The sequence below is a fragment of the Onychostoma macrolepis genome, chromosome 15 (genome assembly GCF_012432095.1).
Source record: "Onychostoma macrolepis isolate SWU-2019 chromosome 15, ASM1243209v1, whole genome shotgun sequence".
Classification (NCBI taxonomy): domain Eukaryota; kingdom Metazoa; phylum Chordata; class Actinopteri; order Cypriniformes; family Cyprinidae; genus Onychostoma; species Onychostoma macrolepis.
The window spans coordinates 2817905-2962083 of NC_081169.1; the positions used below are offsets into that span (position 1 = coordinate 2817905).

A 144179-nucleotide genomic window follows, 5' to 3' on the forward strand; every position below is an offset into this window, starting at 1 on the left:
ATACAGTGCTTTCTCAGTGGATGCCTTGATATCAATTTGAAATCGAATATTAGTCAAGACTTGATCAAGATGCTGTTATATAATTTTAAATTTAGTTTGGATGGCAATTTCTTCCAGTGATAATTGGGTGAAAATAGGAAGTTAATCCCACACTGAAATATGTTTGATGTTCAATTTACATCAAATCAACGTCATGTCAAGTTTTTGACGTCAGTTTGATTTGCATATTTGACCTGTTTTTATTATGTATATTTTGAGGTTTATGAGGTATATTTTGATGTCAAATTGATGTCTTTTCTACATCAGTTGCCCACTGGTTGGGTCTGGAATAACATAAATCTGCAAATTAGGGTTTACTAATTTCATTACACTCATTTACTTTTGCACAGTGCCTGTTTACAATGTACTGTATAACATATTAATAATTTGGCTCATGCTACACTAAGAGAATGTGTTCAGAAAACAGTACTAGCATTACTTCTGCTATTTCTGCAGGTGTGCAGGAGATATACTTTAAACAGTATGAACACAGCCTGCTTGCTTGAACAGAACATTAATTTCTCAATGTGTTGTGATTAAACTGTCATCCTCCAAACATTGCATCATCAGACAATCCCAATGTCACTAAAAGACTATTCACAAAACGCTCATTTGTATTTGCTAATACATTTTCAAGCACTTTTGGCTCTTTTCTATGATAAGCACTAAATATACTTCCCGACTGAACTGCACAATTAATTATCTGAGCCTGACTCATTCACTTGCACTCAATCAAAAGACAATCATTGTTATACACTACTAATCTAATCAAATCTAATACTGTAATAAATTGTATTTTGACAGAAATGTTGTAGCTCACTAGTCTTTTAGTCGTGTTTTATTACAAATACACAGTTTGTTTTATAAAAACTATTATACTTTATGGAATGAGGTCCAGAAGTTCAGATTCAAACTCTAGGATTTAAAATCTAAAAAAAAACAAAAAACATTTTAGTAAATAGTGAAAAATTGTAAAAAAAAAAAAATAATAAATTACATTTAAATGTAAAAATTAAAAGCATGTAATGACACAATTAAATAAAATATATTTAAGATGGTGGGTAATTTATAGGTCACTAGTCCAATACTAGCTGAATTTGACACATCAGGTGCAGGCTGGGATAGTTCACTCAAAAAGCCATCCAAGATGTAGATGAGTTTGTTTCTTTATCTGATTTGGGGAAATGTAGCATTATATCACATGGATCCTCTACAGTGAATGGGTGCCGTCAGAATGAGAGTCCAAACAGCTGATAAAAACATCACAGTAATCCACACCACTCCAGTCCATCAGTTAATATCTTGAGAAGACCAAAGCTTAAACAAATCCATCTTTAAGATGTTTTTAACTAAATAGGAGTCCTCCAGTGAAAAAGTGCATCTCCTGTTGTATCTCACATCAAAATCCAGCCACATATTGCTTAGAGCTGTTTTGGACTGTTTTGACTTGTAAACGGTGCTTGATCTGTGCAGATTTATCTCCTGATTCAGACCAGAACACTTTTTAACTAGGAAGCATTATTATGGATTATGGACTCGTATTTTAGCAACAGTTTAAATGTCTTGATGGATTTGTTTCAGCTTTTGTCTTCTCAGATGTTAACTGATGGACTGGAGTGGTGTGAATTATTGTGATGTTTTTATCAGCTGTTTGGACTCTCATTCTGACGGCACCCATTCACTGCAGAGCATCCATTGCTGAGACACTGATGCAGAGACACATTTCTCTAAATCTGATGAAGAAACAAACTCACCTACATCTCGGATGGCCTGAGAGTGAGTAAATTTAAAGCAAATTTTCATTTTTGGATGACCTAATCCTTTAAAGCTGTGGAGGACCAAACGTAATTCTGAAAATTGCGACACAATCCTTAATTCACTGAAATTGTTATATTGATCATAGAATTTATACTTAAAAAACTGTATTAAAATGCAAAATAGAGGCTCTTTAATTTTCTATGATATGCAAAAGATAAAATACAATTAGGGAATTATATTAATTTATTAAGATTACGTAATTAATGATGTGAGTGGACTATCATGTACGAAAGCAACAGTATTGCTGTTTGATTCCCAGGGAATGCTTGAATTGATTCAATGTGAATGCACTGTAAGCGGCTTTGCCAAGTGCATTCATGTAAATGTGTGCTGCCTGCTTTTCCAATTGAATAAGTGTGGACAGTCAGATGAAGAACTCTTCTACTTGTGTCTCTGCTTGGACACTCTTCACGCTCTCATCAGCCTCATCCAGGCCGTGTTTCAGGTCTCTAGACAGAGTCAGCAGAGCAGACGCTCCTAAAGCGGCCTGCGGCTTCACAGCACAACCCGTGTCCACATTGGTCTCTGGCTCCTCCTCTTCCAGCCGGAGGTGGGACAGGGAGGTTTCGGAGGTTATCGCCGGCTCATACCAGTTGACTGACAGGCCTGCGGGGCTGCTGCGCTGGGACGAATAACAGGAGCTTCCCGGAGGAGAGCTGCAGGTGCCATCTGACCCAGTGCTCTCCCTGCCTGACCTCACGCCGCGGGGACAGCGGTCCTCGACCTGCTGCTTCAGATGGGACGTCCTCCTGCAGGGAGCGGTGGAAGGGGGCCTGGCAGCCCCACAGCTCCTCAGCAGCATCCTGGGACAGCTCAGAGGAAACGCAGACCTTAGGAAGCCTTGGGCTTGTGCTGGAGCTTTTACCTGCGGAGAAAACCACGCTTTATCAGTTCAACAGTCATTTAGAAAACTGTAGTTTAACCCTCATAATGCATTCAAAATCTGTATAGTATTTGAGCATTCTGGGTCCATTTGGACCCGATGAATCATTATTTTATAAAATAGTCATAAGTTAATATTTTCAACTAAAACTAAATTTTATCTGATATGCAACTTATCATTAATACATGGTGAATGTTACCATGTTATTACTGCATTATTGCAACCTGAATTTGTAATGTTAAAGCAAAAAGTCTCCATCAAGACCACCAGTCTCCCCTTGTATACATTTTTTCAGTTTCAGTTTTCTTTGATTTATTTGGAAGCTTGTATTGCATAAATAAATAAATAAAAATAGGACTTTTTATCTCACAATTCTGACTTTTTAAAATTGCAATTTTGGGAAAGAAAAATCTAAATTGTAAGATGCAAACTCGCAATTGCAGGAAAAAAGTCATAATTTTAATGATGTGGAAACGGGCTTCCATAAATTCATGCTTTTCTTTACTTTAAAAATATACTGTATAAAAGAGATAAACACGCAATACGGCCTCTGGCTTGTTTTAATGCCTAGCCAGTGCTGATATTCACATTAACTCTCATGTTTTAGCTAACTCTGAACAACGATCTGCTCAAAACTCTTGATGAATATTAAAGAGATGCCGCGTAAGTCTGCTGAATGCAGTTGAACTGATGTTAGATGCAGGATCTGGGGAAACACTCTGTGGATCATTCTCAGATTCCAGCAGTGTATAGTCATGTGGTGGAAAAGATGCTGTCATCTCCTCCAAAAACATGTTCATTCCCATATGGAGGTCTAACACAGACACATCAAGGCTGTGGTAATCAGATCATTAGATCATAAAGCCTCCATCTCATCATTACAGTCATCACGGACTTGTGTGGCGTAACACTGATCATACATCTGAACAACACAAATCTGTGTCGGCATCAGGAACATAAAGTAATAAGGGGAATTAAAATGTATACATGTAAATATACAGGCTAAATGTATTTTGTGTTTCACAGAAGAAAGAATATCCCAACACTAACACTGTCACTGAACTGAATGAACTAAACTGAGCTGAATATAATGCCACTACTGCCTTCTTATCCGTAGAGCTGCTTTACAGCTGAAATTGAAGTCATTTCAAAACTGCTGAATTTTTGCAGCTGTTATTTTCTTGTATATTTCTGTATAAAGCGCTGTAGAAATAAAGGTGTCTCAACTTCTAATATGTAAAAGTTCAAACCTCAAGGAAAACAGGATTTGCTTTAAAATGGACAATCTGAGACCAATTTATACTAAATTCATGGAAAATGGCTTAAAACATATGAAACGCAGCCTTACATTTCATAGAAAAACCATATGGTTCAAATGTGTAATAACAGTAATTTTCTGAGGATATTTTTCCAGCATATTCAGGGTTTCTGCTGGTTTTGTGATGTTAAAGTAAGACTTTTAAAGACCTTTTAAAGACCAATTAAAGACATTTTAAGTAATTAATGGAAGGGCACACAAAGATATTGATCAAAATGTGTTTATGATTTAAACAAGAACAAATATCTGTCAATGGGGTCAAAAAATAAAGTTGTCTTGTTAGAAAATTTTTCTGATCCTATTGGCAGATATGCTCTTTTTTTAATCATAAACTCAAACTTTTGATCAATTTCTCAGACTCATCTCTTCATTTTGCATCTCAAGCATGTTGATAAAAGGATGTTTAGATATTTATATTGGAAAACAAGACAAAAATACTGAGTTTTTTTATATCCTGCAACTTTTATGAATTTGAGATGTTCTGCTCCAATTTAACACAATTTTAAATAAATTCATCAAAATGAAGTGAGCTTATGAATAAAACAAGAAAAATGTGACCCTGGACCACAAAACCAGTCATAAGGGTCAATATTTTTTAAATTGAGATTTATACATCAAATAATATACAGTATAAGCTTTCCATTGATGTATGGTTTGTTAGGATAGGACAATATTTGGCAGAGATACAACTAATTGAAAATCTGGAATCTGAGGGTGCAAAAGAAAATTGCCTTTAAAGTCGACCAAATGAAGTTCTTAGCAATGCATATTACTAATCAAAAATTAAGTTTTGATATATTTACGGTAGGAAATTTAAAAAATATCTTCATGGAACATGATCTTTACTTAATATCCTAATGATTTTTGGCATAAAAGAAAAATCGCAAATTTTGAACAATTCAATGGGTTGGCTATTGCTACAAATATACCTGTGCTACTTATGACTGCTTTTGTGGTCACAAATATCTGTGAGTAGGGTCATAAAAATTACAAAAGCACGGAGGAAGATTCAATTTTTGCAGCGCATGCAACATTTAATGTCATGACTTTGAAAAGACTAGAAAGTCTCTGATTTGAGACCTTTTTAAGGCCTTCATTTGTGAAAATGTGAATTAAGATTTTTAAGACCTGCAGAAACTCTACTATGACTGTACACTAAAAGTGCACACATAAACCAGAGCACGTTTCCGGTGACCTACTTGGAAGAGGATCTTGTTGCCGTCCAGGTCTTCAGTGTGCCATCGGCTGGCGCTGATGGGCGAGCAGGTGTTGGGCAGTAAGGGCACGAGCTGTCCGATCTCCTCCACCCTGAACTGCAGCACGGCGGAGTAACACGGCTCCACACGCACCCCGGGCGCGAGCTGCTTGATGGCCAGCTGCAGACTGAACCCGGCTTCTGAGAGCAGCGTGAACCAGCAGAAGCCCGTCTTCTGCTCCTCAACCCTCCTCTGCAGCACCGTCTCATATAAACGCACGGTGTCCTCGAAGTTATCATAGGTGCTGTGCAAAGTCACCCGCACCACCTCCCCTCCGTAGTGCACCGGCCGGACACCCCACACCGGCATCCCCGCACCCAGGCTGTAGAAGTCCCTGCTGGGCAGGAGATAAGGCCTCAGTAGGGTGCTGGATGGGTCATTAATGCCGGACTCACTAGTACCGCAGCTCTCCGTATGGTGATACTGCCACGGCGGACACTGCAGGAAGTCCAGCACTCGGAGAATACGCTCCTCTCCGTAGGACTCGTGTAAGAATATGGTGACAGCATGTGAGGGGTGTCCGGCCGCGGGGCGCTGGGCATGAATGGGACAGGCCCGCTCGGACACGTGGAAGAGGCGCAGGCCGGCACGGACCCGCTTGAGCAGGCGGTCCAGAGTGTGCTGGAGGAGCAGAGATGCGCCGGGGTCGGTCAGCAGGTGCACGGTGAGCAGAAGCTCCTGACCCGGGACGGATGAGAGGTCCGCTGGACAAAGGACAGAGCGGTGAGGAAAAATCAAATCACAAGCCTGGCTGTTGATGTGATAGCAAATGAAATAATGAAAATGGACTTACTGCTACTGCAGGACATTTTACTGCAGTCAGATCTAAACAAACAAACAAACAAAACACGCTTGTTATAATGGGCCTAATACTGTTCAAATGATATCCATCTATCAGCAAATAACAAATAAGTTCTTTATGAATAACAAAGTGAGAGAGGTATTGGATTTCAAATGGAAAACTCTGGAATGGAAAATGAATTTTGTGGTGTTTCTAAAGAATCAGTGATTCATTCTTTCTTTTAGATTATATATTTAAGAATATATTGGATGGACATCTCTAACTTCATTTCCAGAATGTTTTGAATATTAATACAAATTGAATATTAATATTTTACAATATAGGCCTACTATTCATTCATTTTCATGGGGAAAAAAATCACATTTAAAGCTAAGCCTAATTGTGAACAATTCATAAATGAAGTTAAAAATATGGAACTACTTTTGACAATATCAAAACAAAAAAAGGCAAAAAGACTTAGGAGGCACTATTACTTTAATTTGGTATTATATGTGTGTGTTTGTGTGTGTGTGTGTGTGCGCGTTTTTGTCACACAAATTTGTATAATGACATGGGTATGACAAGTATTACAAGGAGAAGGTGACTTATGAGGACATTGCCCCATGTCCCCATTTTTCAAAACACTTACAAATCATACAGAATGAGTTTTTTTGTTTTTTTTGAGAAAGTAAAAATGCAGTTTCCTGTAATGGCTAAGTTTAGGTGTAGGGTAATAGCACATACAGTTTGTACAGTATAAAAACCATTACGTCCCCACTTTTCACAAAAACAAATGTGTGTGTGTGTGTGTGTGTGTGTGTGTCAAAGACATATCCACATCAAAGTGACTATATATACACAAAAATCATAATAAATGTAAGTAAAGTGTCTACTTTAATGTTTCAAACAACTGTGAAAAAATGTCAAAATGTTTCATCGTCATTCAGAATAACATATTTATGTAAAAATGAAACAACACTTATTCTGACATGTTAAAATAAATACAAGAATAAGTGATCATACTAAATTTTATTGTATTTGAAATGATTGAAAACAAAATACTTCTTGTCGATTAATGGGTAAACCTAGCGATTTGAAGGATGTCGGCAAAGATGATAAATATTTCAAATAAGAATTTGTTTTTGGAGGCTGCAAGGTGATCCTTAAATAAAGTCATCTAATGATCCTTGTCTGCCTGACAAGATTTGTTTGGTATACAAACATCTATATATTTATAATCATAAGGAAGACATATTCTATAAACAAAAGTGCTATTGTAACCAAACATCCTGAAACTAGTTGCATTTTCATTAACAGCCAAACCGAGTTGAACACTTTAAAGTTTAATTCATGGTCGTTCAACACTTGGTAGGTTGCATGCATACAAACCAATAATAAATAGTTGCCTGCTTTAGATCATGTAGCTACCTTCATCCACGTTCATTGGCGCGTATTCGAAGATCAAAAGTTGTTTGTAAAGTTACAGTGTATCGTTTGTTGCTTACGTCATAAAGCGGTCGGCTCTGTCGTTACTGTGTTGCTCCGCTTAGAAACGCAAACAAAAGTGAGCCGATGTTTAGCTTTCTCCGCTAACTCACCCCGCGGTCTCCGCGCCCGAGTCCGCCGTCTCATCCTCAGTCCTGCCGCTCGTGAAGCGACGCGGTTCTCGGAGCATATCTGCCTTTACTTGCGCGCAAAAAGCGCTTCAAACATGCCTCGGGTCTCTGCTTCGGCTCGCCTTCGCAGGAGTCGAGTTCACGCTGACGTCACGTCAGCCTTTATAATTCATGATGATGGACTCTGTAACTAAAATCTGAAATATCAATGGAAAAGCTCTGTCAGATGGAGTCGTGTGTGTTTCGAGAAGAGCTCAGAAATGAGGAGTCGGGGGAAGGGCTTTTCTTCTCTCTCTGAAGAGCACAATGAGAAGCGAGGGGCCTGGACCCCAGCAGATGGCTGTCATCAGACCTGTGTGCGACACACACTTTAAACAAGCATCTTCTCAAGCAGTGTGCAGTCCTGAACAATGGAGATTTTAATTGTATGAAAACTGAGGAATGTGTATTGCATCCTACTATAGGCCTATACGTTTAATTAATAAATCTGTCATAAAAAGAATTCTGTATCAAAACAAAGCACAGTCCTTTCTAACAGGCTTGTGTTTTACTGTCATTTTTGAAAGGACAAATCTTCATACTACACTACACGATGGCATCTAAAAATGTAACCCTTGTGCATTTTTGTCTTTCAGGCATTTTTTTATTTTTTATTTAATACTTCAACCCTGATTTCCTTCCATACATTTACAGGTGCTGGTCATATAATTAGAATATCATCAAAAAGTTGATTTATTTCACTAGTTCCATTCAAAAAGTGAAACTTGTATATTATATTCATTCACAGACTGATATATTTCAAATGTTTATTTCTTTTAATTTTGATGATTATAACTGACAACTAAGGAAAATCCCAAAATCAGTATCTCAAAATATTAGAATATTACTTAAGACCAACACAAAGAAAGGATTTTTAGAAATCTTGGCCAACTGAAAAGTATGAACATGTACAGCACTCAATACTTAGTTGGGGCTCCTTTTGCCTGAATTGCTGCAGCAATGCGGCGTGGCATGGAGTCGATCAGTCTGTGGCACTGCTCAGGTGTTATGAGAGCCCAGGTTGCTCTGATAGTGGCCTTCAGCTCTTCTGCATTGTTGGGTCTGGTGTCTCTCATCTTCCTCTTCACAATACCCCATAGATTTTCTATGGGGTTAAGGTCAGGCGAGTTTGCTGGCCAATCAAGAACAGGGATACCATGGTCCTTAAACCAGATACTGGTTGCTTTGGCACTGTGTGCAGGTGCCAAGTCCTGTTGGAAAATGAAATCTGCATCTCCATAAAGTTGGTCAGCAGCAGGAAGCATGAAGTGCTCTAAAACTTCCTTGTATACGGCTGCGTTGACCTTTGACCTCAGAAAACACAGTGGACCAACACCAGCAGATGACATGGCGCCCCAAACCATCACTGACTGTGGAAACTTCACACTGGACCTCAAGCAACGTGGATTGTGTGCCTCTCCTCTCTTCCTCCAGACTCTGGGACCCTGATTTCCAAAGGAAATGCAAAATTTACTTTCATCAGAGAACATAACTTTGGACCACTCAGCAGCAGTCCAGTCCTTTTTGTCTTTAGCCCAGGTGAGACGCTTCTGACGCTGTCTGTTGTTCAAGAGTGGCTTGACACAAGGAATGCGACAACTGAAACCCATGTCTTGCATACGTCTGTGCGTAGTGGTTCTTGACACTGACTCCAGCTGCAGTCCACTCTTTGTGAATCTCCCCCACATTTTTGAATGGGTTTTGTTTCACAATCCTCTCCAGGGTGCGGTTATCCCTATTGCTTGTACACTGTGTTTTTCTACCTCATCTTTTCCTTCCCTTCGCCTCTCTATTAATGTGCTTGGACACAGAGCTCTGTGAACAGCCAGCCTCTTTTGCAATGACCTTTTGTGTCTTGCCCTCCTTGTGCAACGTGTCAATGGTCGTCTTTTGGACAACTGTCAAGTCAGCAGTCTTCCTCATGATTGTGTAGCCTACAGAACTAGACTGAGAGACCATTTAAAGGCCTTTGCAGGTGTTTTGAGTTAATTAGCTGATTAGAGTGTGGCACCAGGTGTCTTCAATATTGAACCTTTTCACAATATTCTAATTTTCTGAGATACTGAATTTGGGATTTTCCTTAGTTGTCAGTTATAATCATCAAAATTAAAAGAAATAAACATTTGAAATATATCAGTCTGTGTGTAATGAATGAACATAATATACAAGTTTCACTTTTTGAATGGAATTAGTGAAATAAATCAACTTTTTGATGATATTCTAATTATATGACCAGCACCTGTATTTTACTCTAGGTGCAAAAAATAGTTACACTCAGGACTTTACAGACAAAAATGTTGCATTGAAACTCTTTACATATTATTTTAACTTTACTGAAACTTTAGTCTCAGTGCCATTTAATAATAAAATCGTGCAATCTTTGTTAACAGGCTTTCATTCTGTCAGCAAGGCTGTAACATTTTTACTATTTATAAAATGTTTAAAATTGTTACTGTTTTCCACCTTATAGCACCATTTTCTCAGCTTTGGCCTTTGGAGCAAATACTTATCCAAGACTGTAATAATAATAATTTGTAATAAATCTGCTTAAAATTTAGTAGCCTATATGGAAAATTGTCCTGACAAAAATAACTGAACAGGCAAACCTCTTAATTAGAAGAAGGTAGTTTTGGTATTTTTGCCAGTTTTGGAATAATCTATTCTTGTGCTTCATGAGCTAATAAAAGTACATGGTAGTTTTTCAAATTCAAGAGTTTTAGATATTTTGTGACTTAATAAAAAATAAAATAAAAAAACTGTCATAATTTACTCATTCCCTCTTATCATTTCCCCCCAAAAAGTTCATAAAGACATTGTAAAAGTAATCCATAGGAAGTAGTTTAATCCAACTCATCTGAATAGACACGATTAATTTATATGGTGAACAAACTTAATTTAAAGTGCCCCTATTATGGATTTTTTTTAAATGACCTTTCATGCAGTGTGTAACACGGATGTAAGTGAATGAAAACATCCTGCAAAGTTTTAAATCTGAAAGTCCTTCGACTTGAAGCGGCGCTGCGCAGAATGATCAGTGTATGACATCAAGTACCGCGAGAGCGACAAGAGAGCAGACGGATCCTATGCATTCGAATCGATCTCGCGGTATTTTGATGTCAAACACTGATCATCCAGCGCAGAGCTGCTTCAAGTCGAACGCCTGGCTGCCAACGAGTCAGTGCCAGAGAATTACAGCGAAAGTGATGAAAACAAGCACGTAAATGAAAGCGGTACAGACAGAAGGTTGTTTAAATGTTACGTGATCTTTCCCAATCATTCTAATATGCCAGTGTTTTCATAACAACATGAGCCGCTTAAAATGATTAGAGTTATCAACGTTACTGATATTCAAAATGGTAAGCAAGCGCTGATTTGTTTACGTTTCGTATATATCTGCGTTTATCTCATATATCTTAGTTTCGGTTTCTCCTTTTGAATTACGAATATATACTATTGATAGCTGCTGATATAGACCGTTAATTCCTCTCACGCATGCGCAGAACGCACGTGTTAGTTTGCCGTCGGCTGTAGTCTGTGCGGTGTGTTCGCGCGCAGCTTTTTGGTCCGATGATGCCGACGGAGGCGACAACACCGTCGGCTTTTGTCGCCGCTAGTTCTTTGAAGTCGGCTTGGTGTGTCCAGGCCTTTAGGCAGCTGACTTGCTGCCTCGCTACCTTATGCTCATTTTTGCACGAAGGCACCTCACAAAACTGATTTCGGACAGGCTTCTGAGACAGTGTAATGGTTTAATGATCTACAACAAAATAGAACGAGTTTTGGTGATAACTAAACAAATATTTAATTACTATAATACTAATGTCTCGCTAGAAATAACATCAAAAGTGCACAAAGTTAATCAGAAACATACATTTACACACAAACTGACCACCAAATGCAACTTTCATACGCAATCTTTATTTTTTAGCTCAACCGTCACAGAATGGAACGCACAGGATTGTGGGATATCAAAGGCAGCGAAGGATACATGCAAGGATACATACAGGACACATGCTGCCTTCAAAAATCGATCAGATGAAGGTATCTCATGAGACAGGAAGTGAAGCTAACTTTGGATTCGGACGTGCCTTGATGCCTTCTTGTCTTGGAATGCTGCCCCGAAGGCAGCATTTTTTAAGTTTTCGGATGCAGCCATGGGGGTTTTTCTCAAACGGAAGGCTGCATACTACGAAGGCTGCCACGTCATCAAACATAGTTAAAGGCCATCTCAATCGGAAGGATCCTTGGAAGACAGCCTTCGTTTCGCGTCCTTCATTTAGCGGAATTTGAAGGATGCATGGGATGTATCCTCCGCGACCTTCAATCACCCACAATCCTTTGTACCCATTCCATTTCATGAAAATAAACTGACGAAAAACGAGTCAGTACTGAGCTTGTCTGAATTTATTATGAACTATAAGACAAAAATAATGTTTTCGGACATGAAAGGATAGATGTTATCTTTTGTTTTGGTGTAAATTACTTACTAAACGCTAAACTGCCAATAATTTAAGCCACAGGGAGATTGTAGACGGCTGTGATTCATTGTATTAATAGATAGCCAAATAATATAAAGTTTTGTAATACAAAGTATTTTTCCAAAACTAAGTTTTATTAGTGTTTTTGTGCTGTGACGGTGAGGGCGGGAACATATGTGACGTAGCCACGCACACTTACTAGAGCATCTCATTCTAGCGTTTAATGCCGAGGAGTTGTCTAGCCTACAAGACTCTGAAGGACTGAACTAGGAAGGACGCGGCCTCGGTAGGATGCAGCCTTCCGTTTGAGAAACACCCATTGTCTCTCAAAAGAAAGAGTCTACTCTGAATCATTGAACAAAGTAGTTTTTAAAACGAATCCCAAGCCGTTTCATGCTGATGTCAACATGAAACATTAGCATATTGCCCGCCCACTTGTTGGTCTTTTGGCATTGGTCTGAATGAAAATGCAAATTCATTCTTTGCCACTAGGTGCCGCTTTTGGAGTGATAAAAAGATCTGTTTCCCCGGTAACACTGTACACAAAGCAGCACTGAGCTCACAAACACTGCTTTATCAGGAATTACATGAAATGAGACCAATCACTGTAGATTAGCGTCACGCAAAGGAGGGGTTTGGAAAAATGAATCGTTGAGCGAATCCAAAGTCCCTTTCATGGAAAGTCCGTTCACTCGGCCGCCATATTTGCAATGCCTCCGGGCAGCTCAGACAAAACCAAGTCCTATCTAAATGAATGGGGGAATCCTGAAATCTCAAAAACTGCTCGTTGAACTCGCGATTAAATTACATATTTCAAATCAGCAATAAAATCTGAAATGAACTGCCCCACTAATGTTGTTTCTAAAGCTCAAACAGCATTTAAAAAGCTTATTTTTCAGGCTAGACCAGCCAGTGCACATGCGTAGCTCCAATGCGCTTATGACTGTGCATGTGCAGCTGCTGGTCCAGTCTGGGGCTTCTATGAGAACCGGAGCTTCTAATGGCCGCTGCAGTGACGCAATGACTTTACCAATCAACAATTGGCTCTTTCATTTAGAAGGCGGGACTATCACGCCATATTGCGCGTAGCACTTTCTCCCATTCATAAGTATAGGAGTGAACCGTCTTTGTATTTCTATAGTCTTTGGCGAATCGTTAGGGAGTTGTTGAGCAAGTAAGGTAAAAATAAATGCATATTATAAGACAATGAAAGTGTTTTTTGACCTTGCATGCATATCAACCTGTTGTTGGGGACTCCCAAAACCAAAATATGAACATTTAATTACCCATAATAGGGGCACTTTAACCTATTATTCTCATATATAAACACTAATCGGTATGGAAGGCAGTTTCCACCATAGAATAAAAAAATAGAGACTATAGAGACCCAGACTATAAAAAGAATATAAGCAACATATAAACTCAGAATTTCAAGATATAAACTTATATAAAGGCATAATTAAAAAATATAAACTTGCAAGTGAAATATCAAATTGGAATTACAATTTTATAACTTACAATTCTCCTTTTTTGCTTCCACCAAAAAAAAAAAAAAAAAAGACATACAAAATGTGCAGCAGTTGTGGGTCCCCAGGACAGATTTTAGAAGCACTGCTCTAGAGGACACTATGGGAAACAAATAACCACTCCACCATGCTGAAGGGATGAGTGCCTTACCGGCTGACAATAAAGTCAAAGGCTGTATCTGAAATTGCCCCTTATACCCTCATTCACTTTTCCGTACATTAGGCCACTAAAACAGTTCACATGAAGGAGTGAATGAAACAAGTGAGTGAATTCGGACACTGAGTGCACCGGAAGGACTGCCGCTTTTGCATAGTTTGTGCTTGCTGTTTAATAATAATTTGAAACTGGCAGATCCAGTTGTAAGATGAAAGAATTTATCTTGAACTCTGTTGCGCAAATTATGTATAAACCCTAGAAAAAAAATAAAATTAATAATCAATTAACAATGCATTTATACCTGTGTTGTATTCATAGACTGTATAAAAACATGGACGTAGTGTACGTGACGTCACCCATAGGTTTCTGAAGAGCATTTTTGAAGCCTAAAGTGGGCGGAGCCGACCGCCGCCATCTTGGCAAGCGCGTCACCACGCGTCACTCCCGGATAATCGAAAATGGGCAAAAAGGCGGTACATGGGTGGAGCTGTTTGCTGAAACCACGCCCACCTAGCTCGCCAGTGGTGACAGCAGCGGCAATCCGCCTGTCACTCAACTGGCCACGCTCTAATTATGCAGAACTTTAAGGGTCAATATAATTTAAACAGATGAGTTCTAAAAAAATTCACCCCCCTCACAGTTGTCATGAAGGGCAAAATTTGCTATATAGATCAAAATCATTTTTTGCACCAGGCTGTAAACATGTTTTTTTCTGCTGTAAAGTGGGGCATTTTAACATGGGGAGTCTATGGGATTGACTCCCTTTTGCAACCAGCCTCCAGCAGCCAGTCGATGAATTGCAGTTTTAGTCACTTCCGTGTTGGCTTCACGAGAGAGAGCGGGAGGTTGCCGCTTGGTTGTATTACACTGCATTATGCCATGGATGAGCGCTTTATAAAATGAATGGATGGATGATTCAGTTTCGGGCACAATCTTCTGGTAAGACAAAAATTCATTCGGCGCGTGACTCTCACAGTGTATTATGGGTATTCTCTAGCCCTTGAGCGTGCACCGGTTGTACACTCATTTTGGCAGTGCGTTGTGGGATCAAATGAGTGCACTCGAGAGTGTCCACTATGGTTTCGGACACCACTACAAATAGTGCCCGATTTAAGGGTATAGGGGGCAATTTTGTATACAGCCAAAGGCCCTTAATGTCCATGTCCCCCAGGTATGCACCTGCACCTGTATGTAGCCTGAGCTACATACTTATCAGTGCCAAGTCAAAAAGAAGCTCAGCCCACAGGCAAAGCTCAAGTATTTGGTGTTCTAGAGAACACCTTTAAGGGGATATCGTCACTGACTGGAGATGTGAGAATGGAGGCCTCAGATAAACGACTCTAAAGTGAGAGAAGGCCTAGATATTTCCGATGCTCGGGACAACTTCCCAAGATGGCTCACAGAGAGCCTCATGACTCAGAGCTGTTACCCAAGTGGAGCTCCAGGGAGTGGAAGCCTTAGCAGAATGACTCCCTAAAGTGAGAGGTGGGCTAGTAATGTTCTCAATTTAAATGCAATAGTCAAGGAGACTCACAGACAGCCTAGAAACCTAGCCCCTAACTGAGCTCAAAGGACAGTGGCCTCAGCAAGACAACTCTTAAATTGCTTATTAACCAGGTGGAGGATAGGAGAGCAGAGGCCTCAGTGGGATGACTCTCTGTAAGAGAGGAGAACTAACAACACCCTAAACAAGGAAGACCGAGAAGGCTTGCAAAGAGCCTGCAACTGAGGACTATTGTCTAGCTGAGCTATAAGAACGAAGGCCTTAGCATTACGACTCTCTTAAGTGAGAGGAAACCTAAATACGTTCAATACTCAGAACAGCTTCACAGAGGCTCACAGGGAGCCTAATAACCTGGCATACCTAGATCAATATCTAAGGACAGAGGCCTCAACATAACTCTCTAAAGTGAGAGGAGGCCTAACTATGCCTTATGCCAAGAACGGGGCACACAGAGCACCTAACAATCCGATGCTGCTGCCCAGGCAGACCTCTGAGGAGTGGAGGCCTCAATAGGAAGACTACCTATAGTGAAAGGAAACCTAACAACACTCCTCCATAAAGGCAGTAGCCAAGAAAGCTCACAAAGAGCCTAACAACTTAGTACTACCGCCTGGCTGAGCTGAAAGGACAGAGGCCTCTGGGTAACGACTCTCTAGAGCGAGAGGAGACCTAGCCGTGTCCTGCACTTGAGACAGCTTCCCAAGGAGGATCACAAAGATCCTAACAATTTAGAACTGCCATCCCAGTGGGGACTAGGAAGTGGAGCCCTCAGCAGGACAACGCTCTGTAGAAAGACAAGGTCTAACTAAAGACAGTTGGCTAAGGAGTTTCACAGAGAGCCTAACAACTCCACTATACTAAAGAAAAAAATAACAAAAAAATAATTTGATCAGGAGGCTCAAAGAGAGCCGTACAACTTGGATCTAGTCGGAGCTCAGGGGCCTAGAACATAAAGGAGACCTAGCGCCGCACCCCAGTGGCCGAGCTCCAGGAACAGGGGTCCCCCCAAAAAATGACTCTTAACTGAAGGCCTAGCTACATTCGAGGTAAGTTTCAAAACCCCAGAGTCCAACGCTACACTCAAAATCAAACTTCACTGTTGACACAATCAGAAAGGTCAATTAGACCATTAAATACTGCCTAAATCATCATAGATAAGAAGCCTCTAAACACATCCCCCACCCTACCTCAGCTGAGTGTTTACTCAGGATCAAGAAGTCATGTTTCCTCCCTCCTGGCATCGCATCTCTTCTGCTCCCTACTCCTCGAAGAAGGAGGGGCACGAATGGCAACTCTCCTTCTGGGCCGGTCTCTGGTCCTCAGCCCCAAGAGCAGGGGTGTCCAAACTTGTTTAATTGGAGCCAGAACTGAACCCTGCAGCACAGTGGCCCTCCAGAAGTAGGATTGGACACCATTGCCCTAGAGATTCGGGGCGCAGACCAGGTGGGGTATAAAGGTCGGAGGATTATGTCCCAACAGAAAACACTCGTCCAATCTACCGCAAACAATCTCACGTTTCTCATGCCTCCGTGGTAGATCTAATCTGTCTGTGACATGATCCATAACATCAAGCGACTCCTCGTGCGCAGGGCAGGCAGGGTGTATAGACTTGGCAATAACTTTGTCCTCAACAGCCACATCCCACTATTCTTGGCTTTAGGCCAGAAGCCTGCTAGCTGCTGTATCAGACGATGTACATCCTCATCCAACAGTGCATCGTCATCACCCACAGAAGAATGAGAAAGATCCATTTCTCCTCTCTCAAACTCCTTGGCGAGCTCCACCATGACTTCAGTTTCCTACTCGCCTCAGCCGCTGCAGGTCCTGATCCACAAGCTGAGGATGGCTGTCCCAATTCTCTCGACAAAGGGGACCAAAAAGAAGGGAGCTTCTTTTAAGAAAAAAAATAAACAATTGCAATGCATGCATTCAGCCCACTTGAGGACTGAGCATGCATTCTTCTCGCCCATGCACGGATGAACCCTTCCTGAAACACTAGTGCTATCCATAGCTTCTTGCCTAGACACACCACAAACAAGGTTCCTGAAGACAAAGAAGAGGATGATGTGTTCTACAGGTGCCCCTTTATACTCACGGCGGCACTAGTAGGAACGTCATAGGCTGTCGCCCTCCAACATCAAGTTCATTGTCATATTTAGTCACCGGTCATGCAGAAGGCATTTCCCATAGTGTCCTCTAGAGGGCACAGTGCAAAGTCTCATTTGAAAGGGAACAAACCTTATTGGCTCTTTTGCATCAAGCATGCACATTTGAGCTGTCATTTACCATATCTATTGTGCTCTGTTTGTACATTGCTCATTGTTTTGATGTCCTAGCTACCAGGATCCTCCATTGGGGAAATCAGAACAAGACAAAAAGTCTGACCCAAAACGGCCAATCCTTTTATTGTTTTTTTTTTTTCTGTATTTTTCTACATTTAATGATGAAAACAAGGCCCTGTACAGTTCACTTCAGCATTGAGTACAATAACAATTATTTTACAATTTATACACATTGAAATATAATAATGCTGAAAACACAAACTGTGCCCCATCCCTGTTTAAACTGCTTTCAAAGGACCCATCAAAATAAAACACTTTTAAGTCATCTTTTACAATTGGCCATGTTAGACATGAAAAAAACTAAAACAAAAACAAAAAAACGGCAAGGGAAAAAAGACAGCCAAACCACCATTTTATATGCTGTGTAAGTGTTGCTCCATCAGTCTTCAGTAAAAGCATGCTTTGAACCAAAAGCTACATCCCTTTGTCACTCAGATACACATTTGACAATCTTACAGGTAAAGTACTGATGGCAAGAACCTGTACATCCAAATTAGGTGCCACAGACGCAAACGCACTTACACAGATATAAGAAAATAACTCAGAAGGTATTTCATGATATGAATGCTCGTAATGATATCCAATGCTGGGAAAGTGTGTGGCTTACTGTATTAATTCGGTTGTAGGATTGTGAAGACGCACACAAAAATCACTTCTCTCATAGAGACCAAGACCTTCTGTAAAAGTGTTGAATCTAATCCAGTGGAAAGCGTCGTGGGAATCGAAAAGAACTATTTAAAATAAGTTCATTAGAAGATGAGAGGTTTCTTCTCAGTTTATTCCCAGTACGAATGACAACAAAGGCAAAAAGGGCATAAAATAAAATAACATCCCATGTGAGGTGTGTAACAAAGTCCCAAAACAATGCTCGCTCACTCACTCGCACTCTCACTCGCTCTCTCATGCCAGATTTAATTGCGCTCCTTGTTCATGCTACGTATGTGTACACTTTGCGATCTTCTGGTGTTCTTGCCAAGTATTCTCTCTCGATAAGTCCTTCAATACGCTTTTTAATGACCACAGGACTGGGAAGGAATCGTGCCCTCAGCTGCTGGGTTACCTAAAGACAAAAACACACAGGATCAAACTGAAGCTCTATAAACAATTATTCAAAGAAACAGGAAAAAGATGAGATCACACTGTTATTCTCAAATAACATGTTGATGTGTGGCTGAACATTTTTTGGATATTTAAACTATGTCTCCACACCTCTGCTACTAGAACATTGTGCTGCATCTTCTTTCTGGACTTCATGATCCGAACGATAGCCGCCTCAATCTCGTGTTTCCTGTCATCATCCACTTTCTGTCGCGTCTCCTTCCTCTCAGGGTCCGATTCTCCCTGTTTGGCTGCAACTGCAGAGATGTGACACACAGGTTACAGAAAAACACTTTCCAAATGATTAACTAACAGAACTGTTGAAAAGTAGCATGGGTGTACATCTAAACGATGCTGTGTATAACAATACTTATTATCCTGAAATACTGCATTTGTGAGGAGAAACACAATACAGAGTCATAATATGACATTCATAAGGGATGAGCGACATGCAAAAATGTATGCAACAATGATCTTACAATATTGGTCTTTTCACAGTATATACAGTTGTGTTCAAAATAATAGCAGTCCAACATCACTAACCAGATCAATCACTGTTTTTGGTAGAAATTATATTTCTATATGGCAAATATTTTACTAGTAGGTGTGGTAGAGCAGTAGAAAACCAACAGACCCAAGAGTCATGACATGCATACTGGTGATTCTGTGTAATTGAATAATTAATTAAAAAGGGCACGTTCAAAATAATAGCAGTGTGGAGTTTAATTCGAGAGGTAAATCATTCTGTGAAAACACTGGTGTCAAACAAGTGGCCCTTATTTAAGGACGAAGGCAGCAAATGTTGTACTGTGCATTTATCTCTGAAAACATGAGTAAAATGGGTCGTTCCAGACATTGTTCGAAAGAATAACGTACTTTGATTAAAAAGTTGATTAGAGAGGGGAAAACATAAAGGAGTGCAGAAAATGATAGGCTGCTCAGCTAAAATAATATCAAATGCTTTAAAATGGCAACCAATACCAGAAATATGTGGAAGGAAACGGAAAACTACCATTCGAATGGATTGAAGAATAGCCAAAATGGCGAGCAGCATCTTGGTTCCAGACCAAAAAGATTAACGTTATGGAGTGGGCAGCCCAATCTCCAGACCTTAATCCAATAGAAAACTTGTGGGGTGACATCAAAAATGCTGTTTCTGAGGCAAAACCAAGAAATGCAGAGGAATTGTGGTCTGTAGTGCAATCGTCCTGAGCTGCCAGACTCCATGCAACACAGATGTGAAGCAGTTCTCAGCGGTTTCTGAGACACATCTGTGTTGCATACAACTAAATGTTAGTTCAGTCATACACAAGAAAGCTAAATCTTCAAGCAGTTTTCTGTTTATACAGTAAATGTTTGACTTTGTAAAGAAAAATGCAGACACTGCTGTAATGTGTTTTTAAATTTAAAAAGACAACAAAATATCATCGCTGTCAAAAATGCTATTTATTATTACGATATACAGAGAACTTTTCATATCTGAAGACAATATCCCATATAAAATATCCCCTCAAAAGCTCCACATCAGCAATATTTTTGGTGGTGTAAATGAAGCAATATTTTCATCAGTTTTCTATTCAGCATTTACATATTTAAATCTGCATGTTTTTAATATTTACCCCAGGTTGTTATTTACCTCCATAAAGTCCAATATTTTTTAACCTTATTAAATGTATGCGTCATCTTTCATGTCAAATTCTTACAACTGATGAGGAAATGTAATGTAATATACACAACAGGGCTGTTAGCAATCAAATTAAATAATTTGCACTACAAATTTACAACCGCAATAAATAATGTTATGAGATTAATGTTTTAAATGGATTTTTTTGAATATACAAATAAGAAATGTTGGTGGAAAAATGCATACTTTTAAACTAACTAAACCACCCGTAGGTGGCGGTAAGTCACTTATTCATTCAACCGATACATTCAAAACACTGAATCATTCAGGAACAAACATGCGAGTGCTGCTTGGAGAATGTGCAATACTTCTGATCTTTGTTTGGAACTATTTTCGTTGGTGAAATAGAACAAAACAGTCAATATTCTGTCTAAAATGTAAGTAACTACTTAACTACTTGTTTCTTGAGCCAAAATCAATGTAACACATTTAGCAAAATAGTCCCCTTGTCATGGTATGTTATCATCATCATCATGTTATAAATAAACTAAACATTTGGAATTTTTACCTCAGTATGTTTGTTCTGTGAGTTTCTTTATGTTTGTCGTTATGCTCATTTGATTTGATTTCTCAATATAAGTCTCTCACAGAGACAGGCAGCATGAGCCTCAACAGCGCAACATTGATACCAGAAATACACTATCCATTACCAATCGCTGTTTACGCTGAATGTAATAAAATGTCACTTAAGTTTTAATCAAGCTATTTGTCCCGTCGGGCAAGTAAAATCCTCGAGCAATTTTTCAGTAAACTTGTATTAACCCATTTAAAGCAGCTCGGAGGCTTGTCAGCGAGCTGCTGGTATTCGCAGTAACTACAGCGCGGGGAATCTTCCGTCTGTCCAATGATTGTAAACAGTCCCTGGGTCCGTCAGATTGGTGAAACTTTTGCGGTAATGAGACTGAAGATATTTAAGACCCACTGAATCTGAATTTAAGACATTTTAAGGCCTTTAAGCAAAACTTTATTTAATACATTTTAAGACTTTTTAAGGACCCGCGGCCACCCTGTGTAACAAAAAGAGTCAACAAATTGTTCTATAACACCAAGATTTAAGTGAATATGCACCAGACTGGAAAAAAAAGAAAAGAAAACGCAAATTCACACTTGAACGATAGAGGGCGCAACATGACCATGAGAAGCTGCATTCTGGATATCAGAAGAGCAGGACGCCAGAGAAGCAAGTTCAGCACTGCAGAAATCACAGTCTGTCTGCTGTCTGTATTTAAACAGCACATACATAATACACATGCATTTTACTATGAGCATAATCCAAATCAATTGCTTCACAAACTTTTATAATATATTTTCCTATTATAAAAAGAATTATATGTGACCCTGGAGCACAAAGGCAGTCATAAGTAGCACGGGTATATTTGTAGCAATAGCCAACAATACAGTGTATGGGTCAAAATGATCCATTTTACATAGTAGAGTTTCTGCAGGTCTTAAAAAGTCTTAACTCACATTTTCACAAATGAAGGCCTTAAAAGGGTCTCGAATCAGAGACTTTCTAGTCCTTTCAAAGTCATGGCATTAAATGTCACTTGCTCTGCAAAAACTGAATCTTCCTCAGTGTTTTTGTAATTTTTCTGACCCTACTCACAGATATTTGTGACCACAAAAGCAGTCATAAGCAGCACAGGTATATTTGTAGCAATAGCCAACAATACTTTGTATGGGTCAAAATTATACATTTTTCTGGCAACACTTTACAATAAGGTTCATTAGCTAACAATATTAGTAAACATGAACTAAGAATGAACAATACTTCTACAGCATTTATTAATCTTAGTTAAAGTTCATTTCAGCATTTACTAATGCATTATTAAAATCACAAGTTGTGTTTGTTAATGTTAGTTAATGCTCTGTGAACTAACATGAATAAACAATGAACAACTGCATTTTCATTAACATTAACAAAGATGAATAAATAGTGTAATTAATGCATTGTTCATTGTTTGTTCATGTTAGTTAATACATTAACTAATATTAACAAATGACAACCTTATTGTAAAGGGTTACCATTTTTCTTTAATGCCAAAAATCATTAGGATATTAAGTAAAGATCATGTTCCATTACGATATTTTATAAATTTCCTACCGTAAATATACCAAAACTTAATTTTTGATTAGTAATATGCATTGCTAAGAACTTCATTTGGACAACTTTAAAGGTGATTTTCTCAATATTTTGATTTTTTTTTTCACCCACAGATTCCAGATTTTCAATTAGTTGCATCACGGCTAAATATTGTCCTATCCTAACAAACCATACATCAATGGAAAGCTTATTTATTCAGCTTTAAAAAAAAAAAAAAACTATTATATGTTTGAGAAAAAGTAATCCAATGCAAAAAGAGTAAGTTGTAAATATAAAAGTGGTTATTTGAACCTGTAGAAAGATTTTTGTAGGATCACGTGACACTGAAGTGATGGAGCTTTGCCATTAAAATAATAAATACAATTTGAATGTATATCAAAAGAGACAACATCGTTTTTTAAGTATTTCAAAGATGAAAGCTTAATTGTATTTGTATGGGTTTTCATCGTTGCTGAGCATCTCATCTTGGCTCGAGTTCTACAACGTCGGTCAAGCTGAGCGTTACCTGTTTGAATCTTGACTCTGTGCAGTCTGGAGGTGAACTGGTCATTGACAGTGAAGACGTGGCCGCTCTCGATCTCTTTAGACTTGGGTTCTTTCGTGAGGACTCTCTGTGTGGGCTTTCCACAGGCCAGAGACTGCAGCGCCCGCACCAGCTCTCTCTCTGGGATATCCGTCTCCTGCTGGATCTCCTGTCAAGAGCGGAAAACAACAGGGACATGTGGGAAAAGTACAGTAATGCCATTCAATGTACAGGCTGATTAATAAGAACTATGAGTGAAGGTCAGTACAACTGATGCCTATTCTGGAACCAGTGCCTCTATTCAATTGTTTATACGAGTAATTATAGCCATTGAATATTACAGGAAAAAACATTATACAAAAGCTGTCACTGGGGCGGTACTTTTGAAAAGGTACACCTTTATCCCTTATTTACCCCTGCTTATTGATACATTTTAGTTCCTTTTGAAAGGGTACCACCCAGTGTATAATTGAAAGCCAGACCTAAACTGCAAATGATCAACAACTTTCAATTTAAGCAATCTTTTAGCTGTGCCTTGTATATGTAGTGTGTTTGGGGATGTTTCTTTCTCTGTTAATCCTCCATTTGAACAGAGTTTTCAGTTATTATTACTCACTTTAAACTTTATCTTGCACATTAATTTTCATTATAAATTTGCAGGGGTCTGTACAGATGGTTTAAAATGAAATTTTAAAGACTTTCAAAGACTTTTCAAGCACTACTTTCTGGATTTCAAAGACTACAATCAGATCTCATTTATCACATATTTTTTATTATACTTTAAATTTAAAAAAAAAATTGATAAATAAAAATATACTGATAAACAAATTGGTACAAAAAAAAAAATGTGCAGCACATGCAAAGTATGCAACTTTGAATATGGGAACATCAACAAAAAACTTCAGCACTGGAACTAGTTAAAGTAATTATTATATTGCAATCCCACGACTTGTTCTAAAACTATTGCTTATATTTTAAGGATGCGTACATGAAACATGTTTTTCTAAAGCAGAGAAATTGCCCAAGCTTTGCCAAATGTGGCACAAGTGCAGTACCTCAAACGTGGATTTCTCTCGGTTGTTGAAAAGCATGAGGATTGTCATCTGGAATGTGGAAACCTGCAGGATGTGCTTCCTGGCATTAGAGCCTGTGACCTGAGCCCCACCGACTATATCTGAGCCATCCTCCTGAAGAAAGACGCAAATCAAATTATCACAGGTTAGATTATTAAATAAGTAAATTCTTTGGAATTACTCGGAATTCTTCAGTGACTGCTTGTTACCTTTTTGATTGGCCCATAGAAGGTGGCATTGAGGTCTGCTGATCCCATGTGATGTTGTAATGTGAGCTGCCTACCGCTGTGCTTAGCTAAATAAAATCTGCAATGAAAGAGTTAAGTGGCCGTGAACACACACAAAACCTCTCAAAGTCAAAGTTCTTCCCAAATGAGTTAAAAACTGGAACAAAGCGACTGCAAAATACAACAATCAACACCTTCTAAAGACCTCGAAAGCATGTCTTGGTGAAGGGGGGATGTTACATTTGGGAGTCGCTGACTGGGTCGGCCAGTATCCCGTCGTTAGCACCCTCACTGTGAGGTCGACACCACCTAAAGACACCTAAGAAGAAAACACGATTAAACACCATTCAATCTCAATCCACTGCAATCACTTCACAGTCTCGCTGTATTCTGGTTGTATTCGCTGTATTACCCCTGTCGACGTAAGGTGCTGCCGAAACTCATCCATGGTTGTGTTTGAGATGCTCATGTCCCTGAACATGCCTTCCAGTTTAGATGTGAACTGACATCCGCACTCCGTCTGTGGAATGAGAAACGTCACATGAAACACATACAGTGTTAGGGCACGCTGAGCCTCCGCTCTGAACAGCAGCAGATCTTGCCTTTAGCTTCGAGATCATGTTTTTCTCCGAGTCATCAGACACGCTCTTGTTGGTGAGGAGTCTTCTGGCCAGGTGCTGCTTGTAGTAGCGCTCAAACACGTCCTTCTCCTGCATGAACCTGAACAGCACCATGGCTTTATCCAAGATCGACTCCACCTCCTGCTCCGTCAGCTAAAGCACAGACAACAGAAAAACATCTTGGATTAACTACTGACTTGATATACGTAATCTACAAACAATTTTAAAAACTGCTAAGGTTTCATAAATGGTGTATGGAGTATTTTGGAAGGTTTAGTGTTTTAACTACTAATAATGCTTAGCAAAACACATCCTTCCTTTTCACTCATCCACAATGTACACTAAATGATCCGGTTTTAAGATTTAAGAACTGATACTGCGTTGCTCAAATGAAGATTTTTAGGCATGATTTCTATATTAGAAAGCGTCCACTAATCATGTGACTAGAGAAACTGACTCACTCCTTTCACTCCTTTCTTCAGCTTGTCGTCAATGAAGAGCGAGAGATACTCGGGCGAACGAGAGTTCAGGTTCAAGAAATACTCAAAGTCCCCTGCAATGGTCTGCTTGAATAAACGGTCGTTGTTAAAGGACTCTTGCAAGAAGCGATCAAACCGTGACTTCAGGTCCAGAAGACCCTAAGAAAGGAAGAGAGAGAGAGGGAGGTTTGGACATAAAGGTCTTTTCCACACCTCATGTGTTCTGTGAGTTAGATATTATCTCTATTACCTGGATGTAGTCAACAGGGTTCTTGCCTTCTCCTTCCTCAGACACCAGAGCTTTGCCCTGCTCCCTCAGATAGGAGCTCATACACTCGCACATGGTCTTCAGGCCATTCGGCACCCTGCTGAACAACTTGTACATGCAGGCCAGATCTGCACACACAAGCATAAATATTATCTCTATAATATCATAAAAGCTTCCAAACCACTGATGTCCATTTCCTATTAATCTTCTATTTAACTGAATGTTACATTCAAGTTCATTAAATGTTCCAATTTGAATTTAGGAACAAATGAAATCTAAACTTTAATTTATCAAATGCTTTTTTCTTTGCTTGTGATAAACCAAAATTATTTTGACCATTAAGCTGCACAGACACTTCTTTCAGAAATGTGTTTCTGCATAGTCACAACTCTGAATACAGTAACGTGACTGCTCATGTATTTAGTGTTCTGCCTAGTGTAAGAGTACGGTCACATTAGCAGACTAAAGAAGGTCCACTGTGAACAGAGCAGTGATGGATGAAGCAGTGCTCACACAGAAGTCACTTTCAAACTAGGGCTGGACATTTATTAAGTATTATCTTTATCATTATTTTTATTACTGAAAAACAAGACGCAGGCAGTGGAAAGGGGAAAATTACAAGACGCGAGCTGAACTTCTTTTAACTTGAGCGCCACATTTTTAGAAAAAGACACGAGACGTGAGCACAACATCCAAACGCATCCTTCAAGAGCATGTTCACATAGAAAAAAACATGAAAAAGCAGGGTTGTGAAATGCAAAAACAAAAATAAAGTTTGATATTTCATATTCCCATGATGGTCACAGGCTGAAAGCTTCTGGCATTTTCTTTGTTTTTACAAAACATTTACTGTTAATCATAGTCTACTGGTGTTATACTTTTAGTTATTTTGAATTTGAATTGCCTTGAACTTTCGAGTTGACCTGTAAAACTCAATGTCTACTTTTTTTTTTTTCTAAGAAATATTTAGCAGTTTTCTTATTTTGTATTACTTCTGAACATATAGGTTATGTTTTAGGCATTTTTGGACAATACTTGTCGTCATATTTCATGCAAAGATTTGTTTTACATTTACACTATGTTTGCTGCACATTTGGAACAGAACTTTCTTTAACCAGATGGTTAATGAAGTGAATGTTACTTGAATCATGTTGCAAGTTGACAAGTTAAAAATATTTTTTTGTAAAAATCAAACATTATCTTGTATGAGTCAAATGTTCAGAAAAAAAAAAAACTGTTTAAGAGAAATTGTGGAAAATGGTCATAAAACTGACAACTAAAATTATAAGAGGACCTTCTTTAACCACTAAGCTTTAGTACCGATGTAAAACAACAGTAATAATGAATGACTGAGATGAGGACGGTGCACCTTCTGTCTTTCCATTCTTGAGCATGTGCACCAGGCCCGAGTTCTCCATCTCTACAATGGTCTTCATGTGTTTGGAGATCAGCTCTCTCTCCACCACCTTCACAATCGGCTCCTCCGTCGATTTATCCAGGCAGTGTATCACTCGCTCGATCTCCTCGTTTATCCGTGCCTCCACTTTCTTTATGTACACGCTTGCACTGTTCTCGGCTAAAAACTTTTGACTTTCCATCTGAAAAAGATTAATAAAATTAAAACAAGGGTTAAAGCATGAGAAACAAACAGAAACAGAAAACATCACATTAATGTAGAAATTATTACATATTCAGTCATTATTTACTCACACTTATGTCATTCTAAACCCCCTGTTTCCAAAATATTTTTGAGCAATCTTCACATAAAAGTCTGGTCAATTCAACATTCAATTTAAGAAAGATTGATTTTTATTTTTTTTAATTATTTATTTATTTATTTTTTACAGTATGCAGGTTTGGAACAACAGTGTATAAAAGATACCACTGATAAGCAGACAGCATTTTTATTCTTTGAGTCAACTTTTACTTTAAAATGCTAATATACACATTCATCGTGATACCAACTACAACCCATCTGATAGAGAAATAATAATGCAAGTAAGTGTAACAAACCTGAAAGAATTCAGCAGACATTTCTAAGAATGGGGCCTCGAAATCCTCTTCATAGACGGACCGTCCTTCCAAGCCCAAAATCATTAACATCTGACAAGCGTTACGAATGGCACCCCTGAATGAAGACAAGCGCTTATTACAATACACACTAAGAAAACTGCAGCTACTTTCCCCATTACATTTAATAACCAGTCTGAGTGTTATAAAAAGCAGCAAATCCGAATTTTTATTTTTATTATAAATATTTTTAAGTAAATATCTTAAATTGTATAACAAACATCTTCATCATCATTTTAAGAGGTCTTATATTTGGGGATGGAAAACATAATTTGTGATACAGCTTAATGAGTTTGTTAAACTTCAAAAGGCTGATTTCATTAAATAAATATGAGCGATGCACATTTCAAAATTAAAATGCAGCAGTCGTGGGGTCTAGTCTCGCCGCTTCAGAGCAGTTTCATGATCAACTGATCTACTGCTGATGAATTATGACAGGTTTTATTTTATGGTGTTTATATTGTAATGTGTTGTAGACTGTGGTAAGAGCCCATATGTTATCTCCCTCATCTTTTTGAATGAGCCTTAAATTCGAATGCAATATAGAATTAGAGGCTTGTTTTTTTAATATTTGTATATTGTATTAAAATCAACTTCTCGTAATAATCTTATATGTTCAGAAAGGCTTAAAGTCAACCAACATTTAACACATTGATGAGAGGTAATATCAGCTGTTTATTCAGCATTTTTTCTGTTGCTGTTGAAAAAACCCACAATGTATTCTTTAAGAAGAACTTATAATTGGGCCCATTAAATGGTAATAAAACCAGTATTAGTTATTATTCTTTGCTTTATGCATAAAGTGATTTTAAAGGGATAGTGAAAATTCTGTCATCATATACTTACCCTCACATCGTTCCAAAAATCTATTCTTACTTCAGTGGAACATAAATGATCTTTTGAAGAATGTTGGTAACCACTGACTTCCATCGAACAGGCAAAAAATACATTTCTCAAAATATCTTCTTTAATGCTTTACAGAAACAATTCAGTCATACAGGTTCGGACCGAAATGAGAGTGGGCAACTGATGACAGCAAGTTCATGTTTTGGTGAACTATCCCTTAAATGAAACAAACACCGCTGTCTCTTGATTTAATGAGTCCTTTTCAAAAAGTAAAAAAAATAAAATAAAATAAATAAATAAATAAATCATTATGCACAATTAAATGTGGGCCTTTTTACTTTCTTTAAAGTATGTCACTGGCTAGTTTGACTTTTAATACCATAAATTTGACATTAAAATGACATATTACCTATTTTTTCTTTATGTAGAATGTCTTGGTACTTTTTACACCCCAAACTCAGGCCGTCCTAGCCAGAGGGGCTCATGTAGTGTTGTGTTTGCAAAAACAACAGAGCAGAAAAGTGGGTACTTATAAGGCTCATGAATTTAATTCACAGGATTAAAAAAAAAAAAAAAAGTAATTGGCAAAAAAAAAAAAAAATCTGGCATTATTGTGTGCACATTAGTAAAGGTAGGGTTTGATATATTAAAAATAAAGTATTTATATTACGACGACTCGCACACAGTTTTCTGCATATATATGTGATGCTACTCAAACAAAACAACAAAGACGCCCACCTGTCCACCACCTCTCCTTTCCTCTCACGGGCAATCATGTCGAGTAAGGTCTGCTTCAGATGGTCCCGAATGCAGCCGTAACGAACCACCTGGTCTCTGAAGATGATGAGACCTAGATTATAGACGTTCTCTACGTTATTCTGCTGAACATACACCCGGTCCTGTACAAAGACAGAAGGGAAGAGAGGCAGAGAAGAATGAAGCTAAAATAACTTTCTAATCGTTCACGTCCGCATCGCGATGCATCGATTAATTTTGACACCCCTAGGTGCCAGCAGTGTGCAAACACTCATAGAAAACAGTCTGTTCAAAATTTAGGATGCTCCTTAGTAATCTCCATCACCCAAATATTGCAGTACAGCTGTATAGCTGTAATAAAGTTACAATTAAAGTTGTTTAAAAACCAGTGGTCAGTTATATTAAGTTCATTGTGGCTGATGTTGCAGCTATAGCGACTGCTTCTCATCACTTTGTTTTACCAGAAATGATCATGCAATTCTTATTATAAACACTTATGTAAGGGTTACGGTTACAATATTTTTGCTGCAAAGAAATCCCTTGCCTTAATCACTTCAATAAAAATCACTTAATGGTTTTCACATAACTGGGTCTAGAAATCTTTACCGATGCATCAGAATTACACAAGCAGCGCAGCAGAGCACGTGTGCAGGCTACTGCGCAACAGAAATAGCCCCATAATACCGTCTAGCATCCAAGTTTGTTTTCAGAAGTATTTTCCTAGTAACAATATACATATGATTCAGCACATAACTGCATCAATTTAATAACTAAAAAAGAATGCAATTAATATTGCCATCTTTGGCTTGTTAATTAAGGCGTTTGTAAGGCACCATTTAAAACTGTTTACAATATTTGGTAAAAATACACAAATCCATGAAGTGAGCAAACATTTAGGTGAGATAATTACAATGAGAGTCAGCTAATGGGGAAAATTCCCCCACCTTTTCTGAAATTAATTTCAGGCCTTGGAAAAATGAGATTTCTCAAAATGTCTGTTGTGTTGCAAAGAAGCAAACCATTAAATTTTGAAATGACATGAGAGTGAGAAAATGATGACATCATTTGTATTTTTAGGTGAACTATCCCTTAAACGCCCCCCTGCTGACAGATGCAGACACACTCACTGACCTCCAATTCTCCAGAAAATACACCATGGTGGCCAAAATCATTAGAACACTAGTATTTTCTCCAACTAAAAAATGGTTTCAAATCTTTTGCTGTAGTGTGTCAGTAGGAAATATCAGTTTACATTTCCAAACATTCATTTTGCCATTAATAGTAATAATCCAGTGAGATTTTTGTCTGACAGCAGCCAGTGCTCCACACAGAGATCTGATCTGATCAGCATCAGTCTGTCTCGAATTACATGAAACAGAACAAACTGAGAAACTAAATCCAGAAGAAGTGTGTCTCCAAGACGCTTCAAGAAAGCTACCTGCAAAGCTACAATATTGTTAAAAGTTTTAGGCCCTTGTGTAAAAATGCTGTAAAATGAGGATGCTGTCAAAAATAATGTCATAAATAGATTTCCTTCATCAATTAACTTCTATTTACTAAATTAAATCAACATTTGTTGCAAGCATCCTTTGTGTTTAAAGCAGATTTTGTCTTCGGTGCACTTGCACAGAGTTTCTCAGGAGCTTTGCAGGTAGCTTTCTTGAAGCGTCTTGGAGACACAGTTCTTCTGGATGTAGTCTGTCTCAGTTTGTTCTGTTTCTTCATGTAATCACAGACAGACTGATGATGATCAGATCAGATCAGATCTCTGTGTGGCTGTTGTCAGACAAAAATCTCACTGGATTATTACAATTAATGGCAAAATGAATTTTTGGAAATGTAACTGACTTAAAAACATTTTTCATCTGGTGAAAATACTAGTGTAGTGTTCTAATAATTTTGGCCACCACTGTAAATGGGAATTAGAACTTGAAATGCAGCTAACCAGGGCTGCATTTCCCAAAAGCATTGTTTGCAAACTATGGTCATTAGTTCCATTAAACTATTGGTAATGACGGAACTAGCAGCAATAGTTGCTTTTGGGAAACATGCCCCAGAATGATTGAGGTTTATCAACACAGCAATGCCTTGCAAGCTCAGTAATAAGCTACTACTACTCATGAAGAAGTAGCATCAAGACAAATCCAATCACCATACAATGAAAGACTGTCATGAGGACCCACCATGTACATCAAGATGTCTCTGATCATCACCATTGCCGTCTGGTGGTCATTCCAGGCTTGATTGAGTGTTTGCAGAAAGTTGTTATTCAGGGAATTTAACACATCTTCTCGTACCTTTAAACAGACAAAGACTGGAAATAAGTACAGGATAAACACGGCTTCCTGCTAATTCATATCAAGCCAGCAAGCAGAAACAACTCTGTGTAATCAGTTAATGAAGCACTCGCGTCACATGCGGTACAGTGAACATCACACCTCGAACCCACTTAGTTGTTCTCATTTCATTAAACCAACATTGCCTGCTAAGGCCTGTTCACACCAAGACAAATGTAAAGATTTCCATTTGAATGAACGGCTGCAGACACATACATTCACCATCAATGCAAGTGTTTTTTTTTGTTTTTTTTAATCTCTTTTTTTGTTAAGGGACAGTGAATAGCAGAGGACAAATATGGAACCGGCCTCTTGTCTCTGTACTATTGTGTTTGATAAACACCATAGTAAATGCAGAAATCTGAACTGCTACTTAAACATTTAAATAAGCTACGTGAGTGCCAGAAACTAGGGATGCTGTCTGCTGATACTGATAGTTTAGTGGTGATGTTGTGCTGTATGCTTTAAATGTTCTTATGCTGTCACATGCTTAAGATACAGTACAGACAGCATGATAACCGTCTCAGAAAACATGACAATATGTAGTATTACACAACTGGATTCAATATTAATTAATCTGAAAAAAATTCAGGTAGGCCTATTTTTTATTTTTATTTTTTTTTAAGGAAAAAAAAATCTCTCAACTGATGCTATAAATTAATTTGGTCCACTACTATAAAATAAAAGGTTGAAACTAATAACAGAAATAAAACTATTATATTCAACTGATATTTCTTTCCAGATATACTGATAACGCTCTCAAAAATGTATGTAAACATACATAAATAATTGACAGTAAATAAGCTCCTCGCTAGTGTTTTCCTTTCATAGCTAACTAACCAACTGTGAACACTGGATAACTTTCCTGAGGTAAATGTAACATTAAGTTACTTAATGTTTACAAGCTGTTTAGCACCATTATATAATAGATGCCTGCTTACGTGTATCATTTGTTTTCAGCGAGAAAATTACAAAAAAGAAAAAGAAAAAGAAAAACACTACAGCACCTGTCCAAAAATCAGAGACATGTCGCCTTTACCATGAGGGCACAGTAAAAAAAAAACTTGTCTATACTAGCAAAACAGTCTGGAGTGGACAGAAAGTCTTTGAGTGAGAGAGTGAAGGCCAAGATCAGAGTTTTTATATTTCGCTCTCACTGAATAAATATATTGATGTTTTACTTTTTTGAAATCAATAAATGTTAATATTTTTGTGAATCAATCATGATGTGGGCTTATTTGGAACACATGAAAGAGATGATGCCACTTGAAGCAGCTTAAGCCATCTGTGACGCCACATTTAAGAGCTTCAAAACAGCATTTATTGTTTGATTTTCATTATAAAACGGGCCAAATTTGAAAGCTGAGACTTTGTTTCTGATCAGAATGTTAGCAAAAGGGAAAAACCTGCGTAAACAGTGCTGTTTTTAAGAAGTGAGATTGCATTAATGTGTTATTATTGCATTATTATTACCTAAATTCAACAGAGACATTTATATAGTACTGTATGTTTCCTCTGCCTTCTGATTCACAGGAAATAATCGGCTCTGATCATCAGTTGATTAAAATGACTGTCCGATAGCGCTGATAACTGCTTTTATCGGCCAATACATCAGTGCATCAGAAACAAAAAAGCTGTGCACCTACGGTCAAAGAGTGAATTTGCATTTTCATTCAGCCCATCTGCCTTTTTTCACATTGGTCTAAACCAGCGGTCGGGAACCTATGGCTCACACCTGACTCGCCAAATTACATTTACATTTACATTTAGTCATTTAGCAGACGCTTTTATCCAAAGCGACTTACAATTGGGGAATACATCGGCGATTAATCTTGAAGAGGCAATCAGACATACGAAGTGCTTGCAACACCAAGTCTCAGACATTGTTCAAATAAATACAAACTACCAAAGGAAGGAATAAGTAAAGATAATTTTTTTTTTTTTTTTTTTAAGTTTAGGATGAAGTCAAGTGCTGTCGAAAGAGATGAGTTTTCAGTTGTTGCTTGAAGATTGACAGGGATCCAGCATTCCGGATAGAGGTGGGAAGATCGTTCCACCAGCCAGGAATGGTGAATGAGAATGATCTAGAGAGTGATTTTGCGCCTCTCTGTGATGGTATCACGAGGCGTCGCTCACTAGCAGATCTCAGATTTCTGGAGGGGATGTAGTTTGTTAATAGAGAGTGCAAGTAAACGGGTGCTGAGCCAGTGGTTGTTCTATATGCAAGCATCAGTGTCTTGAACTTGATGCGAGCCGTGATTGGTAGCCAGTGCAGGGAGATAAAGAGAGGTGTAACATGGGCTCTTTTGGGCTCGTTGAAGACCAGTCGTGCCGCTGCATTCTGAATCATTTGTAGAGGTTTGACTGTATTAGACGGAAGTCCAGCCAGAAGAGCATTGCAATAGTCCAGCCTAGAAATGACAAGGGCCTGGACAAGAAGTTGTGCAGCATGCTCTGTCAGAAAGGGCCTGATCTTTCTGATGTTATATAGTGCAAACCTGCAAGATCGAGCAGTTTTGTAATGTGGTCTTTGAAGGTCAGCTGATCATCAAAGATTACACCAAGATTTCTGACCGAAGTTGATGGGGTTATTGTTGATGAACCTAACTGGATCGTGAAGTCATGCTGTAGAGTCGGAGTGGCAGGGAGGACAAGAAGCTCAGTCTTTGCCAGGTTGAGCTGCAGGTGATGTTCTTTCATCCATGCCGAGATGTCCGCCAGGCAACCTGAGATCCTTGCAGTTACCGTTGGATCATCTGGTTGAAAAGAGAGGTAGAGCTGTGTGTCATCAGCGTAGCAATGGTATGAGAATCCATGTGCCTGTATGATGGGACCCAGTGATGTAGTGTATGTGGAGAAGAGGAGGGTCCAAGAACTGATCCCTGAGGAACCCCAGTGACCAGTGTATGTGCTTTGGATACCTCACCTCCCAGGCCACCCTGAAAGACCTACCAGTGAGATAGGATTCAAACCAGCGAAGTGGAATGCCAGAGATGCCCAGTGATGAGAGGGTGGACAGGAGTATCTGATGATTGACAGTGTCAAAAGCGGCAGATAGGTCCAGCAGAATGAGGACTGATGATTTGGAATGGGCTTTTGCAATTCGCAGGGCTTCAGTGACCGAGAGAAGCGCAGTCTCAGTTGAATGGCCCTCCTGAAACCTGACTGTTTAGCATCCAGTTTGTCGTTCTGTGAAAGAAACAGTGAGACTTGGTTGAAGACAACTCGTTCAAGTGTTTTCGCTATGAACGGAAGGAGAGAGACAGGTCTGTAGTTTTCTATAAGAGAAGTGTTTAATGTAGGTTTTTTGAGCAGTGGGGTTACCCGAGCCTGCTTGAACGCAATGGGGAAGTTACCTGTGAGTAGGGATGTGTTGATGATGTGTGTGAGTGCAGGTAAGAGTGTGGGTGAGATTGCTTGGAGAAGGTGTGAGGGGATTGGGTCAAGAGGACATGTTGTAGGATGGTTGGAGAGGAGAAGCTTGGATACTTCAGCTTCAGTGAGTGGACAGAAAGAAAAGATGGGAGTTTTAGCAGTGGATGTGGTAGGGTGAGGGTCCTGTGTGCGTGGAGGTGAAAACTGACCACTGATTGATCTAGTTTTGTCTGTAAAGAAAGTGGCAAAGTCATCAGCTGTAATAGAGGTGGAGGGAGGAGGTGGAGGGGGACAGAGGAGGGAATTAAATGTTCTGAAGAGATTACGCATGTCTGGAGCGCTGTCGATCTTGTTGCGGAAATGTGAGGATTTGGCAGTGTGGACTTTAGCAGAGAAGGATGTGAGCATAGACTGGTACCTACTGAGGTCCGACAGATCGTTTGATTTGCGCCATTTTCTCTCTGCCGCTCTGAGTGTAGTCCGATGTTCACGAAGAACCTCGGATAACCAGGGGTTGGAAGGAGCAGCCGTGCGGGCCTAGAGGAGAGAGGACAAATGTCGTCTAGACAAGAGGTTAAGGTAGAGCATAAAGTCTCAGTAGCTGCGTTTACATCCAGAGATGAGAAATGGGTGGGTGAAGGAAGAGAGGAGGATACCACAGAGGAAAGATGGGAAGGAGAAAGGGAGCGCAGGTTTCGTCTAAAAGTAACTGGTAGGGGGGTTGGTGGCACCCTTTACCAGCAAATGATCTATTACAAACATTAGACACCTCTAGAGATCAGCAATTACTTTGTTGTAGAGCCTACATAAGCTGAAAAAAGGTTTAAAATAATAATAAATTTTTTGTACCGGCCAAAGTGTGTGTTCAGTGTGTGTTCATGAGAGTCACGACAGCAAACCACTGAGGTTTCTATGGTAACGCAGAGCTAATAAACTCAGATTCAAGCTGCTATGTAGCTTGCTTGTGGTTAGTGTTGTCAAAAGACCCGGTACTTCGGTACCAAGTCGGTACTAAAAAAAATGAAAACGCCACGGTACCAGGTTTTTAAGTACCGGTGGTACCGAGCACCGTCAACCCGGTTCTTGACGCCAGACGGCCGATGATTTCCGTGATGCAGAAAACGCGGACGGAATCTCGGAATCCAGTTATAAAAACGGAATTTACAGTTTAGCACGAAATGTCACAGAATTTGTCAAAGTTTGGATGAATTAATCAAAAGTAGGTCATTGCACTTAAATCAAATCGCGACACGGACTAGTATCTGTAAATATTAAGCCGCAAAAGTCGATTCAGATATGAATCCCGCATGTTCTGCGAGTCTCTGTGTGAATGAATGTTTTTTTTTTGTTTGTTTTTTTACTACACACACTGAAGCACGTGACGCTTGCGGTGATTTCAGCATCTGCCATCTCAATGAGGACATAAATGCATAAACATCTCCAGAACTGCTCTGAGAGTCACTTCACAAGCATTTTACCGTTTCATTTGAGTAAAACCAGCGTCATATTATATAGCTACACACAGAAATTTAAAAGGTATTCACGGCAAACCGTCAAAATAAAAGTTTATCTTAAAGACATTGTGCTAGAAATTTATTACTATTATTTAGTAGAATGTATGTGATACTATTACTACTGTTGAAAAAAAATTATAAATATTTATTTTTAAAGAAATCACACAATATTTCTTCCATATTTTAATTTTAATGGTAAATAAAGGGGATTTACTAAAAAAATAAAATGTGTTAAAATTTAATTAATTAAAAGACAAATCAAATTTGGGTGAAACTTGTTTACTGTTTTTCATACTTTTATTACTTGTGGAAAAACTTGAAACATAATTTAAATAAGTATAAAGAATGGCATTGATTTTTGTACATTTTATTTTTGTTTGACTTTATTATTAAAAATAGTGTGTTTTTTTAATTAGCATGTGGTACCGAAATTGGTACCGAGAACCGTGGATTTTCACTGGTATCGGTACCGAATACTGAAATTTTGGTACCGTGACAACACTATTTGTGGTAATAGCGAAAAGAAAGAAAAAAAAAAAAAAAAAGTGACAGGACTGAAACATACTTTGTTTTATTTATTTTATATTTTGTAACATTTCATCGGTTACTTTCGCTTTTTTCTGCGCATGCTTTCAGCGGGTGGGACTATTAGTGTTAATAATAAAGGAACGTGAATGAATGAGACAGTAAAGAGCGGGACATTCTTGATATTAATAAGACAGACAGTATTAAAAACTCAAAGCCGTGAAACAGAACTCAATCCACTTCTGACTGGATGTTTTCTGCGTGCAAGGAACACGGACAAGCGTAGTAGACTTTGTCTTCGGTGGCGCGCCTAAAACAGGGTGTAAGTATGCACATAAATACGGTCGACATGAGCACCGTGCATTATTCTTAACTTACTCAGTCTCTCTATCTATCTCTCTCTCTCACACACACACACACACAGAGAGAGAGAGAACTCTGAAGTAGGCTTGGGAATCCGATTCTGCTTATCGATTCCAATAAGATACAAATCTGTTAAAACTTTTTTTTTTTTTTTTTTTTTTTTATAAGTGAAACATTTAGATGTCAAACATACATATTCTGTCTTTTTACAAAGTGTTCTGTTGGAGCTGAATAACACCAGTAAGCAGCTTACAGAACACTTAGGCCTTTTACACTTAGGGACGTTTGCCTATGGTTTTAACAAAAAAAATACCACAGCAAAAACAACTAGACTAATACATTTTAAACATTAAATTGTTAAAAACAAGTAAACAGTCAGTAATAAGATAGGAACAAACAAATCAATTAGTAATAGCATAAATAAATACAACTGAACAAACTTCAGGTACAGAAATTGAAATTAAAACTTTAAAAACACTAGTTTTCTTTTCATAAATATTATATACATTAATTGTCATTAAAGTTACGAACGATATTCAGTCAAGATCGGTGAATGATTTTCTTTTATTCTTTGATTAACATTAATGACAGGCAGCATGAGTTTATTAGGCTGCTATCTCTTTAACACTGAACGCACACGGGCGGATCCAGAAATACTTTTTACACGTGCATTTTCTTTCACATCTGTTTACGTTCACTTAAGACAAAAACGGTTGTGTTTATGATGATATACTGACGTATTTTTGTGCATATTGGTTGGTAAATGTGAAAGAGAAGCACGTTTAGGCTCGGAACAAATCTTCTGCAGTAGAAATGCACAGAACAGTTCGAGAACAGACGCAGGTCAGGAACCCACACCGGGACGGCTTTTCTCTGTGCTCGCGCTTCAGATGTGTGCGCTGCACACAAACAGTGCTCAAGTTCTTTCCCTTCCTGCGCATAAATCGTTTAAAATCACATTAAAATGCGAACGCAGGAATCGTAAAGCAGAATCAAAATGCACGTGTCTTATCGAGTACCTGGTTCTTGGAAATTTGGAACCGGTTCTCGATACCCAACCCTACTCTGAAGAGAATTCATCCATTTTCAGGTTGAATATAGATATGTAGTTTTTATTTATTTATTTATTTTTTACTTTGGCTCTTTTGGAAAAATGCATTAACCAAAAATAAAAGGTTCCAGACCCTGGTCCAAACAGACAAACTGCATGAGAAAATCTTGAGTAGATTTTTGTGCTGAACATTCTTGTTGGTACGAGATGGCGTTCATCTCCTCCACATTACTTTCTACCCTCTGATATCCCTTTTCACTGAACTGGTGTTGGATCCTCCTGTAGCTAAACAGTAGAGCACTGCATTAGCAACGTCAAGTTCACAGAATATGATTCTCTGGGAATGCATGAACTTCAGACAAAAGCATCTACCAAACGCATAAAAGTACATGTACATGCATCGTTTCTCGGTGCTCGGCCAGAGGATCTGCCAACAGAACGGTTCCAGGTTAGACACCGTCACCCTCACCGTAGAGAAGAGGCACGAAAGAGATGTGTGGCTCTTACTTTGTTGATGAGATGTTCTGTGACCACCTCCCTGAGGCCTGTGTAGAGCTTCTCTCCGTGCTTGTGCAGGACCATGGTGTAGGCATTCCTGTAGAGCTCCTCAAAGCTCAGCCCACTGTTGTTTTTCCTCTGAATCTCCTGGATGGCATTTTTCAAGAGGTCCCAGATGTTGTTGACATACTTCTCATCCATGGTCATCTGAGATGAAGCAGAGAGAAGAGGGGAAACCATTAAGGGAGAAAAGGTGATCCATGAAGCTACCAACTGTTTGAGGGTTACCAAATTCAAATGTTATGCACTCTACAAATTTTTTACCCTTCCTTTTAAAGGGATAGTTCACCGAACTCGTCATCATTTACTGACCCTCATGTTGTTCCAAATCTGTATGAATTTCATTCTTCTGTTGAACACAAGAGAAGATATTTGGTAACCAAACAGTTACTGGTAAGCATTGACGTCTATAGTTTTTTTCCCCTCTCCATACTATGAAAGTCAATGGCTACCAGCAGCAGTTTGGTTACCAATATTCCTCAAAATGTCTTTTTATGTTCCGCAAAAGAAAGTGAGTGAAATGATATGAGGGTGAATAAATGATGATAAAACTTTACTTTTTGGGTGAACCATCTCTTTAAGGCCGTTCACACCAAGGACAATATCTATAATGATAACTGTAAATAATGATCATCCCAAGAGAGTAGGGAAGTCCACACAACATAAGTGTAATGACACAAAAAATGTCAGAATCACTTAAACGGGACACAATCAAGCAAAACATTCCACAAAAAGTTCAAAAAAATCAACAGGTCAAAATGCAGACAGAAATTACTGTGCCATTTTGTGCTTTTCAATCGCCCATAGTTAATATGTTATACTGTCAACAGCAGTTGATACATCAAAAAAAGTTAGTTCTAACAAAATACACAGCATTTGTTTGATCGAACAACTTGACGTTTTATGACAGTTATTCAAGCTATCTTACCATACCCATAGTCTACTGAGAAAAAGCAAGGTAAACACACAAAGGTCTTGGCCAACAGAACATAATAAAAGGGAGTTGTCTCAATTTTAATCTCAATCTTAATAAAGCACTTATCCCAATGCGTTCTGGGTAGTCCATATTGGCTTGAAAGAGTTGCCTGATGGCAGGGATGATTCATCATTTTCTCATGATGTCCCGTTTTCCACAAATACCTCATCATCTGACGGTCATGATTTTACAGCTGACAAGCGAACATCAATGCATTTTGGTTTACAGTAACGTTATATTGACTGTTTAGATCAAGGCAACTGTACATATATACATCAAACCTCTCTTGCAGCATTAGTGCTACTGAACTCGTTTCTTCGCTGGCAGTAACTTAAATACGTATCACGTGATACCCACATCTGCACAGGTCATGTGTGACATAAACATGCAAACGGTACATGTTTGACGCTAAACGTCGTCATAGACAAACCGACCTCCCACAAACAACGTTACTAGAACAAATGTTTTGATCAGTGACACATTTACTGTTGATTAAATAAGCTCACTGAGGTAACTTATGCAGTAAAACAAGTGAATTTGGGTCACTGCGCATTTATTTGTCATCATCTGCTGCTGTTAAACAGGTTAGCCAGCTAGCAGGCTCGCTAACTTGTGTCATTAGCTATTAGCTTGACGTAAAAACAACGCAAGAGCCTCTAAACCCAGACCAAACTGACGCTGCTCTCATGATGGTTATTTGATTATTTGTGGGATTTGGGTGAACACAGAGGCGGTGTGAAGGGATTTGTTCACACAGGCCTGTCCGCTCGGATCCCCGGAGCTCGAGTGACGGTGTTGCCGGCTCGGAGCGCTCATACTCACGGGAAAGGCTCGTATCCTCATCTTGGTGTCTTTTTTAGTGCCCCCTTTGCTGAGATTTGACATGTCTGGCTTATTCCCCGCCGTTGTCTCCTTTCACATGAAAGTCTTCTCTGACAAAAGACGGGGAACAGGTATAAAGAGGCAGCGCTGAGCCCCGCTTGACCTTCTTTATGAGTCTCACTCTTCGGACTTGTTGACAGGCGCTTCGCGTTCTGCTACTTTTCTTGCTCCAAGAGATGGCGGATGCGCAAATCTCGAAGACTCTCGTCTCACCGCCGAGGAAACTCTCGCGAGATCTTACACATACTGCAGACTACATTGAATATATTCAGCCTTGAACACGACTTAGAAACGTGTAATTTGATTAATAACCGTATTGCTGATAACGTAAGTGCTATTAGCTGTTGTTGTTCCCGAAGGAGTCGCTCAGAAAGCCTAATCCTCCGTCGAGTTATTCAAATGACAGAGACCGGTACATCTAATCACGGCATTTACAATTTAATTGATATACAAATTAAATTGTCTTCTTATCCATTAACACAAATGGTCCAGACCTGCGCTGAGAAAAGTGATACGTATCACGTGACAATCTGTTTACCTCAACAATAATCATACTGAAAGATTATAATAATAAACGTTAATAGCCATCAAATTGAGAACACAGTGAAATAGGATTATTATTGTTTAAAACCATCAAAGCTGACCAATCAGAGACAGCGTCCGGCTGCTAAGCATCACCCATTTCTTCACCCTGCATGGAAATATCTGATGCAAACAAAATATATTATTCATATCAGTTATCATATCACTTCACATTTAGTTTTTCTGTCAAGGAATTTAGCATTTCTCTGTCAACGTTAGCTACATGTCAATTAGCGATTTAAATTTGGATTTTGAATCCTCGTAGTTCAAATAAATTATACAATAGTATAAAATAATAAAAGATAATTAGCCTACAAAGGCTCAAAGCTGTGACTGGAACAGCTGAAGGTCCAGTGAGCGCTAGGCGGCGCCACAATACACTCAAATAGAAGGTAAATAAAGTATTAGCCTAGCCTATAGGCTACATAAAATAAAAACAGCAAACGCAACATTAAGTAATAGTGAACTGATAGTGTTAATTATTTGTCTAAGTTCATTTATAGGCCTACATAGGCTACCATTCAAAAGTTTGTGGACTGTGTCATTTTTTTTCTGTGAAACAAAAGTTAAATGTGTTCAGAAAAGTTATCATAGTTTTAGTGACAATGACATAAATTATAAACAAAGTATGAAAAATATCCAGAGTTATTAGATTTTTAACAAAATTTAATTTGTACCAAGGGGGCGTTTTACTCCATCTATGGGACAAAACGCCCCCATGGGTGGGGTAAAATGCCACCCAGTCTGACAAAGCAATTTACTTTAAACATTTACAGCAAAATCAGAGTACAGACAGTTTTTGCTTAAAATTAAAAATAATGAATTACAAAATTATAATAGCCTATTTGAAACGTTTTGTTAGCTGATGCTAACTACTAACTAGCTACCTGATGCTAACTTGAGGTAATTTTTAAAAATAAAATCCAAATATTTTTATTCAACCAACTAGTTAGAATATATTTGATGGAAAAACAAAGGATCTGATGTTCAGAACAGAATAACAACAGTAATTGCCCATTGCCCCCCACTCCCCCACTCACTACATGTTTGAGAAAAAAAAAAAAAGTCATTCTGAAAATGTAATTATATTTTTATTAAATAACAAGTTCTCCCTACAGGCCCAGCTGTTCTCATATCATATATAACGGTGATGTTCTACAAAACAACAAGCTTTAAAACACTTTTTTTTTCTTATGCTGAAAATTAGATCATTTGCTGTGAAATCTGTTTTCTCTTCGGTACATCACCAGTGTAAGCTTCATGGTGAAGACTTCTACATCAGTCAACGTAGTTACAATAAAAATTTATCTTGACTTTATCTTGTGGTTATTTTGGGAAAACCATTAGGGGGTCTCCCACTCAACCCTATTTACAGTCGCTTATCATTACTAAGGCAGCATTTATTAAATAGATATATATATAAAACAGTAATATTCTGAAATATTATTACAATTTAACAGAATAGTTTTGTGTGTGAGTATATTTGAAAATGTAATTCATTCCTGTGATGCAAAGCTGAATTTTCAGCATCAATACTCCAGTCTTTAGTCTCTTCAGAAATCATTCTGATATGCTGATTTGGTGCTGAAAAACTTCTTATTAAAGAAATTGGGGGTCAACATGTATTTATTTATTTATTTATTTGGTTTGCCAAAACATTAACATATAAAGATAGAGAGGGGTACACAAACCTCCATCTGCCTTGGATCAGAAAATTCTGCTTAAAATAGATAGTCTCTCTGAAGCGAATAATTATATAGGGTATATGTATATGTATGTGCTGTTTTCAACCATGTTTGGGTCAAATATGGACAAACCCAACCACCATATTTATTTATTTTTTGTATGTGTGTAACTGTCCAAAATTTTGATGTGATAGATTTTGATGTAAAAGGACAACGGGAGATGGATTTTTTTTTCTTTCCCCCACTGGAGGAAGTGTTATTACAGATTATTTTGGCCAGAAGCCAGACCAAACATAAACCAAGCAATGTATTTTTTAATTTTTTTTTTTTTAATTTTTTGGTGAATTATTAATTACTCTGATGTAACTCTTTGTCCTTTAAAAACAAATTTGTATCATTCACTGCAGGGTTGGAACTGAACTTAAAAAAAAAAAAAAAAATCCCACCTGTCTTGCCATTCATTATTTATTGCATATAATTCACCATTTAATACTGATGAAGACATCACCACTTTGCCAGATTTAGTTTGTGCATTGTAGCTGTAGCCCTATTATAGTCGTCTTTTTTTTTTTTTGCAGTATAGGTCAATGCACTCAGGTTCTTGCTTGCATTTAATTTAAATTTAGGAACAAATACTCTTATATACACTTTTTGATTTGTAGGGTCTTTACACCCTGTATATATTTAAATTACTTAAATTTCTTATTCAGGAATGCATTTACCATATTCCCTGCTCACCTTTCATGAAAGAGTGACATCAATTACACAAAACATAGAAAATACAGTTTATGGCTATTAGCCTAATTTAAATTAAAACGCAAGTTTAGACATTTTTAAGCTTGTCTCTTTATATGCATGTATTTATATTCATTTAAATAAGTTAATAAGCTGAATATTAGGCTAATTGATAATTGTTACAATAATTACTTGATTTGATGGTTGATTGGTGGAGTTTGCGATCTCTTACCCAGAATAAAACCTGCAAGGCACATTTTAATGAGCAAAAGCTGATCTGAAATGTAAAAATTTACTACGAACAGACTGTGCTCAGGAGGTCTCTCTCAGGGTCACGCGCTCTCATTCACGAGGCTCGCGCTGCAGCGGACATCTCGGGTCGTGCATGTGAGGCACTCGATGCAGAACAACTGTATTTGATGGAGTTCTCGTTTATTGCTGGATAGAGTGTTGTATTGTGTATTTTTCTTCAGTTAAGCATAATGGTCATGGAGGTGAATGGTTTATCAATGGACTATAAAAAGAGACACTAATATACCTTTCATATGCCCAAGGAAAACAACCTGACATAGAAATGGTAAGGAAATGGCATTTGCATTTATCTAAATGTTCTGTATGCTATTTATTTTACTTTATTGCATTTTTATTGGTGTGTGTATAAATACAGTTGTGTGCATAAATAGCTCGCTACACCAATCACACTCACTGAACAATGTGTAGCTAATTAAAAACACGGAAAAAACACTTATTGAGAAAAAATCAGTAGGTCTACGAAAAATCCCTTCAACGTACACAGTACATTGGACTTATTTTAACTGACTTTTTTTTTTTTAAAAACAGTGGTGTTTACAAAAGTTCACTTCACTTGCATTGTCACAAAATGCCATGAGACTGGGTTAAAACTAGTTGGAAGCTATCCCAATATCAGTCCACTGTTGAAAACAGCTTTATGCTGGAAAAAAAAAAAAAAAGATTTGTGTCATTCAGTTATTATTTAATCAGGACTGTAAATAACACGCCAAATGCAGTTGTTATGGTCCATGGTATTTTTTAAATGATTCTGCAATATGTATGCAAACATATGCACCCAAAATAAAATACTTTCCTCAACCTGACATTATAAAAAAATGTGGGAAAAAATCTACCTTTATTAATTTAATTTAGTTTTGGAGTTAAATGTTTGAAACCACTTGCAGAAAAAATCACACATTGTGTAACAGAACGTTGACTGCAAAACTGAAATATAGTTCTTGTAACAGCTAGCATGGGTCTTATGCATTATTATTGCAAATGTTAATTCAATCTTCAGTAGCTGCAAGTAGCTCTAGCTACAAAACATCAATGTCTAAATGCATTTACCTCTAATGTCCAGTATGGATTCATCAACACATGTTTGAAGTCTCTAGTGATTGACAGATTTGGAGAAGAGACGTGGGACAAACTCAGGTGAGCATCCATAACTCTGATTATTTTGCACAGATTTTTCAAGAGATTGTTTTAATGTCTGTGAAATTGCCTTATAAAATCATACGGAGAAAAATACTGATTTGATGGGATTTTCACAGGGATGCAGCAAGAGTTCAAGACACTTTCATGACTTATGAAGTGTACACAGATAACATCACCATGCAGTTAGTGACAGAGGCCTGCAAGATGCTCGGTAAAGCACTTTCACTTCTTAAGACTTGGTCTGATTTTCTGAGTGTCCAGTATTTATTAGAAGTGCATTGTAGTTGATGTACAATTTTGTTTGTTTATCCAAAGACCTTGAGCAAAGTGTGGTGCTGGGGCAGTTTGGAGAATATTTTTTTGAATTCTGCAAAAGGTCCGGATATGATCATATGCTGCGCACCCTTGGAGGAAATCTGTTTGAGTTTATGGAGAATCTGGACGCGCTGCACGGCTATCTCTCTCTTTCCTACAAGGTCGAGTGAGCAGGACATTAGTATTCTCATAAACATCTTGAGGAGAATTTCGATCAAAGACCCTGTTTCATAATTTATTTGTTAATCCAGAATGAATAGCGCACTTTTGATGTGCCAAATAAGACCTTTTTTCTCACTCAATAATACTTTTCCTGAATCTGTGATTCATTCAATCATTCATTCATTCATGCATTCAGAATTAGTTATAAATATTTATTCTTGTGATTATCTTGTGTGAAGAACTACAAAACATAGTGTGATCTTTCGTATGTGCAACATTTATATAGTAAATCTCTGTTGTCTTTATTTTATTTTAGGAAATGAATGCACCATCATTCCGTGTAGAAAAAAACAATGATGGCACTTTGCTGTTACACTACTACTCAGACCGACAAGGTCTTTGTCATATCGTCCCTGGTAAACAATTACTAATATCTATCTATCTATAACCATTTATAATCAACCATATGTACAGTGGTGGCCAAAATGATTAGAACACTAGTATTTTCAGCAGCTAAAAAATGTTTTTAAGTCAGTTATTTCTATCTTTTGCTGTAGTGTGTCAGGAGGAAATATCAGTTTACATTTCCAAACATTCATTTTGCCATTAATTGTAATAATCCAGTGAGATTTCTGTTTGCTCCACACAGAGATCTGATCTGATCATCATCAGTCTGTCTGTGATTACATGAAGAAACAGAACAAACTGAGACAGACTACATCCAGAAGAACTGTGTCTCCAAGACGCTTCAAGAAAGCTACCTGCAAAGCTACAGTGCTGTTAAAAGTTTTAGGCCCTTGTGTATAAATGCTGTAAAATGAGGATGCTGTCAAAAATAATGTCATAAATAGATTTCCTTCATCAATTAACTTCTATTAACTAAATTAAATCAACATTTGTTGTGAGCATCCTTTGTGTTTAAAGCAGCGTTTGTCCTCGGTGCACTTGAGCAGAGTTTCTCAGGAGCTTTGCAGGTAGCTTTCTTGAAGCGTCTTGGAGACACAGTTCTTCTGGATGTAGTCTGTCTCTGTTTGTTCTGTTTCTTCATGCCATTCCAGACAGACTGTATGGTGATCAGATCAGATAGAAAATATAGACATAACTGACTTACAACCATTTTTTAGCTGGTGAAAATACTAGTGTTCTAATAATTTTAGCCACCACTGTATATAATAAATAATCAGATTTTCTGGTTAACTGATTTCTAATGCTGTATAGGTATCATCGGAGCTGTAGCCAAAGACTTCTTCAACAGCAAGATAAAGATGGAAATTGTGAACCAGATCGAGGAAGTCGAGAGGATGGGAAAAAAAGAGCATGTTGTTTTCCTCATCACCCAGAGCCCAGCGTTCTTAGACAAAGTATGCACTTAAAATGCTTTATGCTTTAAGTATTTGCATCCTCATGCTTTAATGATTTCACAGTTATATACAACCTTATATATACAGTACTGTTGAGAATTAGTGTTTTGTTTGGGTTTATGCAGTTTACTGAAAAATACAACTCTGTTGTGTTTGCAGGACTTTCCTGAAAGGTCCCTGCAGAAGAAATCTCTAAATCATGTAGAAAAAAACGACTGGGACACAGCCAGAAACTTGGTGCATCCAGAAAAGGGTAAAGATGGTGTAAAATTATTTGTTTTATGAGATCCAACACATTTATTATTTGAATTCTACTGTTAAATATAACTCTTAACTGAGCAGTCAGTGAAGCTAAATTAATTTTTAATCAAGGTACTGATTTTCTGATGTGGTCTGCCTTGTTATCAGCAACACTCATACATTTTCTATATAATGAATATACAGTCATGGCCAAAAATATCGGCACCCTTGGTAAATATGATCAAAGAAGGCTGTGAAAATTAATCTGCATTGTTAATCCTTTTGATCTTTTATTTAAAAAAAATCACAAAAATCTAACCTTTCATTGCATGATAATAATTTAAAATGGGGGGAAATATCATTATGAAATAAATGTTTTTCTCTAATACACATTGGCCACAATTAACGGCACCCTTTTGAAATCTCCATTTGCCAGTTTAACAGCTCTAAATGTTCTCCTATAATGCCTGATGAGGTTAGACAACACCTGACAAGAGATCAGAGACCATTCCTTCATCCAGAATCACTCCAGACCCTTTAGATTCACAGCTCCATGTTGCTGCTTCTCTTCAGTTCACTCATGTTCTACAGGGTTCAGGTCAGAGGACTGGAATGACCAGCAGAAGCTTGGTTTTGTGCTCAGTGACCCATTTTTGTGTTGTTTTTGAGGTTTGTGTTTGGATTATTGTCCGGTTGGAAGATCCAAACATGGCCCATTATAAGATTTCTAACAGAGTCAGTCACTTATTGATTCTTTATCTGTTTTATCAGTATATTTCATTGTACACATGGGGTACTTTTTATCTCTGTGTTCACCAAACCCATCTTGAGTGTTTGCTGCTAAAAAGCATTTTTTAGTTTCATTTGACCATAGAAGCCAGTCCCATTTGAAGTTCCAGTCGTGTCTGATAACTGAATATGCTGGAGTTTGTTTTTGGATGAGCGAGGAGGATGTTTCTTGAAACCCTCCCAAACAACATGTGGTGATGTAGATGCTGTTTGACAATTTATTTTTAAGGTTTTCTGACCCCGAGACTCAACTATTATTTTGCAGTTCTCCAGCTGTGGTCCTTGGAGAGTCTTTAGCCGCTCAAACTCTCCTCCTCACCGTGCATTAGGACGATATAGACACACGTCCTCTTCCAGGCAGTTTCATAACATTTTATGTTGATTGGAAATTCTTAATTATTGGAAATGGGAATTTTCACTGCTCTAGCTCTTTTCTTAAATCCACTTCACTAATTTGTGCACATCAGAAATATATTCTTTGTTTTTTCTCATTGTGATGGATGATTAAGGGAATTTGGGCTTTGTTTTCCTTCCTATTTATATTTCTGTGAAACAGAAAGCCATGGCTGGATAATTTCATGTTCATAATCACCCTGGAGTGTTCAAAATTGTGAATATGAATGGGAATATACTTCAGAGTTATTTTACTCATAAGAATTTCTAGGGGTGCCAATAATTGTGTCCAACGTGTATTTGAGAAAACATTTATTTCATAATGATATTTCCATTTTAAATTCTTATTATCCAATGAAAGGTTAGATTTTTGTGAATTTTTTAAATAAAAGATCAAAAGGATTAACAATGCAGATTAATTTTCACAGCCTTCTTTGATCATATTTACCACGGGTACCAATATTTTTGGCCATGACTGTATAAGTAAATTAAGTTTGAAATTTTGTATTTCTAGGTATTGGGGATTAATTTGATTTTTTTTTTTTTTTCATCCTCAGGTAAACCTTTAAGGGCATTTGAGCCTGTGTATCCAGATAATCTGTGCATCGATCTGAAGACATTTTGCAATGCCTTTCCTTTCCACATTGTGTTTGATGAAGAAGTAAGGGATGATTGAGGACATTTTTTCTTCAAAATCTGAAATCATTACATTTATTACTTATTTAAATATGGAACGTTGCCAGTTGTGACAGAGGTGTTGATGATATGAGTGAGGACTGACCCCTCTGCTTTCACATAGTTTGAAAGCATTGTATTTAAAATTTTGTGCATTGCTGAGCGCTGTATAGTTTGAACATTGTTATCACTGCTCTTTTCTTCTTTTACTCAATGCATTCATTCAGCTCCAGGTCAGACAGGCAGGGGTGACTATTCAGAGAATCGTGCCAGGGTTACAGAGCAGGTGCGGGCAGCTGGATCAATATTTCAACATCCAGCATCCACAGGTGACTTTCAACATCTGCAGCATCCGCAAGTTCATTAATAGCCATTTTGTTTTGCGGACACGAAGAGACAGAATGCCTATGGCTTTGAGAGAGAAACCAATGCTAGAACTGAGAGGTGAGAATTATAGAAAAGGTGATGATCACGTATGTTATGTATGTCTTTAATTACTCTTAATTCTGTATTTCACCTCTTCAGCCATTTATAGCTTATTATTACTGCTATTCTGTCTAAACTTCTGTTTCCCCTATATGAGCACTATGTATATTCATTGAAATGATACTGCATATATATGAAGTGGTGTGGGGAACACTGTATACAAATCCCCAACCCTGTTTCTGTAGCTGTTCTATAAGTCTGTACATTATGAATTGTCTTCAGGTCATGGAATTTCTAACATGTGTCTTTGATTAAGGAGACATACAAAATGTGCACAGCTGGGGGAGCTCCAGGAACAGATTTAACAATCACTGTCTTTTAAGAATGCATTCTGAACCATCAACTTCCTGAATAATAGATGCTTTTTATACCAACCCTGCATATTGTACAGTCTGTAGAGTTGATTATTTTTATCTTATATTTATTTTCCAGATTTATATATTTACACTTTGAAAAACATTTATTAACTGCATTTAGAATTATTTTTTTTTTGCATTCATTTACCATCTTACCATTGATCAAAATGCATTTACACTGTAATTACAATTGCATAAATAATGCTATGAGATGAACGTTTTAAATATAGCAGTTTTGAAAAGAACTATGAAATTATACTGTTATATATGAAACTAAAACCACCAGTAGGTGGCGTCAAGTGTTATAAGTAATAATTTTCATATTAGAATAAGTAAATTATAGAATCATTGGTCCGCATTCATGAAACACGAGCAGAACGAATTTTTGTGTAAATCATTCGAAAAGCAGTTCTGACGTAAATGTTCAGATTCATGAAAATGTTCGTATTTTCAAAAAGTTAGTTGCTACGAAAGAAATTTACACCTGCTCTCTACCACAAGTAAATGGTGCGTAAAACGTTCTGTGTTCTTTTTGGCAAACTGGTGACACTGAATTTTGATGCACTGCCATTATAATATTTTACAAGTTCGTGTGCTTTATTTATTTATTTTTTGTAGCTGAGAGTTGATAAACTGTTTAGCTCCGGTTTAGCTTTGGGGAGAACGCAGCACTTGTCACTGTCACCTTTTAGCCAGCCAGGTCAGGACAAATACTACACCAACCAATCATCCTACTTGTACAACAACTGAACAACAACAGAGAAGTTAATATTACTGGTTACTGCATTTTTATATTCAGTAATATTCTTCAAAATGAGATACTAGGAATATGTTACTGCCATGGATATTCCACTTCATGGCAACCAAATCGACAGCTGGAAAATCTTTTTTTTTTCACAGTCTATGGGAAAAACGCTGTGCCACCAAAGCGTTTTCAAGCGCCACCAGCTTGCCGTTTTCAGAAGAGCACCTGTCATTTTTCAGCTGGCTAAAAACGCTTTGGTGGACACACGTTATTGAATATTTATTGTTAGGCATATGGCCTATTAGTCTTTTTTGTATTTATGCAATATACTGGAGCCAAACTTGAGAAAGTAGACCAGAATATTCCACTGCCTTCCTGGACACGAAATTTGCATAGCTGTAATTAATAGGCGGGGATTATGCTAATTGTGAATGAGCGTGCACAAGCGTGCACAAGCGCTCTATTTACGAATGATTGGAATTCATTAACATACACATGTTTAACTATCAAATCGGACGTTTATGAATCATTTCTGAATCCGGAGGAGAGCTTTCGGGAAGGTCCGTTTTACGCGCAAATTACTCGGAATTTACTCCTATATTTACGAATGTTTCATGAATGAGGCCCATTGTTTTGAAAGATTCATTCAAATCAGCTGATTCATTCATAAATGAAGCAAATGACCACTGTCTTTATGAAACAGTCGTCGAATCATTGATTCACCCCATTTGTTCAAAAACTCTGGTTCATTCAAAAAACGAAACACTGCTGTGTGTTGTTGTGAGATGCAACTTCTGCCTTGTTTGAAATGATTTTTATTAGCAAAATAGATCAAAAAGAGTCAAAATTGAGAATATTTCTAAAACTAGTCAGTTTATATAATTAATCTATATTTTATTGAAATCGTTATTGCTTAACTATATTATGTAACTGTATTAACTATATAAAATAAAAAAATTAAAAACTTTTTTTGATGGCACTTTTTACCTCCTTGTCAACACCTGACTAGCATGTTGTTAAGCGTAATGCAGGGCTATTGCCTATTGCTGATTTACCTGTTAATTGTGGTTGCTGTGGCAAGGGATCTTGAAGAGAGGCAGAAGTTCTTAAGCTGTCACAGAATTAGAACTTAAATGCAGTTGTCGAGCACACACTTAAAGGGGTCATCGGATGGACATTTTCCACAAGGTGATATGATTCTTTAGGGTCTTAATGAAAAGTCTTTAACATACTTTGGTTAAAATTTCAAAATGGTAGTGTAAAACGACACCCTTTTTACCCTGTCAAAATTAGCAAGCCATTTTAGTCCATATTCCTTTAAATGCAAATGAGCTCTGCTGGCCCCGCCCCTCTCCTCCATGGGGTGAGGAGTCATTCTCATGAGTAGGGATGGGTATCATTTACATTTTATTGATACCAATACCAATACTGCTTATCGATACCAGTACTTATCGATACTGTTATCGATACTATTTGGTGCAAAAAGATATGAAGTGAAAAGTTGTTAAAAATGTCAAGATATTTAATTACTGGTGAACTTTAGCAACTGTATTAAAGTTCTTCAGTCAGGAGCAGGGAGTTATTTTTCTCTTTGTGTTTTATTTTATTAACATTAAAGGAATAGTTCACCCATAAATGAAAATTGTCATCATTTACTTACTCTCAAGTTGTTTTAAACCTGAATGAGTTTCTTTCTTCTGTTAAACATAAAAGTTATTTTATATAAGAATATATTCATTTTTATTCTTGTGCTGAACACAAAAGAAGATATTTTGAAGAATGTGGGTAACCAAACAGTTGCTGGTCCCCAGTGACTACCATTTTTTTTTCTTTTTCCCTACTATCAGAGTCACAGTTGGGGACCATGCAACAACTGTTTGGTTACCCACATTCTTCAAAATATCTTCTTTTGTGTTCAGCACAAGAATAAAAATGAATACAGGTTTGGTACAACATGACAGTGAGTAAATAATGACAGAACTTTAATTTTGGGGTGAACTGTCCCTTCAATGACAATCGGCAGCATGTTTAGTTCTGTCCCTTTAAGAGCTGCCACGAGCAGAGAGCCATCGGCTAGTGCTCTGGGCGATCTGAGGCTTACAGTGAGAGCTTTCCACTGGGCCAGTCCCCACGGACCTTTCACTCCTCCCGCAGCAGCTGTTCTGTGCGGCTCCCCGGTGATTCTGCTGTGCCGTCTTACGGCGTGCCCAGCGTTTAATTCGGCGCGCCGATAGAGAATTAGATGTCAATCGCAGCATCAGGGGATGGGCAATCGTCCTCTGAGGATGAAGATTTGGCGGGGCAGCCCCCCTCGGGTGTCGCGCCGCCACCAAATCGGACCCAGAGCTGACGGCCGAGCTTTCGCGGGCTGCTGCGAGCATCAGGCTGGAGGCGCGCACACCTCCCAGTCCCGAGCCCTCGCGGCGAGATGATTGGCTCCTCGGCACGGGCCGTGACCACGCCATGTCCTGGTTCCTTTCTGAAGTGCACGAGGAGCTGATGAAGTCGTGGACGGCATGGCAGGCATGGCAGTACAGGGTCCCCACCTTCGGGTTCTCCCTGTCCCCTCGTGTCTATACGTAAAGACACGGAGGGTGCCCTTGCCCCGTTACGGGAAGTGGGCATCAGGATCCTCAACTGTCTGGAGCATCGCTCATGTGCGAGAACAGTTGTGTGATCACAGGGACCTGGTGCTCCGGCACCTCAGCCAGTTGGGGCTTCGGGTCAACTGGGAAAAGAGCAAGCTCTCCCCGTGCAGAGAAACTCTTTTCTCAGTGTGGAGTTGGACTCGGTGAGTGTGGTGGCGCGTCTCACCAACGAGCGTGCCCAGTCCATGCTGACCTGCCAGAGTTCCTTCAGAGACAGGATGGTGGTACCACTGAAACGCTTTCAGAGGCTCCTGGGGCATATGGCATCCGCAGCCGCAGTCTCACCGCTTGGATTGCTTCATATGGGACCACTTCAGTACAGGTTACACTCCCGAGTCCCGAGATGGGCATGTTGCTGCGGTACAGTTCGTGTGACTGTCATGCCAATGCGTTGCCGCTCATTCAGCTCCTGGACGGACCTTGTCCTTCTACGGGTAGAAGTAACCTTAGAACAAGTGTCTCGGCATGTCGTTGTCACGATGGATGCCTCCAGTGCTGGCTGGTGCGCTACATGCAAAGGGCAGGCAGTCTCGGGGTTCTGGACAGGGCCTCGACTGCTTTGGCACATCAACTGCCTCGAGTTGCTGGCAGTACTACTACATCCTGGGGGAGCTCAATCGTGCAGCCGATGTGCTCTCACGACAGCTCACGTTCCCCGGGGGAATGGCGACTCCATCCCGAGACGATCCGGCTGTTCTGGAGTCGATTCGCGGAAGCTCAGGTAAACCCGGTTGCCTCCCACGAGTCCTCCCACGGCCAGTTGTATGACTCCCTGACCGAGGCCCCCTCAGCACGGATGCACTGGCGCGCACCTGTCCTTGGGTTTTACGCAAATTTGCGCTTCCCCCAGTGAGCCTTCTCGCGCCATTGGCCCACCTGGACCTGGGTTTCGGAACTCATGCTCCTCATGACAGCCCCTCCTGGCGCATCCCTCTGAGGAAGGACCTCCTTTCTCAGGGGCCCGGCACCATTTGGCACCCGCGTCCAGATCTTGGAACCTCCATGTGTGGTTCCTGGATGAGACGTGGCAGACTTGAGTGTTTTTGTCCACCGGCAGAGGAAGACACTTCACTCAGGTCAGAGCCCTCTCCACGAGGTGAGGGAATGGGGACGTTATGTCCCCATGCCACAATCTTGAACCATCGCAGATGAGTGTATGCACCTGTCGCCTAGTTATATCCGTATGCACGGGGAGTGGCTCAGGTATGCAAAATCCACTAGCCAATATTCATTGGCGTTTTCTCTTAAAGTCAGAGATGATTGGGGCTCAAAAGTCAATCCCCTAATGTCGTCACAACATAACGTCTCCGTTCCCTCCATCAGGGAACGAGGGTTACATAAGTAACCGAGACGTTACATGTAAACTTTGTGTGTTTTTGACAGTATTAGCGCAGTCATACGATAACTAAGTAATCATGTGCTGTCTGACCGTCCTTTTAGTGTACGCATGCTTTAAGTGTAAGTGTTTTGAATCAGCGGATGTCAGAAAAGCATGCGAATGAAATGTTTAACCGGCAAGGCTTTAAACTAAAGCACACGCAAATAATGTACTTTTGTGATTGCGAATAAGTGCAGTGTCTTGTGAGTGTAACTCTACCGCTGAATCAACATTTGAAATGAATGTCTCGCGAGTTGCAGTCGGAGCTGCAGCTGAGAGACATAGTAAATACAGCGCATTGCTTGAGGTAGATGTTGTGTTTTGTTAGTAAATGTTTCATTATATTACTGGTGTTGCCTCCATTGTTCACTATTACACTACTGCATATATTGCATCTGACACTAGTGTCGCTTAGTTTTGTAACGTGAGCCCACACTTTCGAACGTTTCACTCTTGCCGCAAACACACAACGCACATGCGCATGGATATCAAACGCACGTCTAACAAACGACAGCCACATCATTCAGTGAAGGAAAATGTCAAGCAGCAGCTTCATTAACATTGAAGTATACAGAGATAAAACAATGCAAGTATCGATAACAGTATTGTTTGTCATGAAGCTTATAGGTAGTCCGGTATTAACCCAATTACGTACCGGTTCTCTGTACCCATCCCTACTCATGAGACTGTTTACTTTAGCCGTGGATCTTGCTAACTAGCACGTTATTAGGAAAGGCGATTTGCAAAGATTCATAAAAGAACCCTATACTCACTTCTTCTTTAGGCGAGGCTGAATCACGAATGATTTGCGCAAACATAAACACATTTAGGTAGATCGGAGGATGCATTCCCTTCAAAAACAAATGTAATCCACTGCGTCTTCAGCGGCTCAGATGTCAGGAGTAAATGACAACTGCTATGTTCATTATTACATCCAACAAAAAAACTCAATTTGCTTAGGAGCCATTCGGTAACACTTTATTTTGATGGTCCCTTTTGAACATTCTGTTGACACAGAATGTTGCAATTACATGTCAACAAACTCTTATTAGATTATTAGTAGACTGTCTGCTTCATATCTGCTAACTCTTTATTGTGATGGTCTCTCAACAGACACTCTACTGACTGTAAGTAACTTTGCAACTACATGTCAACTTATTCCAACCCTAACCCTACCAGTCAACTAATACACTACTAACAATCTAATGAGAGTTGGTAGAAATGTAGGTGCAATGTTACTTATAGTCAACAGAATGTGTTAAAGGGACCATCAAAACAAAGTGAAACCAGCCATTCTTGTCTACATCTACTCCGGCGGTGAAACAATGGTGGACTGATGACAGCTCACTCAGGGCGGGTCTAAGGTAAATCGTGGGAGGGGCTGGATTGATATGAGAAAGGGGAAATGATTTAACGAGATTAAGAAAAAACAAAAACACTGGGTGGATCTTTATCATTATAGGGTGGTTGTGTACACACACTGCCAACACACATTTCGGTTCAAACAACTAGTAAAAGTGTATGTCGCATCCGATGTCCCCTTTAATTAAGCATTGATGCCACACTGGCTAAATTTGAATAAAATTAAAAATATAGAATAAGAAATGTCTTGTCGTGCCTGTTAATTCTGATTATAAGTCTCCTCTTTTCATCTCATTGTGTCCACATCACACATTTTTGTACCTTTAGGGAATATCAAATAAGCTTGTCTTTTTCTTACTTCCTTCTCCCAGGACAAATGTTATGGATGCCTCCATTGCGTTGCATGCTGTACCTAGCATCACCATTACTTCGCAGCTTGCAGGAACTGGAGGAGCACTGCATGCACCTCTCTGATATTGCTCCACATGACGCTACACGTGACCTGATCCTGCTCAACCAGCAGCGACTGGCGGAGATGGAGCTCTCCAACCAGCTAGAACGAAAAAAGGAAGAGCTGCATCAGCTCTCAAAACACCTTGAGGAGGAAAAGCAGAAGACGGAGAATCTACTGTATGCCATGCTGCCCAAACATGTGGCCAACCAGCTGAAAGAGGGCAAGAGAGTGGAGGCAGGTGAATCAAAGAGAAAGATGGATGGTTAGGAGAACAGACAATGCAATAAGTATGGTTTCTGTGAGACAACAGAAGTGCGCCTTATAGTGTAAAGCTTAACTCTGGCCCTCAAGGTCCACTTTCCTGCACAGTAGCTCCAACCATAATCATACACACCTAAACAAACTAATCAGGGTCTTCAGAATCACTAGAAAGTTACAGGCTGGTAAGTTTGATCAAGTTAGAAGCTAAACGTTGCAGGAAAGTGGACCTTGAGAGCTAGAGTTGGTGTAAAGCTAGGCAGTCATTCCTTTTAAATTCTTAAGCCTTCGGGCGTTCACATTCACTACACTCCACATTTTGTGTGTGTGTGTGTGTGTGTGTGTCTGTGCGGATGATGTGCATACAACAATGCATAAACAACAGCGGACAGCATGTATGCAAAGCGATCGCTAATGAACTACTTCATGGTGTTTATGTTGTAGATAGGTTTTTTTGTTTATCTTTGTGAATGAACAGGTGGAAGCAGTAAGGCATATACATATAATAATAAGAGTCCTAGTGTACATTGGTCTTGTTTGTAATTAAAAGTCCCACATAATTCATAAAGTCTTTTTTCTGGTTAAGGTTAAACAATAAACTGTTTATTACTTTTCTTTAAACAAATAGACCTAAAGATAGACAGATCTTGGAAGATTAAACTCATATTATTTCATAAATTTTTCCTTACCTAGGATCACATCTTATTTTTACATTGCTTTTCTTTTAGGTGAGTTTGAAGAGTGCACCGTTCTCTTCAGCGATGTGGTGACCTTCACCAACATCTGCTCTGAGTGTGAACCCATCCAGATTGTTTCCATGCTCAATTCCATGTACCTGAAGTTTGACCGCCTTACCACTGTACACAATGTTTACAAGGTGAGCATTAGGTCTTGAGGATTCTTCTTAAATGTAAGACTATTGATTTTAATAAGTGTTGCAACATGTGTTCTGCAGGTTGAGACAATTGGAGATGCTTACATGGTTGTCGGTGGCGTGCCCATCCCAATGTCAAGTCACTCTGAGCGTGTGGCTAACTTCGCCCTGGGCATGATCATAGCTGCAAAAGAGGTCACTAACCCTGTGACTGGTGGCCCTATTCAGGTGATCGAGGGTTATCTTTGATTAATGCTTCATCCTTGAGTTCAGTGTTTCAGCATGTAACCTCAAACTGTACCTGCTTTCCTGTAATTGACATTTCATCCCCAGCTGTTTTGGGGATTTAGAAAAGAGTTGGAATTCATTTTTGGAGTTTTGTGTCCCAGATTCGAGTGGGCTTGCACAGCGGACCGGTCTTGGCAGGGGTGGTTGGTGAGAAGATGCCTCGGTATTGTTTGTTTGGAGACACAGTTAATACGGCCTCCCGAATGGAGAGTCATGGACTGCCTAACAAAATCCACCTCAGTCCCAGTGTTTATCAGTGAGAAGCACAAAAATATGTCCTCTGTCTTAGTTACTTCAAATAATCTCTGTTTGGCACTGTAAAGTATATATACAGTATATATAAACATTAACATAGATTGATACTTGACTTTAGATGAGAATCTTGACTTAAATCTCTTTGGCTGATTTCTTATTACCAGTGCTCTAAGAAATAAAGGCTTTCAGATGGAGGAACGTGGAGAGATAGAGGTAAAAGGTAAAGGAAGAATGTGCACCTACTTCCTGCAGAGGAACCAAAAAGTCACAGAGAGTGAGATCATGGGGCTTTTGGTGCCCAACGCTGACTCAGACAGGAAGATGAATCATTCTGCACGAGCTTCACAGCTACTTCACTATAGGCCAGCATTAGAAGGTCGGTTGAATGTCTCTTTATTGTTTGGTTACCAGTCATAAGCAACGGCATACATATTGGTGTCCCACTATACATTCTTAAGCCCAAAGTATACTTTAGTTTTTGCGCGAGGTTGCACACAAATTTTGTCACATGACTATTGTGCACGTATTGTACGTGCACCACCCGATTTTTGTAACTACGCATTCATGCACATTGACTTGATTTTGCACTAATCAGTTGTTCCACAAGGTGGCAGCTCTGGCTCTATCACAGTAGAAAACGAAACTAAAGAGAGGGAACAACAACAAAATAGTGGACACTAGGGGTAGGCAAATTTTGGTATCGATCTGATACCGAGTAAATACAGGGCCAGTATCGCCGATACAGATACCAATACTTTTCATTTAAAAAACATACATTTAAATGACCAACTACACTTTGAAAATTAACAATAACTAATGTTGATATGACTAATATTACATTCACCTTAAAGCTACGTGGATATTCTTTGCCTTTCTAAAAGTACATTGCAGGCAGAGGAGCCCAGAACATGAAAGCAATGTGCAGTTTCATGTTAAGCATTTTCCTCCAATAGAAAAGAGTTATAAAGAAAAAAAAAAAAAAAAACGAACGTGGCTTTATGTAACAACGTGGCTTAATAAATTAAGAATGTAATATTAAAAGACAAAACTCAGTATACACCTTATTATTGTTGCAAACTAGATATACAAGTTAGCAGATGTGCCCAGAATATGAAAGCAACTCTCAAAGTTTTCACATTAAGCATTTTCCTCCCATAGAAAACCATTATAAAGAAAGTGTCTTATTGAATGAAGACAGTGATATGAAAAAGAACTATTAAACCATAACTTGTTTATTATTGAAAGGATTTTTGTATGTTTTGTGCGTACTGTATTTTCTGTTTGTTTTGTACATGTAATATTTGTTTGTTATTATTGCAATAAAAACAGTGATATGAAAAGGTCAAATTCAGTATAGTTTATAAAAATATATACTATGTATGTACAGATAAGCAGATGAACCCAGAATATGAATGCAACACGCTGAATTTCATTTCCTCTCATTGATAACCATTAAATAAAAAAAAATAATAATATGGTGTAATGGAGGAAGACAGTGATATAAAGATCAAATAAATAAAGACCAAATTCGGTATACAGTTTGTTAATAAACTATAATATGTGGCAAGCAGCTAAGCCCATAATATATACGCAAACATGCTAAATTACATCTTAAGCATTTTACTTCCATAAAAAACCATTATGAAAACATTTAAAGTGGTTTAATGCATTAAGAAAGTAATATTAAAAGGCCAAACTCACCTTACAGTGATACTGCATAAAAAGGACAAATTCCTTATACAGTTATAAACAATATGTACTATGTGAAGGATTTCCTTCCTCCCCTTTTCATTTCTTTTGTAGCTAGAGTTCTACTGTTCTGTAGCCAAAAGTATCCGCTTGCCGCTTGCGCTTGGAGCCTCTTTTAGTCACGTGATGGCATGACAACAAAACAGCCTAGCAGAGGAGGAGCACCAATGTTTGCATACAAGATGTGAAAAGAGCGGTATATACACCCACAGACATGTCTACACTTTGCTGAATGTATTAAGCAATGTATTACGTGCATAGGAGAAAACTTACCCTGCAAACAAGCCTGTACTGGCCCTTTACGGGCCCACTTAGGGCTGCCAGCGCAGGGCCCCTGAGAATTTGCTCATTGGCAAAACGTTGGCCCCTTAGCACTGGCTCTGCACGGGCAGCCCTTACTTAGCCTCCAGGAAGCCTAAGCGCTGTTTTATTGAAAATAATCAAGTTTGAAGTCACCGTTATGGAGGTAAGCGCTTGCTTTAGTTGGGCTCTTGACCTTTGACTTCTTAACTTTTTTAATGTTTCTCTTGCTGCTATAACTGTGTGTTTCATTTGTTAATATTTGTATTTGTTCATTTGTATAACATTTGTTATAGCAAAAGTTGTGAGAAGACAAACTCATCAGATGGTGATGGTTACTTATTGATGATTTAGTCATCATGTAGTGTCCTGATTCACTGATCTCATCCAGAGGCTGATCTCTGAGAACATTATTTAAGTTTAAGAATTTAATTAAAATTTTCCCTCGTTGAGCTGAGAGGATGGAGACGGTAGACGATGCCTTCCCGCTGCTTTGTAGCGCTGTAGAATACGTCTTCAGTGACAGTGAAGTAACAAAATCCTCCGCCTTTTGAGGAGAGTCGAACATCATCTGCTCACTTTTGTGCCATAGTTTAATTACCGCCAGATAGGTGAGGAAGGTCTGGAGACCAAGTGCTGTCATCTTCTTCAAGACTGGATTAAAGCTCTTTCTCTTGTTAGCCGTGGCTGGACTAAAGTCAGGAAAAAATAGTAGCGTAACATTGTCCTGCGTATATTTCACCGGATATGCCTGCCGAGCTCCCCTCAGGATCGCCGATCTGACATGCCATCTTAGTACACGGAAGATGAGAGTACGCGGCCGATCTGAGTTTTTCTTTCCATCATACACACGATGGGCCCAGTCAATCTCGATGTCACGGCCTTTCAGGGAAGGGATCCACTTAGAAAGATTAGCTCTGAGGAAACCAGCTGCATTGTAGCCTTACGCCTCCTCCGGCAACCCCACCAGTCGCACGTTATTTCTCCTGCGCCTATTTTCAGTGTCCGTCATTTTTTCTGTGAGTTGCTCCAGCTGATTTCTTAAGTTTGTGACAGTCCTCCTATCCTCACGTGCAGCTGCTTGAACAGAATTGAACCGGTCACGTGTATGTTTCGCCGCGATGGCTAGTTTTTAAACTTCGGCTTTTAGCTCTTTTACAGAATCATTGGTCGTTTGTATATACAAATGTAGATCATGGAGTGCTGGGGTCAGTACAGAGTCTATCGCTTCTCTTACAGTCGAAGCCACTACTGAATCAAGCGTACTTTGTTGCTCTTTAAGCGCTAGCTTGATAGCGTTAGCTATAGCAGTGTCAAGATCCTCTCTGGAGATGGTGGAATCTTTGAATTTTTTCTTTATTGGCGATTGTTCACTCTCTCTTTTCCACCTTTCCTTGACTGCTGGGGTACTCATAGTGAGCTAAATAAAGAGTGGTTCAAGATTTACTGACAGGATATATACAATTTCTGACAAAGTGAGCAGAGCGAAGGACTATGCGTGCATTGCTGCTGAAGGGTCACGTCATCCTCCGCCATCTCTATCTTTCTGTCGCTCGGCTCGGCTGTTCACTGAACGCTCTCTCCTCCATATCATGAGTAGCCACGCCCCTTACTGCTGATTGGCTACAAGTTTGTTTTGGTACTCGGCCCTGACTCAGTTCTCTAAAGCGTTTTTGAAAAATTACATACCCCACCTTTAAATTTGCCAAGTATTCTTATAATTTTGGGCACCACTGTATATCACAAGTCTATTCATAAATAGTTTTTTTTTGTTTGTTTACAGTATAAACAGTAATTCGTTTGAATCACATCACTGTACATCAGGGTAACCTGCATTCAAGATTTGGTATCAGGCTTGCAGCAAGTTAAAGCGATAGTTCATCCAAAAATCAAAATGACTCACCCTTAAGTTGCTCCAAACCTGTATGAATTTATTTCGTCTGCTGAACACAAAATAAGATATTTTGAAAATATGTTGGTTTTCAAACAATTGCTGGTCCCCGCTGACTTCCATAGTATGGTAAAAAAAAAAAAAAAAAAAAACAATGGAATCAATGGGGACCTACATTCTTTAAAATATAATTTCATTATAATTTTTTGGTGAATTGTACCTTTAATATAAAATAAACATAAAACAGCACATATAATATTTAGTTTAACCTAATTTCTGTTAGTTAAGCACCTCCTTTCACGAACCCTTTGTTGAGAAAAACAAGTGGCACATTTGTATGACCTGTTATGTATTCTACAGTGGATACAGTATGTGCTGTATATGCTTTCAATAAGAACGGAGTCATATATTTTTAGAGTGACAGTATTGCACCATTCCAGAAGTAATTAATTTTATGAATAAATAATAATAAAAACATAGTGTGCATAAAACATAAGGTATGTTATGGTTTTCTATACGTAATTGTCCTCTGTTTTCTTCCTCGTCTATCTCTCCCTCAAAGCTACCCAGAGATTACAGAAAGGAGACAATTTTCCAATGGTACCAATGAAATATGGAGATAGTCCAACAGAGAGCAAACCTCCCACACGATTTACTGAACCTGAGCACAGCATTATAACAGGTATAACCATGCAGTACAGTAGAAATTAAAAAATGTAATACAACTGTTTTTAAAAAAAGTAAGTTTTATTGATAACAAAAGGGTGAACTGACATAGCTTATTCACATTGACTGTTCTATTCACTAACAGGTAAACCGCGAGATTCGGAGAGTTACGGGAGTCTTTACAGTGAGGACGAGCCCTCTGAGCTCACGAAGGACGGCACACCCAACAAGACAGAGAATAAGAAACCTTCAGCTGATAAACGCAGCAAACATGTTCACACTAGGTTCTGCTTGTTATTCTGACCTGTTTCTTGAGCCCAGGTGTATCCTATATGTTACACTGTAACTCTAAAGAGTTTAATATAATGACCTAATCTGTTAATATGGAAAATGTATGTCTGAGACAAGTTAATGGTCATGTACTAAATGATTTTTGAAGTGTTTTCTACACCTCAAATAGTCTATGAGATAATATTTCTGTTTTTAGCCTTTAGGTGTGACTATGTTCTCTTTATTATTTTCACAAACGAGGCTTCGTTTTACCTTTGGGTTAAACGGAGAAGTGAATTGATAATTGATTGATTTCAGGAGTGTAAAAAAAGAGTTTTGGGACTGATGCCTTTGGACTGTCACCCATGATACCTTGTGCAATTTTCATTATCTTAACTAAATAATAATAATGTGTAAACCTTCCTTTGGCTTCCTCTTCCTTGTAGCAAAAGTGTCACTGCTTTAATACATTTTAATATGATTTAATAACAGTTTTTATTTAAAGGGATATTTCACCCAAAAATGAAAATTCTATCATCGTTTACTCAACCTCAAGTTGTTTCAAACCTGTATGAGTTTCTTTCTTATGGTGAACACAAAAGAAGATATTTTAGAAAGATATTGGTAATCAAACAGTTGACGGTATAGCCACTGACTTCTATAGTATGGAAAAAAAATATATATACTGTGGAAGTCAATTTTACCGTCAGCTGTCTGGTTACCAACATTCTTCAAAATATCTTCCTTTGCTTTGGAACAACTTGAGAATGATTAATTATAAGAGAATTTTCATTGTCATTTTTTGGACAACTATCACTTTAAACATGTTTTTAAGGAAGCTGTTATGTTAAAGTTGAGCAAGCTAACACTGAATAAAATAGTGGGAGATTTTGTGGAGAACAAACTGATGTAAATAATGTTCATCATTCAAAGCGCTATGAACTAACAATTACACCAAACTCAGTATAGTGAGTGGGAAGCGCATGTCTCCGCTGGTTCTTCACAGAAGCAGACACCCGATCCAAACGGCAGAGCGGGACTGACAGGTCGTCGTACGAGACCATGGGATGACTTGAGTTTCTTTAGCTGGATGAATTTGAGAAACCAAATCTGTAACAGGAGTCAAAGCGTTGAGGTCAGGTGTGGGTATTAATTCACCGCAGGACTCAACTAAAAACACGTTGGGATAGAGTTTGACCGCATTACTGCACTTGCTCTTTGTCAGCTTCACAAGCATCAGTTTTGTGGGTGTTTCTGTTTTTCCCGCCATTAGCTTGGGCTTCACGAGTCTGTTTCCGCCATCGCTTGGAGTTCACAGGTGCTTCTTTCTGACAGGTGCTCGGCCAGTACAGGTCGATTGGTGTAAATGTCATCCACTGGCAACAGGAAAGTTACCGTCTTGACTTTGGCTCTAAAATGTTAGATATAACAATTAGCATAAAGTTACCAAGTGCTAGTTAATATTTCATACCTACTAAAGCCAAACTCACCTGTTTTTGTTGACGTACTCCTGAAGGGAATGTCTGTTGGTTAATTTCTCTATGTCTGGTTTAGAATAGGCACTAGAAGGACGGCTGTGTGAACCATCATGCAGTTTTGCCCATTTAGTGTTGTTCACAGTTTCCTCGTATCGTCTCGGCTTGTGCAAAATCTCATTCTTTCGAGAGTTTACGTTCATGGAGTTTGACGATATGGAGTATCTTCGCACGGTCATAATAATGTTTTCTATAGAAATAAAGCAGAAGGCATGTACTATAACCTCTTTTTGAATAAAAACCAATACTTGACTAATGACATTACTGGTTTGGAAAGAGATAGATGTATTGATCTCTGCATCATTATCATTTTCATCAGTACATTTATCATGAATGGGCAGGGATGGGCAGCTCTGTCCTTCGATAGGTCCATGGTCCTGTCTACAGTCTTCAATCTACAGAATCTAACCACAGTCTTCAGAATTGCTTAAAAATTACAGGCTTTGTATTTGACTAGGGCTGGAGCTAAACTAGGGCTACATCTACTCCTTTCCTCAAAGTTTTGGCCTGCAAACTGAGAGGTTTTTGAAGATGCTCTTCTTAATGGATAAATTTGAAAACAGCGTCATAGTGTGGACTGTGAAAACATGATGATGCATGTTTAGTCATGTGACACATATTGTTCGAATCTGGTTTTTTTTTCAGTATGTGCTTATTATGTGCTATTCACTTTCACAGTTTTGCTAAATATATATGTTACTTTGTACAATCTTAAAATGGCATTCTTGTAAAGATGATGGCCTGGAGCAAAACATGTGAGCAGATGCATTTTTGACCAAACATATAATGGTGATTGAGTGCGACCTGGATTCATCAGTACGTGGTGAGATGTTTTGATAATAACACGATTGTGGCAAAACAATAGTGTGAGAACTTAACTACGTCTGGTCTCTCTGTACCATCTCAGTGAGCTTTTATGAGGTTTTACACATACGCAGTAAGATAATATTAGCGTTTTCTGACGTTTCAGTGTGAACTAGAAACTTTTAGAAAATGCTTAAAAAGACTAGTGTGGATGGAGAGTGTTTTGAAACAAAAACACCATTTCCAGATATATCTGGATTAATGTAGACGTAGCCTATGCCAGAGTTGCCCAGTCCTGCCTTAGGGCCTATGTGACCGCAATTAAACAAAAGGCATTACTGTATATGAACAGTGTGAAAATATAAAACAACAACAAAAAGAGCAAAGTATGTAAATATAAAATGTCAGGATGCTTCTAAAACATTCTTTACCAGTTAATATCCAAATTATTTAAAAATGATTTATTATTAGTCAAAGCTGTTATTTAACATCACCACTGAGTAAGCCTTTTTAGTCAGGTAAAATAGATAAACCTACCTGATAGCAATTGTGTGTTTAACACTAACACTATATTCTGATATTCCACATTCTACTGTCTGTAAGGTTGCAGCTGCAGCGCATGTCAGCAAGCAGTCATTAAAATATGCTATCTCTTTATTGTGATGGTCTCCCAACAGATATTACTTGTCAGCTTATTACTAACCCTAACCTAAAAGTTTACTAATACTCTAATGAGAGTTAGTTGACGTAGTTGCAAAGTTACTTATAGTCAGCAGTATTTCTAAAGGGGACATCAGAATAAAGTGTAACCATTTTTACAGTCAGGCTGCTTATGCATTCCACTGCTGGCACATGCTTATTAAAGTTTGAGTAACACAAGATATTTATTTACCTTTGTACTGTGCTTCAAGTTGTGGTGCAGACACGTTTCGTCTCAGGCTGGCGTGGGTCGAGCTGTCCTGTGACCCGTCCTTCTGCTTCACTGAGTCCAAGGCTAAAGCCGGCCGGTCGAGCTGCCCACGGAGTGCTTTGTTTTCACTCTCCAGCTTTCTGATCTCATTCTGCATTTCAGAGATGACCTGCGCCAAGCTCCGTCCGCTCTCCATGCTTCCAGACTATCCGTCCATTCGAGTGCAGCATGAAGAGTCCTCTTTCCAACACTTATACCGGACCTCTCCCACAGCGTCTTTCAATCTCAGACCAAATCTTGTCTTGGGGAGATTATGTCGCCTTTCACCACTTATACAGCTGAAAGCGTTCGGGTGGTTGGCCCTTTGGGCCCTGGGACGATGTTTTATTAATCACAGACAGAGTGTTGAGTTTCCTTCGTTAGCTTTGTCCAGAATGGTGTATATGGAGGTAAAATAACCATACAAAGTAAACAAAATAGACATAGAACACTTAGCTGCAAGAACTTCTTGATTAATTTTCTTTCTCTGAGAGGACAAATGCAATTAAGTTGTCATCAGACAGAGATGAAGATCTGCGATAGATTCAGTGGTAACTGATGCGCCTCCCTAGGAGCTTAAAAAATTCATCAGGTCAGTCAACAAGTAGCAACAAATCTAGGATGGAAAAGTTCTCCATAAGCATGTCCTTATTACATGTCCCCTTCACATCCTCCTAACATGACAATTGCAATTTGATAATGGATTCAAATAACTGTTTTGATGGTCTATTATTTATATTCCAGTTTTGGTGTCATCAGATATGATCTTTTTCACATCATGTCTAAAAATGTCTTCTATGTGTTGTTAAAGGTTTCAGCATTGTGCAAATAAAATGAAGACTGTAGTTACATATTTATTACAACTAAAGAGGTTGACATATAAATAGGTTCATTCATAATCATTCTGTTCCCAGTTCTATGAGACTTGCCAATGTCCATACCAAAATAAATAAGAATATTTAGCAACATAAATTATAGACGTCAACATGTTGTACACCTCAGAAACAAGAGGAAGCGACAATCAGTGAAAACCAACCACAATCATTGAGTAATTATCTGTAATTAGCACCCTTAAAGAAATGTTTGTGTTATTTATACACCATTATCCAGTGTCATTATGAGCGCAAATGAATATGCATTTGGCAAGGCAGCATAAAAGAGAGGTTAAGGATATTACCCTTTAGTTATAGCACAGGCACAAGAATAAAGAATACTGTGTTTGAGTCTAACAAAGAATTAATTCTAACGAATACACATCAAATAAAAGTGTACAACAGAACACACAATGGGGGAAATTACAGAAAATTGCCCTAATATACATAAGCACAAAATAGCTAAGCTCAGTATGCAGTTGTTGCTGCTTTAATGTTTTGTTTTTCTCCTCTTCACACTTCTGTGATCACAATTTTATCAAAGACAACATAGGGTGGTTTAAAACATTTCCATGTTTGACAAACAAGAAATGCTGTACTTGTTTCTCTCTTTTTTTGCACACAAGCAAATATATTGTATTATATCAACGAAACGTAAATATATGATATTCTTTTTAACTATTATGAGGTCAAAATGATTTTAAAAAGACAATACGAAAATGATGATCTTTGTTTGTTTTTGTTTCCTCATTGTCATAGTGCCAAAACCACAGGCATATTTGCTATTGAATACCAAAACATTGTCTGTATGTTGTTAACCGAAAGCTATCTGATTCTTCAGCGCGCACACTAGACTCTGAATCATGCATGAGGCTGTCTGTGTGGGAGAGAAACCCTATCACCCAAACACTGCTATCCATGACTTCAAATGTGTGCCCCGACTGTGTGCATGGTCGTGATGACAACCGCTGATTATTGTGAAGCAACCGTTCTAAACAAAAATAATTTCAGAGTCCTAAACAAAATCTTGCACCATCTGTAGAGTGATATTTTATCTTTTATTATTGATTTCAAAGCACAATAAAACCAAACCACACATGAATTCCCCCCAAAATGTTTAACGTTTATTTACAGATATAATTATTTTGCACAAAAAATAAAAATAATAATAATTAAGCAGACACAACCTTTGCTAATATTTTAGAAATAAACATTAGATTTGATATGGGTCTGTAGTTTGCTAATTCACATGGTTGCTCTGACAGATCTTTTAACACTCAGTAGGACTGACTTTTATTCATTAGATGAACTAAAGTTTTTAAGTTGTTGGTTGCTAGTTGAGCTAACTTAAAAAAAAAAAATGATTGTGATAGGTTGCCTTATTTTTTTGAGTTAGGTCAACTTTTTTTTTACAGTGTAGGGTGTAGTTGTGGATTCCTAATGAGAGACTTAATAACCACCAGCTTGAACATTCTCGGGTTGTGACCTGTGTTGAGAAGACCTTGAGGTCTCACAAGGTCCCTCTCAACCGCCTCCACTTCCACGACAGGGAGGCAGGCGGCTGGAATGGCCTCCATGGCCACGACTCAAGGAGCCTTCGACGAGTCTCCATGGACAAGACAAGGTAAGTTTCATTAAAATGTTCCTGTGGGCAAGACAAGACGGCACTCCTGGCCGTCACATGTGGACTTGATCCACAGGGACCCAGGACTGGACTGGAGTCAGCGGCGGTCTTGCCATACGCGCTCCTGGCGGGCTTGCCACACCCCAGGCGGGCTAGCCATATGCGCTTCCAGGCGGGCTAGGGTGAGCCGCGGTCGGCGGCGTGCACGAGCGGCAGCCCGTGAACAGGACTGAGGACAGCCGCGGACGGCGGCGACGATTCTCCCGCGAACGGCGGGTTCAAGACAGCCGCGGACGGCGGCGACGATTTCCCCGCGAACGGCGGGCTGAAGAAAGCCGCGGACGGCGGCGATGAACTCCCCGCGAACGGCGGGGTGAAGAAAGCCGCGGACGGCGGCAGACCGGAGGAGCTCGGGATGGACGAGCGGCGACCACAGTTGCCAACTCTCCCGAGACAAATAAGCAACCGCAGCTTCAAAAACAAGCCCAAAACAAGCCCAATATTTTTTTGATGATTTATTATCATCAATATTATTTATTATCAATTATTTATTACCAATATATGAGCCTGCAACATATTAAACTGAAACCACTCTCTTATCTGAAAAGCAAAAACAGAAGCTATTTTACAAAAATTAGCAAACTGCAACAAAAGTGGGAACAAAACTCGTCTCCAATCACCTGTGAGCAGAATAGGATTGTAGAGATGGAAAAGGAGAAAAGCACAAGAGCTTCAAAGGGGAGCTGTATATAAAATATATAGGGGTCATTCTACTGAAATGTCAATTTCTCTGTCCCTAGCCTTTACAGAAATATTACACTTGAAAAACACTTGGTTACATTTAAAATATATATATATTTTAAAATGAAACAATGTGTTATTTGAACAATTACACCTTCTTGAGGCATCAATGTCGCAATATTTTTTTTAAATTAATTATAAAGAATTCCAAGCACCACAAAACTGCTCATCCCCACAGCCATGTACAGCGGCAAAGTGCTTTATTTTGAGGTCAAAAACAGGTTTTTCTTCCATTTAAAATAAAATAATGTATACATAACTATCAAATAAATGACATAAAAAACAAAATGCCACATAAATATTATAGAAAAAATATAAAATATTATATTAAATTATATATTCAAATATAATATATATTATATTAAAAAGAAATTATATAATACTATTAAAAAATATTATAAAAAAAGAAAAAAATCATTAAGCTGTCATGTGTGTATTCGTGAAGTCAAAAGGTAATCTAATAATGTGGTTTAAATGTTAAAAAAAAAGAAATGCATTTTAAGACATCTTGCCATATCAGGCTATTCGAACCAAATGTATTGATCAGTATTAGGATATGACTACTTGTTTTTTTATTACAGCCCGTGATAATTAATACATTACAAAACTAAAAGAATAGGCTAAAAGAAAGTCATCCCACTCCTCTATTTCTACTTCTGTCATCGCTTGGATTACAGCGTCACGTGTCGTCTTTTTGAATGTGATTTTTCTCCAATGAGGGGCGGAACATATGGCAAATTACGCTACAGCACTTATATTATTGCACTAGTTGGCTATTAACTGCGAGCAGACAGAGTGTCAATCAATGCATTGGAGAATACAGGCGAACATAAATAAAAAAGCTAAGTTGCTTGTCAGATTTCCATAACAAGCGACCATATTTTTAAAAATAAGCCCAAAAAACCGCAACCCGCGACCAGGATTTTTCCCGCAACTTTACAAAAAAAAAAAAAGCCCAAAGTCGCGTATAATACGCGGACTTGGCAACTGTGGCGGCGACTTCCATGCCGCGGGACAGACAGGAACAAACAGGAAAACCAAAACAAAAGACTTAAAATAAACGGAAAACAAAACGTGATGAAGGGGCACCGCTTACTGTTGTGGTCTGGTCTTCTGTCACAGTGCACACAGCAGGGAGGAACGAGGAACACGCAGACGAGGAGATACTTCAAAATAATAGTCTTTAATGGTGACATCAGGACAGGACAGGACAGGACAGGACAGGACAGGACAGGGTTCACACAGACACCGGGGGAATAACGAGTAGACCAGACGATATCTAACTAAACAGGCAGGAACTAAATACACATGACAATTACTGATAATTAGACGAAACACAGCTGGACAAGACTTAACTAATAATCACACTTAACAAGGACAGGAACAAGACCAAATATGGACACAAGAGGCGGGAACACATGACACACACGACAGAGGACGTGACACCCCCAGCACCTCCATTTTTTCGTGGGCTACACTCCAGGGGGTGTTGCAGCACCCTCAGCACCCCTACTTCCCGCGGTAATGACCATAAATTGCCCTACCAATGGTGATTAAATCTAAAGATCGTTTAGCTCATATCACATCAAACTGTGCAAATTATCATTGTTATACTTTATTCTCAAATTATTAATGTTAACACCATCAGCATTGCGTGACTATGAGTATAGTGTGTATTAGCGTGTAGATTTCAATTTCTGTACAGTCTAATATCTAATTGTCATGCCATTCGAATTTCATATTAATAAATTATTTTAACCCAAAAAAGCTATGCTCCCTTCTTGCTGGTTGTCTTTAAAATACAAATCTTGTGTAATCCCAGGCTATCTGTGATCAGATGCACATTTTAAACTGGAATGTAATTTCATTTCATTCACATGTGTTTCATAAACACATAATCCTTTCTGGATTACAATCCGCCATCAAAATGATAAATTTAATTATTGTAGATGCTGTGAGAAAAGGCTATAAACGATCTGTCACCTGCAGGATCCTCACATGAGATAGCCTACTAGCCAAGAAAACTTCTTTATGTTTAGACGTGACGTAATGACGCAGCAGCATGCTCCCATACCGCTCAAATTAGAAAACATTATTATAAACTAACCGTTGTGAATCGGGCTAAAGTAAGGTGATAGTTTTGAACACTGGCTGGTTATGTACTTGCTCAAATATTGATTTCGGATAATTTTTAACCAAAAAAAGTTACGGACTGCAGCTTTAAGCAAACACATTTATAACCACACCAGTATAGCTAAAAATCATACTAATAAGATTTAAATAAATTCAAAATAATTTATTTTAAGGCTGTTTATGGGCAACCTGCAGTTGTCAAATGACATTGGATGGGGGAAATTTAAGCGTGCATCGAGTCTGCTTTGGGCTGGAAATTTTTCCAAAACCTAGCAACCCTGAATGGTTTTAGGAATGACATGACACTTTATTTACACAATATTTATAACATTTTTTTCAGTACTTCAGTATTCAATCAGTGTTCATTCACAAATATGATCGCTAAACATTACTAAGAATTATTCAGAAATGTCTGAACTTTGTCCATACCAAATTCTATGGGTTGGGTAAGCATAGATCACCTGGACCTGGGATCGTTAATGAAGAATAAAGCTGGACAGCGTGTTATAGTGGATGTTGACAAAAGCGTGTTGTGTACTCATTTCCTTAAGGCTCTGATTGATTCAGTGATCACACATTGCTGCCTCACATGCATGCACCTTTTACAGAGACAGAAGAGCTCAGAAATGATCTGTCATTTGTGTTAAGAATTTCTTTTGTATCTGCAGAAGGGAAGGAAATGAACAGGGCACAGCTGTGTAAAAATACTTCTCTCTCTACAGGAAAACTGTTTTGGGTGGAATGCCAGTGATGATTTTTGACAAAGACTGTCAATCTGGAAATTATATTTAATCTCAAATAGAATAACTAATACATAATAGAGCATTTTTGTATTATGTCATTTCATTACTGCATTTTTAAATGTCTTTATTGTACTGTAAATAATTATTTCAGAGCTTGACTATCATATTGAGAAGGCAGGCCTTCAAGTGGGACAAAAATGCAATGACTGGAATCTCAATGCAGTGTTGGGAGTAACACATTACAAATTATGTAATCAGATTACTTTTTTCAAGTAACTAGTAAAGTAACACATTACTTTTACATTTACAACAAAGTATCTGAGTTACTGTTTCAAATATGTAATACCATTTATTAATTTAACTCAATTAGTTACTTTTTTATGTAGTAACACAATATTGTAATGCATTACTTTTAAAAGTAACCTTCCCCAACACTGTCACAATGTACATAAAAGACTAAGTGTTGTAAATATTGCTCTCATCAAAGCATAGCATCCAGGCAATACTTGTCAAATGAACATGGATCTTTGTTACAATCACTGGGTCTTCGCCAAAAATGAGCACAGCTTCAAATGAGCTCTACGGACTGTCAGTCCACTGCATCTTGCACTCAGATTCATGTTGATTAAAGCGCAAATAGTGTGATACTATTTAACTTCTATTCACTAACGATTTCAAAATGCATCTGGAGTGAAACATTTTACATTGATTGTTTATACAAACAGTGGATAAGTTGCATTAAAAGTTCATGAAATTCAAAAATGACTTGTACATTACAGATACACTACATTGCCATAAATATGTACCGACTTCAATTAATAGATTTGGTTAGGCTAATTCCACTAAACAAACATATGAACATAAGCATATTGTTCTAAATTACAATTTTTTAAATGTTTTGATTAATTTGTGAGAATTTGCCAGCTTGCTACCCAGTTAATTATAAAAAGCTCCAAACAATCTTACAATCTAGCTTGCATTAACTATGAAGTAACATTCTATTTGGTGCTTTTTAAAAAAAAATGTATCTGTGAAACTAGTGTTGATAATGGTAGCTTGCATATCTTTTTTTTTTCCCTGTCTGCACATTGTAATTTCAACAACAGCAATCAATAACTGAGTCTAACCATAGCTAGCTCAGACTAGAAAACACTACGTAACTTATCTAGCTAAAATGAATAAATTAAATTAAATTATTAAAAATGTAAATTATATACAGTGTCTCCATAAAATGTTTTAAATTAAAATGCATGGATAGGAGAGAGTGAGAGACTCAATCTGTCACACTACGGTGAGATACACACACAACGAAGATGAATGCAAATAATCTTTAATAAATCCACACACGGGTAAATAAGAGACTAGGCAGGCAGGAGACACACATAGGGACTAAGGAGACCAGACAACAAACAGTGAACTGAACACAACTTAAATAGGAGGGCTGATGAGGGTAATTAATGACACACACCTGAACCCAATAACAATAATCAGGCATGAGGGAAAACTGGGTCACACAGAGCACATGGGGAAGGAAGCACAACAAAACAGGTCCTTGAGGTGTGACACAACCACAGCACATACATATGCCAATTTATTCACATCTGCGCAAGAGTTGTTGAATATGGAGGTGTGGTGTTTTATGATGTAAAAGAACGAAGTCAAAACTAAATCCAGTAACAACAGTCTTTGATGTCAGTAAGTGTGGAAGAATAGGTCATCATCAACTCATTTTCTCTGGTCTCTCTCTCTGTTTCCTTTTACAGCCATCTAGTGGTCACACTCATAACCACACAATACATCTTCCCTCTACTACTTCAGTAAATAAACACATTTCATTTTAAATAAATTACTGCAATAAAGGTGGCAACAACAGTTTCAAAAAGACTTATAATCATAACTAACATCTGGCAGTCATTAAATGGTCACATTCATGAAATTCAAGACCCCTTTTAAATTATATATATGTATATATTTTTAAACAGTTTGGTTCACCCAAAGGCTGTTCTTAACACTTCAAATCTCAGTCGGTTACATTTACACTTTTGTGCCACTTTGGTTTGAATGTAGTACATGGCTGTTTAGGAGAAACTCCCTGAGTGGTTTTTGTGCAGTTGGTGTGCAATCTTGACCTCTCCTTCCAGTCGGAGAGGAATAGCAAGTGTGTGACATTTCATCTCTTGCCACCACATAGCAGAAAGATTTTTGTACCCACACGCTTTTCCACTGTTTGGGTTAGGGCCTAAGCGATGAATTCTGAGCCTCACTCTCTCCCCTTGAGCAAAACACGGGGCTTTCAACTATGCACAATTCTTTTGTTACTTTTTCTCATCTGGGATTGGGGGTGCTTGTTTGTTTTCAATATTAAAAAAAAGTTTTTTACAAATGTAAAAGGCCTTTCACATCAAAAGTAAAATGAACATGCCTCAGGCAGATGGAATTGCATATTCAAAAGCTCAAACAACCGTTCAACTGTGCTTCAGGAGAGCTGTCACTCAATACATGGGAAAACAAAGTAACCGGCATTTTATATTTGAAAAAGTAACTCAGATATTTCCCTGTAAATTAAAAAGTAATGTAATATTTTACTAGTTACTTGAAAAAGTAATCTGATTACATAACTTGTGTTACTTGTAATGCGTTACCCCCAAAGGGAAGAGGTGAGGCTTAGATCTACACGCAGCTTAGCTTTTCTTTATTTAAACAAATGAACAAAGATCACAACTAGAGATCTGACAGAAGGTAAACAGGCCAGCTCTGCAAACATCACAATGTTTAAGTCATTACCGGACACTGAACTGAGAAAACTGAGGGAATATATACACAGGTAAACAAGGAACCAAACAAGACACAGGTGATGAACATAATCAATGCAAACAAATTAGCATATGAGCACTAGAGAAACAGGAAATAAAACACATGTAAACAAAGACTCAATGAAATGAAAATGAAACCAAAAACAAAAGCATGTATGTGTATGCCAGAGCAGAGTTTACTTCTTTATCTAACAATAATAAAAAATGTAACATGACCAACAGATCTTCTAAAATGTCAACTTAATTCCTACAGTAGAGGCAACAACAGTCGTTCTTAGACTCAGAGTCTACTATCCACTTAGGGATATTGTGAAAATGAAGTGCTGTGTATGGTCTGGAGTGGTTCCTGAACACCTGGCTCTGAAGCTTGCGCCGGTCTCTCATCCTGTCTTTGCTCCCCGAGTGCTATACTGCAAATAATGGTTAGAACAACACCACCCACCACAAGCAGCATTGTGCCTATCCAGCCAGTGTAGATCGCTGGTCCGAACTCCCGTTTTAATACAGCACCAGCTTTCGAAGCCGTTAAATGTGTAGTCCAAGAAATCACCACCAGCAAAACCAGTCCACTCACAACAAACATGGGCCCGGAGGCTATTTTAAACGATATGTTCTTTGGGTATCGTATCCAGCCAAGAGGGTAAACTGCAATGGCAAGAGCTCCCAATCCTATGGATGTGATGACAAGGATTTTCCAGGTGGTAAAGTGCTCAGTTAGATTCAGCAGAGACTGATAGAAGGCGCAGTGAAGTCTGCCAGTCGTGTGGTGTTGCCAGTTCAGCCAAACTCCATCCCAGTACAATGGAAGTGTTGTTGTGATGTTTTCCACCATTCCGGTTACATACCACATGGGTAGAAATTTTGTAAGGATAGAGAAAAACCAGCCCGTACTAGCCAGCCCTAAAACAGCGAACTCTACCCTAATATTCATGTCTGTGTTTATTCAGCAGCGCCGAGCTGAACTATTTCTCATAGCATGGAAACTCACTTTACTGCATTCCAGCTGTGGGTGGAGAGACACGCTGCGGTTGAAACGTGGAGGATCCCTTTGTGTTTTTGCCATGGTTTCAAAACAAATCCCTCTGTTTCCTCACACGATGAGACATGAATAGGGAGCAGTTGAACATAAAATACTGACAAGGTTTAGATCCTTAACGAGACAATGAAAGTCTTTGAAACTATTTATTTCCTGGATTTGTGTTCCAATTTGATTGTTCCCACATGGAAATGTAATATATAACATATATTGCCCTATATCAAGAGTGAATTTGCCATATGTTATGTACATATGTTAAGGTGATATAATTTTCACATAGATGAAGATATGTTTTGTATATGTAGGCATATGGATTGTATATGTACATATGTTAATGATATCCATATGATGCTATTTTAATTATATGCTGCAACCATATATGACAACGATATGTCTGTGTTAATATATGACATTGTACCAATTTCTAATAGGTTTCATGTTTTCACTTCATATGTTTCACATATGGAAATGTTATATATGTAAATATGTTGCAGTTATGTATGGGTTTAAAAGGAAACTCCATCCACACCAATAAATATGTTGGTTACACTTTATTTTGTACACTTTAGATATTCTACTAACTATAAGTTACTTTGCAATGACGTCAACTAACTCTCATTAGTATTAGCAGACTGTTAGGTTTAGTGTAAGTTGACATATACTTGCAAAGTCACTTATAGTCAGAATGTCCATCAAAATAAAGTGTTAGAAGATATTAAGCAGACAGTCACTGAATGACTGCTAGATGACATGAAGTTGCAAAGTCACTTTTATAGTTGTCTGAAGTTATCTAAATAAAGTGTTTCCAAAGTTTTGGTTTAATAAAACCTTTTTGGGAATATGCTGTCCATAAAAAGTCCATAGCTTAAGCAAACAGCTCAAGGCCAGTGGTGGTAAGAGAGCCTGATCTTGCTTTCCTAGCTACAGCTCTTTTGTTGTTGTTGTTGTTGTTTTTCCTCAAAGATTTCTTTGTCTGGTCACACTAATCGACAAATTCCAGTAGGAGGAAAAAACTTGAGAGGTCAAACAGAAGAACTGGATGGTTCAACAACATTCCAGTGATTCCTTCTTAATAGGTAGCACTTTATTTCAGTGGTGTACAATTCTGCTTCTGGAGGGCCAATATCCTGCAGAGTGTTGTTGTAACTTACTCCAACACATCTGCCTGGAAGTTTCCAGAAGACCTTGTTTTGCTGATTCAGGTGTTTAATTCAGATTGGAGCCAGCTTTCATTAGTACAGGGCAGCAAAAAAGTGTGCCCATATGGATATGAATGGAAATGAATCATCTTTACTTGCAGTACAGTGTCAGAGTTGCTCACAAGCTGCATAGGCAATAAAGAGCTGCTTCGTTATTAACAAACTATAGAAGACATTTGCAAGTCAAATATCCACCTCATCCAGAGCTCTTTTGTTTTCTGTCTTATAAAATATGCCGTTACCAGTGCCGGGAAGATTACTTACAGATTATAGTCTGTTACTGATTCCAAATTACATGACAAAAACTAATAATTAGTAACATAATCCATTACATTACACATTTTGGGTAGTATAATCAAGACTACTTTTTGATTACTTTTAGATTACTTTTGACCAAATTCACTTATCAAATTAATTTAAATAGGATAATATTGTACCATATTGCACCAACTGCATTTCGTTGCCCTGTACCTGTACTTGTGTAATGACAATAAAGTTGAATCTAATCTAATCTAATCTAATATTGATATAAAAATACAAAGAGAAAGAAAATATATTCCATTCATTGTTATTAACAATATGAGGTGCATTACACCTTACATTTCATCAAGGTTTCCCAAACTGGGGTTCGTGAAGAAACTGCAGGGGGTTGAATGAAAAGCATTTAATCAATTAAGCCATGAAAATGCTTTTTTTTTTTTTTTTTAAATATATAATTTTAAAATAACAACAAGAAATAAAACATTTATTAAAAAAGATATATTCTGTTTATTTACCAGCATGCTATTATGTGAATAATATGTAATCATGTAATTAATAAAAAGTAATTGTAGTCTGATTACGAGTATTTTAAAATGTAATTTAATTGAATCACAAGTAGCTCATTTTTGGAATCTGATTAGCCTATGTAATCCGGATAACATGTAATCAGTTACTACCCAGCTCTGCCCGTTACTATTTTAGTGTGAGAAACCACTGCAAATGATCAATTGCATGAGTAACTGTCCAAAAGAATCAAACCGAGTTGCGAACAGTTTCAGGTGTTATTGCAAACCCGTTTGACCAATTAGATCAAAAGAGTGATTCATTCGCGAATCTGCATTCTGATTCTAAACTGCCGATAGAAAAACACATGACTTGATTGCTGAAATATTATCACAAAATTATTCTCAAGTCTGTATACTCTAATCTTAATTGACATGTAATGATTTATTAATGATACTTTACTGAGACACAATGATATCCCCCTCCTCCAGGACCAGGAGCAGTAACGGACACGCATGCTTTATATTAATGTGTCCCTGTTACACGTTGCATTTACTATAGCAATTACAGTAAATTATTCCCACCTTCTGGAATTTGCGAGTAATTCTGGTCATCGTGATTAGCTTGTTGAACTAAACACACACTGTAAAAAATAAAAAGTTGAGAAAACTTAAAAGTTTAAGGCAACCAGCTTCAGCAGATTTTTGAGCTTTTTAGCTCAGCTTTTTATTTTTTACAGTGCAGCAGGTCACTGACCCTCCAGAAGTGCAGATAAAGAGCTCTGACACCATCAGCGTTCGACTGAATTTAATGATCTGTTGATTAAATGTTTGAAATTCAACTTGCTGAGATACATACATGTATGTAGGTCAGTATATGTATATATGTATATATGTATTTGTTTTTTTTTTAAAAACCTAACATGCTTCACTTCTGGTACAAATTGACAAGTAAAATGTCCACTGAGTGGCGCCAAAAGATCATTTTATTCTCTCCAGTGCGAACCAGGCTGACATATGGTTACAATAAATGAAGAAAAGAAAGAAAGAAAAAAAAAGAACCTCAGAGGAGACCATTGCATGTTCTAACAGATTTAAGTCATTTATTAACGTAGTGATAAGGTCACAGATGACACTGAAGAAGCCTGGAGGCACATATCGAGCACGCAGCACAGTCTTCAGTATCAGGGCGTCTGCTGCTTTCACAGAGTCACGTGATCGACGACAAACGCAGCCCCAAGCTGTGTATGAAGCGGCGCTGCGCATGACATCAAAGTGCCGCCAGAGCGATTAGAAAGCAGGCGGCTCCATCGCTTTCGCGGTACTTTGATGTCATACACGATCGATATGCGCAGCGCCGCTTCAAGTCCAATTCATATTGTTGTGTTCGAACCCCAGATCTTATTTTGCAAACAGGTTTTCATTCACCCTTATCCGATTACATTTTAAATACCGAGCATACAAGTCAAATTAAGAATACAAATTATTTCAATTAAACTAAATAATTGCCATAACGAAAACCTGTTAGTCATATAGGTGTACATTATTCTTCTATTACATCACATTCATACGGGCATATATTGCCACACTTTAACAGGTAAATTAAATTTAATAGGTAAATAATTTATCAGAGAGAGTAACACATTTATTTTTGCTCATAACTTTGAGACTACTGTATAGGATGTGGTGGCTGCTTCATTTGACAGAGCTTCTTTCTTACACTTTATTATTATCATTATTATTATTATTATGAATACTACTACTACTACTATGCTATTACTGTTATCATCAATCAGTTGATTAAATGTCGTTCATTCATTCGCTCTCGTGACGCTCTCAAAGGTTTGAATCTTATCCCGGAACAGTCGGGGGAAACCTGTGTGTTTTATGAGGCTTCATTTCCCCATCCTATCATTCAAGCATTCAAAGTATGCAGTTTCTGTGTGCCTCAGACCCATGACATCATCATCATGCTCCACCAATAGACTGCTTCCAGTTTTGTGCATGCTTTCCGGTGATGTAATGTGGTCATGTGGTTCATGTAGCTCTCAATAGTTTCAAACAGCTCTGCGCTATCAATCTGTGTGAATGGGTTTAAGCAGAAGAACAGACAGCAGTTTCACTATTGCAGCGATCTCTGGTAAATATTAATGCATAATGTACATTGTGCATTGATTGACTAGGCCAGGCTTAATCACTGGCACGCGAGCAGTAGGGGAAACTGCATAGCTGTGTATATTTTGAGGCAATCATTCTTCATAGTCACAGCCTGTCAGAAGCTATAAACACTATTAAAGTAGGATAATTTACTTGTGCTAGTCTACAGATGCGCTTGGCGCCAGCAAACCATTTGAGAGTTTTAAAGGGCTCAACACAATCCCAGCGGAGGAATAAGAGTCACATCTAGCGAAATGATCAGTAATTTTCTTAAAACAAAAAACCTAAATTACAGCAGCACATTAATATAGAACAGTGATTAAACAAAACAGTTTTAATGCACAATCGGCTTTGTCTCTCACACACATACAGTGGTGTTCAGTAGGGTCACACTGTAAATCTGTTACTCAGTCTAATTTAAACATTAAAATAAAGAAACTTTTAGGATTTTGAAAAGTAAAAAAAAAAAAACTTATGAGAAAAGTGATTCAGAAATATTTAAAATTCTGCACTATTTGTATGATAATCAAATACAGATTGGTGCGGATGGTATTGGCACAGCGGTTAATGGCACTTCATACCCAAAGGTTGCCGACCCCTGGATTAGGCTTTAGTAGCATTTTAGTCCGGGGAGTGATGAAGACGTCACTGAGACTGCCCGCCCTCTACGAGATGCATCTTCTGAATTGTAAACCTTTTTTTTTTGGTATTCTAACAAGAGATAAAACACTATTTGAATACAATTGTAGGTCCCACTTTATATTAGGTGGCCTTAACTACTATGTACTTACATTTAAATTAATCATTTGATACAATGCACTTATTGTGTACATGCATGTTTTTACATTGTACTTATATTTTTAAAAATACCTATACGTACTTACATCTGTAATTAATTTCTGTAATTACATTTATAATTACACTGTCAACCCATCCCTTACACCTTAACCCACACTTAAACCTACCCATACCATCAAACCTTTCCCTATCCTTACCCATATCCCACCCAAAAGTTTTGCAATACAATATGAACACAATAAGTACATTGTACTTATTTTTTGATGTAAGTACATAGTAGTTAAGTCCACCTAATATAAAGTGTAACCCAATTTTACTTTCTCTTAACAAAAAAGTACTCAGAACGTGTACCATTACACAGCTTTTGAACTTATGTATGTAATGAGTAATACACTAATTCCTTCTTTTTTCCTTCTTTCTGATTTTTCTGGTTCACAGCAGCACTCTATGTACTTGAAATCAATTTACAGTTAGGCTAAGCTGTGCATGGGGTTTAAAACAAAGGATCAGTTCACTCAAAAATGAAAATTCTATATTAATCTACTCACCTTTTTTTTCTCTCTAGACAATGGAAGTCAATGACAATCAAAACTGTTATTTATGTACTTATTTATTTAATGGGGACAGCACTCATTAATTAAAAGAAACAAAACAATTCCTTAAAGGCTTATTTTCATTTGTATTCCCTGACTATAGGCAACCTAAATTAAAAAAGTAAACAAGTAATCATATTACACAAAAATCACAATTATGACATTTAAAATTCAATGCATTAAAAAAAAAAAAAAAAAAAAAATCATGTTCTACAAAACAAATCATATCTATCTAAATATTTTGTGTTGGAATAAAATGACAGTGATTGAATGATGACATAATTTAAATGTTAAATTATCTATTTTATTTCTAGTAGATAAATGTAATGTGAAATATTACATCAAATTTTGAGATAAATAGTTAAATGCATTGTCTTCATTTTAATGAAATAATTTATGGGATATTTTTCATTAAATCTTGTTCATTAATATTCTTCAGTAATCTTTTTTACTCACAAATAAAAATAGAGCGTATACAGTTTAGGGGGACAATGCGACAAATGAGAATTATTTTTAACATTATTTTAAAATGTATAACTCAAAATTATTTGTTTGAAGCATTTCAAAACAGAAAACAGAAAAAATGAAAAAAATGAATAAACTCTCTCTCTCTCTCTCTCACACACACACTCAATGAAATACAAACACATTTGTTTTTGTATCTTAATGGGGACTTTCCATTGACTTCTTTGACTTTCCATTGACTTTCATTGACTGTTTATATTCTATTCTCACTGCAGTCCCTACAATGTACAGTACGTGAAACCACACACAAACACACACACACACACACACACACACACACATTCACTCAAAAAATATTCATATACTGGTGTCATCTGAGTCATATAAGGTTTTAAATGTGTGTTTTTTATTTTATCTACATAAGAACAAATATACGGAGATGAGTAGGCTACACAAAACTCACAAGCGCAAATGTCTTTCTTTCTTTTGGTTATCGCTAAACAAATCACAATTTTCTTACAAAATCCTCAAAAGCCATGCATATTCTTTGAGATGAACTTTTCTTGTTTATCACTTGTGTGATATCACTTTTGCACTTGATCAGTGTCCGTTTAGAGTCATGTGTTGCATATCACACATAGTTGTTTATGGCATAGTTCTTTATGTGGGTGTCCGTCTTTGTTAGTGTGTATCTCGGTGAGTAGTTGAGGCGCTCTGGTGGGCAGCTGGTGCAGAGAATGGCCCCGCCGACGAACAGAAATCCCGCCGTGACCCAGCCCACATACAGCGCCGCCCCCATCTCCCTCTTCAGCGCTTCATGCACGATGGGATTGTGAAAGTCTCTGATGATGGAGTCGGCCGTCCAGGACACGGGCACCACAGCGGTCAGTCCAGAAAGCATGAAGGTGATCCCAGAGACCACCACGATCCGTGCTTTGGCTCGTGGGTTACTGAGGCAGTTTGTGCAGTCAGCCCCAACCAGAAAGATGAGGAAAGCCAAGCAGGCCAGAGCCATGGTGGTCACGATCAGCCCGCGCGCCGCCTGCAGGGAAGGGTCCAAATCCAGCAGCGCGTCGTAGAGTTTACACTGCATCTGACCGATGCGCTCGTACACACACGTCATCCACAGGCCCTCCCAGAAGACCTGAGCCACCACAATGTTTGTGCCGATGAAGGCCGTCACCTTCCACATGGGCAGCGCGCAGATGATGATGGTTCCTGCAAAGCCGATCATTGAAAGAGTGATTCCCAAGACCTGCAGAGCCATGGAGGGGCTGGGGAGGATAGAAAACAACCATTAGGATATTCTGACCAACAGTGCTTTTATTAATGAAATAGATGTGATTTAGTTTCAGCACTACCCTTACACAAAGAAAATATATTTCCTAATATATGAATGATCAATATATTAAACCACATAATGGTATATTGGAAATTATACAGAATAATATATTTTGTACTTGTTGCTATAATGCCGCTTTCATCTATCGAAAAATATGTGACAATATATGTAATTTTATATTCAGTAATATGCTTTATAATATATAGATGTACATGTGTAAAAATATATTGAACATACACTCATGCAGTGTACATGTACACATACATGGAAATACATGTTTCTTATATTTAACAATCACCTATGATAAACATGTTTCATATTTTAAAACATAGCTAGTTTACTATAGCATAAACACACCTGCTCATAATAAAGCACTTAGTGAACAGAACATCACTTTTCAGAACATCACTGTGCTGAAAAGTGCACAGCCATTGCTTTTTATTTTTTATTTTTTAATAAAGTAACATATCATTTAATGGTTTTTGGCCAATGGTCATCCTAAAGCTCAGTGGTAACCCCACACACTTACACATACTAGAAATTATTTTACATTTCAAAATAATACAACATTAAACACTAACAGATCTCCCCCTATATTAACACTTAATTTTAATATTGTTACCCTCCTTTAACATGCTGGGAACAAGAAATCTGCTTTAACTCATTGCGTAAATGTGTGTATATATGTATCCATACATTTACATTTATATGGGAACATCTATGTGCAATATATAAAGGATCAAACTTAATGAATATTAGATTTTGTCTTCGGTTCTAAATATATTTGTATGTATCAGTATATAGCCATATATTGTCAAAATTGCTGTATATTGAAAAATATAAGCACTAGTTTCCAATATATGGAAATGTATTAATATATCGCATTTTATTTAGCAGTATATTTCCATATATTTTTCTTCCATAAGGGCTAGCATATGAATGGCTTTCTCTCGATACGGGGCAGCGTATCAAACTACGGGTGACATTTAATTGGAATTTGTTCAACTGAGACATTTGTGTTTGGAGTGTGAATGAAACCGATACTGACTGAGGAGCAGATTTCTCAACAGAGAAGTGGAGACGTGCTTGTCATGCTTTTATTATGTCTCTGACATAATTTGTTTACATCTCTAAGAATGCAATGCATGTGCTCTGACATAAAAGAAGTCACATGTGCTTTTCTTAAAAGAATACATTTCCTTGAAGTGGTTATCTGAAATAACACTGTGACGAGACTTTTGAGGAGGGAAAATAAGAAAATGAACAAATGATGCTTTCATTGTAAGCAAGGCCAGGTTGTCTGTGTATTTAAGCCTGAGAACTGTGTAATATGAGTATGTAAGGGAGGCTAGGCAGGAGAACTGGTTTTCAGTTTAACTGAATAACTAAACTGAACTCTAATGTCACATTACCCATTCACGTTTGTAACTCTTTGTACAGGTGAAGAAACACACAATACAGGTGAAATACACATCATGATTTCATGATAATTAATAAACTACTGTAACCTAAACCCACTGTAAAAATGGCTGTAGTGTAATAGAAATTGTTTAAAAAAAACACAGCTATGAATCATCTTGTGCTGAAAGTGCACATGGTTTCTTCGATTGACTAATGCTATCAGCAGGTGTTCTTGAACGGTAGGTTTTCCTAGTGCTGTGTACTTTCTGTTCCAGTCCTCCTACTCAGAAAACCAAATGAGATTGAATAATAACAATAAATACAACTAATACTTATCAATAAAATGAAGTGAAATAAAATAAAAACACCAGCAACGATTTAGGAAGCATGTTTCATTCGTATAAAACTCACACAAAATGTCTTAAAAAGGCCCATCAGCAAAACATTCCACAGCAACTACTTATGCCTGTATGGCCCATCATGTAGTGACACAGATACATAATCTTTGACCAAATTCCATCTACCACTGGGAGCTCTTTCATCACTGAGCAGCATAAGTTTATTTTTTGGCAGTAAATTAAATCTCAGAAAAACAAAACCAGCCATATGCTAGGAAACACCCATACAGGATAAAAGGAAAATGAAAATAAATAAATGAATGAATCAGTGAATGCATTTATTAAAATATACAAAATATGGCCAAGAAATGTATTTGCTAAAATGTGTTTCAAAATATATTTCTGTAAATATACTTTCTACCAACATATATGTTTTTTTTGTTGCCATTTTTGTATATTTTTGAACTAGTTAAAACATATGAATATATATTTTTAAATGCATTTCAAAATATATTTTGGTCATAATTTCAATACAAGAAAATGCATTCACATTTCACATTTGAAGAAAAATTTTATTTGGTGTCTATAACACATATTGTGAACATATATTTGATCCATTTTATAAAAAAAAAAAAAAAAAAAATACAATGAATTATAAATCCAGCTTTGATATCTTTTAGGCTGTTCAGTCCACATTTGTATTTAGACTAAAGATTGGAAATATAGACATATATTTTGGTACAAGAAGGTTGAAACTAAATATATTTTCAGCATAATAAATATATTTCATTTAACTTCTTTGTTTACACCATATATGTAAAATATATTTTGGCCAGAAAAAAAATTAAATAAAATTGTGCAGCATGGGCATATTTAATTAATAGAAAACTGCACATCATTACTGAAAAACAAGTGCTTTTGCACAAGCATTTACAAAAGACAATTCAAAGAGCTAAAATTGCACCAAATATTTCACCTACATCATATTGCCATTTCAAAACACACCACAAAACGATCTTTCAAATAGTTTCAAAGCAGTGTCTGGTGGTCTAGATATAGGTCTTAGGAGGAGTTAGAGAGCGTGATACTGGAAGAGCGTCATCCCCTCTGGACGGCTTTGACATCTTTACAGGATTGTATATGACAGATGTTGAGCAGTTCTCTTTTGGTGGGCAAGAACTGCAAAGCAGCCCCCCTCCCAGCACCAGAAGCACCCCTGCAGCCCAGCCAAGGAACAGCGAAGCCCCCAGCTCCCTGCGCTGAGCATCCAGCAACAGGGGGTTATAGAAGTCGTTCACTATAATGACAGCAGTCCAGGATACAGTGATAAGACACAGAACTCCAGAGCCCATCAGAAGCACGCCAGCAACAATGGATGCTTTCACTTTTCCTCGTTCCTCAGCTATGAAGTTGGTGCATTTCCCTGAGACGAGCGCCACAAGAATCCCTGCGATGCCCACTAGGATGGAAAACACCAGCAGGACACGAGCAGCCTTCAGATCGGGGCTCAACGCCAGCATGGAGTCGTAGACCTTACACTGCATCTGTCCGGTGCTCTCCACCACAAAGCTCATCCAGATCCCCTCCCAGAAGATCTGAGAGGTCACAATGTTAGTGCCAATGAAGGCTGTTACTCTCCACATGGGTAGGGGGCGCACACAATTATTACTCCAATCCAGCCAAAAAGGGCCAGGATGCAACCCAATAACTGCATACCCACAGACGCCATCTCAATAGCAGTCCTTTTAAAAAACTAAACTTGTAAGAAGGAGGTAAACATGCTGGATTCAGAAAAATACATGCTAGTCCAAATGAGAATCTGCACAGACTGAGGCAAAGCAGCTTCATGAGATTCTATGCATTTGTGACAATAAAGGGGTTTTAAATATATGAGAGATCAGTTTACGGTCCTTTGTCAATTCCTAAAGGGAGCACTTTTGTTTAATCAAACTTGTTTAGAAGCATACTGAAAGCTTTCTACAGGTTGAATTCCGTGTTTCTATATTTATCCAGGTCCACATGAAGTACAGTATTTAATGTTAAGACAGAAATGTCTTGCAAAAGTATGTGACCCATATCCTGTTGTTAATATTTAGACAAATGCCTTTGCTAGTATCATTGCTGTCATCTTGTCTAACCGGTTTGGGAGGACCCGTGAAACCAGTTTCAGCAAAACAACTTCACAGTGTTTTGGTTGGAATAGAGATTCTCTCTCTCTCTCTCTGTGTGTGTGTGTATGTGTTTTCTGTTTAAATGTTAAAATTATGCATTTATGAAATATTTAAATTCTGTGCTAACCTTTTTTCTTCTTGAAAATGTGCTAATTTGCTGAAATGCATGCACATGAATCTCAGGGATGGGTTTGATGTTGGCATGCCCTCAGCATAGATATTTCAAAAAGGCCCATCAGCAACGCATTCAACTATTTATACCTGTATGACCCATCATAGAGTATTGACACAGGCACATAATCTAAATTTGACCAAATTCTGATTAATAACATCATATTCTTCTACATGCACTGTAAACACGGCCATTGTCTTTTTCAGAAAGGCTGAAAGAAGGTGTGGTTGAGACTTTAAAAAAATCTGTTTCTTCTTCCTCTTCTTTTTAGCATCGTCATAGATCTAGTGAATTTACACTCATTTTATTTATTTTGAATTAGCCTTTTTTTTTTTTTTTTTAAAGCTTGCTGGCTAAAAATAATTTTAATCCACCACTGGCTGGTCTTTCACCACTGAGCAGCATAATTTTATTTTTTGGCAGTTGAAAAAATGCAGTCAATGAGTAAATATTGATGAAGAAACAATTGTTTTTGCCTAGTAGGTCTAATTTTAACTACATTTCTTTGAATGAAGTGGAGACAGACTAAACATGTCAGATAGTTTTTTATTAACAGTTTTTTTTTACAGCAAAATAGAGATTTTTTTTAAGAGCATTGCTAAAAACCGGTTTTACAGGAGGTCTTCTCCAACATCTCTGTCGCTATTTTCAACAATTTCAGCACAATCTGTAATGTTTTCTTTGATGTGAGAATATTCAGTACTGTCAAACTATTATTATGAAATGAAGTCAATGCATTATTAATAAATTGTTTTACAGAAGCATTTATTTTAATAAACAAACAGTAAGACACATTTACTGATTAAGGCATCTTTGTGCAAAAATGCTAATTTATGTTTACAAAAAATGTATACGGTTAATGCACATTTTATAAAACCATGGCCTTTGTAATTTATTAACAGTCAAATACCTATAATGATTAATGGAACTATTCATATTGTCATATTGAACATAAATTACAAGAACAGCTTGTTTCTAAAAAAAAACAAAAAAAACACACAGTTAACATTTCAGATCTCCGTCACTTCCCTGAGTTTGATTCCTCTCATCACATTATAAATGCACACTTTCTTTTTCAGTGATCTGTAGAATCACAGCACGAAATTTCAGTAAATAAACTATGCCATATCAGACACTGTCCTTCCTTCGTTTCTCTTTGGGAAAAAAAAAAATCCAGAGATGGGAATAAAGAGGTTTTACTAAAAAAGGGTCTTTATAAGTAAAAAGTCTTTGCATGCTTGATTACTTTCAGACGTAGGCTCTGCTGGTGGCAGTGGACCGTGGCTGAGAGTACTTGATGTTGTACTTGTCCTCTTTAGGCGGGCAGGAGCTGCACAGAATACCTCCTCCCAGGATCAGCAGTGCAGCTGCACCCCATCCGATATAGAGAGAAGGCCCGAGCTCCCTCCTTTGGCCATCTGTGAGGAGGGGATTGTAGAAATCCCTGACGATGGTGTTTGCTGACCAACAGACGGGGACCAGGACCAGCACTCCAGCGACGATGAAGATCACACCACTGGCGATAGCCACCTTTGCCTTGGTGTCGTCTCTCTCAACAAAGTTGGTGCATTTTCCACCGGCAATCCCCAGGACGACCCCAAAGAGGCAGACAATGATGGCGACGATCAGAAGCGCCCGAGCAGCCTGCAGGTCCTGAGGTAAAGCCAGGAGCGAGTCGTAGATTTTGCACTGCATCTGTCCTGTGCTCTGGACCACACAGTTCATCCACAAGCCCTCCCAGACGATCTGTGCTGTCACGATGTTGGCTCCAATGAACGCAGACATCTTCCACATGGGAAGGGCGCAAACAATAATCGCTCCCAAGAAACCAATAATGCCCAGGGACAGGCCTAGAATCTGTCGACACATAGACACCATTTTTCTCTCGTTTGCTCAGCTTCGTTGGCTTGAAAGTGTTTGCTTCTCTGTTAATCGTAGAAATGACTTCTGATCCTAGCCTTCAGAGTTTTAAGATTGTCGTAGAAGGGAGGAGTCTAAGTCAGATGGACATGAAACCGGGTTAAGGTGAATTTTCAAGACTGACCAGATTCCCCAGCAAGGAATGACGATACAGCGGCTAGTTTCGGTGAGATGCACATCAACAAGGAACAATAAAATGTCACACAAACACAAAGGAACCAAGTCATCAACCAAAATGACTGGGTAGATATCACACACAAATTTTTTGAGACCCAAAGCAAAGAAACTGAAGCTAAAAATAAAGCTAATATTTTAATTTTTAGTCATTTTTATCTTGTGTTTTTATATTTAATCATTTTTGTCTATTTGGCAGCTATAGGCAATAAGGTTTAATGCTCAATTTTCAGTTAATGAAGGACAAATATATAAATGAAATTCTGAGATAATTTATAATAATCCAGAAGTATATTTATTGACAAGACAAATAAAGATACAAAGCTTTACTTATTGTCAAAATATTCCCCAGTGGAGGAGCAATCAAAGTTACAGATTCTTAAAAAACAAAACAAGACAAAACAAACAAACAAGAAATGGCTTGATTTGCTTGGAAAAAAAGTGAACAACACACTTGCAAATTTCACCTACTCTGTTGAAATATACATATATACATACTTCATTAGCATTACATCATCTCTACCAGTAGAACAACTGGAATGAGAGGAGAAAGAGGACAAACAAGATTTGCCAAATAATCTCTATTCAAAGACTAGCAAAGACACTGCAAGCAAGTCATACATACATTTACACATTTTATTTAACCAAACACTGAATTAAGTAGAGATTTCATTCAAAAATGTTTCAGAAAGTGTCAGTTAAAATTATTGTCCATTATCTAAAGATATTGTCTCGGAACAGGTGAGTAAGTTGGGGCTGGATATGGTTTGTTAGGAAGATAAGCTCCAGTATATACAGCACTCGGTGCATATGTTTTGGCAGGCATATAAGATCCAGGAGGCCCATACATAGGTCCTTGGTAGGGGTACATGGCTGGGTATTTTGGATACATATCTTCTCTCGGTGGGCAAGAAGTACACAAAATGATCCCTCCAAACAGAAGAAACCCTGAGGCGCCCCAGCCGATGTAAATGGATGCCCCAAGCTCCCTCTTTTGGGTCTCGATTGTGAGAACACTCTGGAAATCTGAGATGGTGTAGGCTGAGGACCAGCAGACTGGAATGAGACAGAGGACTCCAGCTACAATGCACAGGATCCCACCCAGAATCAGCACTTTAGCCATGGAGGACTCTTTCTTCAGACAGCTGCTGCACTGGCCTCCCACAAACGTCAAGAGCATCCCAATGAAGCCGATCACTATTGCGATGACGGTCAGCGCACGTGCCGCTTGCAAGTCCTGCGTCAGTCTCATGATTGAGTCTTGGACTTTACACTGCATCTGTCCTGTGCTCTGCATCACACAGTTCATCCACAAGCCGTCCCAGACGATCTGGCCCGTGACGATGTTGGCACCGATGTACGAAGTGACGCGCCACATGGGCATGCCACAGCTGACACATATGCCAATGAATCCAATGAAGCACAGGACCTGGCCGGAAACCTCTTTAGCAATCCTCCCCATGTTGAAGCTGCTGGTGTTGTCAAACTCAAACGCAGCTGTTGGTCTGGTCTTAACCCATAGGTGTCTGAGAAACAAGCAGGAAGTGATGGCCTGTTTGATTTAGACACAGATCCTCACTGGGAGGAGTTTTGCATATCTGGTTGGTTATTCCTGCTGAACAAGATTCCGAAGAAAGATTCTTGCTCAGTGCTTTCCATGAAGACGTGACAGATCTGGTTTTGACTGCATATAGCTGCTGTCTTTTCTCTCTTAACTGTGTCAAAGATAATGTCATTTGTGAACAAAGATTTGAAGATTCTCACAGATGAGTGGAAAATGTTTCAAGTTAATGAATACTGGTGTTTTACAAGATTTGAAATTAAATCCATATTTGAAAGAGGTGAAATGCTAAAAAAAATATACATTATGAAGTACATATGATTTATGTTACCAGATGCAGTAGCAGAAATTTAGTACTTTTTAAAAATTGCTCAATGCAGAAATATCTTGAGCTCAAGATGTTTTATAGACAAGATAACAGTGAGTTTTTAGAATGTTTAGGCTTTATTTTGGGTTAGAATAGGGGCTTTCGCACCGTGTAGTTCTAGGAACTAGCCAGCAGGGTAGTTCCTAGAGAACCAGCCAGTTTCTCCCTCGGGCCGTTTTTGTGGTTGCGTTCGCACCGGCAGCAGGAACTCTGAAGCGGCCGACAGCGATCTTTTTTCGTGGCATTAACAAACGTCAAAAAACGGTGAGTGGAGGACGCTGTAAGCTGTTTTTGTAGTGTGTCGTGGATTTCATGATAACGGAGGTGGAATGTCAACGCGCAATTTACGCGATTGCAAGAGCAAAAAGTTGGGCTAAGAGACTAAATTCTTCATGACAACTTGCAGTGTTACATATCATGGAAGCTGAGAAAAGAACACAACACTGCAGACAACAGGTAAATGCCGTTATCGCTGTTTTCCATGTTCGTGGAGTAAATATGTTTACATGGCTTTTTAAAAATGCCGGTTATCCGGTGTTTCGCGTGTGTTTGGCCAATCAGTGTACACTTACGTCATTGATAGTTCCTGTAGAACTGTTTTAGACCCTGCTCTGAAGTAGGAGCTAATTTAGTTCCTCCAAACGGAGTTCCAGAAACTAAAACAGTTCCTAGTTCCTGCGGTGCGAACACGCCAAAAAGTGGGTAGTTCCACAATTAGTTCGGGTACTATGAAAAGGTTCTTGCGGTGCGAAAGGCCCTAATGATACAGCGCAAGACTTCTTTTAAGTGCCTTCAAAGAACATTAACATTCCAGTCCTCGCGTGCCACTGTTATGCATATTTTGCAAGAAATTAAGGTTTTTGAAGTAAACATTCCATTATTTTTCTCAATACTGAATCACTGGGTCAGTACTTCTGCCTTCGACACACGACCTTTCCAACGTGATTATGTAATGCATGAGGTCGGGCTGGTGCAAGATGAGCATTTTTGGTTAAAGAGTACATCAATTTTTTATTGTTTTAAGAAAATGACAGATTGTTTCGCAAGATACATTTTTATTCTGAAAGAGAACTTATCCTCTAATACGATTAGCCATATAGATGTGCTTTTTGTGTATGTGTGATTTCAGTTGTTCCTATGTTTTCTTGAGTTTAGAATACATTTTATTACAAATTTTTAGGTGAATTGTGATTTGTTCTTAAAATCATTCTTACGCACATTTCAAGCACAAATTTGTGAGTACACATGCTTAGTGAATGAGCCCCAGTGTTCTTTGCTCCCTATTCCCTGAGAACGAGAAATCCATTGAAGTTTACTTCACTTCAGAACATTCATTCATGGATTTGCGCTACACCACCGCCTGCAGCGTCTCACACACCCCTTTTCCACCAAGGCAGTTCTGCTGGTTCGGAGCCAGAGCCTAGTTTCAACCTGGTTCTTTGTCTTTCGACACCCAAAGCACCAGCTCCGAAAAAAGAAAAGCGGCTGGTAAGTAGCACCAAAACATTGCTGGGCTAGAAGGAAGAACCGCTTGCGTCAGGGGCTGGAGGCGGGGTTACCGTAACCAACAAGATGACAGAAACTTTGGACCGCCATATTGGAAATAGCAGCTAAACACAAACATGTTGGATTCGCCATGATTGGATGCCGATAGGTTCGCAAAGCCATGAACATAAATAGCAACGCAACGTCCGCCATTGTTGATAGTTTGTTTAGGCTTGTTCGGGATGCATCGGCGCTGCTCAGACCGGTCGGTGCGGTGCGTGCTGCGGGAGTGACTGGAAAGCAGACGGCTCGTTATGCTTTTGGATTGCTCTCGCGGTGCTTTAGTATGTTGTGTGCCGATCGATCGATCTGTCTGCGTGGCGCCAATGCACCTCAAACAAGTCTGTTGTGTCTGCTGCAGCCGCGCTAGTGAAACGAAACATGAAACGTATTCATTGAAGTAAGACCTGGCTCTGTATTGGTTCTCTAGCCAGTGGAAAAGCAACCGGTTCTTAACGGGCTCGCCTGTCAAACCAACTAAGAACCGGCAATAGCACTGGCTCTGAAACAGGGGCGCAACTGCACATTTGCCGAGGGGTATGCAAGATCAGTGTTGGCGCCGCCCTGTATTCTAGTGGCCACTAACACTAACTCCCATTCAGGAAAGGTCCTCGGGTCGGGAACTGCGTTGTTTGTCGGCGCGCTGCCCACAAGGCTATTGGCTATAACCTAATTTTTTTTTAAACATTTCATATTGCTCACTTTTTAGTTGGGTAATTTGAATATATATATATATATATTTATATATATAATATATATATTATTCACTTGCCTCAAAGTTATTAATATTTTTGCAATTTTTATATAAAATGAGAACACTGTAAGTAAAATTTACTGCACTTTTTCATTTTTACTTATAGAGATAATTCATTGAAAATTGGCCATGCTAAGTTGAAGATTTCTGACAAGATTTCACCTGGCAGAAAAACAAATAGGCCTACTATTAAAATGAATGTCATGATTCCCACTATGACCACTAGATGGCAGCATTTCCCATTACCATTTCCACTTTGTAATATAGTTCTTTTCACATGTTTTGTTAATGGATTTATGTTTAGACATAACATCACAATTATAACATTTAAAAATCTCCTTTTTGTCAAAATTCAGCATTGTTTTGTATTGAAGTATGAAGTAGGAAGAGTTTTCAACTCATTGGATCTACTTGAATCACACAGATGGCCTATTTTGAATTCAAAACGGAAATTTTCACTGAAAGGTGACTAGTTTGTATTGTTTACAATCTTCTCAGTTTCTCAAATGTAAATCAGATGCACATTCACAAACATGAGTTTTTTTTTTTTTTTTTCTCTTTTGCGCAGTAGAGATACTCAGAAATTAACTGATATTTGCCCTCTTCAGCAGTGGCGGAGCCAGGATGTTTTCATAGGGGTGGCCAGGAAGGGGCCAGCAACCAGTCTGTGGTCGCAGAAAAATCTTCATTATTTCAATATAAGAAATGTAGCCTATTTGACTATACTGGACTGTTTCAGTGCACAACTGAAAACAATTAATTTGTACGTAATTGTAATTGAGAATTTGTGAAGTTGTGAATTAGTGAACAACATGATTGAACATTATGATTTCGGCAAAATGGCGCCCTTATGCACTGCATATCCCGTTTTTGCGCCCCTTCTCTGAACTAGCACCTAGTTCCTGCTGGTGGAAAGGGGGTAACACAGACGAAACTTTCTAGAGAAGTGTGAAGTGTGACATAATATACCTCTGTAAATAAATACAATTTAAATTCACATCTCGCACACTTTAATGCCCTTTGAATGGAACATATAAGCTCCCTTTGAACTGGAATCATGGTGGACTATCCTGTGATGTCCACTTCGCAGGGCACTTACGGTTGTATAGAACAAAGTGATAAGAGAAACATACACAATGTGCAGAATGGTGGTACACGAGGACTGGTATTGAGAATGTATATTAAATAGGCTAATGCTTTATATAGTTGCACTGAGCCAAGAGAGAAATATTCTGATGTTTTGATTATTAGGGATCACTCTTATTTATTAATATGCTATACCTTACAGTTGTACTGCTGTTGGTGGTTGCAGTGAAAAGCATAACAAAGAAGTACAAAGTAAACAGTGTTTATTCAAATGCACAAGGAAACACTGGAGATCAAAGGAAAGATAATACAGCCACTTAAATGCAAGGTCAAACATAACTAATACCAGACAAGGAACAGGAGCTTAAATACTACAGGAGTGCAAGCGAGGAAGAGCAGAACAGATGTGGGCAACTAATTAACAACCAAGGAAACTATCTAGAACACTCAGGTAGGCAAACAGGTACAGAAAACTAAACCAAAACAGAATACACATGACAACAGTCTGAGGACTAGGGATACTTTATTATTGATTTTTTGATGGCACTGTTTTATGACAAAAATACATAATACACAACAATTAATAAAAAGAGAATAATAAAAAAGGTAATTTTGTACTCTATTTAAATAAATTAACAATCTATATTTAGAATCCCACCATAAAAGCTGTAATATATGACTCTTTTATACAAAGCGACTTGCATTGCTGTTTGAGCTACTGGATGGCTAACATAAAAAAATAAATAAAATAAAAAATATCCTAGGGCATGTATTAAATTATACATAGAGTGGCATAAATATCTTCACAGCATATTTAATCTATTTTCTTGTGCAGGCAGGAGCTGCACAGAATACCTCCTCCCAGGATCAGCAGTGCAGCTGCACCCCATCCGATATAGAGAGAAGGCCCGAGCTCCCTCCTTTGGCCATCTGTGAGGAGGGGATTGTAAAAATCCCTGACGATGGTGTTTGCTGACCAACAGACGGGGACCAGGACCAGCACTCCAGCGACGATGAAGATCACACCACTGGCGATAGCCACCTTTGCCTTGGTGTCTTCTCTCTCAACAAAGTTGGTGCATTTTCCACCGGCAATCCCCAGGACGACCCCAAAGAGGCAGACAATGATGGCGACGATCAGAGGCGCCCGAGCAGCCTGCAGGTCCTGAGGTAAAGCCAGGAGCGAGTCGTAGATTTTGCACTGCATCTGTCCTGTGCTCTGGACCACACAGTTCATCCACAAGCCCTCCCAGACGATCTGTGCTGTCACGATGTTGGCTCCAATGAATGCAGTAATCTTCCACATGGGAAGGGCGCAAACAATAATCGCTCCCAAGAAACCAATAATGGCCAGGGACAGGCCTAGAATCTGTCGACACATAGACACCATTTTTCTCTCGTTTGCTTGAAAGTGTTTGCTTCTCTGTTAATCGTTGAAATGACTTGTGAACCTAGCTTTCAGAGTTTTAAGATTGTTGTAGAAGGGAGGAGAGCAAGTCGGATGGACCTGAAACTGGGTTAAGGTGAATTTTCAAGCCTGACCAGATTCCCCAGCAAGGAATGACGATAAAGAAGAAACCCTGAGGCGCCCCAGCCGATGTAAATGGATGCCCCAAGCTCCCTCTTTTGGGTCTCGATTGTGTGAACGCTCTGGAAATCTGAGATGGCGTAGGCTGAGGACCAGCAGACTGGAATGAGACAGAGGACTCCAGCTACAATGCACAGGATCCCACCCAGAATCAGCACTTTGGCCATGGAGGACTCTTTCTTCAGACAGCTGCATACTGGCCTCCCACAAATGTCAAGAGCATCCCACTGAAGCCGATCACTATTGCGACTGCAAGTCCTGGGTCAGTTGCATGATTAAGTCTTGAACTTTACACTGCATCTGTCCTGTGCTCTGCATCACACAGTTCATCAGACTTCTTTGAAGTGCCTTCAAAGAACTTATTTATGGGCCTATTAATCATTACACAACATGCTGTTTAACAAGATTTGAAATTACATCAATATCCGAAAGAGGTGAAATGCTAAAAAAAATTCTGATGTTTTGATTAGTAGAGAGGAGATTTTACTATAACATTTAAACGTGTCCTTCTTATTTATTTATTTGTTTGTTTGTTTGTGAAAAAATATTGAAAGTGTGCTACCCAAAAGTTATTAAACATGTATTTAACTTGTGAGATATGCTTTAATTATTACCATACATCACAGTCAGAGTACTTGCTGTTGTTTTATTGAAATACATAGTACACATGATAAATTAGAGGATAATAAAAAAGGTATTATTTTACACCAGAGCTGGGTAGTAACTGATTACATGTAATCTGGATTACGTGATCAGATTCCAAAAATTAAGTATTCGTCACTAGATTAAATTACATATTAAAAATACTCATAATCAGACTACAGTTACTTTTTTGGTTTCACTTTATTTTGATGGTCCCTTTAACACATTCTATTGACTATAAGTACACTGTAAAAAATGATTGTGATTTTAACAGTAAAAAACTGTAAAATACCACAGTAATAACCTGTTAAATGATTAAGAGTAAGTTTCCTTACTATATACAGTGAATAACTGTAATAGATCTAACCTTTGTTTTCGAGAAAGTAGCCTCAGAGTCGACACTCATAGACTGTGTCTGAAACCACTCCCTACACCCTCATTCACTAGTCCTACATTACTTCACTATATAGTCCACTAGACAGAGTGATTGAGAACATATGAGTGAATTCAGACACTGATGAACACCTGCTGTTAACAAACACAATCACTGAAGGAAAGAACAAGAAACAAAACTACAACTGACATACAGCCACAGCCTTAAATGAAATCAACTGAAATAAAACAGCAGAGGATGATTAAACAACTCCACAAACAGCATCACCAGCTCCACTTATTACTAACCAGTTTGACTTCATTTCTGTCATATATCTATGAATTAACAGAGGTTTATATTTTATTTCAAATGTTTTGTTTTATCTCACCATTTTGGCGATCAGTGGTTGCTTTTGTTATGCTCTTGACCCTTGACTCTTTGAGGTTAGTTTTTCTTTGGCTGTTATGACTGCGTTTGTAAACACATTAGTTATGACAAGAAAAGCCAAGAGTGTTTGTAGTTTTGGTTAAAACTTAAAAGTGGTGATCATCTTCTAATGACCTGGATCGCTGATCTCAGTTAGTGTCAAACAATGTGGGTGATTTGTAATTAATTTCATATTGGCTATGGTAATAATATTACTCCACAAGTTAAGCTGACAAACCATTATGAAAGAATTTAAAACCTTTTATGCACAAAACCTTCAGAGTTACAGCACCATTTAGAAACACAGACATCAGGAATCAGCACATGAACCTCAACAATGGTGACTATTAATAATAAACAATTCATGCTGCAAAGCATGCTGGGTGCCAGTACAAAACTCCCAGAATGCACTGCAGCATGAATAAATTATGCAGCTGAATGTTCTTAATATTTTCTTTATTTGCTTTTATTTTGGTGTTGTTTTTGTTGTTACTTTTCAGTAGACTGTTTTGTGATGTTCAGAGTTGAACCGTTTTTAAATTTTTAATATCGTTTTGATTGTCACCAATTTTGAGATTCATACGCTGATTGTTGATGTCTGTGTGTGTTTAATTTCTGCCGTAGTTCAATACATTTATTTGTGCATATTCTGGTTAGAGCTGTTTCACAACATTTGATTACTGTAGTAATTAATGGTGCAATTAACATATCACATGTTTAATAAGAGACTTAACATGGGATAACCAGTGAATTAAACTAGATCATGACGGTTTTGACATCACAAACATCAGTCTCCGATGATGATAGATTAATTTGGCGCTTTTGCTTTAAAAACTGTGCTTAATAAACACAGCGAATTAAAAGCAACCAAACAAAAACCAATGTTAAAGAGTCACGAGTCAAGAGCCCAACTAAAGCACCCACTGATCGCCAATATGGTGACTTCAAATGAAAGTACAACAACTAAAATCTCAATAAGAGCTTTTGTACACATGACAGAAATAAAGTAAAAGTGGTTAGTAATAAGATGCTGGTGTGGAGTTGTTTAATCACCCTCTTCTGAAATCTTGAGAGATTTCATGTGTTTTATTTCAGTTGATTTCATCTTGGCTTTAGCTGTAAGTTTTGTTTCTCTGCTCTTGTTTCTCATTCCTTCAATGATTCTACTTGTTAACAGCAGGTGTTCATCAATAAAGCTCAATCCTAATTTAATTAGTCACTTAATTCTCTCATTAATTCATCACTGCTTCAGTGTTACTTCAACACTCTGTAGTGTGGACACATAGAAGTGCTCTTTAAAACTGAGGATTTTGCTGTGGGATTAAAGGGGTTAAATTTGTGAGATGACAAAACATTCTGTGGAACGTCATTTTAACAGAAATATACCGTAAATTTAATTTACGGAACAAACTGTAAAAAACAGTAGATTACTGGCAACCACAGCTGCCGGTATTTCACCGTAAAATCAAGAAAATAAACAGCAAAATACTGTAAAACCTAACAGTCAACTTCCTGTTGTGTTTTGTGGGTCACCATTGTGCTGGAGAGTAGAGCCTGTGTTTAAGTCAAGGACGGACAGAGAGACACTGATGTTATGCTGCATGTTGCTTTATTTAAAGGCAATAACTGTGTAGCTACTGATATAAAGAGAATCTCTGTTAGTTTTAATCACGCATGTATGTGTGTTGCTGTTATTTGCAAGAGTTTTGAGTTGAATTGGTGACTTTGCATAAATCAGTAAGATTTTCTTCATGGATTTAAACAAAGTAGTTCTCAATACTCTTATGCTCACATTACATAAACATTATAAATATTAGTTTATAAACAAATGGCAGTTGGATAATTTAAGCGTAGTCGGTTTCTGCAAATAAAATGTCTTAACTGAAAGGTTTGTGTATTAACATTGTATCAGTTAATGAGATACGGTTTTTCACTGTAAATTTAAACAGTTCTGTAAATCCTAAAATGTTGCTACCGTCTTTTTCACGGTAAAATTCTGGCAACCACAGCTGCCGGTATTTTTCCGTAAATTTAACAGATTTTTTTTTACAGTGTAATGTTGCACCTACATTTCTACTGACTCTCATTAGAGTGTTAGTAGTGTATTAGTTGACCGGTAGGGTTAGATTAAGTTGACACGTTCTTGCAAAGTTACTTATAGTCAGTAGAATATCTGTTGGGAGACCAACACAATAAGGAGTTAGTAGATATGAAGCAGATAGTCTACTCTTATGAGAGTTTGTTGACATGTAGTTGCAACATTACTTAGTGTCAACAGAATGTTCAAAAGGGACCATCAAGATAAAGTGTTTTTGTTATTGTTTTCACTTTTTTTTATTGATTACGTGATTACATATTATTCACACAATAGCAAGTACTTATTTACAATTCATTGATTCTCCCTAACTCTACTTTTTCATCTTTTACATTTTCCTTTCAAAAATAGCCTACCACTTATATACATTTAGAATATAAAATACAGAAGTACATTGCGGTTTTGTGGACATTCACACAGTCATGGATATAATTACACAGAAAACGGAGAGGCCACGCAGCATTTGACCACTGTATTTACAAATTATTATGTTTCTCAACATTTCAGCATTGCATCAGCTACTGATGAACACGTTAATGTTTATTTGACTTCTCATTCAGTGAGTTATGTGTTAATATGTCTTTGGAAGGCTTTTGTGTTTAAACAATACACAAATTCATGTTATTTCTTATTTGCATATAGTTGGTCAAAAGTAATTTAAAAGTAATCAGAAAGTAGTCAGATTATATCACCTAAAATGTGTAATGCAATGAATTATGTTGCAATTGTTTTTTTGTTTTTTTAATGTAATTTTGAAACAGTGACATATTACAATTTGTAAATAATCTACTCAACACTGTTGTACGCATTTTAAATAAATAAACAATCTATATTTAGAATTCCACTCTAAAAGCTGTAATATATACATTACTTTTTATACTAAGCAACCTGCATTGCACTGAAGGAATACAATTTATCAGAGAATTGAACCCATGATGTTTCTAGCGCTTTGCTCTGTTTGAGCAACTGAAGTGCCAACATAAAAATAATTTATTCAACAGAAAGTGTTAAATGATACATGTAGAGGCATAAATATTATCACAACATGTAATCTCAATTTAGAAGATATGTATTCGTAAATCTTTGTGTTTTTGTGAAGAGGAAGAATGAAAATGTTATGATATTTAATGTAAAAATATCTCAAGTAATTCTACACATGATTTGCTGACATACAGTGATGAATTAGATCAGTCAGTCACTTGAGTGTCCATTTTAAGGCCAGTCGTATGGGTTCTGCATCTCAGACAAACTCTCTCGGAGCAGAATTGGTCCTTACAGCGGAGAACTTGGGGTTGTAGATGCGTTCTTGCTTCGGTGGGCAGTTCCAGCAAAGTATTCCTCCTCCCAGTAAAAGCAACCCAGCAGATCCCCAGCCGACATACAGAGCTGCGCCCAACTCCCTGCGCTGGGCCTCCACCATCATCGGGTTATAGAAGTTCTGTATGGTCGTGTGTGCCGCCCACGACACTGGGATCATACAAAGAACTCCAGAAATAATTAGGAGAATGCCTGCAACGATGCACGCCTTTGCTTTGGACCCTTGGTCCTCAATGCAGTTGGTGCATTTCCCACCAGCCAGAGAAATTACGATCCCAAAGAGTCCAGTCAGAATGGAGATGATGATCATGGCCCGGCCCGCTTGAAGATCAGAGCTGAGCGCCAGCATGGAGTCGTAGACTTTACACTGCATTTGTCCAGTGCTCTGCACCACGCAGTTCATCCACATGCCCTCCCAGATGATCTGTGCTGTGACGATGTTGGCCCCGATGAATGCAGACACCTTCCACTGGGGCAAAGCGCACACAATAATGACCCCCAGCCAACCCAGCATGGCTGTGGATATGCCCATAATCTGGAGTCCTTGGGAGACCATTTTTAAACCACGGCCTTTACAGTGAAAAAGTCACAGAAAGTGTGCAAACCAGACACTTTTGCTATTTATAGGAAAGGTTTGAAAAGGTGGAGTTTAGTTCTCCTGAGCTGATGATTTCTACGCAGAGCCCCTATGATTGCTCATTTACACTATAAACACAAAACTAATGGCTTTCAGAAGCACAGCAACACTTCAAGGTCCTTCAAGGTCAGTTAAAAAATAGCTTTTCAAAATGACCTTGCACTGACATAAAAGGCCCTGTGAAAAGATATGGTCTTTATATGAATGATTATGTTTGGAAATATTTAATGTATGCTGTCTTCCCGTTTTTATGATAGGTATAATAATAAGTGCAGAAAAGCATAAACAATTTTCTCATCCATTTTGAAACCACACAAAAGGATCATTAAAATCTTTTTACTGATCAGTTGTGATCTGTAATAACTGGAGAGAGCTTTCTGTTAGTGTTTCCATTCATCTCATTGGCAGTTCCTCAAATTCTTCGCCCAGAAATATGTGACCTCAAGACAACCAACTTTACTTCATGGACGCACAATTGCAAGAACATTTGTAACAGTAGAAACATGAAAATATGTCAATTTCACTGGCCTAGTCTGTCACTGATAGAATATTGACAATAATATAATGAACTGTTATAATTGTGAATTTATTTTTTATTTGTTGCATTTCTTCAATTGTTTAATAGCACACAGTAAACTGTACATCAACAGGGAAACACATCAAAATAACTTTACTGCAGTCACCTCTCAAGGTAGTTTTGTGTGTGTGTGTGTGTGTGTGTGTGTGTGTGTACTTGTTTATACTACATTGTAATGACCAAATGTCCCCACAAAGATAGTAAAACCTGAAATGTTGAGGGAAAAAATATTAAAAATAGTAAATGATGTTTATCTGAAAGTGTATCAATGCCAACAGGTTTTCTGTAAGGGGTAGGTTTAGGGTTAGGGGATAGAACATATCGTGGTCAGTATAAAAGTAATTGAAGTCTATGGAAAGTCCCCACAATTCACAGAAACAAACATGTGTGTATGTGTGTGTGTAGACACAGATTAATGGCTACAAAATTCTATTGGACATTTTCCCAGGTAATAATATATGCTAAAACTCTTCGAGCTTCACTGGAGTAAAAACCTACACTTCTAAAATGTGAAAAAAAAAAAATATTTGGGCCAGAATGCTGCCATCTGGTGAGAAAAAGAAAAATAACATGACTTCATGTTCAAGTAAAAATTATGCAATGACAATAATTGCCAGTAGATGGCTGAAGTAAACTATATGTCTACCCACAGCACATGAATCCAAGATTTTATACTAAGAACATTTTGTAGACATTATTCATGTAGACATTATTCATATATCATTCATTTATACATTATTATTTATATTTATGTATTGTTCAACTATTATTGGTCAAATAAACATACGTACATGCACATATATATATATATATATATATATATATATATATATATGGGTGATTCTTAGACTATGGGCACTTTTATGTTCTTTGGTCATATTTTTGAAAATACATATAATTTTGGACAAATTCCTCTTTCTTTGTCAAACTAACAATAAAACCACCTTCAAAACGTTTTACTAACTTTCTATTATGATATTATCATACTTTTCAACCTCCTTATAGGTGTCAAAATCACTGTTTTCTCCTTGTCACACACCCAGACTTTTAAACTTCAACAATGAAAATACAGTTTAAAAATATGACTTATCTGGTAACTATTAATGTACCTGAATTAAGCACTAGTAAAATAATTAAAATACATTATAGCATTTAATGTGAGACCACTATCAATATTACTTTTTATACAAAATATAGCTGTCGCACAGTATTGGTGTCATTTCCACCACAACACTGTAATGTCTCTTTAAAACGTTTGTGTGAAAGATTGCTTTGGTGGTTTCTATGGAAATGTTCAGTGACATCAGAGCACATGTTGGACATGGAGGGAATTAAAATTTTCATCAACAACAAATGAAGAAAAATCAAGGTAAATATTGCTTGATCAGTTAATATATTTATTCTACGTCATTTCCAAGCATATTGTACCTTCAAGGGTGTTTTTAAAAAGCTAAAAATTTTAAGTTAAATAAGAGTATTTTGCATACATCAAATGCTAAGTATTAATTCAAAGCTAATCAGTGAAGCTATCTTCCATTTTTTCACAAAAAACTACAGAAATGTAATTTCCACCACACTGCCTCTGTGGTGGAAATGACATTTATGGTTACAAAGTACAATTGATATGTTTAATGACTTTGTGAATTGAATTTAATGAGTGTGATGAGTTTAAGACTTTTTCTAATAAATATCTCTGCTGTTTCTCTACATTCACGTTAATTCATTGTCATTCCAAAACACCCTGTCATTTCCCTCACCACGCATTTTTAAAAAAATATTTTAAAAGTTTTCATCACACATTAAAAATGTATCCACAGTTTGAGATCATGCTCTACTTAATATAAAAATTCAAGTTATTTATTTTCTAATAAGCTCTTACCCAAACCAACATTATATTTCAGAGTGTGACGTGTACAGTTCAGCATTTGGTCCTTAGGGCAGTTAATTTATCTCATTGACAAATGTATAATTATTGTACATTGTGGAAAAACTGGGAAAACTAGTTACAAAAATTATCTTAGACAATTCTTGAGTGGCATAAGTTATTCTATTTTTAAATAACAGCTGTATATTGAGATGTGGTGGAAATGACATTTGTTCATTGTAGGTCGGAACATTTTTTTAAAATATTAACAATTTCTCTTGTAATCTAAGTTTGTCCTCTTACAGACCTTAAAACAAGACAAAATATTTCAACTTATGAGACTGTGACTTTTGAACAAGTTTTTTTTAATTCAACTTCACAAGGCTAAATGTGCCCCTAGTTGAAGAAACGCCCATATATACATACTCTGTCTAAATGTGGGTGTGGGTGAATCTTTTGCACTCCTCATGTAGTACTTCCCATGACTTGTGACACCTCCCAGACTACTTGTTTATCAGACAATTATCAGGAACCCAATTGTCTTTCTAAACAAAGAGAGTACTAACTTAACTGTGCTAGATCCTGATTTTTATTATTTAAAAATAATTCACATACAATCCATTTTTATCTGTGTGTAATGAAGCACAAGAACCATTAATATTTGTTTGTAAAGATTTTTTTTAATTAAAATGCATATGTTGAAATGTTTTGTAGCATAGCACAAATATCTGTCACAAAGCACAACAAGATTAAATTTACATTTTGTATAAATCCTTAAGCATATCAGAAGAGCGTGAATCCACAGAGCGTGAATCCAGAAAGCAAAATTAAAAAAAAAAAAAAACAAGAGGTATTTACAGTTCCCACACAATTTTTGGCAGCACTGTTCTGTTCAGCGCTGTGACCTGAAACATTCTTCGTATTTCACCATTACAATCAAATGTTGGCAGCTGACAGCTAATTCAACCAGTGAAATAACATTCACATACATGATCAACTGTAACACAACAGGTCAAAAAATGACCAAGGTACACAAATTAATGTCCCTCTTTGGTTCCTCTTCATACATAGCCTTTGTTTCCTCCAGGCCGAGCAGTGTACTTGGCAGTGTACTGATCTTTAGGAGGGCAGTTTGCACAAAGCAGCGACCCACCAATAATCAACAGCGCCGAGGCAGCCCATCCAATAAACAACGAAGCTCCCAACTCTTTCTTCTGTGAGCTGAGGGTCATAGGGTTGTAGAAGTCCTTTATAATTGTATTGGCCGTCCAGCAGACGGGAATCAAACACAGAACTCCAGCCACGATGAAGATGGCTCCCGAAATGATGCCGACTTTGGCCTTGGCACGCTCATCCTCGATGCAGTTGGTGCATTTCCCTCCAGCAGCCGCTAGCAGGATGCCAACGACACCCACCAGGATGGAGATGATAGTCAGGGCTCGAGCCGCCTGTAGATCTGAGCTGAGGGCCAGCATGGAGTCATACACCTTACACTGCATCTGTCCTGTGCTCTGCACCACACAGCTCATCCAGATCCCCTCCCAGGTTGTTTGCGCAGTGACTATATTCTGTCCAATGAAAGCCGTGACATGCCACATAGGGACAGCACAAACCACGATCACCCCGATCCAGCCGATGATGGCCAGGGCTATGCCCAGCATCTGCAACCCTGCTGATACCATACTAGCACGCTGCTTTGCTCGTGTGTAAAAGAACAGTCTTCGGTCTATAGAGCTGCTTTAGTGAATATGGGAGTAAAGCGGGCCCTTTTATGTGAAGTGAAACAAGGAGGGGCCGCACGAATCACTCTCAGGTGCACCGTCACCATGATTTGCCCCCTGGCTGTGGTGTCATTAATCAAGCAAACCCTAGTGACAAGCCTCAGCTCTAATTGCATTAGGGTGGATTTGTTTTTGCTGAATAGGACATTTTATGACTCACAATTTCATAGTTATTCATAGTTTTTGTGGAAAATAACATTAGCGTGACTCATGGTTCAACGATAGAAAAAAATCCAAAGAAAAACAGAGCATAGGAGTAATCCATAAATGAACTAGAAACAAGGTAGACACAAATATAATACCGAAAATGGGCATCCCAAGGCACGTGAAGGGTTTTGAAAGATGAAGTTACATAACTGACTCTGGGCAATATGTTAAAAAACGAATGAAATAAAATAAAATAAATACAAATTTTAGGATTTTAAAATAGGATTTTCCCTCAAATACACACCCAAAACAAAGCGAGCATTGATTCACTGTCTTTTCTCTTGTTTCTAATTGGAGATAAAGCTTTAGCTTAGGAGGAGGATTTTACATAATGCACTTCATCTCTGCTTAGAGATAATTATGTGACAACAGTACGGTTTTAATTATGGGTTTCACTAAATTAGTCATTTTGAGCAAAGCTCAACCTCTCGCTAATACTTCTCTTACACATTCATTTTTTTACTCTCACAAAAAGACTTCAACAGTGAAAGCAGTTGTTTGAATAAGACTGGAAACTTCCTTTCTTTTCATATTTCATCTTTTACTAAACAGAAGCATTTTTAAAGAGACAAACGAGAGAGAAAAAACATGCAGTTGCTGACCTGGTTTCCAGTGTCCAGAGAAAGAGGTGCAATCTTTCCTAAAGCACTGCAGCACTATATAGTTAAAAGAACTAAAAAGTGTTCACTGTCCAAGGGTTTGCAGACATTTAGTGGCACATGGTGGAGGGATGAAAGTCAATCCCAGGTGTTTGCTGTGTAGAAAATAGAAAAAAAAAAAAGAGGGACAGAGTAAGGGATACCGATTGTTTCATAAATGAAAGAAGGCTCTGTTTGGTGGCCAGAAGGACAATAATGGCTCTATTTTACATGGCAGCTCATTAAAATCCCCTTGGCCAGGAGAAAGAGGATACGGTACACAGGTAAGGAATGTCTGCAATTAAGGATTCGAGGAAAGATGGTTTGCCAAAGATTACCTTCTCAGATGGGTTGTTCGAATTCTTTAAAAGCATATCTGAGGCTCTAGTAGAATCCAACATTTCAGTACAAACATGGGATGGGATTGATTAAGTTTAAATACAAATACAATAACTTTCAAGTAAAAATCTTTTTTTTTTTTTTTTTAAATGGTTAATTTGACACTAAAAGATTATGTACAGTAGTCATGATCACATGACCATAATGTAGGTAATACAGTGAATCATATTTTGGAGACTGTCCAAGCGCACCCTTAGTTAATTTAATTGGGTTTGTCCTAACATGTATCTGAACATATGAGTTAGAAGTTTCTACATGCTTTCAAACTCTAAGACTTTCTGAAAACCATCTAAACGTTTAGTTACGTGAAGAACTGGCTGGTCTAGTTCTTAGGAAAATGAGTATATGGGAAATATTACACATATGAAAAGATGTGAAATGTTACACAAACATGAGCAGCTATGAGTTTTATAATATCATCAGAAGAGCAGTTTCAAAAAATGTCGACTTTGACTCTTCGGTCAGAATGTAAATAAAATAAAAACAATAATGTCTTCAGATAAGAAACAAATACACAAATGTATTTTTTTCTTCTAAATATATATATATATATATATATATATATATACTTCTACTTCCAACAGTGAGTTATTTGTCCCACACTCTGTTGACCCCGGTGTGATTACTAATGAAACTGTTAGTTTTCTCCCCCGGGGCTGATGGGGGAGAGGCAGCATGTCAGAGAGTTTCACCCCTGGGCTGTTGGGATGGTAGACAGAGTTTCTGTGGATGATCAACACTGTGATACTGATCTAGAAGAATGAAAAGACTGATGACTAAACTGTGCTTTCTAATGATCAAGCATGACCGCACAACAATGAGAGCACCTGATGCTTGACCCAGCCAGCTAATTACAGACCGCTGAGTTTCTAAACAATTTACATCTTAGAAGAGAGGAAGAACAGTGGACTACACATCAGAAAACAAAAGCTTAGACTTTTCCTAGATAAGGAGACTTTAGGAAGTGAATCTTCTCCACTTTCTGAAGGGATATTTAAAATATCAATTTAAAGTACAGAAGAACAGAAATGTTTAAATTCAAATAAAGTACAAAAACTAATAATCAATGGACAAGTTTGATATAATGTAAATGGGGATAAAAGGAAAGTCAATAAATTAATCGTTTAAAATGGAATTAAATGTTTTTTTTTTCTTCTGTAAAGCGTTTTCCCATAACAGAGTTGAACTAGCCTACTTTGAGACAAGTTTAGTTCAAGTTTTTTTTATACTAAACAGACCGTTTAAAAGATCGTTCAGTATCGTTTGAATTATATCAGATATGTCTTTGGGAGGCCTATAGCACACACAATTGTTTCCAAATGTCTGGTCTCAGGAAATGACAGGAAGACAAGTGTTGTCCTGAGGTATTATCTCATGAATATTTCTAGAAATTCTTTCTAAGAAAATAAACATTTTTCTAATTCCATAACGGTGTGCTGTTACTATTATCGCCTTTCCCACATATCATAACAAATCCCCATACTATTGTAACACAGACTGACTGAAAATATGTGATTCCACCTACATTTCTGTAAAATGTGAAATGCGTTGTTCCGTTTACATTCGTGACACGGCCACATTATGCGCTATAAACAATATCAACAATCCAGTTTCATGAAAAAAAAAAAAGTTCCAGTGGGTATATATATATATATACAGTGAGGAAAATAAGTATTTGAACACCCTGCTATTTTGCAAGTTCTCCCACTTAGAAATCATGGAGGGGTCTGAAATTGTCATTGTAGGTGCATGTCCACTGTGAGAGACATAATCTAAAAAAAAATCCAGAAATCACAACGTATGATTTTTTTAACTATTTATTTGTATGATACAGCTGCAAATAAGTATTTGAACACCTGAGAAAATCAATGTTAATATTTGGTACAGTAGCCTTTGTTTGCAATTACAGAGGTCAAACGTTTCCTGTAGTTTTTCACCAGGTTTGCACACACTGCAGGAGGGATTTTGGCCCACTCCTCCACACAGATCTTCTCTAGATCAGTCAGGTTTCTGGCCTGTCGCTGAGAAACACGGAGTTTGAGCTCCCTCAAAGATTCTCTATTGGGTTTAGGTCTGGAGACTGGCTAGGCCACGCCAGAACCTTGATATGCTTCTTACAGAGCCACTCCTTGGTTATCCTGGCTGTGTGCTTGGTCATTGTCATGTTGGAAGACCCAGCCTCGACCCATCTTCAATGCTCTAACTGAGGGAAGGAGGTTGTTCCCCAAAATCTCGCAATACATGGCCCCAGTCATCCTCTCCTTAATACAGTGCAGTCGCCCTGTCCCATGTGCAGAAAAACACCCCAAAGCATGATGCTACCACCCCATGCTTCACAGTAGGGATGGTGTTCTTGGATGGTACTCATCATTCTTCTTCCTCCAAACACGTTTAGTGGAATTATGACCAAAAGTTCTATTTTGGTCTCATCTGACCACATGACTTTCTCCCATGACTCCTCTGGATCATCCAAATGGTCATTGGCAAACTTAAGTCGGGCCTGGACATGTGCTGGTTTAAGCAGGGGAACCTTCCGTGCCATGCATGATTTCAAACCAAGATGTCTTAGTGTATTACCAACAGTAACCTTGGAAGCGGTGGTCCCAGCTCTTTTCAGGTCATTGACCAGCTCCTCCCGTGTAGTTCTGGGCTGATTTCTCACCTTTCTTAGGATCATTGAGACCCCACGAGGTGAGATCTTGCATGGAGCCCCAGTCCGAGGAGATTGACAGTCATGTTTAGCTTCTTCCATTTTCTAATGATTGCTCCAACAGTGGACCTTTTTCACCAAGCTGCTTGGCAATTTCCCGTAGCCCTTTCCAGCCTTGTGGAGGTGTACAATTTTGTCTCTAGTGTCTTTGGACAGCTCTTTGGTCTTAGCCATGTTAGTAGTTGGATTCTTACTGATTGTATGGGGTGGACAGGTGTCTTTATGCAGCTAACGACCTCAAACAGGTGCATCTAATTTAGGATAATAAATGGAGTGGAGGTGGACATTTTAAAGGCAGACTAACAGGTCTTTGAGGGTCAGAATTCTAACTGATAGACAGGTGTTCAAATACTTATTTGCAGCTGTATCATACAAATAAATAGTTAAAAATCATACATTGTGATTTCTGGATTTTTTTTAGATTATGTCTCTCACAGTGGACATGCACCCACGATGACAATTTCAGACCCTCCATGATTTCTAAGTGGGAGAACTTGCAAAATAGCAGGGTGTTCAAATACTTATTTTCCTCACTGTATATACATACAGGTGCTGGTCATATAATTAGAATATCATCAAAAAGTTGATTTATTTCACTAATTCCATTCAAAAAGTGAAACTTGTATATTATATTCATTCATTACACACAGACTGATATATTTCAAATGTTTATTTCTTTTAATTTTGATGATTAGAGCTTACAGCTCATGAAAGTCAAAAATTAGTATCTCAAAATATTAGAATATTACTTAAGACCAATACAAAGAAAGGATTTTTAGAAATCTTGGCCAACTGAAAAGTATGAACATGAAAAGTATGAGCATGTACAGCACTCAATACTTAGTTGGGGCTCCTTTGCCTGAATTACTGCAGCAATGCGGCGTGGCATGGAGTCGATCAGTCTGTGGCACTGCTCAGGTGTTATGAGAGCCCAGGTTGCTCTGATAGTGGCCTTCAGCTCATCTGCATTGTTGGGTCTGGTGTCTCTCATCTTCCTCTTGACAATACCCCATAGATTCTCTATGGGGTTCAGGTCAGGTGAGTTTGCTGGCCAATCAAGCACAGTAACACTATGGTCATTGAACCAGCTTTCGGTACCTTTGGCAGTGTGGGCAGGTGCCAAGTCCTGCTGGAAAATGAAATCAGCATCTCCATAAAGCTTGTCAACAGAAGGAAGCATGAAGTGCTCTAAAATTTCCTGGTATATGGCTGCGTTGACTGTGGACATCAGAAAACACAGTGGACCAACACCAGCAGATGACATGGCAGCCCAAATCATCACTGACTGTGGAAACTTCACACTGGACTTCAAGCAACATGGATTCTGTGCCTCTCACTCTTCCTTCAGATTCTGGGACCTTGATTTCCAAATGAAATGTAAAATTTACTTTCATCTGAAAAGAGGACTTTGGACCACTGAGCAACAGTCCAGTTATTTTTCTCCACAGCCCAGGTAAGACGCTTCTGACGTTGTCTCTGCTTCAGAAGTGGCTTGGTAGCCCTTTTCCTGAAGACGTCTGAGCGTGGTGACTCTTGATGCACTGACTCCAGCTTCAGTTCTCTCCTTGTGAAGCTCTCCCAAGTGTTTGAATCGGCTTTGCTTGACTGTATTCTCAAGCTTGCGGTCATCCCTGTTGCTTGTGCACCTTTTCCTACCCAAATTCTTCCTTCCAGTCAACTTTGCATTTAATATGCTTTGATACAGCACTCTGTAAACAGCCACACCTTTCAGTAATGACCTCTGTGACTTACCCTCTTTGTGGAGGGTATCAATGTTCATCTTCTGGATCATTGCCAAGTCAGCAGTCTTCCCCATTATTGTGGTTTCAAAGAACAAGAGATACCCAGAATTTATACTGTAGGGATGGTCATTTATTCAAACTCAAATGTAAATATTCTAATATTTTGAGATACTGATTTTTGACTTTCATGAGCTGTAAGCTCTAATCATCAAAATTAAAAGAAATAAACATTTGAAATATATCAGTCTGTGTGTAATGAATGAATATAATATACAAGTTTCACTTTTGAATGGAATTAGTGAAATAAATCAACTTTTTGATGATATTCTAATTATATGACCAGCACCTGTATATATACTGTATATATATATGAAAAATTATATTGCTTGTACCACATTTCACTCCACTTTCATAGTGAAGTGTCCATTGGCACTTAAGCAATAAACAGTGAGTTCACTTTTGGTGGCACCAAAAATTACACATATTATTAACCTGCACTAAACCAATAGTGGTAACAAAAGCAAAAGCGATAAAAAGCATTTACTGAATCAATTTGACCATTTTAGCTGATCTCAGATAAAGATAAACTAATTTAATTTCAAAATTAAATGAGGAAAACAAATCACAACATTATACATTATGAAAACGAATATAGTTGTAGGTGGTCTACTGTAAAAAAAAAAAAAAAAAAAAAAAAAGGAAATCCTAATAGGTACTGAGCAAAAATATCCATTGCACCTGTTTTCCCTCCCAGTCTGAGGCTGCGAGGCTAAAAGGCATATGCCTGATAGTGCCTGATTAATGAACGCTACTGATCATGAGAAACTATGGTGGAACAGGTTCACACTCCCACACCAAGCCACAACATGCTGCGCTTAGGCAGGTTGTGTAATATTGTAAACATTACGATATATATATATATATATATCATGTCACTCTTATTTCACTTATTTATTTATTTATTTTATTATTATTTCTTTATAACAGGCTGTGACTGCAGGCATGCAGGCCAAATGCTCACCTATTAAATTCTTCTGTTGGTGCTTAACAAAATATTCCCACATTTTACATTACACACTACTTTCACATTCCTGCACTTTTGACACACACATGGTCCTGAAAGTTGAACACATTTGTACAAGTGTGTATTGCAGTATATACAGGTGCTGGTCATATAATTAGAATATCATCAAAAAGTTGATTTATTTCACTAATTCCATTCAAAAAGTGAAACTTGTATATTATATTCATTCATTACACACAGACTGATATATTTCAAATGTTTATTTCTTTTAATTTTGATGATTAGAGCTTACAGCTCATGAAAGTCAAAAATCAGTATCTCAAAATATTAGAATATTTACATTTGAGTTTGAATAAATGACCATCCCTACAGTATAAATTCTGGGTATCTCTTGTTCTTTGAAACCACAATAATGGGGAAGACTGCTGACTTGGCAATGATCCAGAAGATGAACATTGATACCCTCCACAAAGAGGGTAAGTCACAGAGGGTCATTACTGAAAGGTGTGGCTGTTTACAGAGTGCTGTATCAAAGCATATTAAATGCAAAGTTGACTGGAAGGAAGAATTTGGGTAGGAAAAGGTGCACAAGCAACAGGGATGACCGCAAGCTTGAGAATACAGTCAAGCAAAGCCGATTCAAACACTTGGGAGAGCTTCACAAGGAGAGAACTGAAGCTGGAGTCAGTGCATCAAGAGTCACCACGCTCAGACGTCTTCAGGAAAAGGGCTACCAAGCCACTTCTGAAGCAGAGACAACGCCAGAAGCGTCTTACCTGGGCTGTGGAGAAAAAGAACTGGACTGTTGCTCAGTGGTCCAAAGTCCTCTTTTCAGATGAAAGTAAATTTTACATTTCATTTGGAAATCAAGGTCCCAGAATCTGAAGGAAGAGTGGAGAGGCACAGAATCCATGTTGCTTGAAGTCCAGTGTGAAGTTTCCACAGTCAGTGATGATTTGGGCTGCCATGTCATCTGCTGGTGTTGGTCCACTGTGTTTTCTGATGTCCACAGTCAACGCAGCCATATACCAGGAAATTTTAGAGCACTTCATGCTTCCTTCTGTTGACAAGCTTTATGGAGATGCTGATTTCATTTTCCAGCAGGACTTGGCACCTGCCCACACTGCCAAAGGTACCAAAAGCTGGTTCAATGACCATAGTGTTACTGTGCTTGATTGGCCAGCAAACTCACCTGACCTGAACCCCATAGAGAATCTATGGGGTATTGTCAAGAGGAAGATGAGAGACACCAGACCCAACAATGCAGATGAGCTGAAGGCTACTATCAGAGCAACCTGGGCTCTCATAACACCTGAGCAGTGCCACAGACTGATCGACTCCATGCCACGCCGCATTGCTGCAGCAATTCAGGCAAAAGGAGCCCCAACTATGTATTGAGTGTTGTACATGCTCATACTTTTCATGTTCATACTTTTCAGTTGGCCAAGATTTCTAAAAATCCTTTCTTTGTATTGGTCTTAAGTAATATTCTAATATTTTGAGATACTAATTTTTGACTTTCATGAGCTGTAAGCTCTAATCATCAAAATTAAAAGAAATAAACATTTGAAATATATCAGTCTGTGTGTAATGAATGAATATAATATACAAGTTTCACTTTTTGAATGGAATTAGTGATATAAATCAACTTTTTGATGATATTCTAATTATATGACCAGCACCTGTATGTTTATTATAGTACAAGTATGTATGTGTGTGTGTGTGTGTTTATTTACACAGTCTGAGGGAATTTGAACTAAACTTTAGAGTGCAAACTTTAAGATTTATTCTGGGTTACATGAAACTTTAAGACAAGCAAAAGATCCATCAAATAAACAAGCAAACAGTAGTTATCTAATAGCTCCCTCTATCAGTGAAATGCAAGAACTTAAACACACAATACATGCTGTACCATCTGCATGTAAACAGATCCCAAGAAAATTATATAAAAAAACAGTAAACTTATATGTCATGAAAATATATTTGCTGTTTATCAGTTTGATTTTACTCTAAAATCGAGATATATCTTACAGTGCACAATGTTTTAGCCTAGATAACAAAAGTGAGTATTTTCGAATATAAATGAATGCACTGGGAGAACTAAGACTATCCAAAACCTGTCTACAGTATTAAATCTCTCAATAGTCTTTAGTTTTAGCTTGTGGATTCTCTTCTCCAGTAGCGGTTCCTTTTTGAACCGCTGTTATATAATATCTGACCTGTGTGTAGTGGAATAATTCATTATATCTTTAATTGGTGTAATTCAGTTCTGTGAATGAATCAAACATACTAGTCCAGAACTTCCCATAGCTCATGATCCTGAGATCTGAAATCAAAATTGAATGTTCTTAATAGTGAGAATGGAGCATTGTCTTTTGGAAAAATGTTTGCACCATATGGAGCTGTGAAATTGTTTATTGACCCTTTCCTGATTATATTTCTTATGTAACCATACAAATGCTCTGCAGGAAGACTGAATAGCAGTCAGTATTGGATCACAACACTATGGCTTAGTGGATAGCATCTAGACACTGGGTTGAAAGTGTCCTTTAACATTCTTTAAATGTAAACCTTCTTGCGAAAGGTCAGTAATCATAAATATGTCTCATTACAACAGATTACTTTTTTTTTTCAAGTAATCAGTAAAGTAATGCATTACTTTTTAATTTACAAGAAAATATCAGAGTTATTTTTTTTTTCAAATAAGTAATGCCAATCACATTGTTTTTCCATGTATTGATTGTCAGCTCTCCTGTCATCATGTTGAGAGAAATCAGGAGTAAGTGCAGAGGCGTTGTGTGTGCTTTGTGAATATGGTGTTACTGTAGTTCTAGACTATGAACTTACTCATCTCACTTCACAAAAACACATTCAGTATTCCTCTAAATGAATAAAAACAGTGAAATGCAAACTCAGAATATGATTCAAACCTGCAATAATTAAATATGTTAAATAGCACAAATATCCATTATGTATTTAATTCAGTTTTATTAACCAATTGTAAAGACACAGACTAGGAGACACAGAGGTAAGTGGTCAAACAAGGGTATTTATTAAAGGAGACTGAGGAGACAACCAGGAGGTGACGAGAGGTGAGTAATGCACTATGAGACGAGATCCTGATGGCTTAGCTTGCGGTAATAGTCCTTTGCTTTCTTGCAGGAAACACGTGGAACAGCTGGATCAGGAACTTCTGAGGTAAGGAAACCACACAGGTAAGTACAATAGGTCTGGCTTGGTTCAGGTAGGTGAACGGTAGACCAGACGAGGAAGGAGTGTGGGGAGTATGCAGATATAATGGAGCTTGATTGGCTGCAGCAGGTGTGGGGAATCAGAATGCAGGTGATTGTGATCTTGTGAACGTGGGTGCTGATGACTGCGGTGAATGAAGTGGCTGTTGACTTTCAATGATCCAATTCAACAATACATTTATTTTATTTTTTTATTGCCCGAGTCTGATCCGAACCCGTCTTTCCCCCCTTTTTTTGTAATGGCAAAGTGATTATATTTTGTTTAGTTTTTTTATTAAGTTAATTTAGAAAAACGTTTGGAGCATTTTTTGTTCATTAAATAAGTTTTTTCTTTCTTAAAGTAACAACCAAGCAGCCAGTGGCAGACCGGCAGGCTGATCATAGCTTATGTTTGATGAATTTAGCCTTCTCAAATCATCACAACTTGCCTAAAATAATATCTATAGATATACTGAAACAGTTCAAGCATATAACAATGTTTAAATGTTAAACCTAGATAAATGTGCGCTGGATCTAATAGTTTGTGCGGAGAGTCGAAGCTAAAGCGCAGGACATGGAGGCACCAGCGCAATCACTTGCATTTTTTTCAATGGAAACAACTTAAAATATTTTTTGCTCATAAAGGTAAGAGTAATACATCATTTGGAACTGTCTACTTTTATTTGTGTGCACTCACAATATCAACAAAATGTCGTGCTTTTATAAAATAAAGAAAATGATGCGCTTTTTGCCGTCTCGTCTTGAACAGGAGCGCTTCACAAAAATGAACCGAAAGTCAGCGAATACATGCATCACAGACATGATAAATATATCTATAGAAAGCTTTAAATTACTACTTAACGAAATAAATCAAATCGAAAACAAAAACTCTTTCATTATAATCATAATCCATGAAGATGCACTTCTCTGTAAAGGCGCGTGAGGAGATGGCGAATCAGGATCATCATCTTCATCTTTGCGACACTGACACAGAAAACACTAGTTTATTAGTAAATAATTCAAAAATCTCCTTACTGTTTCCCCGGACAAAATAGTGGTAATTACTTTTGCTGGGGCTTTACAGCAAGCTTTATTGCGTGTATTTGAACACAGAACTCTTCAGCTGCGCTGATGGGGCGCTCTCTGCTGCGGGACTCTAAACACTGTCGAGCCACTCTCAGTCGCGGCAGCACGGTCTCGTGTTGTTTCCACTAGCGAGGCTATTTTTTTCATCACTAATTGATGGATGTCTAAAATATAAAAATAAGGAGAAGCCTAAAACAGTGTCTGAACTGTGACGTGAAAATTGTCCCAAAGCCCGTCCGTAGGGACCATAGACTGTAAAAAAGATGGACGACGCGTCTCCGCTTCCTTCCACTATAGAAAAGTGAAGCGAATACATCTCAGTATGACCACTGCCATCTTGAGTAAATGACGTCATTTGGAGCCCGAGTCTGCGCAGTAGAGATTCGTTTGGAGCCCGAGTCTGCGCAGTAGAGTCGTGAGGTGGAGCCATGAATCAAACTCCGCCCAAACTCCCGCAGACCCAATCAACCATAACGACACGCCCCATTTTTATAGCATCAAATTACTAGCTAAAATCAAACGTATCACAAAAACGAACAATTGAACATATATCAGCGTGATAACAACTACCTTAAATGACCAAAACCATATTTCTAATATTGTATTAGAAGTGTAATTTAATTTTTTATTTTGACTGAAGTCCCGTTCGTTTACATGGAGAGGGCGGGGTTTATGACCTGTACTGCAGCCAAACACCAGGGGGCGATCTAAGAGCCCGCAGCTTCACTTTTAAGGATGAGTGAGACACACCCGGTAGGGACATAAAAAAGTCGGGGGCACGTTGGGCCCGGGCCGAAATGCAGCAGTAGCCCCCTCACTGCAGAACAAAAGATCCAGGGGGCGGGGTTGGATCCACATCCAGGGGGTGGAGATTGGTAGGTTTAGGGGTGGGGATGGGTGGGCTTAGTGATCAGGGGGTGGAGACGGGTAGGTTTAGGTAAATGTAAGGTGGGAGGAGTTGGATCTAGATCCAACCACACCCCCTGGATCTTGTGTTCTGCAGTGAGGACCATCTAAAAATGCAGGGCTCTAAGCTGTGCCCTCTACTGTACAGATGTGAATTTACATTTTCTTCAGCCAGAGGTTTATTCATTTCACTTTTAACGTGAAAGGGCTTTTACATTTGCCAAAAACAGAACATTTTATATTAAAATCAGACAAGCAATGCCAGCCTAGATTTAAAAAGTATTGCAAAAGTATAGCGTAACATTACTTTCCATAAAAAGTAATGTAATTAGTTACTTTTTTAGGGAGTAACACAATATTGTAATGCATTACTTTTAGAAGTAATTTCCCCAGCACTTGCTGTTTCATGGTCTTTACATTTAATTTTTCTCATATTTTGAGAGGATCTGCAGAGACTTCTGCATTTCTCACATCTCCAAACATAATCTCTAGACCCCAACAAGAGTGACCATTGGGTTCTTGGTCGCCTCTCTTACCAAGGCCTGTCTACCATGATTGCCTAGTAAAATAATGAAAGGATCTGAATATTTTCAAAACTCACTGTTAGAAATGTCGCATTTGGGCCTATCCATATATGTCATTACCTCAGTTAATGATTTTTGTAGCTTTGAGCTAATTAGTCATGCAAAGAAAAAAAAAAAAAAGTATGGTTTTGGAACCAAATCAGCTGAATTTTATACCAGCTTATTGGGTTTTGTCTCATATGTGCTAATTGTCAGCCTTGTATTGATCCCCTTTCTGCACTGTTGTTGGAAGAAAAAACAAACAAACAAACATTTTAGTATGCCTTTTTTAAAAACTCTTCTAAATCTCTTCTGATCCCTCTCATGACCTCTGTCCACTAAAGTACTTCTTCTTCACCTGTGTTTTGATCAACTTATTCAATACCCCCGATTTTCTGCCTCATAACAAACACAATAATAATAATAAAAAAGAATTAAAAAAAAAAGTAATGATTAAATTATGACAAAATTATACATTTTTCATTCATTTTAACATTTGAAGGTTTAGTCTTGGGTAGTGATGGAATTCATTGAAATGACCAGAATCACACAGAACAGAAATAAACTGTTACATGTCATTTTAGGTACATGGGTAAAACTAATTATGTAACTGAGCAAAGTCAGCTTATTAATTGTATGAAGTATGCTTTAATAATGTATGTTTCCATGTCTATGCAACACACTTTACATACAGTGTGGATATCTATGATTACTCCTGAGATCCCGTTGGATTATGTGTCTCACTCCAGAAAACAAAGAGATGAATTGTCTCTACTCAAAGAGGAGTGATTCAGCAGATTTTCTCAAGGACACATGAGACACTAGAGGAGTTTCATTTTAATGTCGGACAAAAATGTATACTTTTATATGATGCCAAGGCAGGCAGGTGCCGAAAGATCAACCAGACTGAAATCTGAACCATATAATTACTGGGGCCGAACAAGTAAGGGAGAAAGAAATGCTATGCTTGTTCTTTTAAATGTATTGTTTTTAACTAAAAATGTAACTTTTGAATAAGCTTCCTTCCTAGGACACTTTTTTTATTTTACTAAGGACAGGTATGATACATGCTGCTATTCTTCCTCATTATTGTGTGTCATTAAAAATAATAATAGTAAAAAAAAAGTAACAGGATAAAAATAAGCAATTCAGATATGAAGCATATGAAGCATTTAACTGTTCCCTCCTGGTGGAATGACCTGCCCAACTCAATCCGAGCAGCTGCTTCCTTAGCCATCTTCAAGAATCAGCTAAAAATCACATCTCTTCCATCTTTATTTGACCCTCTAACTATAGCTCTCCCTATTCTAATTTTACTCTTAAAAAAAAAAAAAAAAAAAAGTCCCTTTTAGACTTTACAGCTTGTTTTCTTAAAAAAAAAAAAAACTAACACTAGCTTCTCTAATCTTTTTGTATTCTATCTAGTTTTCTTTTTATTTAATATACAATTAACAAAAGCAAAAAAGGCCTCTAACACTAGCTTGCTCTATTCTTTTTCTAATCTATCTGTTTTCTTTTTATTTATTATATAATAAAAATAAAAAAAAACCTTGCTACATGTACTGCGTTAAGCTAACTGTGACTTGTTATAGCGCTTGCATATCATTGCTCTTTTGTTGATTTTGATTGCTTCCATTGTCCTCATTTGTAAGTCGCTTTGGATAAAAGCGTCTGCTTAATGATCTAAATGTAAATGTAATGTAAATTTGAGGTGATCATTTTAATATTGCCATCCATTACGAGAAAAGTGCTACAAAAAGCCCCAGTCTCTCTTGTACCACACAAAACACCATCTAAGACTCCACCTTCCATCTTCTATTAGCAGTATAAAGAAGGTAGAAACTGTATCTCTCTCTCCCTCCCTCTCTCTCCCTTTCTCTCTTTCACCGTTTCTTCATTTAAGCAAGTCTTCAAGTCTGAGAGCAGGTCTAATATCAGAGCTAATCCTGGATCCTGAGCAGCACGATCTGTGAAAGCGAACAGAGGAGCGACGTGCGATGGCTTCAGCCGGCCTGGAGATCCTGGGGATGATCCTGACCGTGGCTGGATGGCTCGGCGTGATGGTGGCCTGCTGTCTGCCCATGTGGAGAGTGGCAGCATACATAGGCCAGAACATCGTCATCACGCAGATCGTGTGGGAAGGTTTGTGGATGAGCTGCGTGGTGCAGAGCACAGGACAGATGCACTGCCGAGTCTACGACTCCATGCTGGGGCTCTCCGACGACCTGCAGGCGGCGCGAGCTCTGACTGTCGTGAGCACGCTGCTCGGTGTGCTGGGCACAGCTCTGGCTGTGGCTGGGGCGAAGTGCACCAACTGCACATCAGATGCAGCTAACAAGCCGCGCATTATGCTGGCAGCCGGTGTGACGTTTATAACATGTGGGCTGCTGTTGCTAGTGGCCGTCTGTTGGACGGCTAACGGCATCATCCTGGATTTCCACAACCCTCTTCTAGAGGAGACGCAGAAGAGGGAGTTTGGTAACTCGCTGTACTTCGGATGGGGTGCCTCCTGCTTGCTGATCTTAGGTGGAGCCATTTTGTCTTGTTCCTGCTCCTCAAAAGCGCAGAACAATGCCGTGCCGACAAGAGTGGACTACTCAGGGCTCAAATCTATGTCTGTGAATGGATATGACAGGAGAGACTATGTTTGAGAGGTCTGACTCTTTGCACATGAAAGACTTTAAGAAAAAAAAAAAAACAAGTCTGCTAAATGACAGCAACAAGCGTTTAAATGTTAATAACAAATGAATGATTGATGCTGAGCTTTGATTACCAACATGGCAGATATAAGATTAGTATTATTGTTTTTGTTTTCATTTTAATGTATTTGATATTGTTGCAAGAAGCAATTTAGTCATTTTAACTTTTGATCAAATTTTTGCACGATCCAAATGCTAATGAATGATCAGTAGCTCTTAAATGGTCATATGTGCTATTTTTTCAACTAAAATTGCAAAATGGTTACAGTTAATTTTGAGTACATTTTAGGGATTCTATTAACTATCAGTAACTTTTCACCTGCATGTCAACTAATCCTCATTAGAGTGTTAGTAGACTATAAGGTTAGGGTTAATAGAATACGTTGACATGTACTTGCAAATTTACTTATAGTCAGTAGAATGTCCATTAAATTAAAGTGTTAGCAGATATTATGCAGACAGTCACTAATACTCTAATGACTGCTAGTTGACATGTAGTTATGTATAGTTAAATATAGTTATTGCAATGTCTAAAGTGGAAAATAAAGTCAGTTTCATTAATTAAACATTAATCATACATGATTTTATTTAGACAGGCTTTAAATACCATTAAAAACAAACTTGTGAGACTCAGAAACTAGAGTAAAGCAAAAAATGTTAGCAAAAGAGTGCCCTTTATCATTATTTGAAATCAATCCTGCTCTTAAAGGTCAACCACAAATACAAATGATACTCTCCATGTCGGCCCAGACGTGAATGGAGACAATGCTCTGGTTGTTCTAGTAAATCTCTAAACCTCTTTGTGCCCAATGCTTTAGTCAAGAGAGCGTAACTGAGACTTGCACGGGTGCAGATAAAAGCACCTGCTATATTGAGGAGTAGATGCCTCTATAATTACTTACTGTAACTCTTTCTCAAAGTGTTCAATAATTAGGCAAATATGTAAATCTCTGGTAGGTTAATAAGCTAACTTACTTTTGTCTTTAAGTCATTAAACATTATCCTTAAAGTTGCTATAACTGGATTTTGTTCACTGTTCATATAAGTTAAAAATAATGACATAGATGATATACAACAAATGCATCTGAAAGAAAACCTACATTTACTCTAAATTGAATTAGAAGATGCTCATTCCACTTGTTCCACATGCTCCAACATAAATAAACACTGCAAAGGCTGACGCAAGGTCACCAGGCTTCACATACCTATGCATGACTGATTACAGAGTAAGTGTGTGTGTGTGTGTGTGTGAGAGAGAGAGAGTTAATAATGCCTGATGCTGTTTAGTTTAGAGTTGAGGAATCTCGCATCACTGATTCTGTCTTTGTTGACTCTCAGCCCTCAGTGACTTTACTGCTCCTTCTCAGGTGACGAATCTGTTCAGTCATCACTTTCAAATCAATCTCTGCACATAGTATCCGAACAAATTAAGTTTGTTCTTGTGGTATACCTGTTCTGAAGCATGCATTTTAATTTTAAGCCATTTAAAGTTTTCCTCAAAAGTCTAGACTTGCCGTAGTCATGCCAGTTATTCTTTAACTAGCTCCCTCTGGGCTTTTGTTATCTATCCACCATTTGGTCTCTGAGTGGGAAATACCAGATGAAGAGAGCTAAATCATTAAACTAACTCGTTTCCATGCCAAGGTTAAGCTCACTCAAAGTTTAGCCAATCCCCTCAGACTTTTTCCAACATAACTCCACCTTCCTCATCGTTGCATTATAAAGCATGAGCCATTGTGCTGAGAGCTTTTCCTTGGTGAATGGAATTCATTTCATAGCACATTCGTGTATAAAACAGAATGGCAGCTCTGGGGTTGGAGATACTTGGGGTCACCCTAGCTGTGTTCGGTTGGATTGTAGGCATCGTGTCTTGCGCTTTGCCCATGTGGAAGGTCACGGCTTTCATCGGGGTGAACATCGTAACGGCACAGACCATATGGGAGGGAATCTGGATGAACTGTGTGGTGCAAAGCACTGGCCAGATGCAGTGCAAGGTCTACGACTCCATGCTGGCTCTCAGCTCAGACCTGCAGGCGGCTAGGGCTCTGTGTGTGATTGCTATTGTGATGGGAGTACTGGGACTGCTGCTCTCCATTATGGGAGCCAAGTGCACTAAATGCCTAGAGGAGGAGCGGGCCAAATCCAGAGTCATGATTGCCGCTGGAGTCACCTTCATCTGCGCTGCGGTCATGCACATGATTCCTGTGTGCTGGTCTGCTCACAGTATCATCAGATCCTTCTACAACCCCGTAATCATAGAGGCACAAAAGAGGGAGATAGGTGCGTCTCTTTACCTGGGATGGGCATCTAGTGCCCTTTTGCTGATTGGAGGGGGGATTCTGTGCTGCAGCTGCCCCCCGCGGGAGGAGAATAGGTACGGTCCCCCCAGCAGGATGGTTTACTCCGCTGCACGGTCTGTACCGCCCGCTGGCTTTGACAAACGAGACTATGTGTGAACAAACTTACTCTTTTTGTGTTGCTGCTCTGTTCATATGTGTCCTGAACAGAGAACGTGATGATATAGCACAAGACAGTGTGTGTTTCTGTACAGTGAGTTCTGCTGTTTTGCCATTTCTTTTGTTACCAAGTTTATGCAAGCAGTTCTGAAGAATTGCAAGTATTATATTATTGCTAAAAATAAGCACATGAAAAAGTATGTTCATGCGTAAATTGATATTGAGGTTGTCCTTTTTAGCACTGTTACCAATAATTAAAATTTCAGTGTTTTAGTATGTTTTTTTGCAAACTTTTAATTACATGCATTTATATGATGTATAAGTTCATATTATGTAAAGACTTGTAGTCTAAATGTGCCACATTAACCTTAAAACACATTCATTAAAAAAATACTAATTAATTTGTTTCCATGTGCCATGATTTATGGGTCCTAGTTAGTTCAATTTATTAACTCTTTCCCCACTTTTTTTTCTTTTCTTTTCTTTTTGAAGTTGCAAGCTATTTTCTGCATTTGTGATCATTTTTCACAAATATTTAATGGAACTCAGAATATTTTATTGTATGAATATATGAACATGCATTATGCAAAATGAAAGAAACAGAGAGAGAGAAAAATAAAAAATAAATAAATAAATAAACTACCTTCCTGTATTTTTTAATCAACATTTGAATGTGAGTAATTTTCATTAAATAAAAGCAACATTTTGAATAAAAAGCTGAGAAAATCATGTTTTTTATTAGAGCCTACATCCGGATCAGATTGAGAATGATGATCAAAACATAGATGGAGTAGATCGCTTCCATCAACACTCCCAAAGCTTCACATACTTAGACCACTTCCTCTGTCTTCTTCTTTTGGTAATGTTAGGCAGTTTTGTTTTGCATGCTGTTTAAGTAATGTTTGATGATCGTGTTAGCTTACATGTGCATAAGCAATGCTTCTATCATGTGTTTCTGCTTCTTCTTCGCTTGTTTATGATCCATAGTAACGGTACTATTTCAGAAGATGTGAATAGTGCCCCCTACTGTATAACAGGGAAAACATGGATTGGCAGAAAATTCTGTCAGTGGTGGGGAAAGAGTTAACATAGAACTGATTTGTCTCAGAAATGTCTTTGAAAATGCACTGAATGAACTTACTGTGCCATCTTTGTTGAGCTGTCTATGGAAAACATTGAAGAACACCGAGTTAAAAGAAACTTTCATAGCCTCAATAATGAGGTGATGAGTTGAATCAGCTGTCACTAGGTCTAGTTATTCACCTGTTTTCAAGGTCTTCTCGCTCTCTGCACAAGAATCTTGTCTTTGTCAGGGCCCTAATCTAAGCCAGTCCCAGACAATAGGCCTGTTTCAGGGATGAAGATGAGGCACTGGGTCATGGAATGAAACAAAAACGCAGAAGAATCTCAGAAGAAGAGCTTGAAGCTGCTTATGGGCCTTTGAGAACATCCAAGCAGCTTTAAACATTTTTAGCTTAAAGGATTGTAACTTTGATACTGTTGAGTATCATGCAATCCATAAAATATAAGACACAACTTGCAATTAATTAACACATTGGCTGATGTGTGTCTAAATGTGTTTTAAAATAAATGTACATTTTTCTTAAGCGTGGCATCCTCCCCCTATGTATGTTGTATAAATATTCAAATGTAGGTAATTTTGTCTTATCGATTAATGCTCAATGCTGTTTTTTTTTTTTTAGTTTTCTTTATATATATATATATATATATATATATATATATATATATATAATTAACACATACACTTATATATTAAACATGACCAAAAACAAAACAAAACAAAAAACGAGTGCTCTCTGGTGCACAATAGTAAAGTGTAAAATGAAAATATCCTAAAACTTTTGGGGTTCTTCACATTGTACACAGTGTATAGTAGACAATATGGCATAAACTATATAAGGGATAGTGAATAAATAAATATAATATAATGTTTTGTGTACAGATGACAATGTTGTCAAAAAAAAAAAAAAAAAAAAAAAAAATTCCCTGTTCACACACAGCTATGTGAAAATGATTAAAAACACTGTAACACTTTAGAATAGGTAACACATATTCATTATTTTCATTATTAGAGTTTTCCCTCAATAAACTTCTAATTTGCTGCGTATTGACAGAAAATAATGCAGTTGTTATGTAGTTAGTAGTTATGTTTAGGTATCTATAATATAGTCATGCAGAATAAGGCATTAACACAGTATGTGCTCTAAGTCCTACTAATAAACAGCCAATACGGGAAGTAATAAGCATGCTAAGAAACTAGTTAATGGTGAATAGTGTTACCCAATCTAAAGTGTTACCAAAAACGCTGTATTATTCATGTCAGGCAAGTAGTTGGTGATGTAACTTTGTAAAGAAACACTACACTCATGCGCACACATTCAGACTGAACATGTAATACACACGTGCATGACATCGCCGTTTTCACAAATTCACTGATAAGATAATGGCATCATTTATAAAGACGTGCACTTTGAAACACATGCTCAAAAGTTTGCATTTTCAACTTAAGATTTCAAAAAACTGTTCAGTGTGGATGCCGGTTTTAGGGTCTCAATACTAAGTGAGCAATGGTAAAAAGCCACATCCAGCTGTTGAGTATTTTTGCTGACCATATGCATCCTTTTTTTTTTGGCCACAGTTCACTCATTTTTTAATGGCACACATGATCACATGCTATTTCCATGAACCTGACAATGGGTTCAGTTACACCAATGACCTCCACACCTAAATCCAATAGTATGTATGCAGTCAAAAACAAAAAAAAAAAAAAAAAAAAACTCTACAGTAAATGTGTGATGTTATCATAGCAGCATGGATGAGAATTTAAGGAATTTTTCCAGTGCCTTGTTGAACCCATGCCAAGAAAAAACTCAGGTTGATCTGGGGACAAAGGGTAGCTCTTCCCAGTATCAGAAGGATGTGTCTAATAAAGTGCCCACTGAGTGTAGGCCGTCTGACTCAATAACACCAGTGCACTGGACTACCTCAAGAATGTAAGGAATGAGGGCAACCTTCCAAAAAATGTTTTGAATGTCTGATGCTTGGTTGACTCAGAAAACCAGGAGAGGATCTAAGTGCAAGGAGACTTATTAGAAACGGTAATCATAACAAAATACGCAAAAAAAAAAGAAAAAAAAAAAAAGAACTCAGAATCCAAACTAAACACTAGGATAACAGAACTGAGAGTCATCTACATCCATTACGTGCCTGGAAGGAAAATAACCAACAAAAGGAACATGAGAAATGCAGTGGTATAACAGTGTAGGCAGGGGTAACTGACAAGACACACCTGAAAACAATCAGGAAGTAATGAGGGCAGCTAAAAAGAACTACAACAAGCCTACAAAACAAAGACAGGAAACAAACAGGACTACAAACTAAAAGTCCTAAAGTCTGTCCTAAAAAGACTAAAGTCTGGACAATTTAAATATAATTTAATTTTTAGATTAATTTAAAAACGGGAATGGAAATTTCTAAGACTTTTGAAAAACCCTACGCAAACTATTTCACTGTTCAAATGCTGAAAACACAGAAAGCAGCACAGATACAGGAATAGGGCATGCAGCTAGGGAGCATTCACTTCACGTCGTGGCCACATTACCACCTCGGGTGTGCATTATTTTCAAATAATTCAACTGCCTATTTTCAGTTAGTCCTTATGTGATATACTGTAAGTGTTTGCTTTTAAAATGTAAAATCAACCCTGTGAAAACAGACTGAGAGAGATGAAAGCGAGGATTTGGGAAGAAAAACAAAAAATTCCTATAATGACAACAGAATGATTAAAAGAATATTGCTCATTAAATCAGATGACTAGATTATAAAACCACAGAAATTTGCAACACAGTGCTTGATAAGACTAAAAAACAAACAAATAAATAAATAAATACATAAATAAATCATTACAAAACTTTCTTGTAGCCTAATATTAATGTCACATAACAAATGGAAAGCACTACATTTATTTTATTTTAATGACAGATAAAATTTACATGATGGCAAATGTGTTTGAAAAAAAAAATGGAATTGTAGGTCATATTTTAAAAACAGTACTTTTGTATACATACAAAAAAAAAACAACAACAACAAAAAAAAAGTGAATAAAAGTTCATAAAAGTTCTTTCTGGTTTATATTCGGGTAAAATGTGTATTATGCTGATTACATAATCTGTCAATTTAAAGATATTCAATGCAAAATATTAAATGCCCAAAGGTCAGTCTAGGAGTAAAATATGCATACCATACTGACTCCAGAAAGATGCATGTACTTTTCATACTTAATGAACTACAGGTAGAATATATTTGAAACATAATTTTAATGTGCTTCAAGTACATTTCAATTGTATTTCAGCTCATTATAAATGCATTAGCATTACACTACTAGTATATTATATTTATTAGTATTATATTTTTCAGTATATACACATGTACACTTTGATATCTAGAAAACTTTAATGTATTACATATTGTGTACATTACAAATATTCATGAAGTGCATTAAAAAAAGTACAGCAGCATATATACTTTGGTGTAAAAACAAAAAACATACTATTAAATGTATTAAAAATGTACTTTAAATACAAGTATGTTTATACATTGTAAGTACATTTTAAAACATTATACAAAAAACATTATAATATATGAAAAAAAAAGACAAATGCTATGGAAAAGCTATCTTATCCATTTGTAGAACATTTCAGTTATACCTGTAGTACTGAAAAGTTAAGAATTATACATCAATGAATAAATAAAAATTACAATGACAAGAAAAAAACAAAGATTTACAGAAAAACTAAGTGCAGAAGTGAATAGATGTGTGTGCAAAGACTGAAGATGATAAAGTTCAAGCAACAGAATAGGGAGGGATGGAGGGGGTTTTGGAGGTGGACGAGGAGATGGTGTAGGAATGGTGAGAGGCAAAGGTGCGGGATGATGGCAGGATGTGGTGAAGGGATGGTGATGGGAGGATGACGATGATGCCCCGGCGGCTTAGATGGAGCTTGGCACATGGCGCAGGCCCAGAGCATCCCGGTGCTGACAATACACAGAGTCGAGGGAGGGAGGAGGCAAGATGTAGATGATGTGGCTTCCGACATCTGGGGGCCGACTGATGGAGACAGAGCTGGTGGATCTGAAGGCGCAGACGGAGGGTCAATGGAGCCGAGCGTCGTCAGCAGGTTCTGGAGACCTGGGCACAGCCTAGCCGTCCTGGCATACAATATTTTGCACAAGTGCCTTGCAGCTTTAGAAAAAAACAAAATTAGATAACGGATTTTTACATGAATGACTGAAAGGAAGCACAAATTAGCCACCTGGAATGGACACATTGCTAACATTTTTCTTCCAAGATTGACCGAATCATCCTCCATTAGGCCTGATTCAAAAATCTCTATAACAGAGGTGATACGATATTAAAATATACTTACTATTCCTTTGCTTGTCTCTGCACTCAGATTTCAGTTTGTCTTCTATAGCAGCTGATCTGAAAAACAACAAATGTTAATATTTCTCACATGCACAAAAAAAGGCAAATGATGATTGATGATTTGTTTTCTATTTAAGAATGACAGAACAATGTACCTGGTCGGAAATATAGTCAAAAACCTTCCCAGCCTCAGCAGTTTCCGATGTACCATATGCTCTTACAAGCAGCACGTCTTACAATTTAATCTTTGTTCTTATCTGCAATGAGAAATATATATATATTAGAAAATAAAGTTGATAAGGTTGTCAAGCTTGAACAAATATAAACACCAATCAACCAACACTACCACGGTTTGCTGATCAGCTCAAGACAAAAGTAACTGTATGTTCATAATCATGGTTTTTCAAAGATCATTAACATCATTACAATGAAGCCAAATTGTTCAAGAAATCAGAAATAAATACACTTCATGTTGCAAATAAAAACTGTTAATGTTGTACATGTTATAATGACTAATTTTATTTAATAAATTTTTTTCTGCCAATGCATTTGTCAAAAACACAACTGGTACAGACAAATAACGTTAATTAAATACAAATCTTACCTGAAGTCACAGTGAGGTTCCAACAGCCAGACGCCATACACGCTTGCAGAGCTGGTAAAAATAAGAACATACCGCTATATTTTCTAATTAATTTCATAGTTCCACCAAAACAATTTGAATTATGCCATCACTCACCCTTATGCTCCAAACCATCTAAGACTTTCCTTCATCTTCAAAAGAAAAGCAGAGATATTTTAATGAAATCTGAGAGATTTATGTTCCTCGGATGAAAAGATTAATCAAAGATGTTCAGGTTTCAAAAAGTTCATCGCAAAAAGACATCGCCAAAGTAATCCATATGAATTGTGTGGTTTCCTCCAAGCGCCCTAAAGAGACACGATCGCTCTATAATACTGTTTAAATTTAGACTTATATGCACATTCAAGGGACATTTGCATGCACATCATATTTGATTTACAAAGCTCTCTGCTGCGAGCTCATTATCATAGGAACCAATCAGAGCCGTTCAATGGCTCTGGAACCAATCAGGTTTAGTCTGTGTTGTTTGAATTTAAACACAAATAAATGTTTTTTGTTTGTTTGTTTGTTTTCTTTTCAGATATGATGTTGAAATCCTTGTGGGAATTTCAGAATAGAAAATAAAGGCATCAAGCTTGAACAAATTTATAAAAACCTAGCTTATAACAATTAATGTATCATGTAATGAACAACAGCCTAATCAACCAAAGTAGCATAACCAGGGGCGGTGCCAGAGAATTTTGAACGCAGGTGCTGTGGGGGTGCTAGATCAATGACAGGGGGAGCTGGGCAATTAATAGTAAATATGACCAAAACATGTTGTTGTTGTTATTATTTTTTATATGAATAATAAAATCGCTATATAGGCGCATTTCAAATGTTTATGAGGAGTGGGAGTATTATCGCGTAGCCTACTGTATGACATGGGGGCGTTAGCGCAATAATTTTATTTATTTATTTATTTTCTGAGGAATGAGTTTAAAATACTCCTGTCATTTTTGGATGTCCTTTCTGTCACCTCATGCAGTCTCCGTAAATGGAGCGCTCACAACAATGAACCAGTTCACAGACAAAATAAATTAGCAGAAATCTTGAAAACCTATTAAAAAAAACACACAAACAAACAAAAATAAAAAAAATAAAAAATAAAAATGTCTTCTCTAATTATGTAGTAGGTGCATTAGGCTTGCTGCAACGGTGTTGGCGGTGATACTGGTGTTAAGCACAGTCCCTCACCGTCATTTAGATTTGTTTTAATAGCAATAAAAATACTTTAGTTCAGTTTAGAGAACAGAAACAACAATTAGAACTAAACGCGGCTGCTAAATGCAGCACACCGAACAGTCGCGCATCACAGACCAGATTTCATTTAAGCTGTCACGTGAGGAGAGTGAGTTGAGCTGACTGACAAGAAGAGTAAGGTGAGACAGACAAGACAATGGCAGAAGAGTTTCAAAACGAAATGTAAATCACATCACATTGTAGCCTATTGCATTGCAGTAGTTGAGTCAAATGTTTTTATTTTATTTCATTTTTATGGGGTGCTATGGGGTGCTTTGGTTTTTCTTGGGGGTGCTGGAGCACCTGCTAGCCCCTCCCTAGCGCCGCCCATGAGCATAACCCATATTAAATAACATATTTTAAATATTACAATGGTTAATAATATTTGACAAAGGTTTGTACATTGTAAATGTTAAACATGTTTTTCAAAATATCGTACTTTTCCAAATATTACAATTATAAATACATGAATATTTAAAATATAACCATGTGTAGGCCTACTGCAATATAAAGTACATTAAAAACCTACTAAAAGTGTAATCATTTTGTTATGTTCTTACACAAAGTACACATGAAATATACTTTAAGCAAGTGTAACATAACCTATGTTTTCTGTAAATACACTAAAACGTCACTAAAAGTAAGCTTGTGTTTAGTATATTCATTAAAAGTGTAACTAAGAATATATTTATTACCAACTTATTTCTAGTATGCTTTTTTATAAATACATTAAAAATATACTTGTGTTTAGCATATTTCTTAGAAGTATAACTAAGCATATATTTAATAAGAAAGTACTTCTAGTATACTTTTTAGAAATATATTAAAATGCAATTCAATATATTTTTAATGCACTTCAAATAAGCATGTTGGGAATACCAGTGTATTATAAACATACTAATTGAATTTCAAGTATATTTTTAATACATTTAATACTACGTCTTTTTCACCTGGGCAGGTGAGTGTAAATTTTACTGCACAGCTATGTAAACACATTTGAAATCAGATATAGTTTCTAAAATGAGCAAAAATGCAAGAATGAATATCTATGAGTCTGTTTGTGCTGTTTTTAATTATCCAGCAACTAACACCATGCTGTGAATTCTCCTTGTGAATTTACCATAGCAACGTGCTGTACGTAGCCTAATTCAACAGGTGTCTGAGACACAGTAAATTACTAACTGTCTTGAAATTGGTAGTGTTTGAAAATCCTGGAATTTCATGACACAGTGTCTGTATAAACCCTGATTAGAGTATCTGAAGGGTCAGTGTCCTTTTTTCCCCTTAAATAGTTACAACTAAATTACTTATAACATTAAACCGGCATATTCTGTCAAGAATAAATAAAAATATTTTAGATCATATTTCTTTTTTCTTGATTTTAGTTATGTATGTGCCTTTGAAGTAATCCAAAAGTAATCATTGATCATTACTTGTGATACTTGGATTATGTTACTGATTAAATTTTTTTGCAGTAACCCTTCCAACCACACTGCAAAACCCAACATGTTAGGTTAACTCAAACCGTTTGAGGAAACTGATTGCCTTAAACCATTTAAGTTTTTAAAACGAACAGTTATGAGTACTCTAAACTTATTTCAGTTGAGTTCACTAAAAGAAGATATACATTGCCGTTAAGTAATTAAATGATTAATCAAGTGATAATTGAGCATTAGTGATGAACACCTGCTGTTAACAAACAGAATCACTGAAGAAAAAGAAACACAGGAACAACTAACTTTAGTCACAGCCTTAGATAAAATCAACTGAAATAAAATACATTAAATCTCCCCACAAACAGCATCACCAGCTCCACTTATTAATAACCAGACTGACTTTATTTCTGTCAGACATCTACAGAAGATCTTATTGAGAATTAACTAAGGTTTAGATGTTGATTTAGTTTCATTTGAAGTAACCATGTTAGAGATCAGTGTCTGCTTTAGTTGGGCTCTTAGTTGTGGCTGAAGTCAGTTGTAGTAATTCTTGTGTTTGTCTTTCCTTCAGTGACTCTGTTTGTTAACAGCAGGTGTTCATCACTAATGCACAATCATCACTTAATTAATCGCTTAATTTCTTAACTGCAAAGTTTTAAAACTTACATGGTTGAAGTCAAGGCAGTTGAACATACACTGAACTTTGCTATTGTTTTCCGATCAAAAATGGAAAGCAATAATTGTCAGCAATTAGTTATTTCTGTACTAACATAGTATTAACCCAGCTCCTTGTAAACACAGCCTTTTCATGGATTACAATAACTGAAATAATTTATTCACTTAAAATTAATAAAGAGGTCATCACGGGGAGTACAGTAAAATGACTCATCCATTCAAAAGAATATCTTGTTTCATCTTAACCTTTATAAAATAAATTCATGTCATTGTGCACAAGCATTGACAGCCTCTATTGATGTGCAAAGAAGCTATGTTTTGTTCTTAATTCCCAATACTTTTCAGTAATGGAGGGCAGTTTTTGTCCTGGTGTGACTAGCCCTTCCTTTGTGTAATGTCTCCATCCTAGCAGACTCCTCCTCTCTACCTGATCTGGGGTATAAAGGACACTTGTTTTGTCACAGATGCACTCTGTTTGCTCCGAGGCATTGGCTCAAATTAGGCTTATACTTCAGGATCCCTCACAGCTGTTCAGTTATTTTACCAGCATCTCTGGCATTGCATAGCTGCCACAGATCCTTTGAGAAGACATGTCTTTAGGCCTGGAGCTCATAGGTATTGTGTCATGTGTGCTGGGCTGGCTTTTGGCCATCGTGGCTTGTGCTGTCCCCATGTGGAGGGTCACAGCCTTCATCGGCTCCAACATCGTGACGGCTCAGATCATCTGGGACGGCCTGTGGATGTCCTGTGTGGTTCAGAGCACCGGACAGATGCAGTGTAAAGTCTATGACTCCATGCTGGCGCTCTCTCAGGATCTTCAAGCAGCTCGAGCCCTGACTGTTATATCCATCCTTCTAACCGTCTTGGCTGTACTGGTGTCCATCGGAGGAGCGAAGTGCACTAACTGCATTGAAGAAGAGTCGTCCAAAGCTAAAGTCATGATCTTAGGAGGCGTGCTGTACATCGTAGCTGGGCTTATGCAGCTGATTCCCGTGTCCTGGTCTGCAAACAGCATCATCAGGGACTTTTACAACCCTTTGCTGCCTGACGCCCGGAGACGGGAGCTGGGAGCGGCGCTCTACATCGGCTGGGCAGCGGCTGCGCTCCTGATTTTGGGGGGATCGTTGCTTTGTTGCTCCTGCCCTCCACAGGAGAAAAAATACAACCCGTCTCGGATGCCGTATCCTGCGTCTCGCTCGACCGGTGGTGGAGGCTATGACAGAAGAGACTATGTGTGAAACAAACAAAGGACAACTCTGAACTCAGTGTTGCAGTGCTCAATACACGGGCATCATTTTCTGGAAAAAAGTGAAAATATGCCATGCATTCTCCATCGTGGAGAAACATGTCTGATGAAGTTGTCTGAAGTTTTTGGTCTCCATGTAAGTGCGATGTTGGTTGTTCAGAATATAAGGATATTGACAGTGAGAAATGGCCTTTTGTTATTGCTATGAAAATGCAAACTAGGTCTGTTACGTTCAGCTGTAATCTCAACAAAGCATCATTTTTAGTTAGCTGAGGTGTATAAAGCTGATTTTACATTTATTGGTAATTTCTTTTAGTTTTTTGGACTAGTTGCACTAAGATTTTATGTTTGATTTAGATGTATTTTAACACAGACAGGCTGACTGTGTGTTCACTATATGCTGAAGAATTTAAAATATTAAATATTAAATAATTTTAAAAATCTTTTGTTTTTTGAACCATCAAACTGTGCATGATTTAAATTGTAATTTTCATTTCTTTATTATTTATATGATTTTTCTCATCTATTTGTACAAATGGAATTTGAGAACCATATACATTTTGTTAATGAACATAATTTTCTAATTATGTAATATTTTTCTTAAACACTTCCTGTCACAAATTTGTATGCTAACTTTTAAAATAACTAAACAAACTCAACTAAAAGCTGTCCCCGGGATCATTTAAGTGTGGTCCAGAGTTGTGGGAGGTGGGTTAGTATGCTGGGAGTTTGAGTACTTTATCTGTGAGCACTGAGGTGGAAAGAACAGCTGAGGAGTGGAGTACAGGTTTGTGTGAAGGGTAATTTTGTCCTATAGTGTCCATATTGTAGTGTGTGCAGGGTAGTGGTGATAAGGAACATTAAGATGTTGTACCTTTGTGTTCCAGTACAACAATAAATTAACACATCAACCCATGACAAATTTTGAGTATGGATGGTTGAAATCATCTCTGTATCTCTTCCTTTATGAGGACGTAATGATGACTAGAGAAAACCTGAAACTCAAGCCATGGGGCCATGTTACCTGCAGTTAGCAGCAAAGCCAAATACACAGCAGTAATCATCAGCAGATCACCTAACAAGTGCAGGTGGCAAACGGTGGCACGCAAGGGACAGAACAACAGAGAAACAGCAGAGTTACACAAATGCACTTTTCAGAGGTTAATTATTTAGCTGAAGCATTAGCTTCATTATGGAGAAAAAAAAATCAACAAATAAATAAAAAGGAAAATTCTTAGTCAGAAACCACTTCTGTTAATTCTGTTGTGAAATGTGTTGTAATTGTATTACATGATGGAGAACCAATTTTGGCAGCTTCTAACAGTGCCAGAGTAAAATATTGAAGAGGGCCTCATATGGGTGACGCATACATCAGCATATCACTTTACCAGGGTATGTCACCTGTTTCTATAAACACAGGATCAGTGTCAGCTCAATTAAGGACAGCATGCAGGCTAAATTACCTACCTTGATAATATTAACACTATTAATAGATTTTTTTTTTTCTTTTTTCTTTTGATAAAATAAAAATACAGATGGCGACAGAATCTACTTATTACTGTTTTGTAAGAACTATAAAAAGACCAAGATTTGTTTTAGATGTCTACATGTTTTTAGTATACATGAAGATAAAATATCAAATACATACAACACAATATATACATTTGGCTGAATGCACAATATCTTTAATATCAGTCAATATTACGTGGTTGAAAGCACAGTAAAACTCTTATGGACAACATTTTGCAAATCGCCATGTCAAATGTATGCATGTGCTGTGCACAGAAATGAAAGAGAGTTAATAATTTGAATAAAATTAACAGAGTAACAAATTAGTAGAGTTGATAAAACAATTAAATAAAAGTGAGCTGCATTTCGAAGAGATTTCTAAACTGATTGCATGTACAGACTTTTATTCATTTAACAGACTTCATGCAAAGGCACTTCCAAATGATAACAAAATATAATAACGTAATTCATCAGCATAATCTTTATTTTTTCTTTCTTTTGTAAAGCTATAAACCTTTTTGGTTTCATATGTGCCTTTCATGCCTTTCATATGTGCACTGAAAAAATTGTCAGGAATTCACAGGATTAAAGAGTATTATTTTACAATTAATTACAGACATTTACTGTGAAGAGTGCATGCTGGGTCATTTTCTTATCAATAACTGTGAATGATCAGCAGAATGATGCTAACATCACAGTAATTCACTGCTCTTGTTTTACTCTGAATTCACATTATAGTTGTCTTTAACTGTGCCACTGTGATACATTTAGTTGTTTTAGTTGTTAGTTGTTTTGAAGTCACCAAAATTGTGATTAGTGACTATTATTTGTTTGGGATCTTGGAGCTTGGAAATTATGTTCTTTGTTTACAAGAAATCTCTAAGTGCAGTTAGATACAAGAGAAGTTCTGCTGTGAAATTACTGGGAAAGTGATGCAATTATTAACCTGGATTATACTGTTATTTCACACTAAAACATTTATAGTTTACAGTGTGCACTTTCCTGATGAATAACTATTAGGCCCAATGGCTTGAGATGAAATGCTGGTGTACCGGTGCTCTCTGTAATTGATCCCAATCTTGAAGTGCTTCACAGAGTTCTCTTTGTTCAATCTCGACTGTTCCCGGGGAAACTCAACTCTGTTCACAACAGTGATTCCTCTGAAACTGAGGTCACATGACCGATACTGGAGAAGGTAAGAAAGGACGGCTGCTAGACAGCCAGAGTCATTGGAGGAAAGATCCTTGTTTTCTCAAAACACAGAAACATTGTGTTTGAAGGGAAGAAACTGGATGTTATTGATCACATTGTCACAACATGTTGTGAAGTATTAGTTATATGCACAAAGATGAATAAAGTTAGTAGTCTTTAATAACCCACACGGCAAAAGTCCACACAGAGCAACAGACTGAACACAAGGTTAACACTGACAACACCGGGACTGAACATTTTTGCTATAACAAATGTGCGTTAGAAACACACAGTTACAGCAGCCAGAGAAAAACTAACTTTGAAAAGTCACGGATCAAGAACCCAACTAAAGTAAATGCTTATCTCTACAACTATGACTTTAAACTTTATTATTTAATCAATAAAACATCATCATCTAAACCTCTGTTAATTCTTAATACAAAGTCTTGTATGAAATAAATAAAGTCAGAGGTTTGTAATCAGAGGTGTAAAGTCCAGGGGTCAGAAAGTAAAAGTCCTGCCATGTGTTTATTCCACCCATGAACTCAGCAGCTGATTTCACCAGAGGAGGAACAAAGTCATTCCTTCAAGTCACAAACGAGTCTCGAGTCAAATCCCAAGTCCTCAAAGAGTTCAAGTTAATGAGATAATTAAGTGTCTAATTAAATGATGATTGTGCATTAGTGATGAAAACCTGCTGTTATTGAGAATTACAGAGGATCAGATGTTGATGTTTTATTGGTTAAAATGATGCTACCATCATTGACTTCTGTGTTAGATCTCTCTCTGTAGCAATGCATGTGGTGTTGTACAGCAAACAGCTGTTAGCTGCTTTTATATGGCAAAATAATTATCAGGCACTGGCCTGGTTATATCTTTATGTTTATATGTTTAGGTTTTGAATAATCAACCCTGTGAAATTACAGCATGCCAAGAAAGTGTTGGTCTAATGAATTAATTTTAATCTACTGTACGTAATGCATACAAATATTTGTATTTTAATTAGAGTCGAGACTTGCTTGTGACTTGAAAGGAATGACTTGGTTCCTCCTCTGGTGAAATCAGCTGCTGAGTTCATGGGTGGAATAAACACATAGCAGGACTTTTACTTTCTGACTCATAGACTATCCACCTCTGTTTGTAATAAGTGAAGATGCTGAGATCTAGAGAGATCTGTTAGTGTTTCATGTTCTGTTGGGATTGAAAGGGTTTCTGTTGTCTGTGTTTTGTGGGTCATTGTGCTGAAGAGTAGAGTCTGAGCTTCAGTCCACGAGAAGACCAAGAAACATTGATGTTATGCTGCATGTTGCTTTTTTTTTTTTTTTTAACGGCAGTAATGGTGGTGCTACTGATGCAATGCTAGTTACATTAACTCATGTGTGCTGTTGTTAGCTAATGCAGATTTACATTTTACAGCTGTTTTACAACAATTATCCAGAAGTTATCTACAAAATAACAGCTTCTTTCTAAAACATTTAAGAAAAATCAGAGTGTAAATTATGATATTTTTTTTGTCACAGCCATCTCCTGGAGTGCTCATGACAGCCACCAGAGGGCTCATCACCCTTTATCACTTTCATTGCCTTCTGCTGTCACCATTGTTGAGATTCATATACTGATTCTTGATGTCTGTGGTCTTTGTATTACTTCAGACAATAACTTTTTGTGCAAAAAGAGATTTGTATATTACTCCCGTTATCTGATTTGACAGTACTGCAAGATCTAATAGTTCAGGTGGTATGTGTAAATAATGTTCATTTTTTCATAAAAGCATGAAACTTGGTGTACTTGTATAGTTTGCGGCCCTAAACATTTTCAGAAATAGGGCCATTGCAAAAACACCTTGTGGTTACCATGGTGACCATTTTATTTTCCGCCATAACCAAATTATGTATTTTGTGTCATATCTCCTGACCCAAATATAATAACACAGAAAATGTGATGTCTACCCCTATGTTTTGATGGTCAAGGATTACAACGATACCTTATACAGCAACATAAACTGTTCAGGTGAAGAGTTAATGGTGAAATCATCAATGTGAGAAGGAAATCACAGTATCTGAGCATCACAGCATTTACAAAAGTTCATATTATTTCTATTATTTTTTTCCTTTCTTTGATAATTAACTAATATTTTGTTCAATAATACATTAAAAGATTGTTTTCAAGAATACTATCATGTATTTCAGAGATATAGAAAAAAATTATCTCATGTAAGTGTATTTTTCCTTACCTCTCAGGCAGAGTCAGGTAGGCGGTAGTGTTTCTCCAATACATTCTTTTTCTCTCTCAACAACGCTCTAACATCACCCGCAGACCGCAACACAATCAGGTGAGCAGTTAATGATTAATTCAGTGACTTCATGAGAAAGATTACAATGAAATCTCAGAAGATGCAGAATGAAATTTCAAACATGTTTCATGTAAAATTAATTTACAATCACTCTCTGGGGCCAGAGTTGTCTATTATGTTGTCCACAAGGAGGAAGCCTACAGTACCTGCTGTAGAGTTGGAGTGGCAGGCAAGATAAGAAGCTCAGTCTTTGCCAGGTTGACCTGCAGGTGATGTTCCTTCATCCATGCCGAGATGTTTGCCAGGCAGCCTGAGATCCATGCAAATACTATTGGATTGTCTTGATGAAATGAATGATACTGCTGTGTGTCATCAGCATAGCAATGGTAGGAGAAACCATGTGCTTGTATAATGGGTCCCAGTGATGTAGTATATATGGAGAAGATGAGGGGTCCAAGAACTGATCCCAGAGGAAACCCTGTGACCAGTTGATGATCTTTGGATATCTCTCCTACCCGGGAAACCCTGAAAGACCTACCTGTGAGATACGATTCAAACCAGTGGAGTGCAGATCTGGTGATGGTAGACAGGAGAATCTGATGATTCACAGTGTCAAAAGTGGCAGATAGATCCAGCAGAATAAGAACTGATGATTTGGAATCAGCTTTTGCAATCTGCAGGGCTATACTGACCGACAGTAAAGCAGTCTCAGTTGAAGGGCCGCTTCTGAAACCTGAGTGGTTGAAGTTCAGTTGGTCATTCTGTGAAAGAAATAATGTAACACTGTCTATAAAATGTGTGACCGAAATTGTCAATTCCATTAGAATAACAAAGGAACAGCATTCCTCAGGAACGTCTTGTAGATTGCAGGATGTCCAGCGGGAAGGTCCTAACAATATCTATTGTTTCTAGCCCTTTTGTCTTCAGGTATAAAATTATATCCCACAGACAGAACTTTGGGAGAAGCTGATTCATACAAGGATTAAGATTGTTTGAAGGAAGACATGCTAACGTCACTATTGAAGAACTGCTTCACTGCCATCTTCAATAAATGATTTTCCCCACAACAATTTTGGTCAAGCCTACTTAACCCTCTACCGCACGCATTATGATAGACCTATAAAAAAAAAAATATTTGACTCTTTTTCTTTTCTTGGAATGGCTTAACTTGAAGTGCTGTAAAAAAAAATAAAAAAAAATAAAAAAAAAATGGGAAACAAATATTATTTTAAGGTACTTTATGATTTGTTGCCATACGGCAACAACATACAATAGTGGATCTAACTTAGAATAAGTGTAAGTTTACTAATAGTTAATATTTTTCCTCAGAAATGTTTGTGGTGATTCAACTGGTGTTCTTATAAGCTTTAACACGGTACTTATAACCTTATACATACTTTCCAACAAATTCTGCTTTTATTTATTCCATTCTTTTTAGCTGAATGCTTTATATTCTTTGAATTTCATTACATTTTTCATGAATATTGTTTAAATTTCAAATTTATACAGTTAAAACAAATGTAACACTGTATATCATGTATCATAAAACACTGACATAAAACCAAAAACACTGCAGTTCATGAAAATTCAACATTACGCAATCTTATGAGAGGAAGACTATGAACTTGAGGCTGAGCACCCCCTAGCTAGCTAAACTATTGCAATAATATCATTCCACTATTGCACAGAGTTGCTGCTTGGCAACACATACATTTGATTGATTTACCAAAAACTAATTTCATAAAAACTTTTTTGAATAGTGAATATGTCATTATAACTTATCTGAGGTGATCTCTATGATTTTTTTTTGTGCATGTGACCGGGCTGGTCCTTGTTTTTTACTGACGTTTTAGTTTGCTTTCAGCAACTACTGACAAGAGACGCCAGTCTGTCAGAAATCGCTCCACAGAAAAAAACTGCATGTCACGTGACTTAACCAAAGCACATCATTGGCTAAACAAAGGTCTTCTCTTTCCAACAAAAAAACCCCAGAGAATGTTCTCTTAAGTGTTTCTACTTCTTTCCATGGATTCAAGAAGAAAAAAAACAATCAGTAGAGAAGGAGCTTGTTTTAACATAGAATATCAGTGTAGTTGAACATCTGATGTTGGTACAGCGCTCTCAGAGGAAAACAGTTTGAAGAGACATCAGGATACATCTGGTGCTGGTATCTGATTCAATAAAATACAAACAAAAAAACATTTGTGAGCATGTTAATATCAGGAACATCTGTATATATATATGTTTTGTAGCCATAGACTCACACATGCTTTGTACTATCATAAAAAAAAGAGAAATAAATCTTATATCTGAGAAACTAATTATTATTGTTTAGCACTTTATTAAAATCTATTTCTGAACAGAGTAGGCTATTAATAATAAACATGTACTAAACATACTTAAGACTCGTAGCATTCATCATGTTACAGTGTACACTCATATTACTTTTATTGTTTTATATAGAGCATGAAAACATCATCGCGCCATAATAAATTTAAATACAATGAATTGCCCATCATATTCAAAATGTTTTACACTATTTCAAACACTGTAGTCAGGAATTATAGTTTGGGAAAAACCCAACTATGATTTTGTAGTCATATAGTCTAGTATGAATTATTTTATAGTAGTCTATGATATGATTATGTAGCCACAGACTCAAGCATGCTTTGTACTATAAAAGGATGTACTTTGTATTATAAAAAATGATATTTTATATCTGAGAAACTAATTATTATTGTGCACGCTATTAAAATATATTTGTGAACAGAGTAGTAATAATAAACATGTACTAAACATTCTTAGACGCACAGCATTCATCATGTTGTCCTTTGGGAAAAACCCAACTAGTAAAATGTGTTTAAGTTTATGTCACAATAAAACATTAACTAATGCAAAAAAAGAAACATTACTTACTCATCAGATTGCTCTCCTCTTCTGGATGAAATCGTGTTCTTCTTTCGAGGGAAATCCTGCTTTTACTCAGCGCATCTTCATCCAGAAACGAACAGTAGCCGCGATGAAGGACCTCCTCTTTGTTTGTGTTGGGCGTTTGCACGCGCGCACTTACCACGTGGCTATTTACATATGAACAGCGTGAGCCGCGCGGGGGCGGGGTCACATTAGCGATAATGAGTCAGACGGGACAGATTGAACATCGTGTTGATTTCATACAGATTACTTCATCACAGAATGTTTTCGATAAGACTTGCTTCATTTCAAAGTATACACTTCAAGCTTTCTATAGATATAACTCACATGTCTCTGTGTTGAGTATTCGCTGAGTTACAGTTCATTTTAGTGACGCGTTTCTAAAAACAGTTCGCGGAGACGGAGAAGACAGAGAGCGCACCCTGTTTGTTTTATTATTTTTCCAAAAGCACAAAGTTGTGTTGTTATTGTGAGTGTACCCAAAAAAAGTAGACACTTAACAGTTTCGATTGATGTATAACACTTATTTGTGTGACCAAAATCAACAGAGTATTTTTAGTGTCTTTTGCACTGATCTTAAAAAAAACGAGTTTGTCTCGCCGGCGAGACAGCCGACCCCAGAGAGTTAAAGACACAGTGGCAAGGAAATGAACACAAAGTGTATGTTGCCATATGGCTACACCATGCGGTAGAGGGTTAATTTTTTGTATTAGAGAAATCTAGTACATTGGTGGGTGTGTGAGAGAAAGGGAAGTTGCGGAGTCTTCTGGACGAATCCAGGTCTCAGTCAAGACCAAGATACTAAGAGTAGACTGAGAAGCAATGTCCAGAATGAAGTTTTTTGACAGCTGATTGACAATTCCAGAGACCCACAGAAAATGATAGAGGTGCAGCAGAAGAAGTGCAGATAGGACACAGGTTAGCAAGATTGCCATCTGCGTGTGATTGCATTCAATTACTTTGTTAATCACACTACATTGGACATTCAGCAGACATTCGCAAATAAATATGCCATAAAAACAATAATTGGCCATTTTGATTGATTGTGAAAAAAATGTAGTAG

The 144179-nt window shown here is 37.7% G+C and overlaps 9 protein-coding genes across 13 annotated transcripts; 3 read left to right on the plus strand and 6 right to left on the minus strand.

The window, feature by feature from the left end:
* Nucleotides 1-1747: 1747 nt before the first annotated feature.
* Nucleotides 1748-8293, minus strand: LOC131520772 (protein FAM124B). Of its 2 annotated transcripts, none has more exons than XM_058745241.1 (4): nucleotides 7694-8293; nucleotides 6108-6139; nucleotides 5258-6018; nucleotides 1748-2722 (listed from the first exon to the last, which is right to left on the minus strand). In XM_058745241.1, exons 1-4 carry the CDS (start codon nucleotides 7768-7770, stop codon nucleotides 2222-2224), a joined length of 1371 nt encoding a protein of 456 aa, XP_058601224.1. In that variant the 5' UTR covers nucleotides 7771-8293; the 3' UTR covers nucleotides 1748-2221. The 2 variants fall into 2 exon arrangements, with proteins under 2 accessions (XP_058601224.1, XP_058601225.1); XM_058745242.1 differs by lacking the exon at nucleotides 7694-8293 and adding an exon at nucleotides 7524-7551.
* Nucleotides 8294-17786: 9493 nt separating this feature from the next.
* On the minus strand, nucleotides 17787-41459 carry cul3b (cullin 3b). Its single transcript, XM_058745233.1, has 16 exons — nucleotides 41023-41459; nucleotides 39174-39371; nucleotides 31686-31799; nucleotides 29485-29645; nucleotides 27844-27958; nucleotides 27200-27428; nucleotides 25813-25958; nucleotides 25545-25721; nucleotides 25066-25236; nucleotides 24876-24983; nucleotides 24658-24782; nucleotides 24446-24542; nucleotides 24219-24350; nucleotides 23146-23332; nucleotides 18964-19109; nucleotides 17787-18814 (listed from the first exon to the last, which is right to left on the minus strand). The coding sequence occupies exons 1-16, from the start codon at nucleotides 41083-41085 to the stop codon at nucleotides 18683-18685; spliced, it is 2301 nt and encodes a 766-aa protein (XP_058601216.1). The 5' UTR covers nucleotides 41086-41459; the 3' UTR covers nucleotides 17787-18682.
* A 2822-nt stretch (nucleotides 41460-44281) lies between these two features.
* On the plus strand, nucleotides 44282-63782 carry LOC131520767 (guanylate cyclase soluble subunit beta-2-like). Of its 2 annotated transcripts, none has more exons than XR_009266130.1 (16): nucleotides 44282-44661; nucleotides 45457-45530; nucleotides 45650-45744; nucleotides 45849-46009; nucleotides 46327-46426; nucleotides 47229-47371; nucleotides 47531-47624; nucleotides 49351-49454; nucleotides 49696-49912; nucleotides 56815-57135; nucleotides 57884-58032; nucleotides 58111-58257; nucleotides 58419-58573; nucleotides 58737-58948; nucleotides 60376-60517; nucleotides 63075-63194. XR_009266130.1 is itself a non-coding variant. In XM_058745234.1 (16 exons), exons 1-16 carry the CDS (start codon nucleotides 44659-44661, stop codon nucleotides 63479-63481), a joined length of 2253 nt encoding a protein of 750 aa, XP_058601217.1. In that variant the 5' UTR covers nucleotides 44282-44658; the 3' UTR covers nucleotides 63482-63782. The 2 variants fall into 2 exon arrangements, 1 of the variants encoding a protein (XP_058601217.1); XM_058745234.1 differs by lacking the exon at nucleotides 60376-60517 and adding an exon at nucleotides 63324-63782.
* A 19583-nt stretch (nucleotides 63783-83365) lies between these two features.
* Nucleotides 83366-84001, minus strand: cldnj (claudin j). Its single transcript, XM_058744711.1, has one exon. It carries the CDS (start codon nucleotides 83999-84001, stop codon nucleotides 83366-83368), a length of 636 nt encoding a protein of 211 aa, XP_058600694.1.
* A 2863-nt stretch (nucleotides 84002-86864) lies between these two features.
* Nucleotides 86865-87526, minus strand: LOC131520833 (claudin-4-like). The gene has a single exon (XM_058745341.1). It carries the CDS (start codon nucleotides 87456-87458, stop codon nucleotides 86865-86867), a length of 594 nt encoding a protein of 197 aa, XP_058601324.1. The 5' UTR covers nucleotides 87459-87526.
* Nucleotides 87527-88690: 1164 nt separating this feature from the next.
* cldnf (claudin f) lies at nucleotides 88691-96985 on the minus strand. Of its 2 annotated transcripts, none has more exons than XM_058799447.1 (2): nucleotides 91073-91762; nucleotides 88691-89802 (listed from the first exon to the last, which is right to left on the minus strand). In XM_058799447.1, exons 1-2 carry the CDS (start codon nucleotides 91712-91714, stop codon nucleotides 89407-89409), a joined length of 1038 nt encoding a protein of 345 aa, XP_058655430.1. In that variant the 5' UTR covers nucleotides 91715-91762; the 3' UTR covers nucleotides 88691-89406. The 2 variants fall into 2 exon arrangements, with proteins under 2 accessions (XP_058655430.1, XP_058655429.1); XM_058799446.1 differs by lacking the exon at nucleotides 88691-89802 and adding an exon at nucleotides 96480-96985 and having other exon boundaries at nucleotides 90525-91724.
* A 4637-nt stretch (nucleotides 96986-101622) lies between these two features.
* On the minus strand, nucleotides 101623-106766 carry LOC131520477 (claudin-4-like). The gene is made up of 2 exons (XM_058744736.1): nucleotides 106223-106766; nucleotides 101623-102522 (listed from the first exon to the last, which is right to left on the minus strand). Exons 1-2 carry the CDS (start codon nucleotides 106764-106766, stop codon nucleotides 101930-101932), a joined length of 1137 nt encoding a protein of 378 aa, XP_058600719.1. The 3' UTR covers nucleotides 101623-101929.
* Nucleotides 106767-117400: 10634 nt separating this feature from the next.
* LOC131520523 (claudin-4-like) lies at nucleotides 117401-124926 on the plus strand. Of its 2 annotated transcripts, XM_058744815.1 has the most exons (3): nucleotides 121349-121843; nucleotides 123502-123510; nucleotides 123868-124926. In XM_058744815.1, the coding sequence occupies exons 1-3, from the start codon at nucleotides 121368-121370 to the stop codon at nucleotides 124523-124525; spliced, it is 1143 nt and encodes a 380-aa protein (XP_058600798.1). In that variant the 5' UTR covers nucleotides 121349-121367; the 3' UTR covers nucleotides 124526-124926. The 2 variants fall into 2 exon arrangements, with proteins under 2 accessions (XP_058600797.1, XP_058600798.1); XM_058744814.1 differs by lacking the exons at nucleotides 123502-123510; nucleotides 123868-124926 and adding an exon at nucleotides 117401-117460 and having other exon boundaries at nucleotides 121274-122605.
* A 9468-nt stretch (nucleotides 124927-134394) lies between these two features.
* On the plus strand, nucleotides 134395-135184 carry LOC131520908 (claudin-3-like). Its single transcript, XM_058745451.1, has one exon. The coding sequence runs from the start codon at nucleotides 134537-134539 to the stop codon at nucleotides 135182-135184; it is 648 nt and encodes a 215-aa protein (XP_058601434.1). The 5' UTR covers nucleotides 134395-134536.
* The last annotated feature ends 8995 nt before the right edge of the window (nucleotides 135185-144179 follow it).

Coding starts and splice junctions, on each gene's coding strand:
- LOC131520772 (XM_058745241.1), bottom strand. CDS start 7,770: ATGCTCCGAGAACCGCGTCGCTTCACGAGCGGCAGGACTGAGGATGAG. Junction 6,140..7,693: donor TCGGGCGCGGAGACCGCGGG/GTGAGTTAGCGG, acceptor TTGTTTGTTTAG/ATCTGACTGCAGTAAAATGT. Junction 6,019..6,107: donor TAAAATGTCCTGCAGTAGCA/GTAAGTCCATTT, acceptor TCCTTTGTCCAG/CGGACCTCTCATCCGTCCCG.
- cul3b (XM_058745233.1), bottom strand. CDS start 41,085: ATGTCAAATCTCAGCAAAGGGGGCACTAAAAAAGACACCAAGATGAGG. Junction 27,429..27,843: donor TGTCTGCTGAATTCTTTCAG/GTTTGTTACACT, acceptor AATCTTTTTCAG/ATGGAAAGTCAAAAGTTTTT. Junction 25,237..25,544: donor TGAAGAAAGGAGTGAAAGGA/GTGAGTCAGTTT, acceptor TCTGTGCTTTAG/CTGACGGAGCAGGAGGTGGA.
- LOC131520767 (XM_058745234.1), top strand. Junction 45,531..45,649: donor GAGACGTGGGACAAACTCAG/GTGAGCATCCAT, acceptor GGATTTTCACAG/GGATGCAGCAAGAGTTCAAG. Junction 49,455..49,695: donor ACATTGTGTTTGATGAAGAA/GTAAGGGATGAT, acceptor GCATTCATTCAG/CTCCAGGTCAGACAGGCAGG.
- cldnj (XM_058744711.1), bottom strand. CDS start 84,001: ATGGCTCTGCAGGTCTTGGGAATCACTCTTTCAATGATCGGCTTTGCA.
- LOC131520833 (XM_058745341.1), bottom strand. CDS start 87,458: ATGTGGAGAGTAACAGCCTTCATTGGCACTAACATTGTGACCTCTCAG.
- cldnf (XM_058799446.1), bottom strand. CDS start 96,955: ATGGTGTCTATGTGTCGACAGATTCTAGGCCTGTCCCTGGCCATTATT. Junction 91,725..96,479: donor ACAGATGGCCAAAGGAGGGA/GCTCGGGCCTTC, acceptor TGACAACACCAG/CAGCTTCAACATGGGGAGGA.
- LOC131520477 (XM_058744736.1), bottom strand. CDS start 106,766: ATGGTATCAGCAGGGTTGCAGATGCTGGGCATAGCCCTGGCCATCATC. Junction 102,523..106,222: donor TATTGGTGGGTCGCTGCTTT/GTGCAAACTGCC, acceptor GCATATCCACAG/CCATGCTGGGTTGGCTGGGG.
- LOC131520523 (XM_058744815.1), top strand. CDS start 121,368: ATGGCTTCAGCCGGCCTGGAGATCCTGGGGATGATCCTGACCGTGGCT.
- LOC131520908 (XM_058745451.1), top strand. CDS start 134,537: ATGTCTTTAGGCCTGGAGCTCATAGGTATTGTGTCATGTGTGCTGGGC.